At 40.9% G+C, this 144,179-nt stretch overlaps 6 protein-coding genes across 11 annotated transcripts; 2 read left to right on the top strand and 4 right to left on the bottom strand.

Annotated features, from left to right (window-relative positions):
• Nucleotides 1–1,628: 1,628 nt before the first annotated feature.
• Nucleotides 1,629–15,910, bottom strand: LOC120742527 (interleukin enhancer-binding factor 3 homolog). 2 transcript variants are annotated; one of them, XM_040045879.1, is made up of 18 exons: nt 15,791–15,910; nt 14,412–14,508; nt 13,497–13,717; nt 13,216–13,390; nt 11,721–11,868; nt 10,198–10,289; nt 8,953–9,048; nt 8,591–8,702; nt 8,377–8,474; nt 7,686–7,797; nt 7,439–7,552; nt 6,939–7,144; nt 6,605–6,784; nt 6,241–6,522; nt 4,720–4,852; nt 4,569–4,616; nt 2,638–3,033; nt 1,629–2,529 (listed from the first exon to the last, which is right to left on the bottom strand). In XM_040045879.1, the coding sequence occupies exons 2-18, from the start codon at nt 14,412–14,414 to the stop codon at nt 2,399–2,401; spliced, it is 2,547 nt and encodes an 848-aa protein (XP_039901813.1). In that variant the 5' UTR covers nt 14,415–14,508; nt 15,791–15,910; the 3' UTR covers nt 1,629–2,398. The 2 variants fall into 2 exon arrangements, with proteins under 2 accessions (XP_039901813.1, XP_039901814.1); XM_040045880.1 differs by lacking the exons at nt 1,629–2,529; nt 2,638–3,033 and adding an exon at nt 3,160–4,037.
• A 1,921-nt stretch (nt 15,911–17,831) lies between these two features.
• Nucleotides 17,832–21,578, bottom strand: LOC120742526 (prostaglandin E2 receptor EP1 subtype-like). Its single transcript, XM_040045878.1, has 3 exons — nt 21,371–21,578; nt 19,175–20,097; nt 17,832–18,683 (listed from the first exon to the last, which is right to left on the bottom strand). Exons 2-3 carry the CDS (start codon nt 20,048–20,050, stop codon nt 18,405–18,407), a joined length of 1,155 nt encoding a protein of 384 aa, XP_039901812.1. The 5' UTR covers nt 20,051–20,097; nt 21,371–21,578; the 3' UTR covers nt 17,832–18,404.
• A 58,631-nt stretch (nt 21,579–80,209) lies between these two features.
• On the bottom strand, nt 80,210–113,782 carry si:ch211-194b1.1 (protein Wiz). Of its 4 annotated transcripts, none has more exons than XM_040045737.1 (18): nt 112,564–113,782; nt 111,850–112,036; nt 111,480–111,681; nt 111,145–111,220; nt 104,472–104,620; nt 102,759–104,372; nt 102,136–102,573; nt 100,189–100,599; nt 98,104–98,253; nt 96,967–97,503; nt 96,431–96,886; nt 95,837–96,340; nt 93,443–94,018; nt 93,129–93,340; nt 85,602–85,902; nt 85,092–85,257; nt 84,275–84,646; nt 80,210–84,188 (listed from the first exon to the last, which is right to left on the bottom strand). In XM_040045737.1, the coding sequence occupies exons 2-18, from the start codon at nt 111,955–111,957 to the stop codon at nt 84,179–84,181; spliced, it is 6,282 nt and encodes a 2,093-aa protein (XP_039901671.1). In that variant the 5' UTR covers nt 111,958–112,036; nt 112,564–113,782; the 3' UTR covers nt 80,210–84,178. The 4 variants fall into 4 exon arrangements, with proteins under 4 accessions (XP_039901671.1, XP_039901672.1, XP_039901673.1 ...); XM_040045738.1 differs by having other exon boundaries at nt 111,850–112,033; XM_040045739.1 differs by having other exon boundaries at nt 85,602–85,845; nt 112,564–113,781.
• A 1,337-nt stretch (nt 113,783–115,119) lies between these two features.
• pglyrp6 (peptidoglycan recognition protein 6) lies at nt 115,120–120,459 on the bottom strand. Its single transcript, XM_040045741.1, has 5 exons — nt 120,233–120,459; nt 118,435–119,262; nt 118,083–118,293; nt 117,713–118,007; nt 115,120–116,483 (listed from the first exon to the last, which is right to left on the bottom strand). The coding sequence occupies exons 1-5, from the start codon at nt 120,297–120,299 to the stop codon at nt 116,469–116,471; spliced, it is 1,416 nt and encodes a 471-aa protein (XP_039901675.1). The 5' UTR covers nt 120,300–120,459; the 3' UTR covers nt 115,120–116,468.
• An 846-nt stretch (nt 120,460–121,305) lies between these two features.
• On the top strand, nt 121,306–123,062 carry LOC120742441 (trafficking protein particle complex subunit 5-like). 2 transcript variants are annotated; one of them, XM_040045743.1, is made up of 3 exons: nt 121,306–121,436; nt 122,210–122,482; nt 122,555–123,062. In XM_040045743.1, exons 2-3 carry the CDS (start codon nt 122,213–122,215, stop codon nt 122,849–122,851), a joined length of 567 nt encoding a protein of 188 aa, XP_039901677.1. In that variant the 5' UTR covers nt 121,306–121,436; nt 122,210–122,212; the 3' UTR covers nt 122,852–123,062. The 2 variants fall into 2 exon arrangements, with proteins under 2 accessions (XP_039901677.1, XP_039901678.1); XM_040045744.1 differs by lacking the exon at nt 121,306–121,436 and adding an exon at nt 121,450–121,704.
• Nucleotides 123,063–128,168: 5,106 nt separating this feature from the next.
• Nucleotides 128,169–141,092, top strand: mcoln1b (mucolipin TRP cation channel 1b). Its single transcript, XM_040045951.1, has 13 exons — nt 128,169–128,398; nt 130,079–130,326; nt 130,494–130,655; nt 132,278–132,434; nt 132,846–132,927; nt 133,036–133,132; nt 133,242–133,341; nt 133,438–133,544; nt 136,632–136,781; nt 136,917–137,018; nt 137,131–137,253; nt 137,775–137,981; nt 138,315–141,092. Exons 1-13 carry the CDS (start codon nt 128,356–128,358, stop codon nt 138,447–138,449), a joined length of 1,713 nt encoding a protein of 570 aa, XP_039901885.1. The 5' UTR covers nt 128,169–128,355; the 3' UTR covers nt 138,450–141,092.
• Nucleotides 141,093–144,179: the final 3,087 nt, after the last annotated feature.

Genomic DNA, 144,179 nt, shown 5'->3' with positions numbered 1-144,179 from the left:
TTAATAAAACAAAATAAATACTTACTTTAGCTTTTTTATGGACACCAAATAGAAAGGTTTTTGACTGATAATAATAATAATAATAATAATAATAATAATAATGGATTGCATTTATAAAGCGCTTTACAATCATTACATTCACTCTCACATTCACACACTGGTGGAGGCAAGCTACAGTTGTAGCCACAGCTGCCCTGGGGCAGACTGACAGAAGCGAGGCTGCCATATCGCGCCATCGGCCCCTCTGGCCATCACCAGTAGGCGGTAGGTGAAGTGTCTTACCCAAGGACTCTTGTCACATACTGCTACTACTATCCACTGGGGTGGCGTCGGGCGGCATGTGCCACGTACAATAAGTCATGAAAAATTAAGTTTCAGTTTTTGGTGAAAAAATGTGTCCATGACAGTTCAGATTTCTGGCATTTTGTGTACATTTAAGCATGTAACAATTTAATTAGACAATAAGACAATTTAGTTAGACTTGTGTTTGTAACTGAACCACCTCATGTTGTGTAGCTGGCTAGATTTTATACTTATTGGGCTACATACTTATTTATTATACAGACTATACAGTACATAAAATCAAATTTCCCATGTTTTATGTAACTGAAATGTTTAATTGTGTGGGCTAAAAAATAAGACAGTTGTAGACTATATTTATATGAAACATGTATACATTTACTGCATTTGATGTATTTTAACCATGTATAATACATATTATACAATGTAACACCAGCATTTGTGTAAAGAAAAAAAAAGGCTGTGATTTTGCCACCCCATTTGATTTCCATACAAGCCTAAGAAAATTTCTCTAGATCCGCCCCTGCATAGCTAAACATTGTTTATCAGGCATTATCAATAGATGAAATTGGACCTATTATGCTACCTACAAGCTCCATAAAAGCTAGTTTTATTTTAGGACTCTACTAGAAAAACTTTGCTTGATGTACACCTCAAAGTAATCCTTACTTATCTTACACTGGGTCTTTGTGTAGCACCAAGTTCAAAAAGAGCGATTTAAGCTTCTTTTTTCCTTTGTAGCCACCGTCCTAAAGCAGCCTAAAATTGCGCTGTCATGGCAATCCAAGTATGGGCGGATGGTGTACAAGGTGGTCTAACATCCCCTTTTCCTGCGAAAAACGCTTTGGCCTCCTCAGCACATCCCTTTATATAACTATATAATTGTAAATAGCAAGAACATTAAATTTAGTGAAAGCTACTGGTTTAATAATAGGCAGATGTTTATGCATATAAATATACGTTTTAAAAGACGGACTCCCCACGTTTCTCAAAGTGGTTTGGTCCACTGCGCCGACCAAAGGATGAGTGAGTAAACGTTATTTCTATAACATAGTTACAGTCCGACTATATTTTATTTTATTGGTTACTAACCTTAAACCTTTCTGCTTCAGTGATGCCACTACATTACAGGACATTTATAACCCTAGGGGCATCTATGAACATTTAAAAAGAATAAAATAAAATGAAATCATAACTTATTTTACCCAGTTTCCAAATGCTTACAGCTGTAATTTTGGTAGAGTTCCCCGATTTCCTTTGAGCCTGCTTAATATTACCTGTGAAATACCCCACTTTATATGAATATAGCTGTTAGCCGATATCTTTAGTCAAAACTGTAATGAAGGCTTTTATTCAAAATAAAAGTCTTTTATTGATACAAACAGTTTGTTGTACATTAACTCAAACAAGTCCCACCCAATCCAAAAGCTACATTGAGGAGAAATGTGACTTTAAACACCAGAACGTAAAGTGTACTTTCCAGTAATCTCCAAAACCATTTATTAAAATAACTACATCACAGTAGGTAAATTACAAAATAAGCCAAAATTACAAGCACTGGAGAAAAGTAGTTTTTGGGTCCACTGAATTGTTACAAAAACAAAAGGAAAACAAAACACACAACCCTGTAGTTCAACACCACAAGATTGTACCAAATTTCATGTGGAAATAAATGCTGTTGCCACATAACTGTTAAAGGAAACCAAGTCAGAGCAAGCAAGTGATTTGTAGCATCGGCTTTCATATTTAGTGATGAGAATGGGGACTGGTAGTATCGATTTAAAAAAAAAAAAGAAAAAAAAAAAAAAAAAAAAAAAAAAAAAAAAGAAAATAATAATATAATTTTAAAAAAGACTAAGCACTGACCAGACCACTGAAACAGACCAGTAAATTCAGCCACAACTCGGCTCTGACACATCAAAGTCCAGATATCTCGTTTTGTGCCCACATGTGCTACATACAAACCAAAAGCACATACGAAGCAAACATAGAAAAGGCAGAGAGCACAGGCAAGCCGTCAATCACTTTCTTTGGAGAAGGCTTGAGACACTGATGCGGGGTGCTTGGTGCTGGAGATTCACAGATGGAGGGACGCAGTCTATCTGTACTGGTAGTTCATGCTGCTGTCGCCTCTGCCGTAGCCCACCGAGTTGTGGTACTGAGAACCAAAGCCCTGGTTGCTACCTCCTCCACCTCCCTGTGAGTTGTAACCGGACTGGTTGTTGAAACCTGTAACCAAAACGATGACAATTAGTGATGAAAATGTGTATAAATAAAATTTTTCTTAGAATCCTTAAAATCCCAACACTTTACCAGCGTAACTGTAATCTTGATTACCTCCAGCTCCTCCTGTCACTTGGCTCGGGTATGCAGTGCTGTACGAGTATCCACCTGCTCCCCCCTGGTTCTGGTTGAAACTCTTCTTTCCCTGCCCGTAGCCCTGGCCATACTGGTTATAGGAGCCCTGACCTGAGCCGCTGCCAGACTGGTAGCCCCCTGCAGGCCCACTATTTGTCCCTGGGGGACCTGGAAAAGATGCTTTCCCTCCTTTGTGCATAGGGGGTTTCTTTTTGAGAAGCTTGCTGGCAGAAGCGGCAGTGTAGGCTCCATCGTTCTGGTAGTATGAACCATAGGATCCCTGTGCTGGGCCCAGTGCTGTGTTAGCTGGAGGGCCAACCGATGAGCTGGCTGATGCCCCAGGTCCTCCGTTTGTACCTCCGTTATTGTAGTAATCTGTGAAACAAGGGCATTGCATGGTCATAAAAACAAACATAGCATGGCAGCAGCTGCACCTACTACATGTTTCTTAATGGCAATACATTGTCATGCACAATCAAAACAAAGCCTGCAGTAGCACAGTGATGAATGAAGTCACATTTATTTAAAAAAAACAAAAAAACAAAAAACAAAAACATAAAAACAGCTAGAACAAGTCTTCTCTTCACCAACACGCATCAGATCTTCCAATTCATCCACTGTCTTCCAACAGCTACAGTTCAGAACTTAATACAGATGGAAAACTGAAACCTGCAGACATCCCCAAAATAAGAACATCATGCATTCAGTGCAGTAATGACTTAAGTGTTGCTGATGTGATACAGAAACAGCAGATCCTTTTGTTGTTTTCGAATAGACCACATGATCACTTTTTAAAAGCAAACTGGAAAAAACATGAGTGTGAGTAAAAAGCATTAAGAGTGAACTAAAAAGCAATCCACGTGGAAATGTTCTCAGCATTTGCATCCAAGAAAACGTTATGAAGACAAAGAGAGACCAGGCCATCGTCGTGGTCTTGACAACAATCCAAAAGGCAGTCTAGTCCAGCTGCCAGCTAATCACACTCCAGAAACAAGCCCCGTCCCCCCAGTATGACGGGTGAAGATACTCGGCAACAAATCGGCCCTGCAGCTTGCAGAGATCCAGGAGTTTGGGTACATCCACGGCAACTTGAGAGAACACAAGGCGTTATGGCTACATGCATGCAAGTGGCACGTCATCTCCCCGAGGTGCCATGGTTACGACAAGAGGAACTGGCAAGACAGGGCAGTGGGTAGTTGTCACTTTGTTCCCAGGGTTGAGGACTTGGTGGTGAAGGGGAGTTCGTGATGCTTCGGGAAAACTACTGAGTATTTTGTCCGTTTTTATCCTCGCTACAGCACAGTTTTGGATTTTCTAAGACTGGGGGAACATCTATGTCGCAAACTCGTGGTAGCCATAGCAGTCTGAGACAAAGTCACCTAAAGAGTGAGACAGGGCAGAGAAGGGGAAAAAAATGATCAAAATTAGATTTAAATTTTAGTTTGAATTTTTTTTTTCCTGCCTTATAATGGTGGCAGGTGAAATACTCATTGGTCAGATTTTGTTCAAACTGAATTTTTGATTTGTTTTGGTCTTTTTTTAGATTTCTCTGCTCCTGTCACGCTCTTGTAGGTCAGTCCTCAGAACAGGCTGCCAGAACGAAGAAAGGGGTACTCATAAGAGGCGACTTGTCAAAACCAGATTCAATCCTGTGGCTTAAAGCAGAGAAATGTAAAATCACTGAACTGGGAACAACCCAGCATATGGTCTTGCTGGCTGGGGGAAAAACCATTTTTACATAATAGACTACATTTCCCAGAGTTCTAGCCAGATGCAGGAGGACAACATCTATGCTAACAAACTGGCAAAAATATGTAATTCTGAAGCTCATGGGGTAAATCAGAGACTAAATTCTCAAAGATTACATTCTTACCCACAACAAGATTAGAAAGGAAGAAATGGACACTCACTGTATCCGGAGTTGGCGTTGTTCCCATAACCATATGTTCCAAAGCCACCTAGGAGGAGTACATAAGTTTTATTTTCAAGAGATTTAACACTGTGTCAAGCACACTGACCAAGTCTACCAGCAGTACCAGTATACCCAGGATCTGTTTTTACCTCCTTGGCCATAGCCGCCTCCGTTATTGAAACCTCTGCCTCTTCCACGACCTCGCCCTCCTCTCCCTCTGCCCCTGGGGGCGCCGACATCTCCAGGTCCAGGGGCTCCCATCATGCCAAACCCTGGCGTGTGCTAAAGAGGAAATGAACATCACTTAAAAGGAGTTCAGCATAACTTTCTGCATACCTGTGTTTCAGTAATAATGACAAAAGTAGATGTTAGATAACTATATTTTACAGCTAGTCAACTTCCCCATATGAGTAATAACACTAGCAAATGTTAGTTATTCATCTTAGCGTTGTGCGGTACCTTATTTTCTGATATCTTAACTCTTTACGTCATAAAGACAACATTTGATGACCTCCCCTGTACCTTTAATGGCAAGTTTCAACACCTCAGTTAATACCAATAAAGACATTGATGACTATTACAGTAGTTTGTTTTCAAAGGGTAGCTGCACAGGCACAGACCACCTTCGCTAACTTCTGTTGCAAACCCAGTCAATTTGTTCTATAAGCAGGCCTAAAATATGACAGGAAGCACTCTGCGCAGAAAAGAGCTTCAAGGGATACTCATGGTAGCCTTTCAAGGGTAAAGAGTTCAAATCAATACCATTATACTTTTGCTATTAATAGCGTTAGCAAACAAAACAGTTAACCAGTTAGCTGTAACCTAGCCATAGTTCATGCCATTAGCAGATTAAGTAGTTACCAGATCAGCTCAACAGTCTGGGTAAACTGGCTAACAGCATCCACTCAAGATAGTATTTTGCTACATAACATGGATGAATTGCAGATTATCTTATCAGGAGAGCCAGCGTTTGCCACCATTAACCAGAAGATTTCCATTTATTGCAAGCCCTACAATGGACTAGAATTTTCTCTTGACAACCAAATCCAAGATAGCAGTGGGAGTCGAAGAGAGCATTGAAGAAAGATGCTCATTAAAGTGTTTTTCCCCCTTTGGTTTTTTGGCAGATACTTCTCTTGTGCATCCTTCAGATAGAATTCACTTGTCAGCCTGTTAAGAGGCAACTGTCTCATGTTTTTAAGATGTGACACAATCCTTTCTAACATCAGTAATTAACTCAAATAGATGAACAGAGCATGTTTAATTTTAACTCCTCATTTTTTTTATTTGAGCAGTAATGTGGCCATTATGGCCATGAGCTTATTTTGACGTCACATGACAATCTTCTTTTGGCACTTCGGCTGGTCATGCAGCTCTTAAGTTGGCGTGTTGTGTGTCCAATCGTTACGGCTTTTACTGCCATTTTAATATGATGTTCCAATACAGAACCCCCCCCCCCCCCAAACACAAGACCCTACAACTTTACTTCACTGCAAGACGCAAGATGTAAACTTGTTGGATGTTACTCTTTCATCACTGTCATGGTGCATTACCACTGAGCTGTGCAGGAACTGATGTACACAAAATACAACATGCACCACAGTTACTTTAACTACAAACATGCTTTAAGCAAAAATCTTGGGCCTGGACTTTTGAAATGGGATGCTTACCATGGGTGGTCCCTTTTTCTTTTTAGCAGCCTCAGGTGCTGAGCCTTCAGGGAAGAGCCGTTCCAGTGCAGCCAGAGCTGCATAAGCCTTAGCCACCTTTTTATTGGATCCTGTGCCCTGGAACTTCTGCCCGTCGATCTCCACCTCCATGACAAAACGTTTGTCGTGGCTGCCGCCGGTCTCTGATATGAGCTCATACTTGAGGCCTCGACGCTTCTCATTCAGCTCCATCACTGGGTTCTTGCCGTGTTTAGTGAGGATTGGTCCCTGCTGGCGAGCAGTCTGATAAGAAAGAGTTGGTGGGTAAAATGACACATTGAGCAGTACAGGAAACAACCCAAAAGCTGGTTGCTGACACACATACCTCTGCAGCTTCAGTGCTTTCTGCATTAGCTGCTCCTGCGGCAGCAGTGATAGTTTCGACAGGTGGCACTACTGGCTTCTGTTGTTCCACAGTGTTTGCTACTACTGCCTCGTCTGCTTTTACTACCGGCTCAGGAGACTTTAGTTCTACTCCAGTGGGCAGGCCCATGTCCTGTAAAACCTAAAAGGTGCCCACAGAAGATTCAGTGTAGGTTAAAAAGACGCAAGAATAAAGTCTAACTACAAAAAGACAGAATAAGAAAAAGACACTGAGGTTTAAGGCAACAATGAAATCTAATATGCATTTCAGACAGTCTTGCAAATGTTTTGCCTACCTTTACAGCTACGTGCAGCTTGGCAGTGCGTTTTGATGGGCCTGAAGCCTCAAATGTCTTGCCATCTACCTCTACAGCCATTGTAAAGACAGGAACATGAACTGGGCCAGTCTGGGAGATCAGCTTATACTGTAGTCCTGGCTTTAACTGATTGAGCCTCATTAGGGCATTCATGGCTTGGGGAGGCTCAGCCTTCTCCTCTGCAGCTGGTGATAAAGTCAGAAAAACAGCATTACGATAACAATAATAACATACAGTAAAATCAAAATGTTTTACTTTAATTATCTGACTAGTGAAATTTCTTTGACCAGAAAGTAATAATCTAGTTATAATTTTTAAAACCAAACATCTTTTTTAACCTATTGAAAGTGAACAAACATCAAAATTGTTAATTTAATTCAAAAAGAAAGGAACATATTTGAGTAACATTATCAATGACAGACACACACACACACGCATGCTAAAGGTTCACATGCAACTTGAGCTAAAAGAGCACTTACATTTCTTCTGCAGCTTTTTCTTCTTTTTATTGGGACTCTTGTCATCAGTACCCTCTTCTTCCTCGATAGGCCTCTTCATTGGTGGTGCATATGCTGTACTGGGTGGGATTTGCACTGAAACACAACAACCGAAGTTGTGCAATGAGATCATTCAAATTATACTAAATACATATTAAATATACACCATGCACAGACAAAACTTCCATGTCTAATGTGCTTTTGTAGACGACTTAAATCTCAGGTTTACCTGTGTAATCGATAGGAGTCTCAGGTCGAGGTTTCTTGGGCATCTTAGAAGGAAGTGGATCCATTCCAAGCACTTTGTGAAGCTGTCCAAAAGCTGACAGTCTTAAGGCATGCTGAGGACAACAAACACATGATGTTAACTATATACCCATTTATGAATATGCAGAACACAGACTGTATATGAAAGAAGGACACAGACACTGTGACATCACTCACTGGTTTATGAAGCCCTGTTGTTAGTGTCTGAGCCATTTCTTTTGTTTAGTCGTTTATTTTAAGTCAGAAGTGACTATTTGGACAACAGGGTAAAGTGCTAAGTCACCAGCTATGGCTAGCAAAACTCATCAGCATGCTGCAACCATAAACTGCTTGACTGCATCATAGAAACCAGTTAATTCAAGTTAAGCAATAGAGTTTGAAAGTACTGGAGTTTTTTGTTTTTTTTTTTCCCCCAATGACCCCAATTTTAAACCTAAATTTGAAATCAGTTAAAAATATAAAATAAACAAATCTCTCTCCATGTAGATCATGTTGGGCTGTTTTTTTGTACCAGGCTGTAAACATGATTTTTCTTCCTTTGCTGCATATTTGGGAATTTGAACACAGATGTTGATGGACATGAGCTTGCTTTTGTAGCCAGCCTCTTGGGGCCTTTTTGAGGCACTGCTGCTGCCACACCCACACCCACTAACTTGTGCACTTGCTGTGATGTCTTCTCTTTGCTGCTGGTCCAAATGACCAATTGCATCTGTTGGCTCCTTCTCACATGGATCCGAAATTCCAGGCCCATCTTACAACATAAACAAACGACAGCATTGGCGTGTGCTTAGAAATAAGCACACAAACTAAACAAGTACAATTACACTTGCACAATTAAAGTTTTGAGAAGAGATCTCAGGTGTATACCTGCCATGAGGATTCCTGAAGCCAGACATTCTAAAACCCTCCGCAGAGCCTCTCCTGCACCCATGGGCCGGTTCCCTGTGCCAATGGCTTTCTCACAGATCAGCTCCAATGGCTGCAAAGCATGAGAGATAGGATGCTATTTTTAAGCCCAGTTACTTACACAAAGAGATTTCAGGTCACAGTATTAAAACGTGAGATAGTGGTGTCTTGAAAGCAACAAAGGAATTTTAAAGTTTCTTTTTTGACATTTTCATCAGCCTTAGGCAATATTTATTCAACATATTTGATAGTCTTAAAAAGGCACAATCAGCGCATATCTATCTAAAATTTATTTTTTTGTTATAAGGTTTTCTTTTACTCACCCAGCCCCGGAGGGGGGCCCATGTTGGGACGCGGGCGCATAAGTCCCTTAGGATCCGGATGACAATGACACAGGAGCGAAGCCCATTGGCTCTAGCCTGAGGAAACAAGAAGGGGTGGGGGGAGGGGCACAAACAGCCTTAGTTAAACAAAAAACAAAACAACAAGAAAAAAACAAAAACAACAACACAACAGAAAAGCAGACTGTACGCAACAAAAAGCAAGATAAATATTCAAATATGTGGAAAGATAAAAATGAAGCCACACAGACTACAGCAGCTTAGCTTTGTCATTATGGTAAATGTCCAGAGAGATTAGGTGACAGAATGATGTTTGATCACTTTGGTGGAAAAGCCTAATTATGTCTGCAAATCAATAGCCAACATGATCGATGGTGTAGTTACTGCTTGTAGGAAAAAACGCATGCATATGAATGTGCGACTAAAGCCACCTCAAACTTTATGTCAACTTTAAAATGATTAACAAGTGTGTTATTTCAGAGGATATGCATACATGTGCTGTCATTAAAAGAGGCCATGACTAAGTTAGTGGCAAAGGAAGTTTAAAATATGACTCGAGGTGCAATATTTCTGCTGCTTTTGTGGCACACAGAGTAACAGAAACAGCCAGAGAGCAGAAACAGCTGAGGCCACATACTCTACAATAACAAGCTGCAGAGATGGAGCACTGATCGTTATAGTGTCAAAGCCAGAAATGAAACAGGCGAAAATACTACAATGAGATATAATCAAACACAGTTAACTACAAGGAACCCTTTCTCTACCAAAAGTGGAGCTTGCGACTTGCAGAAGTGTGAAAATAATGACAAAGCACTCACAGCAACACTGACATTAGAGAAATATTGCACCTGGACAAACCATGGATTAGTCCTCCCCCCCCTTTTTTTTTTTTACTGATTTGAGTTAGAAGCTGTTAAGCTAAATGTGAAAACAAAGAAAATCAGGGACCGAAAAGCAACAATTTCTCAGTTTATGAAATGATAAAGCAATAAAAATCTGTTATGTGAGTAAAACAACTCTACAACAGTGCGATGACAAAGGTTTCCTAAGAAACAAACATCCAGGTCATCAAGAATTACTACAGGAAGTACACTTCAAAAGAGTAAATTTAAAAAAAAAAGAAAGAAAAACAAAAAACACATGGAACGCCCAAATAAAAGACAAACAGCATAAAACCAAACTCAAAACTACTTCTGTTTTAGAGACAAATAAAGACAAGATCCAAACCTGGAACCACTTAGCGTGGCGGAGAGACGCCAAGGCAGTTAGGCATTTCTGCCTGTCCAGAACATCCGGGGGATCGTTGACTGAAAGCGTTTCTATTGGCAGGTGGAATAAGAAGACAAGGTACAGTTTGACCAAGGGGAGTTCTGTCAGCCGGCCAGGGGGAACACAGGCAGCCTTCCCAAACCACAGCCAGGAGGGGAAAGGGGAGGGGGACCCCTCCACTGGAGAACCACCAAACACTCCCAACCTCCCAGTTAATATGGTTTGACATGACCCGGCACGTAACAATTACACTTAAATTCCACCGGAGTGACTGTAATGCAGAGTGCGTTGTAACTGGAATATGTAAAAAATAAGAGATTACAAGAAATAAAAATAAATCCCTGACGTAGAAAGGCGACTTTATAAAGGGATTTATAGGTTGCATCAAATGGGAGGTTGTCTCTCCATAGCCGCTTCAACTCAAATGATGCTTTAGTTTCATTGCCTAAAACGGTCTAGTTTTCTTTTTCTGGCGCTAACAGGAGGTAGAGCCCCTCCCCTTCACCCCTAGATTGGGTACACTGCGCTTTGCCCCTTCCGAGACAGAGAGCGGCCAGTTGGTCAAAGGTCCAGCGTCCCTAAAAATTGACAAACTAGAAGGCTTGACAGAGAGAATCAGAATTGAAACCACAGGCAAAAATGATCAGATACACAAAAGGTGGGTATAAAAAAAAAAGTCCACACTGCAGCAAAACTGATGGCTTAAAAAGAAAAAATTAAACAAAGTCCCAAACTGGGCCTCACTGTGAGCACGAAGCTACAGATAAAGTCAAGGTAGAGGTCTATTGTTGAAAACTCAAAAAACGCAAAATACAAATGTTTTGTTGTATAGCTACCAATAATCCAAATAACTACATGTTTCACATTGCCATTAATTATTACTAGCTGACATGTGGGACCAACCCCTGGATTTTTGGGTGTGGTTGGACAGGCAATTTCAAGTGTCCCTTGTCATTATCTGTAACCCCGAGCCTTCCCTGCTCAACAACATCAGAGACTGTCAATAGCCCACTGCTGGGTGTCACTGCACGTTTTGCTACTCATTTTTGCTGCAATGCAAACTGTTCATCATCAATGATAAAACACATGCAAACAAAGTGGTCTCTCTTTTTGTATTTGGTTAAATTCTCAGTAAGCCTTCATTTCTTTGGTGACCTTGATCATTAAGGGGGAAGAGAAAGCCACGTCTTCAGAAGTCAGTAAACTACCTGCCCTATACTGTATATTGGGCCATCAAAAATGTCCAATTACATTACATGGAACTACGAGAGTGTCTAGAGAGCTATAAGCATAGCACACTTTCATTATGTGACTGCATTTCTTGTCCTCTAGCTCCATTGAAGGCCCAATAAACAATATCTGTCTAGGCTGGTTACCTGCCTGGCCTCCCTGCTGGAAACAGGGTGCCACTAAAAAGAGGGGAAAAAGAAGAAAGAAGAAAAAGAAAAGAAAAACACTGAGGCTTTCAATCAGGAGCTTACCTCCAGCTGCAGCCCTCTCAATCTCTTCACGGACCAAAGGGGACGTCAGGTGAATTGTGAGGGTGAGAGGGGGCTCCTTGGTGTTCTTTATGACGATGCTAGCTTCACGGATCTGTTGGGTCACCACATACTTGTCTTCTGTGATCAACTGAAAGAAAGAAAACAAGACAATCAGTACAGTTAAAAAAAAAAACAGGAAAAAAAAAAAAAAAAAAAAAAAAGACTTGACACTGGTTTCTTTAACTTATCCAGTCATGGAGGACACGTGTAGGGATACCAAAGACTATACAACTGTAGGATTTCCTTAACAACATAACACTACTCAGGGATCCAGAATGAAAACTTGGAAATCTCTTTTTCCTCTAAATTTGGGTTTATAAAAAGCCCTAATGTCTTGTTTCATTTTAAAGATATTGAGTTATTATAGAAATCTATGAAGCTAGCAAATAGATTCTTGGTCCTAGATCATTTTGTTTTATTAAAACTGCTACCAGTAACTTTCCCCAACAGTTTACATACCAGTACAGATGTAATCTCAAGGCTTATATCAATGGATATGTTCTCATCCAACCAAATTCTCACTGGTGAGGCAATCGCAGATTTCACTTTCATAAGAACAAAGGCAACGACTAGCTTTTCCATAATACCCATTACTATCATTGTTCCCACAAATGTGTCTGTCTGCAGACACTTTTGGGTCAGAGGAGTTTTCACCCAAGCGAGACGCTTCTGATTACCTTATTTAATGCTTACATTTACTGAAATTTTAATTAAAGCGTACTCCCAAGTGTGAAGGGCTAACCCAAAAATACAAGCTTTCCGGGCCTAACACAATGTTAATCAATACGTTTAAAATACAAATACTGGCAGGCGGATGATTTCAGCCAAATAACATTTTCATTGGTTTACTGCAGCCTTGAATTCATTTAAGCTTTACATTTCCTCTTCCCAGCTCACAGAAACAGGGGCTGCTTTTTGGGTCGGAGTCACTGCTTGTGTGCATGCTGCCAGTGGGAAGTTTTGTTTGTCCTTACTGCACAGGATGACACGGACACCCAAAACATCAGTCATGTCAAAACTGAAAATAATTTTCCCAACTCAGTTTAATTTCAGTTAGCTTTCAGCTTCTGCTTGTTTCAGTTTAGTTATTGTTCTAAAATGGGCCGTTTTAGTTTTTCCAATTACTATAATGAGAAATATGTTTGATAAGGCTAAGACTTTACAGGCATTACAATACAAGTAGCACCACAGCCACGTAGGTACCCCAAGTCTCTATCAAGACATGACCCAAAGCTTCAGATTGATAATGCACCACAAAGACTAAAACTAATAGTTTATAAATGTTTGCTCACTTAATTTGCCTTTTTCTAAGTCTACTTTTTATTTTTATTTGTGTTAAATCACATCTAGTTTTAGTTTAGTTTCAAGTTATCTGAAATAGCAATGTTATAGTTAAAACTTTTCCGAATATAGAGTGAATCGTCACACTTCTCACCTTGAGCTGTGTAACAAGGTTTTCAGACACCTTCTTCAGCAGACTGATGGTAGGCTTGTCCTTACAAAGGAGCACCAGCTCTAGGTCCAGGTCCCCCTTCAGTAACAGGCCTTTAGCAACCAGTCCCACCCTCATGACGCCACGCAGAGAGCGGGTGGCCTGATCCTTATGCTCACTTTGAAAAGACACCGGATGCACAGTGGAGAAGAATAAAATGAAACAAAGTCAGATTTGGTTTTAAAAAAGTACTTGTTTACTCACCAAAGTCTCCAACATCTCACCTTTCTTTATCAGTCTCTGTGCCTGAGTCAGACTTTGTCGTCCCCTTTTCCTGTTTATCCAGCCAATCAGAGACGGCCTTGAGTGCTCTCTCTGTGTGAGACACCATGTTTTGTACACTTTCCAGCTCTTCCTGTGTCGGGTAGATGGCAGAGTGTTTTGCCATAACATGGCGGTCGTCATTCATGAAGACACGCATGGCGCGGTGGCGCATTGGTGGTGGCTAGTGGTGAAAAGAAACAACAGTGTGAATTTAAGGGAACATATCTGTCACATGGCTAGACGAGACTAGTTTCAATCAAAGCATTCCCATCATAACACTACCCAGACTTCAATGCATGACAAGAATGTGCACGAGATTTATTACCTCGCATTCCACAAATAAAAGTCTAACTTTTACTCTTGAAAATACATCAATACCTCATCTTGAATTACTCTGGGAGAATTAACCAGATTAACACATTTATGCAGCAGCTCCTCAAACTTCAGTTGAGGTTCTAATCAGACCAGTTATTCAACTAACTTTACTAATCCAGCTTTATGAAATAGCTCCTGCTCAACCTGGAAAAAACATTTATCAAGATTAAACGGGCCACCAAACTAAGACCGCCTTCCTCTGACCTTGTTTGATGAATTGAAATACTGAACACAGAGGTCAAGCTTCTAAAACTAGTCATTACACAAGCAGAGGGTATGCACAGGCAACCAAAGCCAAATTATGGGAGAGTGATGGCAGTGATGTGAAAGCAGCCAGCATGTGTTCCCAAAGCCCCGGGCATCATGGAACAACAACATGCTGGCTGCATCAGATGGGTCACAATCATTTGTCCTGTTAACACTGGTATTTAATATAAATGCCTGGATATCCTCTACCCTATAAACAACGCGCAGTAAGACTTGAAAAATGAAAATTTTACCATTGCTGTTGTGGAGACCGTGACGGCTGCTTTATCCAGTGACCCACAGTATTAAAATGGCCGTCTTGGCAGCAGATGACTTTGCTGCTGTCCGAGTCTGCAGGATGGAAATAAAAAAAAAAAAAAAATCAAAAATCAGGGCAAAATTAAAACCAACATTTTTTTTTTTTATTTCAAGTTTGTCGCTGTTCGACACTCAGTGGCTCAGAGGTGAAAATGTTTTTACACTTCACTGGCATCTCTGGCCTCCAGCTGCAGCAACATAGTTGACACAAATTTACAAGCCTCAGGCACTAAACAGGCCCAGCCTCGCCTGCTCCACAGTAATAAATAAAAGCGCAATTAATGCGATTCACTCGTATCTACAAACCACAATATTTCAGAATAAAGGGCAATCATGTTATGTTATATATATATATATATATATCTCCAAAATATATAACCAGACTGGTGTAAACAGATTAATGTGAGTGGAGGGGAACAGCAGAACCTTCATGGATGACTGAGTGTTCATCACTGTTGTCTGACGTGATGAGTGTAGCTGCTACTGTGTTACTACAGCAAAACGCTAAGATCTGGATCAAATAGTGGCGTGAAGTGGGCGGGCAGGACTTCTCATTCAATAATAACGACACACCCACAGGTCTCACATACTGTAGCATTCCCATCGTGGGTCTACCTTTCTGTACCTGGATACATAGCTGACATAACGTAAAAGAGCAGAAATCTTAAACACGGCTCGTACTGCCTCGTTTTCTACGCTCCAACCTGTCAACGACTTACCGAAACATGGCACAAAGCCAAAATGAGCTCATGTCGCACTCCCCACGAGCCACTAAAGCTTCACACTGAAACGTAACCTTTACGTCAAGAAACAACCAGTCCCCGAACCCTCGCAGCTCCAACTCGTGGATTTAAAAACAGACGCCATTTTAATTCGGCGCAGAGTCTGGCTGTTGACGGCAGCTAGCTCGCATCCCCGACAAAAACCGACCGACTGCGGTTTAAAGCTGCGCAGACATGCTCCACAAATCGGGAAACACAGCCATGTGTGTTACCATTATTCCTGCCAATTGCAAAACTCGATGATATGATGCACATTAACTGAGAATTTTGAATTTAAGTACTTGTCTGCTGCTTATCAGACACCAAAATGGTAGAGGAGACAAAACGAGACCCCATTGAAACCTCAGCTACAGTTAGCACTAGCATGCTAGCTTTGCCGAACAATGGCAAAAAAAAGCTCAACGTCTGAAATCTACGAGCCCAGGACAGAATATACAGTCGAGCTTCTGAACTACTTTTGGTAGGCAGCTTCCTTAGTATGTTCATTCCTAAATACTTAAAGTTATTATTTCGGATCTTTTCTTGTTACTTACCGTTGTGTCGTTAACACAGCGCTTCACGCTAGCTCCCGGTCTCGGCAGCAGGAGCACAAATGGAAACACCCACGATCTGGGAAGAGAATGGTGCTTATTGGACTAAATTTCCACGTGACTTGAATATTTACAAATAGAAAAGCGGAACACCGTCTTTGGGGCGTGGCTAATAATCAAGGCATTGAATTCTAAACACTTGGCTGATTGATTCAGCAATGTTTGGGACTAATGTTATTGTCACGACAGTTATATTACATAACAAATATTCGTAGTCATTTCCACCGCTTGTGTGTTACTGTAAGAGATATCCATAAAGTTTCCCCCGCAAGAATAATGACAGTTATTTAAGGATTTGGTCTAAAAAGTAGTGGAAAAAGCTACTTTAAAAAGAAAAAGTAGCTTTGGTATCTTGTATGAAAAAAGGGGTTGCAGAAATTATAAAGAAAATATCACAGAATACTTTTCTTGATCCAGGTATAGTATTACAGTCTGGAATAGTCTTTTCAAATTAAAATTGTCTCACATCTTATCAAACTCAGTTCTAATCAGCTCACGAAAACTCGAAACATTTCAGCATTACATTGTTACTGTGCTGGGTATCTGGAAGTCAAACAGTTGATTTTGACACACCATCAGATACTTTTTTATCAAAGGTCTATCACCAAGTTATCGTTATATATAATTTATGAAAACTATTGTTATTTTTGTGATTCAGTTCAGTTCCAAGACTTCATGCAAACTTTGAGAAAAACGCATTTAAGCACAATGTCAGACTCTGTGATTGGCTTTATAAAAAAATATATTATTGTGACGCATATAAAAAAATCTATCATAGGGTGAGAGGCAGGGTACACACTGGGTAGGTCACCAGTTGTGTTGCAACAACACATAGTTTACCTTTTAGGGAAATATATATCCACATGAACCACTGCCATTTCTAAGGTTTTCCAACTCTTAAAAATACACTTCTCTCATTTATATGATGTAAGAACCCATATGTGGGTTAGCAAAAAGATTGATAACAATGACAAACAGCTTGTTTGTGTTTGTCCAAAAGTGCAAAATCAGACTAACAGTCCCATTAAGGCTGTGATGGAAAATTCTAACACAGACTGAACGACTCTGTTCCCATAAGATAACGAGTGGTTAAACTGAGATCTTTTAACTTTTGACCTTGAGGAGTTTAGAGTGGTAGCATACACCTCCCTTTTGCTCTGGAATGCACAAAACTGTTTGAACAGCATTTTTTTTTTTGTTCTTTTGCTGTGCAGCCCTGACCGCTTCACAGCAGATTAACCTGCATAAAATTAATATGTTAAAGATTCACTTTCCCTCTTTGTTGCTACTGTCTTTAACTTTACTGTAGATTTTAAAAGCTAATGTTCACTAATTAACATTAAAGGTTTTCAGTTTGTAACAGTTGCTGTTGTAATGCAGTGTATCGTCGCACGGCGGCGCCTCCTGTCTCATGACTGGTGCGTCACCCCCGTTTTTGTTCTTCTTCTACCATCTCTGTAATGGATTCTTACGTGGGTACGCGGACTAGAGTGTTGTCAAGTAATGCGTGGTAGAGGTAGCACTTTTATTTTTGATATTTTAAATAAATGAGTGCTTGTGGGAAGTTAGAAGCTGTTACTCATTCGCTATCCATCTCCACCGCATGTTATAAGTACAGGTCAAGAGCATCAAGTCACTCTATATTGTAGGCTTAAGACACAACCCCCCTCCCCTCCACAAATTGAAGCTTTTATTTTGTAAGAGCAAAGAAATCTGTGCTGGTTTCAAAAAATTTGGACAGAGTGAGCTATCTAATGTGCTAAGCTAAGCTAACCTGTTGCCTGCTGTGATTTGATCTTCTTGCCTATCTCCTAGCAAAAACATTGTGGTTTACTGCCCAAAATAAGGTTTAAAGGCTAAGTCTAAATTTGAAACTGAGCCTAAAACATTCACAATAACTGCCATTATAAACTAAATTTTGGGAAATATTTTATAAATAAAGGAAACTTTTTCACATCTTGTACAAAAATGATCAAAATGAAAATTTAAAATGAGACAATACAACTTTTTATTACATTCCCTTTAAAAAAAGAAAACACAATGTCACATTCAGTTAGCTTTTGCAGCACATAGCTTCACTTCAGCCCCTGGACACTCGGGGAAAAGTAGATACACTACTGATACATTAACAAATACACAGTAAAGACGCTTATTCACATTCATGTCACAACCCTCCACTGTGCACATACGTGGAGTTTTTCACATCTTTTTGCTGTTGCCTAAGCATTTACACAAGTCATTTACATTACCTCAGAGAAGTAAAAGAAAAAGACAACATCAAAGGCCAAACTTTTTAGTTGAGATGTTTTCTTTAAGATTAAATAGTCTTTACTTTAGGAAATGGGAACACGGAAGAGTCCTGCTCATAGTGTCTTTTTCATTTTTTACATCTGCTTTCAAGCAGGACAAACTCTTCTCTTTACCGTAGTCAGCGTTTTTTCCCTTGTAAAACCACAAGAGGTTCTCCTTAGCCAGTAGGTGATCGTCCAGCTCAGAACATTTGACATCCCCACTCACAATAACAGTTTTATTTAAACCGGGGCGGCTTATGCTCTTTTTATTTAAAACTTTTGGGATCAACTTTTTTTTTCTCTGAGTTCTGAAAGGAGCCGAAATCCCAGCGCCGGAGAGTGCTTCCCTTGAAGCTGGCCTGCTTTTTAGTGATGCGGTAGATTTTTCTGAGGATGGCACGTCTCAGCAGGATATAAACCCACGGGTCCAGGATCTGATTGCAGGTGGCCATTCGGACACCTGTCATCATGAGATGTTTGTAAGTCTCTTTGTCACTAAATGTGGAGCTGGTGTAGGACCGTACAGCTGATATCAATCCAAAGATCTAAAAAAAAGAAGAAAAAAAGAAGAAGAACCTTTAGGCTCATAACAAATACATGCAAAGTTATGTAAGCTCATTTATCTTCGAACAAGCATAAAGCAATATTTAAGCCAACATCACAACTTTCATCAAACAGTCTGGTGTAGAGTCTCTCTCTCTCTCTCTCTCTCTCTCTCTCTCTCTCTCTCTCTCTCTCTCTCTCTCTCTCTATATATATATATATATATATATATATATATATATATATCTATATATATATATATGTGTGTGTGTGTATATATATATATATATACACACACACACACACACACACACACATATATATATATATACATATATATAATGGTGCCTTTAAATGACAATATAAGAGAAAAATACAAGTTTTAAAAGCTCATATTGGTGCTAAATGTCAGAAACTGTGTTTTGAAAATTCACACCTTTATCATATACTGCATCAGCTCTGTCAAACGTGATCAAAGGTCCCGCACACTCACCAGCAGAGGGCTCCAGCAGATGCTGGAAGTGACCATGATTCCGACCAGCTGGACCACCATCTCCGTGTCATGAGACCTGGTCGTGTACCGCTGGGAGCAGGACCTCTTTAGCCGGGCTCTCACCAGTGTGATCCCGCTGATGGTGTTGCACACAAAGGCCAGGCCCAGCGAGCTCAAAGCCAGTCCAGAGAATAATATCATAAAGGCCAGATCTGTGGCTTTAGTGCCCTCCATCACCCTGATAAAGCACCAAGTCCCTGGGAACTGGGATGTATAATCACCAAGACTGATGAAAGGTAGAAGTGCTACACACAAAGCTAGGAGCCAGATCAGTATTAGCGCCATCTTTGTCCGAGCTGTGGTCACCAGACGAGCGTGCAGCAAAGGACTGGTGATGCCCAGGCAGCGCTCGGCGGCCATGGCACAGCCTAGGAAGAGTGGGCACAGGCCAAAAAACACCATGCAGCCCCCCAGAAACAAGCAGGAGGCATCTTGATCTGTAGAATTATCTTGAAAACCCGAGCCCAGGCCGGCTTCTGCCTCTGTGCTTGTAGAGTATCTACTCAACACCAGGGATCCGGGGATAACATGTCCAGCCAGATCTGTGGCAACCAGGGAGCTTGCAAAGAGCAGAAACGACGCCTTTGTCCGCCGACGGAAACGGTTGTAAGCCTTGACAAGAATGATGAGGGCTACCACATTGAAAATGATGCCCAGTGTCATAGTTAGGCCAGCAGCTGTGGGGTTGTTTCGGGGTTGGGTGGTGTTTTTTGTTACTACGGCCTCCATCTTAGGCTCTTTTGCCACGGCGGTGTGGTTAGAGAAGGGAAGTAAGGCACTAATGCCTGAGGAGTTGGAGTGCTGCATTGCCAGCATCACCACCGGACTCTCGAACTGATGTGGGTCTTTTAGCTGTGGACACACTGAGAGGGGAAAAAAGGATTGTTAGCATGTTCTTAGGGTCTTCCCTCTGACTTACAAGCATAAACGTGAGACTCAGAAGCTTCCTAATTTAATTCATTTTTCATTAATTCATTCACAACTGTAACTGCACAAACCACCAGATATCTAACCAGTGTCGCAAAACTGACCGATTCATCAGGGGAGGAAAAAAACAAGTTCTGATTTTTACTTTCAATCCAGTTGATAATTTTAGGATTTTTTTCAGCTGTAACATTTCTATCCCACCCACACTGAACATCTGAAGAATATATATGACCTGAACGATGCTCCAACTTGTCTAAATTATGCAAATCGTTATGCATGACTGTCCACCACCACATAAATCCACTATGACCAAGCAGCATAAACTCGTTGCAGCTGTTTATACCACTGGTAAGCATCACAGCTGGCCAATAGTTTAAATTTAAAAAAAAGAAAACCCAAACAAACACCCTAATCCTCAAGATCCACACCCAGTCCGCCCTCTACTTGCTCTCTGAGAACATTCAAACAGCTCTTTCACGTGTTTAATCACCACGTACCCCTGGAGGACCAGCAGGTGTGTGTACATGGGAACAGCATTAAAATAACAACAACTGTTTATTTACTGTCTTCTCAGTTAGAGCAGGCAAAAGGTGCTCGGGATAACGTGACTTACATTTCGAGAGCCACAAATTTGTTCTGGGCACCCTCAGACGGCTCGGAGCAAATAGCCTCACTTATCTTTTCATAGCAGTCGAGAAGAGAAGTCTGAACAAGTTCTGACAGCCATCAAGACACTGCTACACACATTCCTTTAAAGTGTAGTTACAGTACAGCAGAGGCAGCAACAAAACTATCACTAGGTTAAATCAAAACAGAGGAAATCATACATGCAGACTCGCGCATGCTGCAGAGACAGCAATCTATACACAGGGGAGAAAAATTATGTCTTCTAATCTAAACACTTTGAGAGTCCATCTGTCCATCAAAAGACATTTAAAGATTTAGTTGTGGTTTGTTTCTTTATCTGAACCCCATATTATTCTGTGCCTGCTAACATATCATCAGAAACATGAGTAAAAAAAGAACTATTAAAAAATGCTGAAAGCCCATAGGGACACACAGAAGTTTAGTTTAGTCGTTTCTTTTACATTTTTAAAGAGTTTGCTTTAAAGTGGGCAGTCATAGGTTTTCTATCTTCTGATATAAAAGAAGAACAAAACACACACATTTTTCATGTAAAGTTAACATTTTAAAAGCTACTCTGCTTACCTGTGCAATGTAAAATCCATGGGAATGATTCGATGCACGTGAAAGCACGTTAATCCAAGCTGTTTTTTATTTTGTCTTGTTTTGCGCCCGAGAACGATGACTCCTTCACCTGGAGTGTTTCCTCATTAGAAAACTACGTAATGAGCGCCTCTCTCAGAACAAGCAGCCTCTCTGTTGCATTGCACAAGCATGTTCTCTGTGAGGCGCGAGTGCGACTGGCTGCTTTTATACTAAAGAGCTGCACCGTGCACACACCGCCTCTGGGAGTCTTAGTCATTGAAAATCACTTATTTCCTGCAGACAGACAGACTTTCATGAGTGCAAGGAATGAACGGGCTAGAAATCCCATGTCCCACATATGAATATTTTAAAATCCGGCTGTCTCGGGCTCCACCTCACCAAACAATACAGGGGCTCAAATGTTAAGCCTACAACTATGTATAGATTCTGAAATCTACATGGACAGACCTGCACAATTCTGCAGGAATACAAAAAGCTTCTTTAGAGTTTCTCTTTTCATGTGCAGTGATGAAGCTGCTGACTGAAATAAATCTGACTTTGTATGGCAGCAGTCTTCTAAGGATGTTTCAAATTATATTTTCTGTCACCGCTAGAAAGATGACTCTTTATATTAAACATATTAAACCAAAGTGTCAAAGAACAAACCCACAGTTTGCGCGAGTAATTCAATATGAGTCCCCTAAATTCCCCATTTCAGACACTTTTTTCTTCCCTTGACTCTTTATGATGTCACAGAGAAGGGCTAGCCCTCTACTGTGAGGACAGAAGTGCCACTAACTTGCTGTTTAAACCATATATTTTTGTGAGGGGCAAGTCAATCACGTGAAAGTCGGCTTAATGGCAGGGCGAAGCGAGTGAAAACAGCTTGTTTCACACTACGGGTGAACTGAGGGGCTTGAAGCATAAAGGCTTATTTTGCATTACTCAAGTTCAAGATGCAAAACATTAAGTTAGAAACGATTAAAATGCCTCCTTTGATTTACTTTAATCTGCATTTAATATTTGCTTTTGCTGCTAAAGAGATGTGTCCGTGTCTGTTGATCCTTTAGAAATTAAAACACGCACTCCGTTCTCCAGAGACTCATCTGAACAACATCAGCAGCTCTGTGGTCAGCTCTCATCAATGTAAACCAGCTGTGCTCCCACCGATACAAACATGTCTGCTTCAACCTCTGGGGCCCACAGCTGCAACATCGTGATTTTCCAGTTCGCCAGAGGACCAGACAGACCGCTGATAATAAACTGCTAAGACTGCACTCAGTTGATGAAAAGAAGGTATCCGGAGCTACTCGGATTTCCAACATCGCCAATCGGCCGTATCTCTGCACTTAAGAAACTAATGAAATTCCTCTTCGAGCAAGAGGACGTGTTATTATACTGTTACCTTATATCAAAACAGCATGAGGAATCTGCTGTCAAATGATAAGGCTAATGTACACAATACACCTCTATGTTCCTAGACACAATGCTGCTGCTGTGTGTGTGGAAAATCCGCTTTGACTGGCAAGGAAATGAAGTGAGGAGTGTGCATGTATACCGGATCAGTTCAATCAAAAAAACGCAAGTGCTCTTTCACATCTAAGCTTGTGAACTGCATGTGTAAGTGTCCCACTGAATGACACAGCATGCCATTAGAGATAGGTGCAGCTAAAGCACCACCACCACTTGGGTTAATGCAGTCCTGTCCGGTTTTAAAACCTTGCACACGTATAACTAAATGGATGAATTCAGTATTCACGAATGGGAAAGAGCTTGGGTGGAGAGACGGAGGTGCAGATGAGTGATCCACTGATGAGGGAGGCTGTTAGGATGGTTGGACAGGAAGTTTGCTGTGGGGAACAAAAAAGGAAAGGTTGCCAACTATGGACCGTTTTCCATCTACAGAGCTACGCCAAAATGAGCCATAACTGTGACCTAACAGGACGTCATTTTCTTTCCCCCTTTTTTCTTTAGTAGCAAAAAAACAGGCTGTTAAAGGTCTGTAACAACACATGCACTCATGCTGTGATCAAATATGCCAAAAAGATGTTTATTTTTCTTCTTTTTAGGCTTTATGAGTAACCGAGTCCAATTACAGTGCTATACAAAAATGTGTTTTATTTAGCCGTAAACATTTAATTCCAGATCACATGCCAAAACATACTTTAGGGAGAATGTTTCCTTGAAGATGCAAAACGAGATCAAAGTAAAAGCTAACAAACCCCCCCCCCCAAAAAAAAGGTGGCTTTAAAAACATCTTTTCCATCTCTGGATGTATGCTGGGCTGTGTACAGAAAACCGCACGACAAAAACAGCCGTAAGTACGCCTTTCATGTGATTTTGTGTCACAGTGAACAACAGACGTCAGCTAAGCAATAATTCTTACTGTTCTTAAAACAAACTCTACCTGATACCTTAAATACCAGAAGGCCCACCCATGCCAGCAGTCATGTTTTGGACCTTGAACGCCTCACCTCATTGCACAGGAATCTTCTAGGCTGAATGGCATTGCCCGTGGCCGAATATAAACAACAAGAGTTCATTAGAAACACTGACCTTTGCAGGAAGTCCCATGTTTTCCTATATTTACTCCTTGTTTGGACGTCTACTGAAAAAGTCAGTGCCCCTTCTTTCACCCAGTCTGTCTACAATGAGGATCATTTTGTGACAGTTTCAAGTATGATGAGGTTTAAATGCTGCTTGTTTGGCAGACTGATATCTGGAATTTATTTAGTAGGAAACCATAATTGCCATGTTTTAGAAACAAAATTTTTGCATAATTGCACGTTTTGCTGTTTGGTTTGGTCTAACTCAGTGAAAGCGTGTTTGTCGAAAACAGAGACTAGAAAATTTGGAGAAATTTTGACTTGCACTTTGCTTTAAGGCTCTGAAGACTTCCTCCAACTTTACTGTAACAGTTTCAGTACATAAATGAATGCAAATACATGTGCAGTGTATGTACGATTACACAGACAGCAGCATCCTGATGTCGTTGCTCGCTGTCATTTCTTCTGAGCTGTGTGGTTGCGACGCCTTTGAGCTTTTATGTTTCTGAGGAACATTTTTTTCTTGAAAGTGACAAAACAGAGACAACTCTGCCAAACAACAGTGTGGGTGGCCATTTCTGTGGAATTAGCCCCTATTAATCTTCACAAGTCTCTTGGTTCTTCTTCTTCTCTTCTTCTGCTCCTTTTTTGGTAAAAAGCCTTTAAATGCTGTCAGCGTTTAAAGAGGTGAAGCTCAACTAATGGCAAAATATTAAGTTAAAATGGAGTATACAAAAAATACTGGGCTGAGAAGAGGATTTCATTTTTTGTGGTTTTTTTTGTTTGTTTGTTGTCCACGGTGGCCTAGACACACACACACAAAGCTCACAGAACAAAAACAGTTACAGGGGAGACAATAACGCGATGAACCAGCAGCAGAAGTGACAAGCTAACAGCTAGCAGACAATAGCAAACATATATCTACAGTACTGTATGACTCATGTAACTAAAACACACATTAGAAGAAAGAAAAATAAAAAATAAAAATAAATAAATAAATAAATAAAATAAAATAAAAAATAAATAAATAAAATAAAACACACATTACCTGCATGTTTTTCTCCTCATGATTCAGATGATTTTGATTTCAGTTTCTGTCCCTTACACACTACACTTCCACAGTGCTCCATGAGATTTTGTTTTTTTTCTACTTTCCTGGTGTTTTATCCAACTTCTTTTTATTCAAGTTTAGAATTATATACCCAAAAGACACCAACGGAGTCACCAATTAGCCACCCATATGCTATGTAACTGAAAGAACCTGTGCTGGACCAGGCAGTGAAGGAAAGTCGGACACAGGTTAAAGTCCATTAAAGGTTTTTTATTTAACCCCAAAATAAAATTGGCTAAACTATACAGAACATTTTTAAACTTGGGCCCATAAAAGAGGTCAAAATAACAGAATTCTACTCAAAAGCGGGCAACAAACGATCCTGCTAACTAAAAAAACTGACCTACCTAACCGAGATACAGGAGAAACTTAAATAGTGGCTGATCAGCCCACAAAAGGAGTAAACCTAACTAAAACTAACATAACAAATTCTATCCCCCCAGCCCCTGCCATGGTCCAGAATCGTGGTATGACCCAATTGGCAGGCTTGCCCCGCCCCTTTTCCACCTCTTGGCTCATCAATCAAGGGACCGGAGCAGCTGCCACGGACGTAACTCAGAAAACAAGGAAATTAAATCATACATACATAACAGTGTAAACTAAAATGCGCACACTTATTTTATAAAACAGTATTATCTGAGTATGTAAATTAATTCTAAACCAAAACCAGTTATTTATTATCCTGTAAATTAAATCTTATATTTAAAGAAAGAAAAATGTGAGTGTAGTGTTATGTGTAAGCCTCTACACTGATATTTGGTCGATATTTCTACTGTGTGACTATAACTGCAGCCACCACAAAAAGCAATAAACAAAATATTAAATATTCCAAACGTTTTCGGCCATTTTGACATAAAAACTAATAATGACATTGGAGTTTACATTAATATGAGTTGTAATGCTGATAATCCACCGAAATCAAAACAATGCAGGGGCGGCAGATCAGCCAAAGTCAAAGAACACTGCCACACATCTCCCTTAATTGTTTTGTGGTTTGTTGCTTTATTGATCGCTTTGATCATGAAACTGTTCAGCTTCTACTCTTCCCTGCACGCAGCAAAGCCAAACAATGATCACAGAATCCCTCTGAAAGGCGTGACAACCCGATCAGAAGCACAGCGTTTCATCCAGGAGGCCGCAAGTTCGAGAGAAAACATCTAAATATCAAAGGTCTCCCTAAAGATCCTCGCATGTTGAGTTAAACACACCTTCAACAAGCGACCAGCAAACCACACTGTTCCTTAATGTAAGTGAACAGACTTATCAAGGCTCTTTCATTAAGAAACGGGAGACTCTAATGGATCATAATCAGTTTTATGAAATTAATTCAAAAGACAGTTTTAGTTTTTATCATCTCAGCTGCAGCCCTGGTGCTGTTTAATGTCTGATAGTGAAAAATAGTTATAAGAACACAACTCAAACATAGACTTTGATTACATGCAAATATAGTGATGATGTAAGGTCCACAAGTACAAATGGGTGCTTATAAAATAATGACATTGTTGTCAAATTTGCAGCCAACAGAAAAAAAAAAGAAATCAAGGATTAAAGCTGTGTCCAAGATCTAACATTTGTTGCTGGCGGTCACCACGGAAACACAAAGATATCTGACGCTGCTGAGAAACTTTCGACCCTCCTACTGTACAGATGTCCAAGATCTTCCCGGAACAGTGATGGTATTTCTTCCAGAAAACTGATGGGTGTTGATTTAAGACTTGCTGATCTCTAATCTTGAGGGTCACAGTATAAGTTACCAGTAAGAAGTGAACCACCTTCAAGGTTAATCCTGAATTTAATCCAGAGTAAGATAAATCCCTGCTTTGTAGTACGGGCCTCAGGAAGTAACTAAATACTAAACAGAGACAAGAGACTCACGTTAACAGAAAGTCAGAGACAAGGCAACAGTGGAAACCAAACAGAAGGAAACAGAACAATGAGATGGAAACACGTCCTCATCTGAACATGAGGAATAACAAACTTAAAATAGAGGCTGAAGCTAATTTAAGACCAAAAATTCAAGTCCTGCTATGGCAGTAAATCATAAACAGGCATCCACGACTGAAATATTAAAACAAGGCTTGAAGATAGCAATTAACTCATGAACCAAAACATGGGTTACATGCACATATCGCTTTATTATCAAAGCTTTCAAATGACACTGTAGGAGCAGGGACGCACTGACTATCAATCAGCTGCATTGCTGCAAACACATAAATGCTGCAGTGACACTGGACGCTCACTGGATTCAGCAGCACTGCTAGGTACTGGAAAATCCATTTCTTTTGCAGGCTCATTTCTATGCATCAACTTTTAAGAGGTGCTTTCCATCGATTGCTTATGGGTGAGTGGTTTATGGTTGGATTTGGGTGCGTAGAGGGTGGGATAGGAGGCACGCATTTCCAGTTTGAATGCGATCTATAAAAGGAACATTGCCTGCAGGTGTTCATGGGTTACTAAAGATATGGGGCCATTAGAGACGTTTGTGCAGTATTGATCCAACACTAAGTTTTATAAATGAGACCCGAGGTGTGCAAAGTTTGCAAATGCCAAGAGGACTCAAAGCTACCTGTTGTAAGAATTTACCTTGGATTATAAATAAATAGATAAAGCAATAGATGGATGCAATGTGGATCTATACTGTGTACACCTGATGTGTAATTATGCGTCGCGTGTAAGGCGATACATTAATGTTATGTGTAAAGCGAGCTCGACCCCTATCAAGTGACCATGAAAGCAGTTAATACTGCCTGAAAGCCACTTATGTTTTTGTGCTGTTTCCTTTCAGCCGCACAAATTCACACAACTTATCCACTGTCGTCCACTAATGTCTTTTTTAGTCTCTAGCTGGTCAAAAAGGGAAACTAATGCGGATTTGTTTGCTTCTAACATGACAAGGATCCTCTCCCTCTCCCAGCTGACCTCCCCACTGGGATCTTCCGGTCGCCACATGTCACTCCTGCCACAGCCACTGCACAATTAAATCTCTGCAGTCAACCCCGACGTGCTTACCATATAAAAACGGCATTAGCGTTGCAAATATTCAAACACGTCAAACACTTCTGGTCCACCTTCTGATCGCTGCGACTGCCTGGCTCCTTCCTATAAAACCTAGGTGTACTGTAGTCACTTGAACTGCTCACATCATCATTCCTGTCTTTCATCAAGCGGACTTAATGAACGGCCACTTCCCGTACTAAGAGAAGTGCAAAATAGCGGCGGCACAAGGGCGGACACCACTTATCATTCGCTTTCTGTATAAATCAAATGAAAACTCCATTAGTGAAAATGAATGTGAAAAAATCAGGCTCTATCCAGCGAGAGCGAGAGGCTGAATCATCCCGAAAAGGTCAGACACAGAAAGAGATGAGTCACCCCTGCAGACGACCTCAATGCATAACTCTATTTAATGCATACGTCTGTCTTGTTTCAGAGCAGGCCTGCTGCAGTTATGAGGCAAAACGTTGGTTCACGAGGCTCACGTGATGTGTGATTATATAATGGAGGGCCTGCAGGATACATTGCATCATCTGGGCCTGGTGGCTGTGGCTGTTGCAGTGACTCCTCAAAGTCCTCCACAGACAGTTGCAGTTCACTGACTGAGCCCCCTGGTCAACGCTTTTAAAATATTCCCTTTAAGTGGTTTTGACATTTTAGCAGTTTATCCTTACTGGCCTTCAAAATCCAAATTCCCTCATGATTATTGACTATGTCCATTAGTGTCACTGGAGTAGGGCGATAAGTTAAAACTCTGTGACAAGTCTGAGCTATTTTAACCTTGACTGCTGGTCATCCTCAGCCTCAGCTCCAGGCGGTGACATTAAGCTTGTTTCAGCTTGCCTTTGCCCCTTAATGTCCTCACATTGCAGAGAATACACAGTGATGGATGGTGTTTTGCTTGAATGTAGTTTGGTGACTGCATGTCGTGGTCCAGGCAGGCCTGGGGTTTGTTTCCTTTGTCTCTGTCTCTCTCTCAGGTGGAGAGTTGAGCTGCACCTGCCTGCAGGTGTTCTCCTCATGTTTCTGAGCTCCAGCCATCACACCTGTTGCTGCTTTGTGCACTGACTGGCTTGAGCAGCTATTCTCTAGCAGATCGATGTTGCCCTGGTGATGGTAATCAGCCTCCAGTGAAAGAGGCATTTGATCCTTCTCCTCACATACCGGGTTTGAGTAATTGGGCCCCATCGTGTCTTAAAGACCTCATAGTCCTATATCACCCCAATAGAGCACTTTGCTCTCAGACTGCTTACTTATGGTTTCCAGAGTATTTAAAAGTAGAATGGGAGGCAGAGCCTTCAGCTTTCAGGCCCCTCTTCTGTGCAACCAGCTCCCAGTTTGGATTTGGTAAACAGACGCACTCTCTACTTTTAAGATTAGACTTAAAACTATCGTTTTTGATAAATCTTACAGTTAGGGTTGAATTAGTTGACCCTGAATCCTGCCTTAGTTACACTGCAATAGGCCTGGGCTGCTGGAGGGTTTCCCATGATGCACTGAACGTTTCTTCCTGTGTTATTGTAGGGTCTTTACCTTACTACATAAAGGGTTGTGGTGATTTGGCGCTATAGAAACCAAATTGAATTGAATCTCTCCTGAAAACCTACAACACTTTCACAAGGAAGTAAGCCTTTCCTTCACCTCTAACTACTTACCTGCAACTATTCACCTGGCCTTGCATTTGGAAAAGAAAAAGATTCCACTAACCTCCCCGCACACTCTCCATCACATTCTCACCTGCTCATCTGAAATCCTCTGAGCATCTACTTGTTTTCTCTTGCAACCTTCTAAGAGCAAGAATAAAAACTAAAAATACTGCATAGGGAAAATTAACTTCCAAAATCCCCACCATACACAGACCTGTGTTCACCTCTCCGGCACATTTCCTTCACCATTCCAATCTCACTTACCTGCTGTTCACCTTATCTGCCTTGGAGTCTAGCTCTGTAAAAGCCTCAGTAAACTCACTCTCTCTCTGAGTCTGCTTTTGAGTCCTGTCACTTCAATCATGGTGACACTGCAGGAAGTTTTAATTCAGAGCTCTCTACAATTTTTGAAAATTCTAACCAAACTTAAAATGCAACTACACGTAGAAGTTACAGAAGTTTTTCTCCCCTTATAACCACACTTGGATAGATCAGATTGTGTGACTATTTAACAAACTGATTCCCTGCTATTCCTTTAACATCATTACGGCTGCATTAGCTGATAATTTGACAAGTGCAACAAGCTGTAAAAACACTAGTCTGTGCAAAGTATAAGCCGCTCTCCTTATAAAGAGCCACTGTGTCAAGAATTATTTTTGAATCTCAGTTTTATTGCCTGTATATTTGCACGAGTTCTTGCTTTGAAAGTGCTAAATTTAGGGGGACTACTTAAATGACTCATGCAAGGGACACACTGAGGTCTGCGGCCAGCAGTTTGCTGCTGTTTGCACCATTAGTGATGAGCCTGACGTAGCTGAGAGAGTTGTTGCTAAGAGGACTAATTTCTTTTTGGAATGCCAGGTGGAGATATGAACAGGACTGATGCCGATGGAACACTGGAGCCAAAGCTTTGGCTCTGTCCAGTAGCTTGTCTCCATCTCCTTACCTTAGTCATTTGTTTCACCTTTAAGCATCATTCTTTTTCAGGCTTTCTAACCATCAAATTTTACTCTCTGCCAACTCTGCAGAAAAACACATGCCTGTTTAGCAGCTGAGAAATTCCTCGACCCGCACTAGCTGGTTTCTAGCTTGCTATTTAGTATCACACACTGGGTTTATCACAGGTTTTTATCGCCTTTATGAAGCCACAGTGCTTTAAATAAATCAAACCCTGCATTTAAAAAAACACTGAGCTGAAGGACACCAAAAAGCTCAGTTTGTTGTGTTTTAAAAGGCTGCTGAATGAAGAATTGTTAGCTATTAAGCTGCTTTCAAAATAACACTTTTTTTGTTCTGTTTTATCCAAATTTGAAATGTCTTCCTGGTAAAAAATATTACTTTTCCATAAGTTACATAAAAAGGGGGAAAAAATGACCAAAGAATGACAGTTACACATCTCTACTTCAGGTCCTTTGACTATGGTGCTATTTCTCATTAGACCCCATGTAAAAATGACCTTTAGAAAATCAAGGGATATCCAGTTCTGTCCCCTGCAATTACTTGTTTTTTTTCCTCTGTCCTCAGTTTTTCCACAGCACAAGTCAAGTCACTTGCGTGAGTCGTACTGTCAACATGAATCAAAGTGCGCTAGCAGAGCAAAGACAGCTAACTGCAAAGAACCTGTGGAAACTTTAAGAATCAGGTGATAGTTATGTAAGCTCTGAATGTGCTCTCTGGTTCTTATGTTCATTTATCAGTCATCTATATAAACTTTGCCTTTAATATAATAAAGTAAGAAAATAACTTGGGCTACAACAAATCTTTATCCAGGGTCATAAAATGGTGCTAAAGTTAGCAACACTTGGTTGATGTTTGGTTCCATAAAACTGACAGATCGGTGACCCCTGCTCCTCTAGTTTAATAATGAGACTTCTAGCTTTGAATTAAATTTCCCAACCACTCCATAGATCCTCATGAATACTACAGGATAACTTTTAGTACATTTTTTTCTTCATCTAGGGGGTAAAAAAGCCAGTTTATGGTCATGTACCTTTAAAAAAACCTGTCATCAAATCTCTCAGTAACTTATTTACAAATATTAGTGTATATCAGATTCCCAGTGACAGGAAGCAATAAGATAAAGGACTATTTGTTCATAATCTGGCCCTAAGATCAATCCAGCCTTTAACATTTGATGGGAATGCGCTTGGCTGTAGACCTCACCCAGGGGAGCGGGTCACTGCAGCTCACAGAGTTGTTAGTGCCAGAGGTTTTCTCAAAGAACCACTTTGTTTATTCTTTTTTTTTTTATCTTCAACACTTTGCTCTGAATAAACATCAGATATCACAGAGAGGGCAGAGGCATGAATTCATTCTGGTAACAAAACATATGTCAGCTGGAATGATCTGCTTGAGAGAGGCCTCAGTTTGCTAACGACAAAACCTTCTGCTTATTTCAAGGATATTGCCAGTGGTTTTCTCCCTGTTTATAGTCCAGTGTCCATGAAGCTCAAACAGAACGATCCAGTTAACCATTTTTAGCCTCAGTGTTTTGGACCCTTGAAACTTTTCCTGCCTCACCTCCAAGGTTGTGTTTGGTTTCCAGTCAGCTGAGCGTGTTAGAAAAACCAACTTGTAAAGATCATCATCAGACTTACGCAGCACGCTCAAGACATCGCACAGCCGCAGCATGATGCAATTAGCTGTAAACAAAGTAGACGATTTCGCTGAAATACATTTTTCCAAAATTTCATGTCCAGCACCAATTGGATTAAACACGTTTCATATGGGATAAATGGAAGCATGCAAAGAGGAGCAAGAGAAAGATCTGCAGAAATGAAAACTGATCATTTAAGGTTGTTCATTCTTTGTTCATTCAATATCAGCTTTCCTTTGGAGATACAGGAAAAGTCTTTTTCTGCTAATTCTCCTTGTCCATGATTTGCTCTAAGTTAAGCTAATGACGTCAGTTCTGTGTAATTAACAGCGGATCTATAAATTCCATTTAATTAAATGATGTTTATAACTCCCCATCCCCCACCTATTACACATAAACTACCATGTGAGTTCAACATATCACCCCAGAGATAGAAAGCAAATAAATAAGTGTTTTTCTAATGCATTGTGCAGCGTTGGTGTCTCCCATTCAAATTAACAAATTACTAATCGGCCTTCCTTAGAGTCAATCCAGTAAACTCATACATGCACATGAGTCAAGAACTTCCACAGAGGTACGGATGACTTCATAAAATAGGTTTACTTGCATTGTTTCATCGAAAACTATCAGAGAGGACTTCTAGTGAATCAACCTATTGTCAGTTAAAAAGTTAAAAATCCCTTTCTTGCTAAATTAATTTGAGATAACAAGTTTAGACACTTTAAAGCCGCAGCGATGACACATAACATTAAATCTATTGCTTTGTTGAGAGTGAGTGAGATTTTAAACAGCTGACCTCAGAACTCAAAATAAAAAATTATCAAATATTTCAGAATTTGAAATGAATCTTTAAATCTTTGAATCTTTTTTGAGTTTGAGTCTAAAGTTTGACCTCATTAGGCTGTTCAGCTCTGTTAAGCTGATTGATTTGACTGGCACTGTGACAGGTAGCTGTTTTTCTTTGGTTAAAAAAGGAAACTCCTGGAGGGCATAGGATTTGGCAGTAAGCACCATGGGTGTGATAAACACTCTTGTAAAGTTGCTGTAAAGTTGCTGTCAAGCTGCGTGTGACTACAAGAATATTTTAAAAGGCCTGTGCGAGCTTGTTTTCAGCAGCCCCGAGGCATGCTCGCTGAATGACAAATGGAGGGCCGTGTTGAACTGTCTCTTAATTTGTTCTGTTCCACTCTTAAAACCCAACAAAACCGCTATGTTTCGTGGCTTTGAATCAGTTGGGACTTTAAAACTCTCGTGCTCAAACCAGTCTACCCACTGAAAACAAAGGGTTACAGTGGTTTGATCAATAATGTGTAATTACTATGTCATTACTATTAGTGTGACTTCTTCTGCTTATCCCATTCAAAGAGCAAGAGCCAGGTTCTTTTTTAATGCATTATCTCAAATCTGCATTAAAGCAAATCATCTTTGCCATTTTTCCATGTGGATTCTTAGATGTGAGGTCTCTAGAGCAAATTAGCATGTAGCAAACAGTGTTTTTTGTTGGGACAGCAGGGAAGTCTGGCACTAAACTATAATCAAATCAAACATAACTTGACAGGGCTTGAGTGGCAGTCTGCACAAGAAGCAAATTTCTATATTAAATTGTAAAGCATAAAAATAACGCCTTTGCATATTCTGCTGCAAAAATGTTGTTTTTTATGCAAGTGGTGCTCCTGAGGCAAAAATGACAAAGCTCTTTAACTTTGTTTACTAAGTCACTCTCTCTCACCTATCAAAATGTTTGTATATATATATATATATATATATAGTAGAATAATAAGGTCTTTGCAAAAAACGAATTTAAATGTCAAAGTGTGGTTTGAATTGGCTGAATCTGGTTTACAGAGTCACATCCAAACTCCTCATAAAGGCCTCATTCACAGCGTGCCAGCTTGAGTGTAATGGGCTCCCCTGCCTGCACCCTTCTTGATTGAGACCATATGAAGCAGTCTTCCCTTTGCAGCACATCACCCATACGCAACCCTCCATCTGCCCCTCCGTGCTGTCAGTTGAACACCTGGATAAGCATTTACATTTAATCTCTCAAAAGATGTGAAGTCATTAAATAGCTGTCATTCAGCGCTAACTCTGACGTCTCAATCTGTGGCTTCTTTAATGGCTTTGCTTACTGGAAATCCAAATGTTCCACCCTTGCACACTTTCCAGTGAGTTCAAAACAGTGCCATTAAATTTCAAGCCAGCGATGTTTGATTTTGCTGGTGGAAATGACAAATGTTGCTGTCTCGTTCGTTTAGCTGAGCGCTCCACTGGTTTGCTGAAAACACTGTTTCCAGCTACTGCTCAAGTTCTTAATAGTATTCCTGCGATGTTACCACAAGTGTCGCCTGCAAAATGAACATTGTGATTATTATTTCATATAAGAATAAATTGGCTTAAGTAATATAACAGCTAATTTTATCTGAGAGCTATCCAGTCTTTTATGGGAACAGAGCAGACACTGTCAAACCTCAAACTGCCCACAGTCTGATCCTCAAACTGCTTTGAATTGGATTAGCTCTGCTGTCTGTAGCCTGACGCAGTCTTATAGGCAGGTTACGATATGGTTAGCTGACTTTACGCTACAATGCACCAGCTATGCATGTGCTTTTCAGGTACAGTTACATGATTGCAAACAGTAATATTATCTTAAATATGTCTACTGGGCTGACTGGTGTATAAACGTCTAACGGTTCAGGCTAACAGGACTCTAAAATTCACAGTAACTGATAGCATTAGAAAAGAGTTAGAAAATGAGATGAGATGAGAAACATTTGATCAAATAGAAGATATTTGGGAAATTATTTTTAAAGCTGATGAAATGATGATCAAATAATAATAAACTATGAAAGATTTCTTATATCTGTCATCGTGACAGTGCAACTGCATCAGTCTGTTAGAGTTGTTCTGCTGCCAGTCCGGTAAGTGTTGCAGAGGGTGGTCAGGATTATCCGTGATTCAGGATAACAGTTGTTTAAGTGTAAAAAAAAGTGTGCAGGTTGCATCCAGCCTTACAGCCTGTGTTGGTCTTCCAGTTCAGCCAGATGAAAATGTGGATGCCCGGGTTCTTTTACCTTTCATCAGCATTGTGTTTCGGGATAAGACGTGGGTCGTGTAGCCCTCCTTTTCCTTTTGAAGTCAATCCCCATCTCTATTCACATTCAGAAGCACTGAATACATCTAGCTACTGCAGAATCATCAGAGTATTTCTGCAGATGGCGTGACCTGGAGTTGTCAGAGGTGAACAAGGTGCACAGGAATGGAGGCAGTTAGTCAGTAATCCATGAGACGGTGTTCACTGACATCTGTTATTGCTCTCTCTGAATAGCAATGACTGAATTGTTTTAAATGCACTTGAGACATCAAAGAAGGCGACTTTCACCATGTGGCCTTGGCACACACTGTATATGTACTTATTTTTAGAACTGATGCTGGGTTACGACCTAACACGCTCACAATCCTAAAACCGCCTGCCTAATACAGAAAAAGTATTAGGCAGGCAGGTTGTGTTTGTTACAGGAGTGGGTGAAATAGATACTGAAGTGGACATTATTATTATTTTGTATGCATTTTTTTTTCTTTGTAATGTTTACACAAACTGGATGCTGTCTGTCATTGAGGTCTTACCCATCACCGCTCAGCTGCTCGGATCATGCTCAGCTCAGATTGTCTTAGAGTCAGCCTTCATTTTAACCCCGCCCCCCTCCTCAATTCCACCCCAACTTGGGTGCCTACATTGTTCAGAAACGTATGGGAAGTAGCTTTCTTGGCTTTCACAACATATTCAATTAAAGCATAATGTTCTTTGAGTTGCAGTGATGGTCCTGGAGCAACATTGAAAAGATGTCATAGGACCAGCACGTACTAAAGAAGCCGTTACTTTCAGCTGCTTGCTTGTCACAAAGGGTCGCTCCGCATGTTTGATCTGGCAGAGTTTCAGAGCAGATGTTCTTCCTGAGGAAAACCCAAAGGGGATTTGTGTCTCCGGCTGGAATTGAACCAGCAAACCTTTTGCTTACCAAGAAAACATATAAACCACAAGCTCATTCAAAGAGCAGTTTAAATATACAGCAAAATCCCGGGAATTTTAGGGCGGTGGCTTCGTCTAAGTAAATTAAATGCAGACAAATCTGACTGCTTGACCCGCAGTGACTGTGACAGTTTATTATTTTAATGTTTTGTCTTTTTATTTGTTGATTTATTTGAAGTTTTGAAGTTTGCGATTCTGAAGTTTCAAGAGTTCATTTAGTGAATAGTATTTTACTCTTTGGTATCATTGTGTGTGTGTACGTGTGTGTGTGTGTTTGTGTTGCTTCTTGCAAAATCTAATTTTACAGAAAATTTACCAGGAAATGTTTTATTTTATTTTTATAATTTGAATATTTAAAAATAAATTCTGACTCAATACATTTTAAATAAATAAATGTTTATAAACACTGTAGCTAATGCCATTTATCACATCGTTAAATGGCATATTTGGGTGAAATGTGAAGGCTTAGGGTCAGGGATGTAGAAACCCCTGACAAACATCTGTGACGTGCTTTGAAGTGGACATTCTTTCTCATATTGCCAGAGAGTCTGTACACAAACTGAGACAATAAAACCATTGAAAGATTCTATCTCTCGTTTTTCCTTTTGCCTTCCTTGAGCTGTCAAACTATTTGACTTGCAGTCCTTTTTCATTTCTGTATCAGCCATCGAATCTCCTGCTGCAGTTTCCTCTTGACCTCGAGCTTGTTTCCTATAGTGCCGTGGTCCAAATACAATTGGGGAAACTTCCTGGAGAGGGCAGAGAGCAAAACCTATTTGTCTACACTACAGTGCATATGCAGGTACCATTTATCAAAATGTGTAATCACTTAGTTAGAAAATCAGCTAATTTGCAAGTATGTCATTCAACTATATTATCTGGAAAATGACTAATGCGCCCGCCAAACAATAACAGCACCCAGATACTTGCTTGGGGTAGATAGCGTCTTTAGAGTTAGAGGAAGGTTTCAGTGACTCACAACGCTTCTAATTATTTACCGGTATAATTGATACACTATTTTGCCAAAAAATATCTGCTCATCTGCCTTCACATGCACATAAGCTTAAGTGGCATCCGAACTTAACCTGTAGGGTTTAATATGGTGTCAGCCTGCTCTTAGCACCCTCAACAATAAAGATTGTTGTTGTTGTTGTCTGCTCTAATGCATCCCAAAGGGGTTCTGTCAGGTTGAGGTCAGGAGTCTGTGCAGGCCAGTCAAGTTCTTCTACACCCAACTTGCTCATCCATCTTTATGGACCTTGCTTTGTGCACTGGTGCGCAGTCATGTTGGAACAGAAAGGGACCATCCCCAAAACTGTTCCCATGAGGTTTGTGGTACGAAACTGTCCAACATGTCTCGGTATGCTGAAGATTTAAGAGTTCACTGGAACTAATGGGCTGGGCCCAACTCCCGAAAAACAGCCCTACACAATAATCCCCCCCGCCACCAAACTTTACACTTGGCACAATGCAGTCAGACAAGTATTGCTGTCCTGGCAAACACCAAACCCACACACAGGTTGCCAGACTGCGACGCATGATTCATCACTCCGGAGAATACATCTCCACTGCTTGAGAGTCCATGGCAACATGCTTTACACCACTGCATCAGACACTTTGCATTGCACTTAGCGATGCAAAGCTTGGATGCAGCTGCTTGGCCATGGAAACCCAAACCCTGATCTGTAGGTAAGATTTTGCTGAGTGTTTGGACAGGCAGGTATAACAGAGAGCACTAAAGAGAAGGGATTTGAAAGTACCTACAGGTCCTTTTGTTAAGGTTCAATGCAGGGAACTCAAACGCAGGACTCCTAAATCAGCTGGACACAAGGGTTTATTTACAGAGTTCACCAGGTGTATATACAGGAAGTGCAGGGCAGTGCTATATACAACAATGTGAGGGATGGGGCTCCAGGGAAATCCAAAGGGGGGAATCACTGGCTCTCCAACTCTCCACATACACGACTGCAGTTCCTTTCATCACACTTGACACACAGATTCACAAGGGAAAGGTAATCCAGGGGGTCTGTAGAAGAGGAAACAGGAATGAGTACGATATTCACAAAGACACTCGACTTATCTTGAGCTGTAGCTTGACTCGCACTGATGCGTGGTAGACAATGATCCAGCGAAGACCAGCAGTCACCTCCTGGCTTAAATGCCGTTCACCTTGATGGGCATCAGGTGTGTTCCTTTCCGTGGGCGTGGGCCGAGGGCGGAGGGCGGGGGAGAGGAGGAGAGAGAGAGCGCGCGAGAGAGAAAAGGAAGAAAACAGGCCGTGACACCTTTATGGACATGTTACAGACTATCCCCTTCTTCACTTCATAATGAAGTAGGGCAGACCACTCTAGAAATTAGCACTCATTAGCTGAAAAAGTACAAGAACATCAGGGATTAATATAATAATAATGATTTCATATTTTGGTTAGTTATTTGGGGCAGCGTTTTGTGTTATATTTGCGTGCTAACTCAGTGAATATGTTCTGCACATCTTCACCTAAGTTCATCTTTGTCTTGAACCTTCTTTACTCCCACTGCTTCTGTTACTAGCTGTTGGATGAGCTAATAAAGCAGCCACAGGAATATCCTCCTGCTCAAAGCTCACTGACTGAGCGCTGATAGTTCCAGTTTAGGATGCAGCTGCAGGAAGTTTATGTGTCATCCGTGATCTACAGCATTAAGCCCTCTAACTGTGCGGCGCAGAAGTGGATGACAAAACAATAAAGCACAGAATAAATCTGTGTCTGACTCACTGTATGGAAGTCATTATCAGAAAAGCCAAACATTCTGATGGGAATGTCACTATTTAAATAACTTCTTTGCAGTGATGTTTAAAATAATTCAAACCTCTCGCTGTAATGACTGTTTTTGAGGATAAAATCCTTTGGTGCACTTTCCTGACTAAACCAAGTTTTCAACCATTCAGCAGCCGCTCTGTGCATACTGCTGTCCACATCAGCTGATGAGCTGCAAGTGCAGTCTGTGCTTCTCATAACTTAAAGAGTTAGACAGAAAAATAAAATATGAAATGGGGCTTAATGGTCCTCAATCTTGATTTGGAAATCCCTTTGAGACCAGGTTACGCTCAAGCAGGAATACCATTTAATGAGTATCCCGTAATAAAGCAGTAATATGACTCTTCATGGCATCCCTCTGGACATGCCCATGCTGCTTTTCCAATAGGGTGAAGACAACCTTTTTGCCTTTAGTCTAAACAGCGAGGTCACAAATCAAAATAAGGAATGCTGACTGACCTCAGAGTCACCGAATGAGATGCCTGAGCAGAGACCCTGGGGTTAGGATCTAGTGCTCCTGAACAGCACCGCTGAGCTTGATCTTAAAGAAAAGTCCATGCCAAGCCTGAAGCTGTACTTTGAGCTTTAGATGATATGTGTATCTAAGAGTGCTAAGAGTGATTTATGAGCTATAGCTGAGGACAACAGAAATGATCTGCTAATGGACCGAGGGGACAATTGAAGTAATCACCAAAGCTTTTATGTCAGAGCAAATCTGATAATTCACTAAAGACCAATTACAATAATAAACTGCTGGGAGCTGTCAAACACATGCCAAGTCAGTCAAATCAATTGTTGTTCATCCTCCTTCATAAGAGATGTAGTGTGGACCAATGAAGTCTGAAATGATGTAACAATACATTATTTCTAAGAGCTAGTGTTTTTTATATTTACTTCTGAGTCTTTATAGGCATCACTCAAATTATTCTTCAACCTTAATAAACATGAAGCAAAATCAAAGATTTATTTATTCATATAATAAATCATTAAGGAAAATGTGCTTGGTATGAACTGAACACAACATAACAAAATTTACATGTCAGTCAGCATTTTGGGAATAAATATGTATTTTTATTGTATCTGATGATGTTTCATTTTCCATTTTGTGGTGAAAATAAAGTCGTAGTAAATGTTAAACGGTTCTTTTTCAGAAACAAACCTAATCAAAGAAATGCTTGTCATCGTTTCGTCTCCTCCAGCCTCGAAAGGGAAACTGGCAAGCGCCTGCAGATGCTTTGTCTTTTACTGGCAAATAAGCACATCAGCTCATGTAGCAGCAGCTCGTTTGCCAGATGCCTTTTAGATGAGGTAATACTCAGTGATTTAATCTGCCCTATCATCACGCACCACTAGGATCTTTTATTGATCAAAGTCTATTTAGAAACAGCTGCTGCAGTAATGCTGTATAAGAATCAAATTAGAAGAGCGGCTTTCTGCTGTTGATAGATTTTTGTTTCAGAATCAAGAGGCACTCGTTGAAAGAGTCGACAAAAATCTAACAAATCAATAAATTACCATCCGCCTAAAAGCATACACATGACTCGACTTGAAAGTGATGCTGCGCTGGAATCCTGCACATTCAAGGATTGCGGAAGAGACGATTTCCATCCATTGTGTTTGGTGCACATAAACAACATCCAACGGAAGCTTTTTCCTCCTGCCTGAAATATTAATTTGTTTTTCTTTAGTGATGATCTTTGAAAAGAAAGAGTCCATTTCTGCTCTGCTTAGTTCAGTTATTGTAATTTCAGCATCCTGACCTGTTGCATGTCACTTGAAATTTTGATAATACTTTATAATATGGACTGTGCAAAAGTTCTAATCTCCCTGTAATTAAATGGAATTTCAGTGTATTTTATTTGAAATTACGATGTGATTATATTTACTACAAATGGTTATTGTCATTAATTATAATGGTTAATGATTAATTATATTCCTTAGATAATTATGCTGTAAGTAAACGTAAATAATGTCGAAGTGATTTTACATAGTACATGAGTTTACAGCAAAGCAGACAGAAATGTTACTAATAATAAGGATTGCAAAATAAAAAAAACAAATACCGAATAATAGAACATCAATCAAGCTTATTAATTTAATGAATATTAAATAAAAATGAAAAATCGGAGCAATAAGAATTTACACATGTAAAATACATGAAGGTATGCAGTACTTAAAATAGCTTATAGTACTTAAATTTACTTACAGAATTATTTATTTCTCTTTTCCTATAAAATAACCAAAGTTATGCATTACTTAAAATTACTCATGCACTATGTAAAATTAGACATTACTTGCAATTACTTTCAAATTACTTAAATCTACAGACAGAATCATTATTTCTTTGTTTCCTGTATAAACCTGACGTTACCCCCGTATTCCTGTGTACCTATAAGTATTTGAAGGTAAATAGAACATTATAATTTCAGTTTGTGCAGGCTATACATTACGCTAATCCAACACCCCCTTAAATATTGATGCAACAGATGTTAAAAGGAAAGGTTCCCAGGAATCTCTCCCATAGTGGACCCAGGATATGCTGGCAAACATCTCTCTGTTAGTTGGCTTGAGGACATCTCTTCGTCCCCCCAGGATGAGCTGGAGGAGGTGGCCCAGAGAGGCGGGGTCAGGGCATCTCTGCTGTCTGCTGTCCTCACAACCCAGACACAGACAGAAATCAGGAAATTAAATGTTATTGAACTTTGGCCTCTTAGTACCAACTGAGCATAAACACCTCAGCCAACCTGAGCATCGTTGGTGACCGTGTCCATCCTTTTATGACCACAGTTCACCCATCTTCTGATGGCTGCTTCCAGCAGGATAATACAACATGTCAGAAAGCTCAGATCATCTCATAATGGTTCACTGTACTCAAATGGCCCTTACAGTCACCAGATCTCAATCTAATTGAGCACCTTTGGGATTCGCTGGAACAAGAGATTCACATCATGGATGTGCAACTGCAAATCTGCAGCAACTGCGATGCTATCATGTCAATACTGAGCAAACTCTCAGCTTAGACTTTTGGACATTTAAGCCCCTGAGTATCATCATTCTCATCCTTCTTTTGCACACCACTATAAAAACCACTGATCCATCCATTCCCAATGGCCCTTAGGATTAACTTACCACAGAAATATGGACGGCTAATGATAGGTGCATGTATCTAAATCTTCTGTTGCAGGCGTCTTATGTTAATCATTGTAACACTCTTGAAACTGGTAGATTTGTGTTACCAGTTTTCATTAGTGGGGAAGAAGGATAACTTTCCTAAAAGTTTTTAATGAAAACAATGAGAAACAGCTTGTGTGTCCTTCTGTGCTTCTATAAAAGACAATTGTTATTAAGTGGTATAGCCTCATTGGAGCCAGGGGACTTGTATAGCAGAGGCAAACAGCAGACTCCCAACAATAGTCATTATGTGAGAACAATAACCACTTCAGATACAGTGAAGCCCACTATCCCTGTGTTCCCAGCTCACTTTATCATTTTTCTTGTTCTGCCTGCAGCACAATAACGCAGCATTAAAAATAGGACTTGGATATGTTTAGAGATAAGCAAGCAGGGTGGTGGGAGGGTCTGATCCGTCACTCAACACTTTTCTCTCTTTGGCCACTGTGATGAGGGATACATTCTTCAGTGTTTCCAGCCAAGGATCACAATAATCCTTGTGTCAGGAGCAAGTATGTTAAAGATTGTACAAAAATAAATAATGGGGAAAAAAAGCAGATTTAATAGTGGATTAAAGACTTTAACAGATTATTAACATGACAAAACTTTCAAATATGTAAATTAGCATTTATTTTGAGCTACGTGTCTGGCCACTTTATAAATGCTCACTAATGACTACAATTTGCAGGGCTGCGCTTGGCATACGATGGAGGTATTCACTAAAAATAGCTTAAAACAGGGTGGATGAGTGTGATGTCCAGTTGTGGGCAATAAAACCAAAACAATGAACTGAAGGACGTCAAAGGCGCCATCAAGCATCAAACATCCTGTATTAGATTGTCCAGTGGGATCAGTGACCTCCTTGCCACACCTCACCTGACCTCAACCCATCATCCTGACATTCAAACTAAAACAGGGCACATCCAGCAATTCTTTGTCATTTTCTCAGATGAACAATAAAAAAACTCAACTTTCTGCAACCCCCTCTCCATTCCTACTCTGCCCTGAGGGGTCACTATCATAGCACACCTGATATTCTCACTCAAGTGTATGTGGGTGTATTGTGGGAAATGTAGGTGACAGGTATTGAGAAGTAGAATAATGAAATTCAGATAATATTAGTGCGATAAAACCAGAGTATTCTTTTAACTAAGAAGTGCATTGGCTCGGCTCCCATGTCGCCACGTGTATCGATGACTGATTAGGAATCTGACTAAGATCAAAGGGTTTGCTGTATTTGCTGAGGAGCACATGGTCTTCTGTGGAATACATTAATGTGTCAGAGAGATTTTAAACGAAGCCCATTCAGACTTATTGTGCAGCTCAAATGCATCTTCTTTTAAGAGTCCCGACGTTTGTTTTGCCAAGATAATCTCTCCCAATTTCTTGAATTTACTACATGACAGTGTGAGTCTCTGCTGTATTTTTCCTTTTGTGGTCAGGCTGCAGGCGGCCCTCCTGTTACTCTGCACAGCTGTGGAGCCTCACTGGAAGCTGCCTCCTCTGCTCATCCAGCACATTAGAGCTGCCATGAAAGGCTGCACAGAGGTCCTCCTCCCACAATACCACATTATAACCTGAAGGATATGTGTCACATATTTCCCGTTCTGCCATTTTTGGTGTGTCTTCACAGTGTAGCAGTCTTGCTGATATCATAAAAGGCGTGCTTTCACACATCGGTCGCTAGATTCCATTTTTGGCTACTGCCATGTTGAGTTTTTTGTTGTTTTATGAGCCAGAAGTGACTGTATTTGTACAAGAAGGTGATGTTATCAGCTAGCTGGTTATCAAGCTGTATGCATAACTATATGGGTGTCACACAGCCATAGATAACTGCTAATCAGTGCTACGTAACAACAGCAAAACTGGAATACAGAAAAGCTGTAATTCACTGAGTGTTTCACTGAAATGTTTCAGGTGTCCCCGACATTCCCGAGGTTCAGTTCTAGCAGATATCTAGCAGGTAGCTGTACAGTGGCTCTGAAAGGTCAAATGCACTGCATCTAAACCGCCCCCCCTCCAACAATATCAGAAAAAATATTTATGTCAAGAAATTAATCGGAAGTGTTTTTGGGGAGATGATAGTGTGATGGAACAGCTGACAACAGCTGCTAATAGTACGCGGAAAATAACAGACTGTATTAAACGAATAGTGATTAAAAACTGCATCTTTTGATTCCTCACCACACCAACGAATCCTCCACTGCTTTTAATCATGTCTCAGTGCAATCATTCTCATGTTTCAGTTTCTGTCACTTCTGCAGCTGTTCCATCATGTTATTGTCACCTCCTAAAAATAATAACCACCTCACTTTTTATTATGTTCTGCTACATAAAACCTTAGAACTGAGGGAAGGTGTAGTCTGGTTTTCATTCTGTTTCACATGACCATATCTCTGTTTGTGTAAAATGTGTAAAATGTCCCTTGACCACCTGCATAATCATGTATTTATACAACTAGATACTGTATACAGGTGGATGAACACCAGCATGACAAATACTACATTTCAAGGGAAATACCAGAACTGATTCAGTCATGCATTCGGTCTGTTTATTTTCCGGAAGCTCTGAGCTGCCTAGTATTCCCACCAATGGTGTCACTTGAGCTATTGCTCCTTTCCACCCACTGGATTCCACTCAGCTAATCAGTCCTGCAGTACATATATACACTCCCAGCCTTCTATCCCACTTTAGACACACTTTGTGCTGAGTGTTGTAGCTAGTTGTATTCTCACTCCTTTTGTTTGGAGTCAGTTTTTTAAAGCTTGATTTTGTAGTCATTCATTCTCCATTTAGTCCTTATATGTGGCTTAAGGTCAGCTTCTTTCTTTGGCCAGTTGTGAATGATGGCTGCCCATCATTAGTTACAGCTTCATAGTCATAGATTACATTCCTGAATCCGTGGGATTTTGGATGGGCAAAGTTTCTTCACAAATGAATCGTTTTGATGTGGATTTTGAAGAGTGTTTTCTTATTGATAAGAGAACAACAAATGCATTGTTATGTAACTGATTTTCTCTCAAATCTGGCACAAACGCAGTTCCCGTTATACTGTCACCAAGTGAAAAATTGCTCTCTGTGACCTCATCAGTAAGATAAATAAAATAAGATTGATTTTTGTTTTTTCAGCAGCATTTAAGCGTGAAGTACAGTGATGTTGCTCATAGTTGTTTAATCAGCAATGTAATTTACTAAGGTTTACCAAGAGAGGCTGAATATGACAGATGTTTGTGGACTCGCATCACTCTTATCTTCAAATGCCCTGTTTAGTTAATTAACTGCTGGTTGAATAACTGCTGGTCTTTTTTCCAAGTTTAGTCATGGATGAAAAATAATTTGAAAGTGAAAGTTGAACCAACATTGCAGATTCTGCTTCGATGTACTTCAAAAATGTCTCCTGGATGTTCTAATTTGGATTTCTACTAAAAGAAAGTTTTCGCTAAAGAACTGTTTTCTAGCTCTTTATTCATTAAAATAAAATAAAAATAAAAATAAAATTAGTGACTAAAACTTATAATCTCATGCCTTTTGGTGCACCATTTCTTCTACTAAGCTGACTTCACCTTTAGTAATGCCATTCATGCCTTTATGTTTCTGACATGGCAGACAGGTAAGGGAATAATAGCAAGCGTTGATGCGTTAAGTTCAAAACAACACCAACAAATGAAATAAAACTTATATATAAAAAGCTCTAAATAGTTCTAAAAGAGGTTCCAGTAAAATTGGTTTGTATGTGGTTCATCATGTGTTGACTGCTGTTGTGATTTTTACATATAAATAAGACTAAATTGAGTTGAACTGAATTGAATTGACAAAGTTACTGCACAGCTTCAAGGCCAATCTTTTTGCAGGTGATGAGACGCTAAGAACGTTTCTTCTGCATTCTTAAGCGCTTGAAATGAAGGCAATCATGTGAGTGTTATAAGTCACATGAGCTGAGTTGCCAGTCCTTTCTGAGGCGTTGCCCACCGCTCCATCACATGTCCTATTACGGTCACCTGGTGTAGGTGTGATGCTGCGAGTCTTTCCCAAATTAAGCGTGTTCCAGTTGTAAAGTCAGTAAAGCGAGGAAAAACAGGATTTGTTTTGCTCCTGCATAGTAGAGACATTCTTGCATCACTGGCATTTACAGTGGAGTGCTTGTTTTCTTGCTCTTAAAAACACCACTGCAGCACGTTCACGGATAGAGCCCGGTCAAGGGCTCTGCATATGACTCATTTAGCGAGTCAAAATACACAGCAATAGAATGACAGTTTCCTGGATTGTTACATCAGGGTCACTCCAACGCTGCTCCAACTTTTTGAGGTCGAAGCCTGACTTGGAAGGAGCATTGCAATTGAAAATTCAGACTAGGAACTCGTGAATCCCAACATGCAATTTCAAATTGAAGAAGTTTTATCAAGAATGGAGGTTGGAACACTTGGGACTGGGGAGGGATCTCAAAGGTGCGTTGTACATGGCTGATATCTGGTGTGGTAGGCCTCCACCTCTGTTCAGACATAAATAGGACATAAATAGCCTCATTTTCTCTTCTCCCAAACCATCCGTGTTCCAGTTACAAAATGGGCTGTATTTGTTTTACACCAGATGTAACGGGACTCAAACCTTCCAAAACTTTCAACTTTTGTTTCATCGGTCCACAATCCAAAATCAGTCCACAATATTTTCCCAGAAGTCTTTGGGGATCATCAAGATGTTTGGCAAATCTATGACGAACCTTTGTGGTCTTTTTGGTCAGCAGTGGTTTTCTGCTTGGAAATCCATGGATGCCATTTTTGCTCATTCTCTTTCTTATCTTGAATCATGAGCTCTGACCTGGACTGTTTAGTTCTTCAGTTGTTGTTCTGGGTTCTTTTGTAACCTCTTGGATGAGTCACTGATGCATTCTTGGAGCGACTTTGGTAAACTCCTTGGAAGGTTCACTACTGTTCCAAGTTTTCTCCATTTGTGGATAATGGTTCTCACCGTGGTTCAGTGGAGTCCCAAAGCCTTAGAAATGGCTTTGTAACACTTTTCTGACTATATGATGTTCATCACTTTGTTTCTCATCTGTTCTTGAGTTTCTGGTGGCCTGATGTGTTACTTTTAGCCTACTTCGCTTTGTCAGACAGTTTCTGTCTGGCAGTAATCAGGCCAGCTCTCCACAAATCTGGGTAATCACATTTACTTCATAATTTAACACAGGTTGGGCAATTACTTCAACACACAGGCCTTTTTTTTTTTTTTACAATAAGTGAAATAATCGTTTAAAAACTGCATTCACAAATATACAAAAACTAAGAAACTAGGAAAGGGGAAACTACTTTTTCACAGCGCTGTACATTTTCCCCTACACTGTTCGAATCGATACTCCTTCATATTTTTATCCAGTGCTTTTTTTGCATTAGCTTTATATGATGACTGGCACATTCGGTATTCTAAATTTTTACTGTCCAAAGAATCTGGCTCTTGGATCAAGCTGCTTATCTTAACATTGCTGAAAGCATGATCGCTTCAACCTTCAACTGAACCAGCTCCATCAACAACCACCAACTTCTGTGTAAGTGTAGTTTGGATTGCAGCTTTTCTTTACAAAACAAACGTCCTATTTGAGTGTTTTATCTTGTGATATCAGAAATATTCACATCGTTAAATAAATTCAGTTATTTACGCCAGGAACATTTTAAACTGGTATGTGTACTGACTTTGAAATATGCAAAAAATGTTGTTTAATTTTCTGTATATACAGTCTGACATTTCATGTCTGTTAGCACTGGCCTTTCCCTCCCTGCATTTAAAATTGAACAGTCCTATTCAGAGACACATCTGTGGCATTAATTATGCCTCACTCATACACAGAAAGCATCCATTACAGACCCATTAGTTTACATAATTTGTTATTCCCAGCAATTCTCACAATCTCGCCTCTGTTCAACCCTTCCGATCTGAGAGGAGACACGACGGGTCATATGAGGACAGCAGACAGGCCAAACTTACAGAAAATGTTAAACCTAAACCAACCAGTGAGCTTAAAAAAATAAAGAAATTTGACCCAGTTTCTGTCATATAACTTTAGAAAACAGACAAAGGATGTTTAATTTTCACATCTGAGGACATCTTGCCTCCATAACATGTTGCCCAAAACTCTACTTGTTAGTAAAATTAAACATCCTTTTGCTTAAGGAAGGACTGTGTCCCTGCTTCCTTTTTGATAGTGGAGCATTAAAAAAAAGTTTCCCAATGAGGCCTAAATGTTCACCAGTCCTTAAAGGGAGCTCAGAAAACCTGAAAGCATGACTCACCACTCTCGCTGACAAAAACACACAAACATCTGGGAGCTGGAATTATATCTAAATAAAGCAAGCTCAAACAACACTCAATCAGACAGACGTGATGTCAACTCCCCGTTTTGATGATGATGACAATGTGTATGAAACTTTTCGCCGCGGAATTTGGCGCTGAATGAGAACAATCATACGCACAATCAACGTAATGACTAAACAGTCTAGCGTGCTCCAGAATTACTCGCATCACACGTTTTTATTGATCAGACTCATGTAGGCCATTAGAGCCAAGCTGTAAAAAACACTCTGGCTCGCTCTGCGATTTGCTGTGGTTACCGTGTTGTGATCAAAGAATAAAAGAAATACCCATTAATAATGTCTGCAGTCCTTTCTGGACTATGGTTAACCGAGCTGGATGGCACGCATCCATATCAATTCCACTTTTAACACTCCCCAGCACCAGTGCTTTGAAAAATATTAATAGCTGTGCACATGTTCTGCCTTGAAGACAAACACTTCTTGTAACTAGCCGCTGATGACTTTTAAAACAATCCAAATAAAAGTTTTTGTGTGGAAATAAAAATGCAGTATACGAAATAGAGTGTTATTCAGAAGAGAGGTACGAAGTAGGACATTTATTGCAATCTTATTTCTGGTGTTTATACTTCGAGTCCTTTCTCTTTTAAAGACGAGAGGAATGAGATATACATATGTTTAGAGAGCACTATACAGAAAAATAAACCATACAGGACAACGGGGAATACTTACGCAAAAGTCTTAAGGCACTCCTCAATTCTTTTGATTTTTCCTTCCAAGGAGCCAGACTTACCGTATTTTTCGGACCATAAGGCACACTGGATTATAAGGCGCATTAAGCAAAACAAAACAGTCAGATAAGTCAAACTTTACTCAACTCTTTCTTCTTGCTTCCTCCACTTCTTTACCATTGATTCATTAATGTTGAATTCTCTCGCAGCTGCTCTATTCCCTTGTTGTTGCAGTATATTAATGACTAACCTCGTATTGTGGATGGATTATCTCAGTTGAAGTTTGGTCCGTTTACAGCATCCTGCCATGCGATTGCATTTGTCCATAATCAGAGATACTGACTTGCACAAGACTTGCAGGAAGTTACAGAAAGGTTTACGCTTCTTGATCTGTTGGATTGTTGAAAGGGCGCAGTAACGCAGCGTTCCTACGCTGCGTTACTGCGTTACTAAAACCGTGATTTTTTTGCGAGAATGTCTCATGTCTCATGACAGTGACGTAAGCGAGTGCGACGTTCGTGATAACAACCGTGATTTTTTTGCGAGAATGTCTCATGACAGTGACGTAAGCGAGTGCGACGTTCGTGATAACAGCTGTGTGCAGATCAACAATGGATCATATATCGAGTGCGGGAGAGAGTATGAGCGTGCAGTGTTTAAAGCGTGGAAGTACTGACCTTACTTTGAGTTTGATTCCATAAAAAGTGACAAAAACATTAGTGTCCGTTGTGCGTGGGAAGAAAACTTCTTTTTACACCGAAACCCCCCCCTAAACAAGCTCCGAGTGCGCAACGACGTAATGGGAAATTCACAGAGAAACTCGTGGATTCTTCAACTGACCGCTGCGGCACACCTGCACCAGAGCACACCTCCGCCTACGGCACTCCTGCTATACAGGTGAAAATAAAGCAACAGGACCGCTAGTCTTTGATTTTATTTATTTTCTGCTGTGTTTTAAAACAAGTTTTAAAAAGAGACTTTTCCATTTGTTTACATTTTGTATGATGGATTATGCAGAAAAAGTAGAATTGGGCAGACAGATCTATCGCTTTATCACCTATTCAGGTTGTAAATCGTGTTTTTAAAAATTAACTAAGTAACTAAGTAATTAATTACTTTTGAAAATAAGTAATCAGTAAAGTAATGGGATTACTTTTTTGGGGGAAGTAATCAGTAATTAGTTACTGATTACTTTTTTCAAGTAACTTGACCAACACTGTCCATAATCATCGGGAACCGTCACGTTAACTTTTATCGAGTGGAAAAAAGTTCATCCTCTAGCACATCGTTATATACCAGCTAGTCCAACTTCAGTAACCCTACAAACGTCACTGCTGTTTAGTTTTCTGTCTTCATTTATGTTGGAAGTGATAGCAGAGCTGTACGTTTGAATTTTTTTCAGAAATCTCTCAGTCAGAACATGGTATGGCATGTTTAGGTGGAAACTAGCGAGCTAACTTCCTGCTAACTTAAAATAAATTTAATAAATTCTGTTTTCATGGATGCCTGAATGTGAAACTTAATTCAGGCATATATATATATATATATATATATATATATATATATATATATATATATTTAAATATGTGTGTGTGCGTGTGTGTCAAAAAGCACACAAAACACAACAGAAATAGGAAAAACGGCAACTGAATTTTAAGTGTAATAGACTTTCTGAAGGTCTTTCAGAGGACATTGATTGCTTTTTCATTTATTTGAAGTCCTGTCTTTCTACCTGATAATTTTCATTCTTGTTTTCTTGTTTTTTAAGCCACTTAACATTAACCTAACTTGAGGGATGAACCAAAACATGCTTGCATGTTTCAATAAATCTCTGTATCTGTTTCATATCTTCTTAACAAAATACAAAGTGTTACGGATTCAAATATAGGGGATGGATACAAGAGGGAAAACCAAAAGAACAACACTGGTCCGGCCGGGTTAAGTCAAACAATGATTTTAATGATCACATGCGTGGGAGATGGACACCGTACGCAGACAGCATCAGATCTCAAAATGGTGGAGCATTGATCAAACTCTTATAGCCTCTAGTGGCCCCCACCTAATCATAAAAGCCTAAACATTCACATGCTTTCTCTCACACAGCGCCTAAGCTACAACCTTGGCTCCCTGTTTATCTGCTCCTGCTGAGATGGGGCAGAAAACTCCAGTATGTTCCGTTCTCTTCTAATCAGACAAATAAGGCGATGACTTTCTGCGAACAGTATTTCTTATAACTCAGCAGTATAATGCATCATAAAACAATATCATTCATTCACAATAAATCAGCAGTCTAATGTAATGCAAATCAGTTTAACAAATGCAATAGTTATCACCTTCTTCTAATTCAGGAGAATAATGCAAACTAAAACTACATAATAATTCACAATCTTTACTTAGGGGTATAACATGGCATAAAATAATATTATAATCTCACAAAAGGAATCTGTGTTGACTTTTGAGCAAAACTTTCAATTCAGCTTCAAGAGAAAAATTATAAAGTCTGAATGGCACAACTACAAACTAAGCGCAATGCACAGGAAAGCAGATAATGATATGATCCTTAGAAATAGTCAAATTCTCCTTCAGGGCACTTCCAAAATAATCAGGTCATCTATTGTATCTATGTGCATAATTGCTATCATTTGTATCGCCAGTCTCTTCTTCCAATTTATTTACGTACAAATGTAGATGCTAATCTATAATGTCTATCTGCTGTTTCTTGAGCATCTAGGGAGGAAATGTTCTTCACTAACATCAGTACACTCCCTTTTGAAGTAGCCAGCTTCCTGCTGTTAGTGGTGCTGTCAAGCTTCCTGCTCTCCCAAACCACAAATTTTATTTACATTTTTAACAGTGTCAGATCAATCAATCACTAAATAGTGAGAGAAGTGTAATTTGTAGTTATAGTTGTACGAAAAGCAGAATTCTAATATGAATTGTAATTAATTCAGTAATGTCTGAAAAAAAATACCTAAGCTGATTTTTTGTGTCCTAGTGTCTTAACTACAGGGAGAAATGTTACAGTAAGCATGTTTTCCATGCTAATTTAGCCTCATTTAGCACACAGTAAATGTACACGTATTTAAAATGTTGCTGTACTGTATCAACATCATAGGTATTAATAAAGGCTCATCAGAGTTTTTAAATTAAAATTATTAGTTTTAAAGTGTTGTAACAGTCATTCTGGTTTGCAGTGTTTGTTAGGCTAAGAAGGTCAAGGTTTAGCTAGGAATGGGCAATCATGACCAGGACTTCTGTGGCTTTCAATAATAACCAAATGAGGAATTGCATCATTGTCATAAAGAATGATAAAATGTAATTCAGGGTAAAATATTCTGTTTGCGGAGACTGAACAATGGTAACCAAGCAGCTCACAGTATTACACTACTAGTAATCTATTCCATATATTACTTTTTTAAACATGTTTTAAACTGTTATCTTAAATTACAGCAGATTGACCGTAAAATAATATGATGCTAACAAATCACCAGCAGGGGAGACCAGGTCGGGTGGCCACATAGCATTTATCCAGTGTCTGCTACAACAACCTAAAATTCCCATCCTCTTGACCTGATCACACCCATGTATGCAAAACACTTGCAAGCGATGAAGTGCTGAGGAGGGAACTTGTTCATTTTGTTGTATCAACAAAAATAAGTCCTCCTCCCTTTAAATACATTCTAGAACTACATTATAGAGAAATAAAATGTATATATTAATTTTGGGCCATAAAGATAGGAATTAGGTATGTTTTGATATTAAATTTTAAAGTCTAATTTTAAATATAAAGACGATTTTAGCACAGAAGTCTGTCTTAATATGGACAGAGTTGGTTTGTTCATGTGCAATACAGATATACATGGGTTAACTTATGTACATATAAATCCATGAAATAATTTATGTAACCACAGTTAAGAAAAAGTAATTATGTTTTCTTCTTGACAATTGTTTATTGCTCTGACACCAAAGCAGATATCCATAGATTGGGGGGGGGGGGGGGGGGATGCCATTATAATAAATAACATGGATATTATGAAGTTATAACTCATAGGTTATATTAATATAAAGTGTACTTTAGTTTCCATCAGGATTGTAGGTTCATTGCTCATAAAATTTTAATTTTCAGGACGCCAAGCAGATACTGCCAGAAGGTCAATCAAGATGAGACTGAGGCCAAGAAAGTCCACATAAACACATGCACACATACACATCACCCCACACGAGCTGCTGTTTGTTTAAAATACAAATGTGCATGTGTCTGCCAGTTAAAAAATGCTCATTATTTACCTTTGTCATTTCATTCTTTATATCCATGTTTTCACTATTTCCGTTGGTACCAGTTTGTGTTTTTTAACTTGTGACCAAGAACTATAAAACAGCGTGAAAAGTTTGCCAACTAGTCCCGCTCTCACATACTTTATTGCTAATACTTAATTTGCTGCAGTGCATGTTTAAATACAAATAATAAAAAATACTCATAAAACCGTCTGAGCATGTAAGAAGCTCACACCACAGTTTCATAACTGTTTCAGCAGAGAGCATCACTTATTTCATTATGCACTCTATTCATCATAAGTGGATGAGCAGATTATCTGTTTCCTGCTGTCTAATTAACATTTCACTGCATTTGCTTTTTATCCGTGGAGTGGCTCTGGGAGCACTCCTTTTCTTAATGCATCCCCAGACTTCAGAAAGCATCCAAACAGATCAATACTGGCTGGCAGAGTTGAAAGCATGTCTTTAGGTATAAGTCTGTAAAAAAAAAAGAAAGAAAAAAAAAAGAGGAAATAGCTCCCACTCATTTCACCCACGCTGTAGAAACTAGATGGACTGTAGTATGTCGGAGTGAAATGGCTCTCGGCATCAGGCCCTGTAATGACTTTTTGAAGCTTTTGAACCACTGAATGCTTTGCGGAAAATAACCTAGCAATCAGTGTGAAGAATAACAAATGAGATGTATATGAACCTTCCAGAAAATGTCACTATTTTTAAAAGGTAAGACTGGAACTCATCGACCGGACCTTTTTATCGCCTTACAATACTCAGCTTCTTTTACCCAATCAGATGTCGGAGGCCTCTGAAACAATCTGCTACCTCTCTGAGGTGCATTATATAGAACTAGTGTGTACAGCAGTTATAGCTTTTCACTTGTCCGATCAATTAATTTTCAAAATGTCAGGGCGCACTACCAAAATCCATGAAGCCGAGACATTTTATTTGAATTTTAAATTGCTGTTTCAGATTACACATAAATATTTAACCAGTTCAGAAAAACCGACAAAGCAATAGTAATGACAAGGTGAGCGAGACGAGTGGTCGAAGAAGCTGCCGAGGACAAAATGACCCCGAATCTGGAAAAACTGATGACTGAAAGTGGGTTGAAATTGATGGGATGTCCCCAGAAAGCGATCCTAACCTCATCTCCATGGGAGCAAGGGACACATTGTGACTCACAGTTACGAGGAAATTGCGTAACCTTTGATGCTCGCTGTGGAACGAGTGGATGGAACAAGCCATTATAAAGCAGGTGATGAGATGATAATGTGTTTTCGTGTAATCCTACTCCAGGGATACCAGACTTTGGATCTTTACAGGCTGTGGTCAATCATCATTCACCTCTCCAGATGCTGATTATTACATCAGCAACCTGGCACAGACCAACTGAAGTTTCCTAAATGGGAATATAATTTTTCTGTGTGCCAGTCGTAGCCATCCTGGCAACTTGTGAAATGTTAAATTTAGATCCCACGAAGCTGAAACTACTGTCAGCAGGCCACAAACCTAAACGTGATATCATTATGACGGTTTACTTTCTAAAGTCTTTAGCTTTTTATCCATTCCAGTTAACTAGATTGTTTATTTTTTCCACAGCTTTTTAGCATTTTGGGTTTTTTTTAGTTTTCTATAATAACCAACCAGCAGTCAAACACAAACCTGCACCGCTTAACTGTACAAACAGGAAATAATGCACCATTTCCACCAAGCCATGTGCAGCGGTAATCTCATTTCATGGTCTACATGGTACAAATCGTTTAACAGTAGCTGGGCGCAGTAAAATGAGTTACCCTGCTGCGTAGTTGTCTTTCAACTGGAATTCTTTATCGTCATCACTTTGGTTGCTTCTCCTTGTGGCACGTCTCCTAAAAACATTCGTAACCAACTTCTCGAAATGAGAGCAATACTTAAACCGCCTTCTGAATGTCAGCAAGACAAAACTGATGGTGGTGCTGTGTACAAGAAGGGGATGAGCATTTTCTACTTTCTATAGAAAGCTCAGATCCTTTGCCGTGTTCAGCAGCATGTTGGAGATCTTCTAATAGTCTGTGGTAGCGAGTGTAGAGCTGGTGCAAGGCTCGAAGCATCACTGGTCAGAATTTGGAGGCATTCAAGAGTGAGGGACACATCATCAGTGAACAAACTGCTCTCTGTCATGGCCAACCCTTCACTCTTGCTCCACTGCACACCCCTAAGGCAACAGAGCGTATTCTCCCACATCCTCGCTGCCAAAAAGAACGCTTCAGGAAATCATACCCGCTGTTCTCGAAAGAGATGTATAATAACTCTTCACTCTGTGAGACGTGAAGTCCTGTCAGGTATAAGATCCTAAACATGCTTTCATGTTACACCTCCATGCAGCTGTTTTTCTTACATTCATACTGTGCCTATTTTTTATTAATGCAGTTTGCACTTCTCTTTAACACGTTAGACTGACTGTTTTTACCTAACTTCATTTTTCTTTGTTTTTTGTAATTTCATGAATTCCTGCACTATCTCATAGTGTAAAGGCCTGCTGCACTTTTATTTTGACTTTGTTGTCTATTGTAGACTGTACTATTTTTACTCTTTATTATGCTGCGGTAACACAGGAACATCCTTTGTGGGACTAGTAAAGTATCTCTCTCTCTATCTATTACCTGTTATCATATATTAATTGTTTTCTTCTGAGAATAAAGCAAGAATTCAGTAAGTATGCAGAGAGAAAAAAGTCTGAACTGTAACCTTTTACTCAGATCTGAAAAAGAAGTCATGGCCCATAATTCTCAAAAGTGGTCCTAATCTTTTTCCAAGAAAAAAAGAGTCAAATGAAAGGGTTATAGTTATGAAGAAAAAAAAATCATAGGTCACAACTTTTTGTTCCAGAATTTTGAAAAAAACAAAAAGAAAGAAAATTTTGCTCCACTGCCCCCAAAAAGCCAGAATTCTTCCAAGAAGGAGAAAAGTTCAAAATAAAATGTAAAAAATTAAGTTAAATTAAACTGATGTGGTCAAATTATTTTTTTAAAAACGTATACCATGCACCCCCACCTCAACCAACCAGTCTCAAAATCTCAAAATTCTGAGATTACAGAATTTTTTTTAAAAAATGTACAAATTCTGACTTTTATTTTTTATCATTCAGGGGGAAAAAAAGACGTCTTGACTTTTCATCTCGGGATTTTAGAGAAAAAAGTCATTACCCCGGTTGTTTTCACTTGCCCTTCTTTTTTTATCAGACAGTGTGTAGCCTATACCTTATAGCTGCTTTATGTCATATGCTCACAAATGCAGCCACCATTACTGCTGCGGCACATTGGAAGTGAACCCATTTGGGAATAATGTGAAAGCTGATTGCACTGAAGCTGAGTCCAATGCTGTACGGCCTTCAGGCCTACTGGGACAGATTGCCATTATCAGTCCCACTGACGCTCATGAGCAATCAGTTTCAGCATCCCCTCATTCCCTCAGAAGAAATGCACCATTGTAATATAAACCTCAGACACATAGCATTACACTGTAAAGATGGAATTCAGATCAGGAAACATAAAACCAAGAAAGCGAGAGATATACAGACTTGAGTTTCACCATCTGGAGCCTGATCACTCTGTCTTTAGCAGAATCGTCGTAGTGTTTTAACTCCTGACTAGTTTGAATTTTATTGCATTTGAATTTTATTTTTCATTTCAGTTTAGTGAAGAAGATTTGAATAATTCACTATAGATATAACAAAAGAAACACAACATGTTTTGAATCCAGCTAGCTCAGTCATGTAGACATCTCAAATCTGAATCAAGATTTGCACCAAAGCCTCTTATCAGGAAGGTTTTGATAACAAATATGACTGTCTTGATGTACGCTCAATCATCCAAGGAAAGGAAATTCTTACATCCAGATGAAGGCTGATGCAGGACATCTGTGAGGACAGTGAGACCGTGGTCGGTGTGTGGTAGAAGCTACATCTGGGATCAGCTCTGAGCTCCTTGTCTGCGATGGTGATGGATGGTTTAACCAATGAGGTCAGGCAGGAGTCTATGTCGACAAAGATGTTTGCAGATGATACTGGGATCTGTAGTGATAGTAGAGAGTCGGTGGAAGTATGCGCTAGAGAGAAAAAGAAGGAAAATCAGTTGAAGTAAAACAGTATACATGTGTGTGAATGAGACGGAGATGGGTGGAACATGGGTGGAGTAGAGATCGTGAAGATGGGTGATCTGAAATACCTGGGCTCAGCCATCTGAAGCAATGGAGAATGCAGAGGGGAGATGAAGAAGAGAGTGCAGGCAGAGTGGTTTAAAGCAAGTTTCAGGGGTGATTTGTGGCAGAAGTGAAGGTTTACATGATGGTAGTGAGATCTGCAGCCATGTATGGTTTGGACAGCTATGATGGTTTCATTGGGAGTGACCACAAGGCAGAGAATTATAAAGGCATTGATCAGATGGACAATTCAGGTTGAGTGGTTTGGAGGTAAAGTTAAGAAGGCATGGTTGGGTTTCATTATCTAGGAAGCTACTTGAGTTATAGGTCCTTCAGATTTTTAGGGTAAATATCTGGAACTATGGATATGCACTGACACATGATTGAAGTTTCTAAAACGTTTAGAGGTCCTTGTCATAGGCCAGGTGAGTGCTGGGGTTTTTCCACAGAGTACCAGTTTCCACCCCTGGGTGGAGTCGCTGCGTTCCTGCATGTCTCCACACCTGCTGGCAATTGAGCTGCCAGTACTGAAGACCAGCGCTCACCACTACTCGTCGCCAAGTCTTCAGCTAACCACAGTTAGTAGGGGAGACCGGGGATAGTTGTAACGTGGGTCAGTTGTAACACTTCCAATTTCTCCAATCAGGGCTAAGTTTCAAATGATGTGACTCATCCTGTGCATGCCCAACTCAGTTCTGCTATCATATGTGAAAAATCAGCACATTTTGTCAAACACAGACAATTTAACATGAAAAAAAGTAATTTGTATGCCAAAAAGTAAGTTTTTCTACTTTATTTCAATGTTTAATAGCATTATCTGCTTTGCAGTTAAACTCATCAAACTTAAATTATGTTATTTGTATGTCTATGGGGATATATTCTGTGTAGGTCTTTAGTGCTAGTGTTTTAGCCGTTGGCTGTAATGTTAGCTATTTCATGGCTATAGGAGTCTGGGTCAGTTGTAACAGCAACAGTCTGGGTTAGTTGTAACAATAATGCAGATGTTACAACTTACCACACTAGTACTTTAACTTAAATTAAACAAGTTGGGGCAACGACATCAGCAGAGAGAGGTTCATTGGTCGCTTTTGTATATGCGGTTAATGCCATTGGCAACACAATTACTTCACTGTTTGTGTTCCCCACACATACATTATGCAGACCACTGTGTCAGAGATGGACCAGTAGGAAGTACTGGTAGTGGAAATAAATCAGGATGGGTGCAAGAAACAGATTTCCTCATCTTTCTGAAGCACTTTGCAAACCACAACAAGGTAAGCCATGAAAAAAAGTAATGGAATTGCGGTGCTGGTGAACAACTACATTTTTTCAGCTTCATTGTTATGTTCAAAATTGGTGCAAGAGTTGTAGGTTATAATGCCCACTGAGCCAATGAGGCCAAACTCAAGGAAGACCAACCAAAATTAATGAAATATTCAGTTGCAGAAAATTCCATAATTTGTCTTTTTTGGGGGGTTGGTATATGTTCAAAAGCTAGATTTCTGCATTCTGTCACACACACACACAGCTACATAAATGGATGTAAGTGTATTCATGTGTTGAATAAACAAAGATTACATGTTAATATTTTGTCAGTACCCTTATTTCATTGTGTTACATTTCACCCCAGGATATGTTACAACTAACCCAGACTATGGGGTTAATTGTAACATTTCACTCTTTGTGTTTGAGGCCATACCATGCAATGGGTAATTGTGCTGCAGAGAAAATAACTGCACTATTTAATAGCAGAGACATGTAAATACTTTGCATTACATTTTGAATCCACTACCTTAAAAGAGCTCCAATTTACAGACAGAAATGTCAAAAATGTTACAACTATCCCTGGTCTCCCCTACTGGCCACCATAGTGTTTCACAGAAAGAGATTTTGTTCATAGAAATATTTATTCAACCTGTGTTTTCCTACCCTCAGCCATCCTGTTGTCTGCCACCTCCATCCTCTGACAATACACTCCTTCCTGGAGCGGATTTGTACTCAGCAGCTCTTTGCATCATAGCAGCTCTTGGATTCACTCACCTACCTGCCCTCCTGTCGCAGTACTCAACAGATCACCTCCTCCTGGAGCCCAAACTGCCTCCTGGTCTTGTTTCCTGTCCCGTGGCCCTGTGCCAATCCCCTCTTTAAAATTCCCCAGTGCCTTTATAAATCTAGTATTTCACATAGTTCAGTATCACTCCTGTTTGTTAGGTTATTAAAGTCTCATGTTATTCCCCATAGTTCACAGTATTTTTTATAGTTCACAGTTGCGTTATTGTCTCGCCCTTAAAAATAACGTTCTGTTAATTACCCTCACCCGTGCCTCTGTGTGTGATCTGCTTTTGAGTCTTGTCTGGTTCAGCCATATTGTAAAATGGAAAATGAGAAGTATCATTGCCGTCCATGCAAAATGGTTTCCACGGGCCTCCAAATATTTTAGGGACCTCAAGCATCCATCATTCAGTGCTAACTTGAGGACTCCTGAGAGTACATAGTCATAGTTTTTGATATTGGTCCTTCAAAGAACATCTAAAAGCATACTTTTCCTTTATCCATTAAAATACTTTTTTTTACATTTTTGATTTTTTGAGAAAATTGATGAGAGTAGGGACCTGAAGTATTGCATAAATTATAATAATAAAAATTGGATCTTCTCCATGGAATTTTTTGGAAAATTCATAATAGTCAGATGGGAAGTTAAAGGCCATTCAACTGTTTACTCTGTTGATCTTGATAAATAAAATTCAGCAAAGTTCACAGTGAAATGACAGTTTGTCAAACGTAGTTCAAATGTTTCCAAGGAAATTCATATCCGTTATTAATCTCCTAGGAGCCTGCAACAAAAAACAAAACACCTCAGTTTAGTTTTACTGTTTCTCGGTCAAGTCTGTTTAAAGCTGCACATCACCCACTATAAACATATCTACTCCAGAGGGACTGAAAAGACAAACATTTTGCAGTAGTGCTGTGAACAAGAATGATACTTTAGTCAGCAGCCATAGTCATGCTGAGAAACCGGAATAAATAATGCCCACAACACCAGCACAAACAGAAGCCAGTATATTATACACATATGTACAGCCTGACAGTAACTGAGACAGCAGAATATGCTTTATGTTCATCTGAACAGGGGCATTGACAGTAAGGGTTGTCTTAATAGGACTGTGAGTCTGGGGCACATTATCAGATTCAGAAAGCAGTTTTTTAGCCTTAGGGAGCTTATCAGTCCTCAGTAAGGCCACACAGATAGCTGTTAGTTAAATATTGAAGTCCTAGCCAACCCACTCACGTATCCCCAGATGATGAATGATACCCTGGAGGCGTCATGAGGAAGATCGGTGCCAGACTGTTAAGCTGTTTCTGCTGCTAAGTGTCTAACTATCCTGTGAGTTTATAGAATTAAATGCTGAGAGATCAAGTCAGTAGCATAGGCCAAAAACTAAAAATAGCTTTCCTCCCTCTTCCTGCATTAAAGTTTATCATCTTAATACCTTCATGCAGTATGCTGGTAAACTCTTCGAAACCTTTGGATTTGTTTGCAGATGCAATATCAAATGCTTTGTATACAAAACATCTCTAAACAGCTGTCTAAATAGCTGGACAAGCTGGGGATTAGGTTTATTTATTTATTGAAAATACAGATTTTTTTATGGTAGCGTAAAACCTGAAAGCTGTTACTTTCAAGAAATTTTCTAGGAAGCCCTTCTTTTTAGAACTGATAATAAGGGCTCTTGATCCTGTCTGTAAAGTCTTAAAAGTGAACACATATTTTCCAGAATGTTAAAATAAGCTGCGGACAGAAAAAGTATATATAAAAGAAAAAATACAGACAAAAAGCAAATGAGCAGTCAGACTTTATTGTAATCGTTTAGCGACCGTCACTGCGGTGGAGTTCCTGCTGGGCAAGCAAGGCAAGTAGTGCTTGACCAGCGAAATCGGGGGGAAAAAACAGACATCAATTGAAACAAAGGGAGTGAAAGTGATTTATCTCCCTTTAGACCCCAGTATACCTGCTGCAATGGTCACTATGCTCACCACTGTAACATTGTCTCACACTCACTTATATTTATACCAGCCGTTAAGGTTCAGCTCTGTTGTTTATCATGAGTGTGTTGATGTCCTGTAAACAATGGCCTGAACTTGTCAAGCTGCAAAGCCTGCAGGTTTATCCACAATGAGAATGTGCACATTGTGGATAAACCTGTGCTCTTTGATGGAAAACTGATCAGCATGCTAGAAGAACTGCTGCTGGCTTTGCTTTCACTGCTGTAAGATCAGTTGCCATCTAAGCATTTGTGGAAAGACAGCCAGCATTAGTAAGTAAATGGGTTTCTGTGAGTTATCATCATACCAGATAAGCTTGCTCTTACAAACAACTTTCACTAATATGTGTAGTGTAGAGGAGTTAGAGAGTAATGTGAAAAGGTTTAATAACTCCTTCCTTTTTTCTTTTAATGATAAATCCTTGCAAATTTATTCCTTCATTATTAAACACATAACATCTCACATGTAGAGTGTACATATAGCCAGAGATGGCACGTAAAGAAGTAACAAATACTTTGTTACCTAACTATTTCTTTTTCTGACAGTTTTCACTGTCCTAGGTACTCCCTTCACACAAATATTTGCACTTTCTGTTCCTTGTATTTTCAAAATAGGCTCATTACTTGGATGGAAATCAGCCAAGGTAGCTCATGAAACATCTGTTTGCATGTCATTGAATTCAGTCGTGTAAATCCAGAAGAGCAGCAGCAGCACAGGTCAGCTGATCACATAACAAGAGCTCAGAAATTAGTGTGAGTTGTAGGGGTCGTGTAGGGTTCCCTCACTTTAACCCCTTACTGTTCTCATTTTTCTGCTTAGGTGTAGAGGCAAAGTCACCCTCTACAATGTGGGAAACAGAAAATAGTTTTGTTTTTTTATTTCCCTTTCACTGCTTGTGTCCTACATGGTAGACTCAAGCTGAGTCAATTCATTAGAATTAGAACTTAGACTGGAATAACATTTGTATTCTTGTGCACTGATATTTTACATTAATATATAAATGGGTTCAGTTACCTTTGCATCAAAGTACTTGATAGAATTAATCTTCAATGAGCAACTTTTTCTTTCTTATTTAGTACATTAGAGTCTGCACTTCTCACTTTTACTTGAGTAATGAAGTTGCTTCAGAACTGCCTTTTTTAAATGGAGTATGTTTTTCTTTTTTTACTTTGCTTCTACTTAAATAAAGAATGCCTGTACTTCTGCCACCTCTGCATATGTTCTGCAAATGTAACAAAGTTATTAAAAGAAGATTTCCTGGATCCAAACTGGAAGTTCCCTGACCACACACAGCGATCAGTCTCAATATTAAAACCACCTGCTTAAACTCAGGTCCCCTTCTTGCACCCAAAATACCTCTGAGCCACTGAGACATGGACTCAACAAGAGCTGCCGGTGTCCTGTGGTATGAGACATCCAATCTTGCCAGCATATCCTTTAAGTCTTCACAGCTGTGAGACGGAGTAGCCAAGGCTCAACTTGACCTTTCAGCGTCTCGCAGATGCTCAATCAGATTTAGCTTTGGAGAACTTGGAGGCCAAGTCAACTTGAACTCTTTAAATCCCACACATCATTCCTGAAAAGGGTTTGTGCTGTGATCTTGATGAAAGAGGTCACTACCTTCAGAGAATACTTTTGCTTTGAAGGGATGCACGTAGCTGCGGGAATGTTTTGGTAGGTGTTACATGTTCAAGTAGCATCCACCTGGATGTCACGACCCAGTGTTTACGAGCAGAAAATTACCCAGTGTCCTTTTTTCCATTGTAGATAACTCTACTATCTTTCCCACAAGGGAACAATTAACACAACACTAAATCTAAAAATGAAGATGTAATTCATAGAACATGGCTCCTTCTTCTATTGCTCCATGACCTAGTTTGACACTTTTATTTGGTGCTTTGGAACAAAACTAGAATCTATCTACCTATCTACCTACCAACCAACCAACCAACCAACCAACCAATCCATCCATCCATCCATCCATCCATCCATCCATCCATCCATCCATCCAATACAATTCCCTTAAATCCAAATGTCAGGCTTGACCTTTGACTTGCCTAGAGGAGAAGTCATTGAGTCATCAAAGTCCTCTGAAATTCATCAGTGTCTGTTGTGACACTGTTGTAAAGACTTGCTGAGATATTAGAGTCTGTTCCAAAGTGGTGCCAGGTGGGTCAGTATCACGTCGAACACTCGACTATGAATTATGTCTCATGAATCACCAGAGTGGACCATAAATACCCCTGACATGAGCTCACTGCAGGTTCAGAGTGGTCTCTCAGACGGCACTTTACTTCCACCATTATCTAACACTTTCATCAGTGGATGAGGCTTCAGCTGACAAATCAAACTGATGAATTTTAAACAAATGGGACATGTATTTTAAACAAGTGTGAATTTATGCCCACAAGCCAAAGAGAGCTGCTGGGAACTTTGAGGTGAAATGTTGTCAGTAGTACTTGTGATTGTCTGACCAACTTTTCAGTTTGTTTACTTCGAACTTTTTGACAGTCTGTCCAAAGCATTTCCTGCTTTTCCTAAAGTTTGTGTACGTTCAGGACATCTTGGTCTGTTCCTGTGTAAATTCCTAGGCTAACAATAGTCCGGTTATGACGTTTCAAGTGGCACCTCAGGGATCCAAAGATCTAATCTCTACAGAGAGATGGGAACTTGTTTTTACCCTCAGTTTTTTTTCATTAGCTTCTCCAAACTAAACTCAAAACTAAACAAAGGAGAATAGTTGGAAGCTTCATGGTGCTGGAAGCCCAAAAAGAGCCAAAAGAATATGCTTATACAGTTAATTTATTGAATGACTTAAAACTAGCCTTCACTTTTAATCCCCTTGAAATCATGAGAGCACAAAACAGTTTAAAGATAGGATTCTCTCTCTCGCACACCAAAAATGGACTAAAAAATTCAACGACACAGCTGAAGTATTTAGCATTTGGTTGACTGTGTTGTCTCGACCTCGTTTGACCCAGAGAATTATTCTTTATCCAGTTTTAATCATGTTGTAATTGTGTTTTTGAACTTTAAATTACTTTTTCAAATAAAGGATTTAAAAGTGATGAGGATAAAATTGGATTATGCTGAGAAGAACAAACATAAAGTGACTTCACATGGAAAAATGAAACGCTTCGACGTTTTGTTTTATAGTTATGGGTTCACGTTATTGATGGCCTTCTCTCTTTTTGGCTTACATTCCCAGTAAATCATGCTCAATATTCACATCATTACCAATATCACAGATATCAGTTATCTGTTTTCTTAACCACTTAGCAGTGGTGTGGGATGACATTCACAGAAGGGCGAGCAGGCATCTTCCTCCACTGTTTACACTGGATCTATTAAAGCATACGGTTTGTGTTGCCTGTCCGCTCTATGCAAACGTCCAGCCTGAAGAATTCTAAAATATTATTACTTCTTTAATTAAAACAATATCTACACTATTACCAAATATTATTTACGGTTAGCTGACGATGAAAGGTGGTGGAAGAATTTTTCAAAAAATTCCTTTAGGAAAGAGGGAATAAAACACTATGAAAACACCTCAGTAAACATAAAACTGTATTATTGGAAAGTGTAGAAGTAAAAATAATTATTCTGCAGAGAAATACCCCCCATTATAATTGATTAATATATGATATGATTATTGGGTTTTTTCTCTTTATGTATTATTGTAGGGTCTACCTTACAATATAAAGCGCCTTGAGGCGACTGTTGTTGTGATTTGGCGCTCTATAATTAAAATTAAATTGAAAAAAAAATGAATTAACATGACTGCTGCTATGTTTAAGGTTGAGCTCCTCTTGCTTTGGTATTTGTGCTCGACCCCTTAGTGCAAGTGAAAGAAACTCTTCATGTTCCAGCACACCGAGATATTTTGGACAATTTCATCCTCCCAACTTTGTGGGAACAGTTTGGGAACGGCCCCATCCTATTACAACATGACTGCACAGCAGTCCACAAAGCGAGGTCTGTGAAGCAAGTTTGGTGTGTAAGAATTTGACCTCCTGACCTCAACCTGACAGGACACCTTTGGAGGTGAGCAGAGACTGTGAGCCAGGCCTTCTTGTTCCGCATCAGTGTCCGACTTCACTAATGGTCAACAATTTCCATAAATCGGAGTCTGCGCTGCGGGACTGTTTTGATCACGCGGACTGGGAAATGTTTCACGTGGCTGCTAGGGACATTGATGAATACACAGACTCAGTCTGCGGATTTATCAGGAAATGCGTGGAAGATGTCGTCCCATCCAGAACAGTTAAATCCTTCCCAAATCAAAAACCCTGGATTAACGGAGATGTTTGCACAGCACTGGCGGCACGGAGCACCGCCTTTGCCTCCGCGAACACATCGGACTACAAACACGCACATTACCAACTCCGGAAGACGATCAAAGCAGCCAAACGTGAGTACAGGGACAGGGTGGAGCAACAGTTTGACAACCCTCGGAGTATGTGGCAGGGACTAAACACGATCACAGACTTTAGAGGGAAAACCAGCACACCGCAGACCACGGCCTCTCTGTGTGAGGATCTAAACGTATTCTACGCTAGATTCGACACAGCGAACACCATGAGACCGGACAGTGTGGGCACCGCGGATGACGTCAGTGCGCACACTGTGTCTGAGGAGGATGTGCGGAAGTGCTTCAGGAAGGTGAACGCACGCAAAGCTACTGGTCCGGACGGGATTCCCGGCCGCGTCCTCAAGTCATGCGCGGCTCAGCTGGCTGGAGTGTTCACGCACATCTTCAACCTTTCCCTCTCTCTGTCTGTAGTCCCAGCCTGCTTCAAAATGGCCACCGTCGTCCCTGTACCCAAATCCTCCACCATCTCCTCATTGAACGACTGGCGACCTGTAGCCCTGACCCCCATCGTAAGCAAATGCTTCGAGAAGCTGGTCAGGGACTTCATCTGCTCTGCACTACCCGACTCACTGGACCCTCTACAGTTCGCATACCGCCACAACAGGTCCACTGATGATGCCATAGCCCTGACACTACATACTGCCCTGTCACACCTGGAGAAGAGAGACACGTATGTGAGAATGCTGTTTGTAGATTACAGCTCAGCATTCAATACCATCGTTCCCTCGAAGCTGGACAGGAAACTGCAGGATCTAGGACTGAGCAGCTCCCTCTGCAGCTGGATCCTTAGCTTCCTGTCTGACAGACGCCAAGTGGTCAGACTGGGCAGCATCACCTCATCCCCCATCACACTGAACACTGGTGCTCCACAGGGGTGTGTACTGAGCCCTCTCCTGTACTCACTCTACACCTACGACTGCACAGCCACTAACAACTCCAACATCATTGTGAAGTTTGCGGACGACACTACAGTGGTGGGTCTTATCACCAACAGTGATGAGACGGCTTACAGGGAGGAGGTCAGCGCCCTGACCCACTGGTGTCAAGACAACCATCTCACCCTCAACGTCGCAAAGACAAAGGAGTTGATAGTGGACTTCCGGAGGTGCAGAGAAGTACACACCCCCATCACCATCAACGGCGCTGCTGTGGAGAGAGTGAGCAGCTTCCGGTTCCTTGGGGTACATCTGGCTGAGGATCTTACGTGGTCAGTACACACAAACAAAACAGTGAAGAAGGCGCAGCAGCGCCTCTTCTTTCTCAGGAGACTGAAAAGATTCTGCATGAGCCCCCGCATCCTCAGGACCTTCTATCACTGTGCCATTGAGAGCATCCTCACTGGATGCATCACCACCTGGTATGGCAACAGCACCGCCTACAACTGCAAAGCTCTCCAGCGAGTAGTGCGGTGCTCTGAACGGATAATTGGAGGTGAGCTTCCCTCCCTCCAAGACATCTACAGGAAGCGGTGCCTGAGGAAAGCGGGGAGGATCATCAAGGACTCCAGTCACCCCAGCCATAAACTGTTCAGACTACTTCCATCAGGAAGGAGGTTCTGCAGCATCCGGTCCCGTACCAGCAGACTGAGAGACAGCTTCTTCCATCAGGCCATCAGACTGCTGAACACTTCATAGACACCTCAGCTTCACTACTGGAACTTTAACATTATGCACTCCATACTGTACAGTAATGCCACTGTTTTGCACATGTCTCACTCTGTATATTTTATTTTATATATTTTATTTATTGTTTACTCTATTTAATTTGTAAAGTATGTGTACACACACACACACGTAGAAAAATATTTAGTATACACATCCAGAAATGCATATACTATTATATATTGTACATATATTTATTAGTTTCAGATGTAGCCATTCTTGTATTTTGCTTGTTTACATTATTGTATTTTGCACAACTCTGTTGCTTGTGAAGCTCGCACACAAGAATTTCACTCACATGTGCTGTACCAATGTACCTGCACATGTGATGTGACAATAAAAGTGATTTGATTTGATTTGATTTAAACACACTTATGGACCTTATGGAAAGAAAGGTTTGAGCTGCCATGGGTGCACAGGGTGGGGCAACATTACATTAAGGCCTATGCATTAAGATTGGCTGTCATTCAGGTTCATATGTGTGTGAAGTCGGGCAGACAAATGCATTTGTCAGTATTGTGCAGCTGCGGTTTTGGACTCTGCATTTTGAAGCATAAACAGTATTTTGGCCGTTGCCTTATTAGCAATGTTGGTCAAGTTACTTGAAAATAGTATTTAGTTAATATCATAGTAATTACTGATTACTTATCCAAGAAAGTAATCATGTTACTTTATTACTTAGTTACTTTCTAAAAACATGATATATAACCTGAATACGTTATAAAGCAATAGACCTTTCAGCCCAATTCTATTTTTTCTGTATAATCATATAAAATTGAATCAAATGAAAAAGTCTCTTTTTAAAACTTGCACATCAAGCAAAAATTAAATTATATACAGCTGCCTTTGACTGGAAGAAATGTGTTTATACTCACTTTTCAAATAGATGCAAGTAAAACACAGCAAAAAATAAATAAAATCAAAGAGTCAGCGGCATTAAGTCCTGTTGCTCTTAAATCTATTTTTACCTGTTCAGCAGGAGTGGAGCAGGCGGAGGTTTGCCCGGTGCAGCAGCAGTCGTGTCAGTGGGGGATTCAGGGTTTCTCTGTGAATTTCCCAGCCCCATGGCAGCGTGCTCGGTGCTTGCTCAGATTTGAAGTTTAATTTTTCGCTGTAGAAAAAAGGTTTTCTTCCCACAGAGTGTACAGCGGACGCTCATGTTTTTGTCACTTTGTACAGAATCAAACTCAAAGTAATGTCGGTACTTCCAAGCTTCAGACGCTGCATGGTCGTACTCGCTACACTTCATATTATCCATTGTTGATCTACACACGTGTGTTGCTGCCACGGACGTCGCACATGCTTACGTCATCAGAGACACTCTCACAAACAAAATCCCGGTTTAGTAACGCAGTAACACAGCGTCACTGACATTTCAAATAGTACTTAAATAGAGAGTTTTAAGTCTTGAATTAAGCCAACAAGTGCTGCGTTTGTGTAGTAAAATATATTCTAATCATTGATATGAAACAATGCGGCATTCCAGGCTGCTTTGCATGATTACAACATTATGGCTCATAATCAAAATCCCTGTGTAAAATATGAAGACAGTTTCTACTTCTGGATCCTCTCTGTTGATCTCTTTGGTGCTAAATAACAAACTAATTAAAAACATGAAAAATCAAAACTGAAACTGTCCCTTACGCTCACAGCAGACCAATCTTTTTTTTTTTTCCTGTTTTACGATGCCAACATCATTTTCAGTGCTGTTTAGTTGGCATTTTCATAAACAGCGCATTCTCAGTGACTCGTAGCTCCTTTGTTGTCATGACGTAGGCTTTCCCTGCTTTATTCACAGTTATGCAATGAGATTTATTCAGAGTGTTCTTGAACGCAACAGTTCTTTTAGTACCGATGCATTTCTTCTTTCTCTTCCTTTGTTTACATCTCTTTGTATTGTTAGAGTTTGGTAGATCTTTCCTTTCCCAGATTTCCTTTGTTTCATTCCTTTCTTCTTAATTACTGAGTTTCCTTCGTCATTTCCAAGTCAAACTGGAACTGCTATTTCCTTTGGTAATAATCATTTTGCTTACAAAACTCTGATGAGTTCTGAGTGCTGGTTTCCATGCAAACTGTCTGTTTTAAGAGCTTTTCCGGTCTGACCTCTTCAAGGTAATAGCTTTCTAATCAGGAAGATGAGTGCGATGACTGTTTATCTTCCTCCGAGTCACACTGAACCACTGCTCACAACAGCTGCATCAGTTTCTTCCATCTACCAATAACTTGGTAGGTGCTAAAATTAAAAGAGCCTCTTCACTGGTGGGCCTCATAGCATCAGCTTCTCAGCATAAATCTTGCATTTATTTTTAAAGTTCATGCAATAAGACTTGAAAGCCCCACTTATATGTTGACTTTTGTTTTCCTGTATTCTGCAGCACGTGTAAAGTATTTTTCCCTTTCAGAATGGCTCCACTGTCTGCATATAGCACAGGTTTAATGGATGATTAAGCGCTGCAGCACTAAAGGGCTTTTTGCACTCTCAAAGGGGCAATGGTTCTCTTTCTCAAAATCCAAACTCCAAATTTCCTGTACATTCAGGTCCACGATCCAATCATAAAGAAATTTGCTTGATTTTTAGCTTTTTAGAAGTCAGATATCTAATACTGACTTTGCACATGCAAAGTAAAAAGAATGATAATCCCTGTTTCCTGTCTGATGTGCGATAAAGGAATTAGAACAGCTGCAGCGACTTGTTAAATGTGGCGACTCTTGCCAAGGGCACAAAGCTGGAGTTCATCAAAAGATCATCACTTTGGTTTTACCAACAGAGCATCTTCTGATAAAAACTTCAAGGACCTCTCCTGCTTTCATCTGAACCCCTGTTTTGGTTCGAGTTTCTTTCTTTCTGTTTTTTCCATAACAAAATGACCGCAGTCAACTGCGATGACCTCACTGAATTAAGGCCGCAGAGATTTCGCTCCAAAAAAGATTTGCGCTGCTGCTCAGGGATCGAGTTGTTTATGCGTTAGCTTGGTGCTATTTCTAAATGTTTACAGTACAGTCAGATACCGAAAGATAAATGCTTTTTTAACAGAAACGGATTTTCACATTCCTTTTTTGACACATCACGGTTGAAATTATGACGTGTGCTCTTAATGAACTGAATCCAAAGGGAATTATTTACAATATAGAAAAGTCATCTGTAACAATTACCATCTGTGCCTCGGTGACAAAGCGCCAGAGTTTATTTGGTGTTGTGTAACTTTTCTTACATGGCAGTCTTGTTTTTTATTTGGATTCAGACCGCAGCGTCTCATGTGCGCAAGGTGTTTGTGTACTGGCCGGCAGTCAGAGAGTAACATTTGCATCTGCACTAGTCATGGTGAAATATTTCTCTTTGTAGATCCAATCCAACACATAATTACTGTCAATTGAGCCTCTTTTTTTTATTCAAACATAAATAAAACTGTTAACAATATTTGTTCTTAAAGGACTTGATCCTTTCTTTTCTCTGATGGAATTTACTCTGGACAGCTCTAGGAAAAGTTGATGCAAACATCAGGCTGTGAAAGCTTTTTATGAAAACATACAGCGCTGGGAAAGAATCGCGAGCCATTTCATTTTGTTTTTGTGCTAGGAAAATGTGAAATAGGATCAGTGATTCTCTGAAATGTGCAAGCATTCATGGAAATACAGCATATAAGCCACAAAAACAATGCTAACAACCTTGAAAGTCAATATTTGGTGTGACCACCTTTATTCTTCATCACAGTCTGAACTGATGCTGATGGAGGTGGGTTGCTAAGCAGCTTGCAGGGTCAGCAGTTACTGTATTGATGTGAAAGCAGTCATCAGCTGATGTAGACTAGCACTGAGATCAACTGCTAGAACTTACTTAATTATGTCGATTAAGAGAGAGAAGCTGAAGAGAGAGAGAAAATTCTGGGAACATGCAGGCAGGAAAAGTAATCATAACCAGTAATCACAACTTAATCAGAGTAATTACTTCCATCAGTTAGATAGGTAGAATTCAACAATATATCAAAGCTATCAATTTTTCCTGGCCTTCCAGGAAAAGCAGTTAACTGCAAATGTATTTATAGCGCCCTTTAATCAAAAACTCAAAAGCCAACTGTAATTTAACAGTGGGCGAGTATATTTATTATATGGAGAATAACCCTGCTCTCACGCTGCTTAAAATCAAAACATTCTCCAAATATCAGGCAATACTCCCCCATCTTCCCAACATACGTGGCACAATCCCCCAGGAAGCAGACCATAAAAGGAGTCCAAAGGGGCTGGGACCAGTTTGGCAGTTCCTGAATCCAAACCGCAGACAGGTTAAGTGCAGTTTGGAGGAGAGATGAGAAACACATAAATTCATCAGTGACCTTTGGATTTTGTTATTAAAACTCTATCAAATTACCTTAGACAGTTTGCAACCGCAACCTGCTGTGTGGCCTCTTGGAGTCGTCTCATCTCACAGTGAATTTCCCATCACTGAAGAGGATAAAAACAATGTGATCCACACACAGATGTTCACAGGAACGTCACAGGACACTTTGGTCCTCTTGGATGGATGTGGGAGCAGCTTTTCCAAATAAAACAGAGGGGGGAAAAAGCACTTCTGGTCCCAGGATATTTTCATTCACTGGAATCATCTGCCCACGCTGTAAAATCTATACAAACCTGCTTTGACAAAGTGTGTGTGTATAAATGCGGTACACTTGTGTTACATAAGTTTAAAACAATAAATAAATGAATAATAAAAGAGATTTGAGTTTACTGCTTGTCTCTTCATGTAATGCAAGTGAGAGCAAACTCATCAACCTCATCACTGATCAGAATAATTGCTTTTGCTTGAAGACGTGGATCCAGGAGAAGATGTCCTGGGTGTCCGGTCACTCAAGTTCATTTACCTCTTCACTGAGAGAAAACGGTCACTGTTCATGAACACAGTTACTCTGAGTCCTGTTATTCTGTGATGAAACATTTCTATCTTGATGGAAATGATCTCCTCCAGGATGACCGTGTCTCCATTCAGAGGGTCATCCCATGTTTTGAGGAGTATGAAAATGATGTGAATCATCTGGTATCTACCCCGGTGAAGACTGAGGAAGAGTTCTGTCACCCATCTATACACAACCTGTTCAAATACCCCCTCCCCAAAAAAACGACAAATCCTTCACAGGATACTTTTTCAGATGCCTGGATCATTAGGAGAGTGCTGCGTATTTATACTCCTACAACATGTGCTCAGCAGCTAGATGCTGATTTATTCTGCTGTTGCTTGAGATATTGGGTCATGTGTTAGTTAAAATCCCTGTGAAGGCATCCATTGTGTGCTGATCAAGTCAGAAAGTGGAAAAATATAATGTGTATGAGATCATTCTGGAGTACTCATCATTAATTAACATCATTGATTTCACTTCAAGACATGAATGTGGCTAACAAACATCGATCCAGGAAGCACAAAACATTTAGTCCGTGTCTGTCCTGCAGGGTCATTTGTCTCCTCCTGGAGCTTATTGGCAAACATTCGTAGCCCCTCCTCCTTTTACTCTTACATCTTATCCATACTGGGGCGACCGTGGCTCAGGGGGTTGGGAATCGCATCTGTAACCGGAAGATCGCCGGTTCGATCCCCGGGCTCTCTGTCCTAGTCGTTGTGTCCTTGGGCAAGACACTTTACCCTACTGGTGTTGGCCAGAGGGGCCGATGGCGCGATATGGCAGCCTCGCTTCTGTCAGTCTGCCCCAGGGCACCTGTGGCTACAACTGTAGCTGCTTCCACCAGTGTATGAATGTGAGAGTGAATGAATAGTGGTATTGTAAAGCACTTTGGGTGCCTTGAAAAGCGCTATATAAATCCAATCCATTATTATTATTATTATTACTCTGTTGATGCATTTGGCAACCTTTGTGGACAAAAATGAACACGCATAAAATCTCATAAAATCCTCATACATTTTGTTCTGCTTTTTTTTTCATAAACCACTTAATCAACTCAAGCCCTTATCAAAATGATCAAAAATTATATCATTTTCACAATTTTAACTCTTTAAATGCCAGTTTAAACATTGAATTTTGAATTATTAAAAAAAAAAAACTACAAAGAACGAATTCTTTCCCATATAATAAATAGTACAGAGATGGAGCATTGGCAGTGATTAGAGTCTTGGACATATCAAAGATTAGCAACAAAACTGATTTGATTGGAATTTTTTTTGTGCAGTATCAGATACTCTCGACACCTTCATGGCCAAAAACGCCCCTTTCACTTCCAAGGAACATTTTTTAATCTCTGCCTTTGCAGTATGAAACTATTCTGTATAGTCAGTATTTCATTTTGAAGAAAACTAGTGATATCTGACATTTCTACTGTTTTCCATCAGATTAAACCTTGTTCACATTGTAGGTCAATAAATGAAATTATTGTATTTTTGCCTGTTATATTATGGAGCCCTGTGACCATCAGAGGCTCCAAGAGTGATTGAATGACACACAAATACGAAGCAATCTGAGCACTCTTAAAAGTATTTTACAAATGCGTACATCCAAACTTGAATAAATACTCACCATTTACACACAATTTATTATAAGTTCAACTCACAACTCATTTTACCTTTCTGTGCATACAAATGTCTAAAACTCCATGTCACTTCTCTAACTTCTCGCTCGCTCACAAAACCTATACGTGTGGACGAACCGCCTGATACGCACAGATCATGTCGCATGGCCACGTGAGGTTTTGAGACCTGCTTCACACAGAGCCACAAATTTAAGCTGCTTTCAAGTTCCAGAATAAAATTGGCACATCTGGACTTCTTTTTCTAAAAAAGAAAAAAAAAACGTCATTTACCAATTACGGACACTATCGGTAACCTATAAAGGTTAATACATGTTTTAAATAATCTGCTCGGCTGCAGATAGAGAGAACAACATGGGTGCACTGTGGCTCATCCTCTGGAGTCAGAATTTGCTAAATAATCTCTGTATTTTTTGAATGTTTGTTTTTGAGGACAGCAGAGGCAGAAGCACCTCTTCAAACTCATCCCTACAAGATGACTTTTTCAACTATCAAAATGTTTACAAACTCACACACTCTCTCACTCACACACACACACACAGAAAAATACAAAAAGTACAAGCATTTCATGCATTGGCCTGCAATGTGAGCAAGGTTTCAATCTGTTGGAAAACAGTAGAAATGTCAGATATCACTAGTTTCCTTCGAAATGAAATACTGACTTACAGAATACATAGTTTTAAACTGCAAAGACAAAGAGATTAAAAAAGTGGTTTCATTGGAAAATAAAGGGACGTGGACTGTGGACTATGAGAGGAAGCAGTACCTGGAGAGATACTGGCATTTAAAGAGTTAAAATTGTGAAAATGATATAATTTTTGATCATTTTGATAAGGGCTTGAGTTGATTAAGTGGTTTATGAAAAAAAAAGCCGAAAAAAATATTCTTGTATGAGGATTTTATGACAGATTTTATGCGTGTACATTTTTGAACACAAAGGTTGCCAAATACATCATCAGAGTATGGATAACATGTAATCAGAATCAGAATCAGAATCAGAAAGGGGTTTATTGCCAAATGTTGAGCAGGTTTACAACATTAGGAAATTGCTGCGGTGCTTCAGTGCAAACATAGTGTCATAAAGATATAAAAATAAGAATAAGAATAAAAGTGATACGTAGAAAGATATATACATTAGTGCAGGTGGTGATCAGTGCCAAACATGGAATGATGCAGTGACACAGCGTAGGGTCATGTGTTAGTGGTGGGGACAGCCATATGGTTATTGTTCATGTGTCCAACAGCAGAGGGGAAGAAACTGTTCTTATGGCGAGAGGTTCTGGTGCGAATGGACCGGAGCCTCCTGCCTGAGGGGAGCAGGTCAAACAGACTGTGTCCAGGGTGAGAAGGGTCAGCTGAGATCCGAGCTGCACGCCGCAATGTCCTGGAGGTGTACAGGTCCTGCAGGGATGGGAGTCTGCACCCAATCACCTTCTCAGCAGAGCGCACAACACGCTGCAGTCTCTGTTTGTCCCTGATAGTGGCTCCAGCGTACCACACGGTGATGGAGGAGGTGAGGATGGACTCGATGATAGCAGTGTAGAACTGCATCATCGTCCGTGTTGGCAGGTTGAATTTCTTCAGCTGCCTCAGGAAGTACATCCTCTGCTGGGCTTTCTTGATGACGGAGGTGATGGTGGGCTCCCACTTCAGGTCCTGGGTGATGGTGGTACCCAGGAAGCGGAATGAGTCCACAGAGGTGATGGGGGTGTCAGTCAGGATGATGGGGGGGAGTGGGGCTGTGTGCTTCCTGAAGTCCACAATAATCTCCACTGTCTTCTGGGCATTCAGCACCAGGTTGTTGTGGCTGCACCAGGACACCAGACGTTCAACCTCCCTCCTGTAGGCAGACTCATCCCCGTCCGAGATGAGCCCAATAACGGTGGTGTCATCTGCAAACTTGATTAGCTTGACAGACTGGTGGGTGGAGGTGCAGCAGTTGGTGTACAGGGAGAAGAGCAGAGGAGAAAGAACACAGCCCTGAGGGGAGCCGGTGCTGATGGTCCGGGAGTCCGAGACATTCTTTCCCAGCCTCACATGCTGCTTCCTGTCCGTCAGGAAGTCAGTGATCCACCGGCAGATGGGATCAGGCACATTCATCTGGGAAAGCTTGTCTCGGAGATGGTCTGGAAGGATGGTGTTGAAGGCAGAGCTGAAGTCCACAAACAGGATCCTGGCGTAGGTTCCTGGGGAGTCCAGATGCTGAAGGATGAAGTGTAGGGCCATGTTGATGGCGTCGTCTACAGACCTGTTGGCTCTATATGCAAACTGTAGGGGATCCAGGAGGGGGGGCCGTGAGGGTCTTGAGATGGGAGAGAACTAGGCGCTCAAATGACTTCATGACCACAGATGTCAGAGCCACGGGTCTGTAGTCATTTAGTCCAGTGATCCTAGGTTTCTTGGGGACAGGGATTATGGTAGAGGACTTGAAGCAGGCAGGCACATGACATGCCTGCAGTGAAGAGTTGAAAATGCCAGAAAACACTGGGGCCAGCTCGTTTGCACAGTGTCTGAGGGTGGCAGGAGACACGCCGTCTGGGCCGGGAGCTTTCCGAGCATTCAGGTTCTTAAACTGCTTCCTCACATCTGCTTCATGAATATGAAGAGTTGTGGTGGGAGGAGGTGGTGTGAAATCCTCTTTTGTGTGGGGTGAGGAGGGGGGTGTAAGAGTGTAAGAGTAAAAAACAAACATTTTGCTAAAAAGATTCCCTCAAAACGTCATGCCACCAGCTGTAGTACAGCCAAAACGATCACCAAATTTAAAATAAAATGTACAAAAACACCCGAGGAGGGTGTTTTTGTACATTTCTTGTACATTTTTGGTACATTTTCAAGGGCTACGAATGTTTGCCAATAAGCTGCAGGAGGAGACAAATGACCCTGCAGGACACGGACTAAATGTTTTGTGCTTCCTGGATCGATGTTTGTTAGCCACATTCATGTCTTGAAGTGAAATCAATGATGTTAATTAATGATGAGTACTCCAGAATGATCTCATACATGTTATATTTTTCCACTTTCTGACTTGATCAGCACACAATGGATGCCTTCACAGGGATTTTAACTAACACATGACCCAATATCTCAAGCAACAGCAGAATAAATCAGCATCTAGCTGCTGAGCACATGTTGTAGGAGTATAAATACGCAGCACTCTCCTAATGATCCAGGCATCTGAAAAAGTATCCTGTGAAGGATTTGTCGTTTTTTTGGGGAGGGGGTGTTTGAACAGGTTGTGTATAGATGGGTGACAAAACTCTTCCTCAGTCTTCACCGGGGTAGATACCAGATGATTCACATCATTTTCATACTCCTCAAAACACGCAGTGCCCTCTGAATGGAGACACGGTCATCCTGGAGGAGATCATTTCCATCAAGATAGAAATGTTTCATCACAGAATAACAGGACTCAGAGTAACTGTATTCATGAACAGTGACCGTTTTCTCTCAGTGAAGAGGTAAATGAACTTGAGTGACAGACATTAATGAACCGTCTTGTGACCGGACACCCAGGACATCTACTCCTGGATCCACGTCTTCAAGCAACAGTTTTGTCTTAAGCTTGGATTGCATTTTTACTTGTATTTGAAAAGCATTGCTTCTACTGACAAACACAGGAAGAATTGTTACTCAGTTCTCTACCTTCCATCAACTCCAGTATAGATTTTTAGAGTCTCTTTTGAGTCACTCTCACTGTTCTCAATGTCTTGTTTTACCTGCAGCAGGAAGCTATTATCTGTAAAATTGCTCTATTTACTGCTACTTCTTCAGCATCAAACCACAGACTGACTGAGTCAGCAGCTAGAGTTTGGTGTAGCTGAAAGGATAAACTGTTTCTCTCACACTGGTGAAGACCCAAAACAGGGTTTTCAAAAAAAGAGTGAAAGAAATAAATGTTAGTTGCTATGTCAAAAATAAACAAGCATTAACAGGGCTGTATTTAGACTCCTAGATCAACTCACCATGTACATGGAAAACCCGATCTGCAAAGCTCTCTGATGTGGCTATGTATTTGGGAGACGGATGCTTGGCGTTCATTTAGAGGCATGTTTATCACTTGGGAAATAAAAGTCCAATATTCTCTCTCCTTTAGCTGCTGAGTGCTCTGCTTTGTTCAACAGCTCGTTGCTACATTGTTTTTGTTGCTACTGGATAAAAGATGCTAACGTGCTATTAAGTGCTCCGCAGAGCTACAGGAACTGTGAAGCTGAGTGCAGGTAAACCTTTTCACACAGCACACAGTCAGAGTGCCACCTCTATCAGTTCTAAGATTGTAAGTATCAGGACATAAAAACAATCTGGTCCTTAGCAGGTCTAAAATGAGTTAGGTGCAACCTCGGTGAACAACAACACGACATATTACACTGTGTCATCGTCAGTGTTGGTTAAGTTATTTGAAAAAAGTAATCAGGAACTAATTACTGATTACTTCCCAAAAAAAAAATAATCCCGTTACTTTACTGATTACTTATTTTCAAAAGTATTTAGTTACTTTTTAAAAACACGATTTACAACCTGAATAGGTGATAAAGCGATAGATCTTTCAGCCCAATTCTTCTTTTTCTGCATAATCCATCATACAAAATGTAATCAAATGGAAAAGTCTCTTTTTAAAACTTGTTTTATTAGTTTTAATCTTTTAACTTTATGCATCAAGCAAAACTTTAATTATATGCAACATTCTCTGACTGGAAGAAATTTGTTTAACATTTAAACCAATTTTCTGCACATTCCAGCACATAAAATAAAATATTTTTTTTTGTGTTTATACTCAGTCTTTCAAATAAATGCAAGTGAAACACAGCAGAAAATAAATAAAATCAAAGACTCAATCTTCCTTGAAAAGCACATCCCTGTGAATTCACCCCGAGGTCATACCATGCAATGCCTAGAGAATCTGCAAATAACCCAAGACCTACATCTCAGACTCTGCGGGCCTTAGTTAGCATGTTAAAAGTTCATGAGAGTAAAAAGAAAAGAAAAACACTCAAAAAGGATGGCTTGTCTGGAAGGGATACCAGTAGAAAGTCTCTTCTTCCTAAAAAGAACATGGTTTAGGTTGGCAAAGCAGCATCTGAACAAACACAAAGGGGGTGAAGGGGTGATGATTTGGGTTTGTTTTGCACCCACAGGACCTGGGCATCTTGCAGTCAACGAGTCCAGCATGAACTTCTCGGTACACCAAAGTAATCTGGAGTCAAATAACAGCTAAAACTGGGCTGAAACAAAGTCATGGAACAGGAAACTGATCCTGAGCACAGCAGCAAATCTACAATAAAGTGGCTGAAAAAGAAAAGAAGCTTAGTGCTGCAATGGTCCAGTCAAAGTCGACCTGAGCGGGATCTTAAGACAGCTATTAATAAATGAATTCCTGCAAACCCATAAAGAAAATTCCTTCACTGTGATGTGAGAGACTCATAAAGTCATACAGAAAACAACTACTTCAACTTCTCACTGCTAAAGCTGATTGTACAGGCAGCTGGATCAGGAGCTTTTTACACGCTGCTTTTGCATTTTTGGTTTAGTTTTTTTTTTTTTTTGAGGAACAACACACGTCGTATGTCATGTGTTGACATTAATCTGAAGAAGTGGATAGTTTTCATTATATTGTGTTATAGCGTTTTTCTTTTTATTAACATCGGTCCCATGTATGATGGAGAAATTAGAGCATGCACAAATGTGTCCGCTTCCCCTTTTCACTTTACTCGATTTCCCAAACCTGCTTGAAATGAATGCAAACTGGAGCTTGTATTCTAGCTCCCCCTAGCGGTTTGATAAAACAATTAACCAAAGGCTTTTGACACAGCCGTCAAACATCACCGCCATGTGACGCAACAACATAACAATAAAGACAAAGATTCGGTGTCTGAAACTGAAATCACATTTATTGTTTGTTCTGGAGTTGATTTACTTAAAACTTAACCCTTCGTGTACTAGTACAGTTCTTTTCTTGACTGCATCTTTTTCTTCTCAGTTAACATCGTCATCTATCTTTTTTTATTAACACTCACACACACACACACACACACACTCACACACACGCACACACGCGCGCACACAAAACAGCCAGTTACACCAGCTGAGGCTTAATCGGGTGATCTTAAAAGGGAACTAATAATGCACCGGTCTCCAATTCACACCTCACGCAGCAGTGCAGCCACAAACCTGCAGGAGGCAACAGTGTCTATTACTCTGTGAATGCAGACAGGAAGAATTATATCTCACCTTGCAAAATGGTCCCCTTTAAGGCCCGCTTATTAGAGTCCTTTTGATACCAGGACGTGACAATCATATTAAAAGGTCTTCCTCGCGTTCAGTCACTCAACCAGCTCCCGACCTACAACGCACTCGCCAGCACCAAAAGTTTCAGCTTGGAGAGACTAACAGATAAAATAAAAAATACTCTAAGATTCACCTTGCAGGACTGCAAATACAGAAATGCACAGAGCAATAAAAAATACATAGCATCAAATGTTGAAATCAAATCACAATAGAGGAATTAAGATCACTTAATTTTTAAACTACCTCGCTAATAGAACTGCAGACGGCTCTACTAGCATCAACAGTTTCTTAAGTACATGTAGTTACTGTATATAGTATGCATCTATACTCCATAAAAGGGTTAAGGGTATCGTTTGGATCAAACAGTCATGTTTCAAGCATGGGCAACACTGGAACAAACTCTAAAAGGTTGCCCGCCTACATGGACCCTTTGAGTTACTGCTTCGGTTCAAGGTTGATATGAGAGAGACTACAGACCTCCGATCCTCAGGAGGCCGAGGCTGACTGCGTTTCTGCATTTGGACTGAGGGCTGACGGTTCTCCAGAGCCCTGCTTTGTAATCAAGTTTGGCTTGTGTTCACGTTTAATTGGAAAAATCTAACCCCCACGGAAACGAGAAGCCGCTTCAGCAGCCAGAGTCTTTAAAACTGGGGGATCCACCGTTGGTTCAGTCCATTGTTCTGCGTGGGGGGCCCTGGGGGAACCCGGTAGCTGTGCAGAGTTTCCTCCACCATCAGGTCCAATGTAAACAGCTTTTACAGAGGCAAGACAGGGAAGTAAACAGGCTCTTTGGCACATCCTAACAAGACGATGGATGCATGTAAGTCCAGACAGGCTCCCACATTTAGTTTGTTTTGACCTTAATGAGGTGTCTTTGTATCGAGCGCATTTACGTCTGTCTCTCTCTCTTTCTCTTTTAAAATGGGGAAACAAATGCACATTTGCTCTGTATGTACACCGACATACAAACGAACGCGCTGGCATAAAAGCGCACCGCCGGCCTATTTTCAAAAACATTCCTAAGTTATACTCTAGCTTTTAAATGACCTAGCTTACCACATTCAGAAGCAACATAATAAATAAATAATTTGGGTTACATTGAAAAAGGCAGGTAGAAAATGGCAACACTGTGAATGGAGATGTGTAACCTTGAACACTGTGGCCTCACGTCTCCAAGATTAAAAAGCAACTGCAGCCCTATCTGTTGAAAACAGCAGGCTGTGGAGTGGTAACATCGTGAAAGATAAAACTGTTACCTGATTTGTAGTACAGGGCCTGTGTTTGATTTGAGTATGAATGTGTGCGTTTAAGGTTTTGACAGGTGCTTTAAGCTACATTCAAGCGAAACATATATTTTGGGGAGAGTATTACTTCATAGAGTAAAGAGTTTCCCTTTTTGGGTGTGCTTCCACTTTTTGTTCCTTCAGTCAGTCGGAATGTGTCTTTGTCAATCCGCATTAGGGATGCACTGACTCCGGGACCTTACAGGTAACAATTTATCTAATTTTGTTTATGTTTTTGTTGTTCTTGGACAGGGGTTGCAAACCTGTGGTTCTTTTGCTCACTTCCTATGACACATTTTTTAAATTTGACACATGAACAATACAGGATTTTTAAGACTGACACCGGTACTGATATTTGGTGCTTTAAAAACTCGAATATTTTTGTGCTTTCAGACGCACGAAACATACGCAGATTTGTCTAACATTTGTTATGTGCAATTATTTCTTTGCCCTGCCCGACTCATCGCATCAGCTGGTTGTTGTTTTTGTGGCATTCTATACATTGTAGCCAAAAGTGAAGTTGCAGAGTGCCCTCTGGTGGCCAAACTGTGCAACACTCATAACATTCATAACATGAAGGGTGTTTCTCCCACCTCATCGTTAGTTTAATTTTCATTTACTGGTTGTTATAAAAGACAATATAGATAGGCTCAACTGGCTGATATCAGTGAGCTCAAGTTTAAATTTTGTATTTATTAGCGGATATCAATGTGATTGTTTGTAGATCAGATGGTTGATTGTAGCTGAAGGGGGAAAAAAGGAGCACTGCCTCCTACTAAACTAGATTTTAGTCAACATTAAATTTAAAATGGGGATTTTTACTTGTACTAATTTTAAAGCTGTTTGGTTGATGTTACTTTATTATCAAAAAGGTTTCTAATGCAATTCATTTGCAAAAACGCTAGCAGTGGCCTGCATAGCTTTATGTCTAATTTCAAGTAAACACATGCTAACTGAATTTTTTTCCAGTGCTTAATAATTATTTCATTTTGTTGGCAATCCAAAATCATAGTAATCAATTTTCACTGTAGTTCTAAAATTTTTATAAATGTTGCAACACATGGAATTACTGTAGTGCAAAGTTAAAGTAAGGATGATCACCGGTACCTCACACATGATAAAGATTTTAATTATTTACCCTACTAGTAAGGTTGATATGCTAATTTATACTTCACTCATGTCTTTCATTTTTAATTTAGGTTTCATTAAAATCCTCAAATAGGTTTGAACAAAAATTGCTCAAAGCCGTCTCTCTTGACAGTAATGGCTGCAGACCCCCGTTCTAGGAGAACAAAGAAATATTTATTAATTGACTTTTCAATATTTCCAATCTTTGTTACCTTAACTTTACTGTCTGGAATATTTATTCAAACTATGCCTAAAAATTTAGTTTATTGAACATTTTCTGATGGATAAACTGAAAATAAATTGCACTTGGGGGAAAACCCCACAGCTGAGCCAGTCAACCAGAAAAATTTGCCTCCTAGGTGATGCTGGCAATGTTTTCCATCTTTTACCTGTGGTCAATTCAAGCCACAATATTTCAAAGATCAGGCACCGTTTGAATTTTTAATTAAAAAATTTTGTGACTTTAGTCTGGATTTCCCATGCTGTGTCCCTTTAATCACAACAGGCCACCGATTCCTGTAAGTCCCATCTTATTTGCCAATGAGCAGATATCGTTCAATGAGGCCAATATCGACTAATATCAGTGTTAGGCCCATATATCGGTGCATCCCTATATCATATTAACCTATTCAAATTATATCATTAAGTGCCGAGTGTCCACATTAAAAGTGCCTTTATTAACACTAAGTGTTATCACATGTTTAAAGTCTGAACCGCAAGACTAGCATGATTAGAACTGTCGCTTAATCTCAGTCAGTCAAAGCTACCAACATCCTGGTAGCAATGGTCAAAATCTCACAGTTCTTTTAATGCGCTGTTCATAAGTAGAAGATTGGAGGGAAGGTTGTAGTAGACAAGGTGTTAAAGTTTAATAAAGGGTTATATTAAACCCTAAATCGCCCAGTGAATGAGAGAGGTACAGTAACGATCCACATCTGAACATTCAATATAAACAAGGCAAACACAAACATTAGTCCATCTCTCCTTATAACCTTGGACATTTCCCGTAATCACCCATCCCTGGTGTGCAGATAAGCCAGTGGAGCTTCGTTCTCATGGCAACGGGACTTAGTAACAGTCTAGAAAGCTGCTTCAAAAGGTGCTTGGGGCTCAGAGGGCTCTTTGGGAGGGAGAATGCTCCTCCTAAACACCACTTTGTGAAGGCCAAAGGACAGAAACGGGTGAACAAGTAGAAACTGGAAGAAATAAAATGAGTACAGGTGATGAATGTGAGCTTACGCTGTCTGGGTGGGGAGAGGAATAGGAGTTGGAGTTAGAGTTGGCTGCTCCTCTGAGACTTGAACTATCTCTGTGGCAGTGATGGCAGGAGCGCACTCGGCCACGGGCGAGGGGGAGAGGCTCTTGGGAGTCGTGTTGCTGTTTGAGGTGGAAGTGAGAGCCGGTGCGGTAGAGGTGGTTCTGGAGGTAGAGGTGGAGGCTGGGACAGAGGCCTGGACCGGCACAGGATCGTCAGCTAGGGCAGGTGGTTCGGTGGCTGTTGCTTTGGCAGCAGCGGGCTTGTTGTAGTTCATCTTGAGAATGTGCTGCTGGAGGTGTCTGATCCAGTCCTCCTGCACCGACAGTGGACCGTGGAACTCGACCTCACAGAATCTGATGAACAAAAACACACTTTTTAGGCTGGAAATTATCACTTACGGCGTTACCGATAGCCAGTAAAATGAATGCAACTACTTATGCTCTAACACAAAGAGATAAAACACAATCCGATGCCGCTAAGCCAGATTCTCTGTCTCTCAGGGGCGGCCCATTCTGCCACTTGTGCTGCAGCTATATCAGAACTTAAGCACTCATTCATGTTCCCTGAAAATCCCAAATGGTTCGCTCTTCTCAATATAGTGCATTAGCAACTAAAAGTGGAGTACTGCTCGACAGGGCGTGGGAACAGGGATTGCTGCTTGGGGGATTAACAGACTATTTAAAACATAGGCAGACAGTCCTATTAATGCTATAGTCTCCAAATTTCTAATGCTAAGAGCCCTGAACGGTTTTTCCTGGGTCCTGGAAAGCTATATCCCAAGACACAAGTTTCATATACCGGCACTTCAGGGTGTAGAACTTGCCCACCACTTTGACCAGCGGGTAGGAGGGTGGTTTGGGCACCAGGGCGGGGACGGTGCCTGTGCGTGGGGGCTTAGGAGGGCCGCTATCCCTCTCTGTCCCGTCCGGGCAAGATGGATGCTTCAACGGCCGACGCTCAAAACCTGAGCAAGAGGAGGAGGTAACAAAGGAGGTTGGTGCAAAGTAGAGCTGCACCAAAATGCTTCAATGTCAGTATAGCTTAGAGGCAATTCAGTCATTTAAAGTCAAAAGGGGTTCAGTTTTCTGCCTAAACCTAAAAGATGTATAACATTGTAATATTTCCTTAACAATATAGTGTAAAATGGTTAAACATTGACTGAAAAAAGGGAAAAATTAGGGTAATTTCGCCTGTCAAGGGCTTGTTAATGCCAGTATTAACAACTGATTTTTTGAGAATATATAATACCTTGTATATGTATGCACCTATGTGATTGAGAGCCAAGACATATGCTCTATCCTCACGTACCTCTAGGCAGGCGGACATTGAGCTCACTGCGCGCCACCTGTGCTTGAAGCGTGTGGCCGCTGCCGAGCCGCGAGAGACTGGGACTGCTGCGACCAGCCCTGATGGGAGCACCCTGGAAGTTGGTACCAGTTTCTTCCTCTGCAGTCTTGGAAGAGCCCTGGCTGACCTCGTGGCTCAGTGGACGCACCAGGCTGACAGCCAAAGAAGAAGACCACTGAGAGGAGGAGGAGGAAGAGGAAGCCTTCTGCGATGAGATGGGGAGGATATGATCAGAATCCGCAGTGAGCGGTGAGCTGCTCTTCTGGAACATGGAAAAAATGAGTGATCCTATCAGCAGTAAATTACAAAAAGACTGGCGAGTCCTGGTGTACTTGTTACCATGTAAACAGAAACACTGGCACATTAACAAAAGTAAATAAGAACCCAGATAAGACTTTGAATTTCTTCCTATATACCAATAAGGCATATGAACAGAGTAAATATGTAACTTGGAAGCAAGAGTTAGCTTAGTTTCAAGCAAAAAAGTAGACGGTTAGCTAGGCTGGCTCTATCCAAAGGTAACAAAATCTACCACCAGTTCCTCTAAAGCTCATTACTTACTAATTAAAAAGTTATGTGACTTTTTTTGAAGTCATTTTGGGGAGGATATCTGCCAACAATTTCCTGGCCTGGTGCTGGGACTGACATGCTAATTTAAGCTAGCCAGGGACTAGCATTAGCCTCCTATTTAGTGCAGAAACAGTATTTAAACTACTATAATTTTTGTTGTTTTATCTTCACTTTCTTTAATTTAAGTGGGTTTATATCATCATCATCTGTCTATCTTTTTTCAGTAGATTAAGCTTATATTGCTATAAGGAGAACTGTGCTGTAATTTGCCCCTTTCAAGTACACAGCACCCATATTAGTGGGGTTCATAAGTACCTGGACACAAATTGTTCTCAGCAGCTGTTAATCAGCACAAAGTTAGTTAAAAGATGATCACCTGTGTCTGAGAGGTATGAGGTGACATTTAGATTAATACTGACTTTGTCTCTTCATAATCTGACAAGTCCTGTGCTCGATTTTGTCCAGTTCTGACACTTTCCACTTTACAGTATTGTAGGGTGGCTCAAACTCTATTTGTACTTTTCTGCATTTATAATTACATCAATTCTAACAAGATTCCCAGAACCACTGCCTGATCCACCTCTCAGTGTCAGGTCTTTGTTGGATTTCTTAAGGACTTCAGCTATAGGTTGTTTTTAAGGCCCACTACATTTGTCCTCCAGTTGTCCAGTTTAATCAATTTAAGAACACACCATTTTAGCCTAATTATTTGTGGGGGTTCACCTTGTTGGTACAAAAATACTATTTTATGTCTCTCAAACTGTGTAATCTTTGACATTTTTAATAGAATCAGTTAAATAATGGGGAAATTTTTGTTTTTTGCAACAGGCTAGTTGGCTCTTTGCTAAGTTGTCCGTTATCTGTAGACACAACAAAGAAATGTTCAAAGACCTTCAGAAAGCCTGGAGAACTACTGGACTCCTTGGAAGCAAGATATATAGAAATGAGGGGGTGGCTCAAGACTTTTGTACAGAATGTTTAAGCCCTTAAAATCTGAGCACTACATGTTAAAAGGGTTTTATCTCCTACCTAGTTCTTTCAGCACGTATGCAAAAAATGTGTAATCATGCACATAATTACAATAATTACAGTCTGGACAGTGCATCTAACTACAACCAATCTAGCTGTGTTAATGAATTAGGCAGCTGTAACAGAAAAGATTCTCTCTACTTATTTTAAAATTACCGTATTACACACTATATATCCAGCTGTCCCAGCTGACCTTTCTCTCACACCTGTCATGTATAAAGCACTAATTAGAAGTCTGATTACAATAAAAGCACTTAGAAATTAACAGACCCTCCAATGAGCTTTACAAAACAAATGGATGAAAAAAATGTGATTAATAAGGAAGGCAAAAGATCTGCAGACATATGGGGACCTAATTTGGGCTTCTACTGACACCAATGCATCAAATAACGGGGACCTATAGCTGAGCTGAGCATCAGACTCGTTCTATTAACATGGATAACTGCAGATATTGGCAACACTTAAAACTCACTGATGGAGTTTCTGATGTCACTGATGGAATGGCAGAATAAGGTGGTAACAAGTCAGGTTTTTACAGGAAGAAATTAAATAATCATACCAGTAAGTACATTTCAGTACTACGTATGCAATTATAGGTAGTACATGAGTAATTTTAAGCATAGCATAACCTAAGGTATTTTACAGAAAAGAAAACAAATTGTAATGTAATGTAATTACATTTAAGTACTGCATAAGTAATTTAAAGTGGTGTGCAAATTTATTGCAATTTTGGAGAAACAATATTTTGTTGATGCATCTTGATGCATGCTCAATCATCCAGGTAAGTAGATCTCCAAAAGTTGACTCTGTTCATCTGGGCGTAGCGTTTTGTGGGAGAAACATTTCGTCACTCATCCAAGTGACTTCTTCAGTCTCAGCTGACTGCAGGTTTCCCCAATCTTATAAACAGTATATTTGCATAATGACTGAAACCAGCACCACTGAAGGAACAATGGGCTGGGAGGTCAGTTCCTTAATCTTAATTATGCAAATTCTCATGACCATTGATCAACAACCACTGACCAAAACCCACTGATCAAAGCTGACATGTACCGTAAACCTACACATACGGATCAGTATTTAAGGTTTGACTCTCATCATCCACTGGAGCACAACCTGGGTGTCATCAGGGCGCTACAACACAGAGCGAACACCATCCCCACAGACACAGCGGCCAGGGAGGCAGAAAAACAGCACATCAAGAAGGCCCTGAGTAAATGTGGTTATCCCAGCTGGACTTTTGTCAAAGCTGGGAAGGCGCCAAAAGAAAGCTCCAGCCGATCCAGGAGAGAAGGACAACCGCTGCCCAAGTGAAAACCTGTAGTGATCCCATATGTGTCAGGAGTATCGGAGCAGTTGAGACGCATTTTTTCTAAAAACCGGGTGTCTGTGGCTTTTAAACCCCAAAACACGCTGCGCCAAAAATTGGTCCACCCCAAGGATCAGGTCCCCCGACACAAACAGAGTAACATAGTGTACGCTGTTAAGTGCCAGGAGGATTGCCAGGATTTATACATCGGGGAAACCAAACAACCTTTGGCGAAGCAGATGGCACAACACAGAAGAGCTACCTCGTCAGGCCAGGACTCTGCAGTCTATTTACACCTACAGGCCAGTGGATACTCTTTCAATGATGAGGATGTTCACATCTTGGACAGGGAGGAACGCTGGTTTGAGCGCGGAGTCAAGGAGGCCATTTACGTGAAAAGGGAAAGACCATCTCTGAATCGAGGAGGGGGCCTAAGGGTACATCTTTTGCCATCTTACAATGCTGTGATTGCAGCCATTCCCCAACTCTCTGTGAATGGTACTCATGGCCATTGATCAGTGGTTGTTGATCAATGGTCATGAGAATTTGCATAATTCTGATTAAGGAACTGACCTCCCAGCCCATTGTTCCTTCCGTTGGCTGGTTTCAGTCATTATGCAAATGTACTGTTTATAAGATTGGGGAAACCTGCAGTCAGCTGAGACTGAAGAAGTCACCTGGATGAGTGACGAAACGTTTCTCCCACAAAACGCTACGTCCAGATGAACAGAATCAACTTTTGGAGGAATATTTCCCAAACTTACATCGTACATAAGCTGTGTATTTCGGGGTGAGGGTCATGTTATGGGTGAATTAAACCACTGTTAAAACATAGCTTTTATAGAAAAGGAGTGTCTCTTTTCCTGTAAAATACCTGGAAGTTAGGCAATGCCAAGACTCTCCATAATATCACCCGGATGTTGAAAAGCACAGCATTCGATGCAAGATGGCGAAATATTATGTTTTTCTGCAAACCTACCAAGACATTCTGCAGTTATTAAAACTACTTACAGAATTATTTGTCTTCTTTCCTGTAAAATACCTTAAGTTATGCAATACTTTAAATGACTCATGTACTACCTAAAACTATTTCCGCAGTACTTAAATTTACTTAGAGTATACTAATTTGTTTGTTTCCTGTAAAAACCTGGCTAAAAAAACTTATTCCAGTGCACTTACCTTTAAATGTTTATAGGTAAATATAATTAAAACAAATAATAATGTGATTCCATTTAATGTGCTAAGTATGTGCTGCAATTGTGTCTATGTGTTTGTGTGGCAGGTACTAGCCAAGATATGCTCTGGCGCATGACCCCAGTGAAGCTAACTAGCTTTTAGCTAAATATACTGAAGAGACACGGCCTCTGGGTCTGAAAAGTCAAGCAAATGAGAAAGTACCTTAAACCTGCATTTTGAATAGGCGCTGAAGGAATGTGCGGCTGCATAATGATTGTAAGTCAGAATGTATAAAAGTCTATTGAGAAAATGACCCTTGATCTATAAGCTCATTAAACGCTTTTCTAATGAGTTTACCGCCTAAATTGCTAGTTTCAGGTTCTGATTCATATACCTCACTGTTCTTGTTGGGAAGTATGCTCCCATTTACAGTAAAACAGACAATAAAGCTGGATATGTGCACATCCACTCTTCACTTGTGTCATCTAGTCTCAAAGAATACACACTGTTTGCTATAGTGTACAGATACAAAGTTTTTGTAAATAAATACAACCTCAGAAAATACATTTTAATGATGTCAAACTTCCTCTTTTAGAAGAGTAGTCTACCCAACATTTACCTAAGAAAACAGCACATATACTATGAAGAAAATCTAAGAATCATTCCCCCAAATATCAACAAATCTCCAGCTTTAAATGTCACACAGCTGAGACACTGAAACTAAAGAGGCGACTTTTGCGACAGCACAGTTGGCCCAAGCAGACCTTAAAATCCACGATGATGTACTTGAAGAAACACTAAAGGCTTTGATGGGGCTCTTATGGTCCCCTGACTTAAATCATTGGAAACCTGTCATGCTGTGTATGCAACTGAGCCGAAAAGATCTCCAAGGACGAGCGACTGATCTCTCAATCAAGGACAGACAGGTTTAGCTCGCTACAGAAAGTGTTAGAAAGGCCTCTTTATCGCCCAAAGGGCAATACTGCCGACTGACTAGTGGCAAAACGTTTTGCCAAAACAGCTCCAATTAGATCAATTATCCCAAATAGTGCCTGGATCAGCAAACTTACTTATATTAGTTATATTGGCCTTACTGACTGGTCAGAATGTGTTGGTCTACATGTCTATAAAAAAGAGCTATCATCACAAAAGTTGTCCGAATGTGGGTGTTCAAAACGTGTGCTAATGCGGTATTTCTTCATCCAAGGCAGTCCAGGCTCACTGGGTTGATGACACCAATATTGTTTTGCGTTTTTTTCCTGTGATATTGGTTAGAATCATTCCAACATATCATACCAGTAAAGTGTAGAACCAGACAAATACTGAATTTCTGGAGCCAGTGTTAACAGAAGCATCAGGGTCGGTGACCCCCATTACAGCCAGCGGCAATGATCACAAAGAGAGAGACGGAACAAAAGATGAAACAGACAAATAAGACACAGGCCATACCTTTCCAATATGAAGTCTATACCTGCTTACAAATAGCCATATTTACTCCACTTTAAGACTTTAAGGAAAGTCTGAGTGCTGTGGTTCATGCATTTAATGTCTACCTACAGTGATGTGTGTCTTGAGCCACCACTCATTTCTTTATGTTTTGTTTTTAAGGAGCCAGACCTTCTTGCAATTTTGTAAAGTGGTCTTGTCGTGGTGTGCAATGAATCATTTTTTTTTTAAAGTAGAGCAGATGAAGAGTATCTCAAAGTCGTGTGAAACAGAAAAATCCAGCAAAGGGATGACACACAACTTGAAAGATGCATCTGGACTTTTAATTGATCCATCTACTGTTCACTGACGGCTCATCAGAAATGCTCTCAGTGGAAGGGTGGCTGTCAAGAAGCCATTCTTAAGGAAGGGAAATGGAAAAAAGCTGATGTTATGCCAAATTACACAAGAATCTGAACAAAAATCAGTCTGATAAGACTGATGAATCTTTTTTTTGTTCAAATTAACATTAATATATATGGATGAAGTAGTGGAGGCTTCATTTTGCTATGCCACAGTCATACTAAGTATACCTGGAAAATCCAAAACAGAACACCATCAGTCATGGATTGGCCTCCCCAGAGCCCGGACCTCAACATTACTGAAGAAGTGTGGGATCATTTTGACAGAGAACAGAAGGAAAGGCAGCAACATCCAAAGAAGAGCTTTGAATGTCCTTCAAGAAGCCTGGAGAATTATTCCTGAAGACTACTTAACAAGAAAGCTGCCTAAATATTACTTAAATATTTACACTGATGCTTGTTAGAATTGTACAAATTCTGATTTTGCCTCATGAATGTTTGCATGTTTCAATACATCACTGCATCTATTTTCCGTTTTCATTTTTCGTATTCTTTGTGTTGTTAAAGCATTGAACCCATTTATGACTGTAAACTTAATGTAGTATATAAAGACGTGTTTTTACTAGTCACTATTAGCTTCAAGCTAACATTAATGGGGTGTTTTTCCCTGTGGATTTTTATAAGTGGATAAAATCTCCCCCTAATTCAAAGATGTCACGGTACAATAAACTGTTCTTTATGTCAAACATATTAAGCAATAGGAAATAAAAGCGACACATCCTTTCCACTGAAAAGGTCAAATAGTTGCCCAGGTTTATTAGCTCACTAATAATATTAATGGTATTTATATTATTACACCCTTTTTAACCATGACATCAGTCATTACTTAGGCCAATCAAATCCTACAGCGAGGTTGGTTTGACTAAGTCTGTATGAAAAAATAATATGATTACAAGGACATTTAAAAGGTAATTCATTTTGTATGTGTGTCACATCACCACTCAGGGAAAAGGTGTGACAGTGACGCAAATGCACCAGAAACTAATTCAGGCGGGGAGGGAAAAAAAGGGGAAAAAAACATACATTTTCTTCTATCAACAGCATGCCATAATTTATCTGAAGATGAAACATAAGCTGCCAGGCACCCTGGTTACTATGGCAACTATCAAGTCAATAGCTGAGTTGTTCTGGCATCTGTCCCCACAGTGATTTTTGCTTGGTGTAAAAGACACAGGATCTACAGTAAGGCTCAAAGCTGCGAGACTACACGTCTGAGGCTTTCCATGACACAAAATGTCTGTCGTGCCACCAGCTGGGGCTCGTTAGATCTCCGAGCATGACGCCTATTCAAAGACACTGAGAGGAAAGTGAGCGTGTCAGGAAAGTAGCACAGTGGGTTATGATCTCTCGCTGCATAGCTGTGACACTTTTGTCTGAGGCGCGGGCTCCTCCGCTTACAACTCCCAGTTTTTTTGTTTTAAAATCAAATGTTCACAGCAGTCACAACGGGCTTTGAAGTATCACAGGCCTAAAATAAGACCAAGCGGCTCAGCTTGCTGCACTGATCTGAGTTATTCGGCTGAAATGCGTTACCAAAGACTGACGGCCACTCCTCACCTTCTTTAGGGTGGTGCGGTTACCCTGCATGTAGCTGCGGTGCATCTCCAACACCTTTTGCGGCCTGCTACGCATCCAAGCGCTAAGCGTCTCGATAGGGGATCCATTTACACACCACTCGGTCACGCCAAACTGCCTCAGGTGGGCTCGCGCGTGGCTGGCTAAAGCCTTACGGTTCTCAAAGAAGAAGCCGCACAGCTCACAACTGGGATCTGAAAAATACAGGGAAGGAGTAAAGAGAAGACCTTTTCTTAGTGGATAATGATCGGTATCAGATGAAGTTCGGGGCAAGTGGAGAAAAAACTGCATCTTACCCTGGTGTGCATGCTTGTCTGGGGAAGGTTTTCTTTTGAAGGAGAAATCATGTGGAAGGGATGAGAAAGTCTTAAGCTGATGTGGAGATGAGTGCGCAGCCTCCACTGACTGGGCCTCCTCAGACAGAGGCCTTTTCCCCAGTGGGGACATCCTGAAAAACTTCCCTGCAGATGGGGTAGCAGATGGGCCCACAGACCCCACACCCTGCTTATGGAGCCTTGACCCTGACTGCTGCAAGCTGAGAGGAGATTTACGGAATTTGGAGGACTGGTAACCCGAAGCGCCCAAACCCTCGGAGCCGCTGGCGCCCCCTGTGCTCTCCCAGGAGGGACTGTTCGCTCCTTGGCTGGACTCTTTCTTCACTCCTTGGTCTGACTGCGAGGAGCCACCCACCCCTCTCTTGTGCATAACCTCCCTCAGGGTGTCGATGGGCGAACCATTGACGGACCACTCTGTGATGCCCATCTGTCGCAGGTGGGAGCGGGCGTGGCTAGAAAGGCCTTTGCGATTCTCAAAATATTCCCCGCAGAACTCGCAACGGATATCCCTCGTAGGCTCCACCTCATGGGCCATGGCTAAAGAGATACCAGGTGAAAATGTGCACTCGATTATCACATACAGTGGATCACACACGACTACCGAATACAGTTATTTTTACCAGGAATACACTACATTTACATGCATTGTTTGTTTAGCGTTACATGAGATACACGAGAAGACCTGTCCTACTCTAATCTGTAAGACAGACTGTATGTAAAAGGTGGAAGTAACGGCCAGATGTCTTAAACTTGTAATTTTTCTAATGACCAGTAGGGGGACATTAGGTTATATGGAAGCCTATGGGCATGACCCACGGCTCACTTTAACTATGACCTCAGTAAACACTTTCCTGATGCATTTATGGGCAAAAGTGACTAGTAGTGCAGTTTTAGTGACTAAAACATGATGTTAATTTTTTAAACCATCGCCTAAAAGGACAATACAGTGGTCCCTCACTATAACGCGGTTCACTTTTTGCAGCCTCGCTGTTTCGCGGATTTACTTTGTGCAATTTTGCATGCTTTTTCTTTTTTTTTTTTCTACAGCGCATTTTGTTCTGCGTCCTGATTGGCTGTAGACCACTGTCAGTCAATCTCCTCCGTACCGTGTCTCCTGTACAGTACCGAATGCGTTCAGTCAAATTTACATAAATCTTCGATCGCTAGCAGTGTGACTCTGAAGTGCTGTACTGTATGTTTGTAAGTTTTCTCCCCAACAAACACAACAATGTCGACGAAACTTTTTGCACCGTCAAAGGCACCTGCGGTAGCATCCAAAAGGCAGAGGAAGATGCTAACCATCGCACAAAAAGTTGGACTTCTGGACATGCTAAAGGAAGGTAGAAGTTACCGTATTTTTTGGACCATAAGGCACACTGCATTATGAGGCGCATTAAGCAAAACCAAACAGTCAGATAAGTCAAACTTTACTCAACTCATTCTTCTTATTTCCTCTACTTCCGTACCATTGATTCATTAAAGTTGAATTCTCTCGCAGCTGCTCTATTCCCATGTTCTGGACCTGAAAGCAGGGTTTGATCTTTGGTTTCATTCTATAATACTGCACTTATTTTTTTTTACCAAGGTTTGAACTTCGAGAGTGTTTAAACAAGAGAGAAAAGTGTGGAAATGTTCATGCCTGTCTGAGAAAACTGTCTAAAGTGTGTAGTGAGGAGTTTTACAGCCTTAAAACATCTATAATAATTGTAAAAAATAAAGTTGGCTACTTCGTGGATTTCACTTATCGCGGGTTATTTTTAGAACGTAACTCCTGCGATAAACGAGGGACCACTGCAAATCAAGATTTGCTATAAAATTTGACTGAAAAGTGGTTAGCCCATGAGCAACCAGTGCCATCACACATATTTGCCATCACACAAAGATGCTGAAGTTGAGGCTTCAAAAAAGGACATTGCCAAATAATGGGTCGTAGCACAGTAGCTAAGACCATCTTTTATATACAGTCTATGCTTTGTAAAACTTACCACATATTCTCAAAAAGGGGGAAAACAGCCTGCATGCCTTAGTCCAAAAGTTAATCATAATTTCCCTACTTTTAAAATGTTTGTTTTTTTAAATAATTTGATCAAAGAACTAAAATCAGAAAAAACAGTTTGTGGTTTTATGCTGTTATTTACAGAGATGTTGCTTGGCTTGCACCAAGTAGCCACTGATTGTCTTAAAAAATGCTCCTGACTAAACTGAAGTTAATTCAGTTGGTGAAGCAAACAATAATAAATGATTAATGAATACAAACTAGACATGCCAGTACGTTTGAAAGTGATTTCCCTTATCTATAAATTATTCCTTAACAATTGTTAAATAAGCACTGAAGACAAAACAGGATTCACATACCTAAGTTGAGAGGAAACGCACTGTCAGAGCTCCTCCAGCTAGAGTTGAGAGACTCAGCTGAAAACCCTCCAGATCTCCCCACAGCTCCAGGCGTGGTGACCTCTACCTGCACCGGCTCCGGCTTCAGCTTGAGAATCAGCCCGCTAGAAGGCGTTGGTGGAGCCGAGCTCGACTTGGACACGGCGGGCTGAGGACTGGAGGGGCGGGCGAAGGCGAAGGGCAGGCGACTGAGGAGAGTAGCTGAAGGAGAAGAGGACACCGAAAGGGGGGAACGAGGCGGTCCTGGAGAAGATGGCGGTGGGGTTTTGAGAGGTTTTAGCGGGAGGGCGCAAGGCAGGCCCCGTCTCGTGATGATCTCCCTCAGGGTGTCGATCGGAGAGCCGTTGACGGACCACTCGGTAATGCCCATCTGACGCAGGTGAGAGCGAGCGTGGCTAGACAGCCCTTTGCGATTCTCAAAATATTCCCCACAGAATTCACAGCCTATCTCCTTTGGAGGTTCACCTTAGGGACGAGAAGGTTTGACCTTGTGTTAAACAGAGAAAGCATTATGCTTCTATAATCGTCTAATTTCATGGATACTACAACACTCACTGTGTGGAAGGGCCATGAGTTCCCCACTACTGAGGCGGAAGACCTGCATGGAAGAGGACTTGAGACGCTTGGCAGGTGGGCCAAGTATAGATGAGGCAGAGGAAGAGGTAGCTTTGGATGCTGATCCACTCCCGGTCGTGGTCACCTTGTACAGGAGTGATGAAGAGGAAGAGGAGGAGAGTGTCAGCAAGGATGGCTTTGAGGAGGAGAGCGTAGTGGGGGCGAGGCTCCGTGGCTCTGTGTGGTTGTCGAGCTGCAATGCACTGGCTTTGTGCTTAAAGTCATCCGTGTCGATGAGCCGGTTCAGGAGGCTGATGGGAGACCCCTTGGATTCCGAGTACTCCACCCCAAAGTGCCGCAGGTGAGCTCGAGCATGGCTGGATAAGCCTTTCCGGGTTTCAAACCAGGCGCCGCACAGCTGACAAACAATGTCTTTGTTGGGGTCAACCTCCAGTGCTATGAACAGAAGAAAGAAATGACTAAACATGAAGCAATGAAAAGATAAAACAGTCATCAGCTAGGACAGCGACACTTACTGAGGTTAAGAGGAGCATCATTCTCCTCTGGCGCCCAGAGGGGTTTGGCTGTTGCAATGGTTGTTGAGCCGGAGAGGTTAGAGGTCAAGTTTTTCATGCCCCCTGCTTTGTGCTCAGGAGAGCGCAAGGGGGAAGACACAGGTAGTAGAGAGGAAATGGGGGCTTTCTTCACTACCGAGGAAGGGGAGCCGGAGTGAGCCGGAGCTGGAGAGGCGCCCGGAGAAGGTGTGGAGGAGGACGAGAGCGGCACTGCTTTCGCTGCTTTGGCCAAGAGGGACAGAGGGATGGGTTTCTCGTCTAAGTCCATGTCCTCATCTTTTGGGGCAACGGACGGGGAGGGGCTCTCAGCTACGAGTGGCTCCTGAAGAGACGAGCTTATTTTGCGCTCCTTGGCAATCCGGCGGAGGAGCTCAATGGAGGTCCCGCTGCCGTCTGAAACGGTGATGCCCAGCTGGCGCAAGTGAGAGCGGGCGTGGATGGAGAGGCCGCGCTTGGTCTCAAACTGAGCTTCGCACACCTCACACTTCAAGTTGTTGTCTGCACAAGTGTGAAAGACGGCATAAGACTGGGTAATAAGCTGTGTCTTACAAATGTTATAAATGTTTCAAACCGCTACAGATGACATCTGTTTTTAGGCAGCTTGAGCACTTACATGGTGTTTTTCTACTCTGCATACAAAGCATCTATGCTACGAGCCTTATTCACACACACATTCATCATAATCTAACATTCACACTCTGATGAACCAGGTCCTAGGGTTCAGTATCTTCCCCAAGGACACTTTGGTATGCAGACTGGAGCAGTCAAGGATTGAACCACCAACCTTCAGATTAGCAGACAGCCTGCTCTACTTCCTGAGCGACAGCCACCCCAGTTTTAAAACCAGCAGCAGGTGGCTCGGGTTATTCTAGAGACCACAGATATCCCAGAATACACTTACACAGTACTAGGGATGCTCTAATTACCCCCTAAAAGATTTGTCTTCCTCTCAGGATTTCCCTTGTGATAACCCCCTCTCTTGTAGCATCTCTGTTACCACTACAGTTTTCCCACTGACAGCTATGATGAGGCTTGGCTGTAGCAAATCCAATCCCCTGTAAACACTCTGAGGTCAGCATTCCCACATTCCTGCCTCACCCGCGGTGTCTGCATCCTCCCCAGGAGAGAGGCTGTCCGTGTTCACGCCGCGCGGACCCGTTTTCCCGGGGCTTGAGCTCAAACCGTCCAGGGCTGAAAGCTGCTGCAGCTCCTCCTCATCTTCTTCCTCTGCTCCCTCCTCGTCATCGCCTAAAAACACAACCGTATCCGTGTTAAGTGCAGAAAATCCACAGTAATTAGGCTAAGTGATGAATGTCATGACAAATCACATTAAATAGCAGTCTGAGGGATGCATCTCAAAGCTAATTATACATTGGGGGAAATAAATAAATAAACTGCATCAAACGCATATGCACGCATTAAATGCATGTATATGTGGATAAAAGAAGAAAAGAATCAGGCTGTGAGCTGAAAAATCAGCTCAGTCCTGTGAGCTCAATGCCCTGTTATTTTCTCCCTCCTTGTTACAGCAGCGCGTTGTAATACATTCTGTGGGGGAAATATGCATAAAAACAATTCAAGTAATGAATCCCTGTCAAAAAAAAAAAAAAGAGCCAAAGAACAAAACAAAAAAAGTAATAACTGCACTACAGTATGAAACAAACGCGGCAGTCTTGGTTCCCCGCAGTCAGACATTCCTGGGACAAAAGTGCCATTTTCTGCGACAAATCGGTAAATCAAAAGAGACGTGGAGACAGACAATGCTTTTTGTCTGGTGGGCGGCTCTGCGCTTGTCAGTTCATCTCTTGACTGTAAAAGAGCAGCGATGTGACACCCCGGAACGCAGCGTTATAACACCGTTTATTATGCTAAAGACAACGCCAAATAATCACAGGGCTAATTTCTAAGATCGGAGGCAAAGTGGCAAACGCTAACTTTGTGCCCGTTCGGGCGGAGAGAGAGTGAGCAACCCGACACTTCCAAGTAAAAGTGATACTTCCATTATACTTGGTTGATCCGGATAAGTTGCAATAAGATTACCAGTTACTAACTGCTGCTACTTTGGGTCAACAAAGTTACCACGTTTCTCGACTATTCTCGCGGTCAGTTTATTGTAGGGGGAGAAAAAAAGAGACATGCACAAAAGCATGCACTTGAAGGCACAGCGTGTCCTCTATCAAAAATCAAAGCAAAGTAAAATGGCGAGGATTGGGCAACTGTAGGTAATTTTAGAGATCCTGCAGCATTGGAAATACTGGACGTCATTCGATACGTGTATAATAGAGGGGGGAAAGCACACAGACACACACACTCACATAAATATGTATTGAAAAGAAAAAACAAACTGCAACAATAGTATCACAACAGCCAAAATGCACACAATCTATCCCCGCGTGCAAAATCAGGAAACCCGAAACAATAACAATGACCCGCTTTATGAGCTTCTGACATGCGTGTCACAGGCTACCTGCACGCGACACTCATTTTTTTTACGCGGTCTCCAACGTGATAAAGAGTTTTTCTTTCTTTCTCTCTCTTTCTTTTTAATGGCTGTTATCTGGCTACATTGTGACAGAAGATGCGGCGCCAGACGTGCAGTGCGAAGAAGCCGCCGCGCGATCCGAGGGCACGCGGTGCACGGGAATTACGGCGCGCGGTACTCACCGGTCCGCAACCGCAGTGCATCGGACTCCCGGCAGCTGAAGCCAGACAGTTTTTCCGCTATTGTTTGGGTCTGCGGGGAGGTGGAAGCAGCCATTTTGCCCCCATATGCACCGCTAAGCTAAGGCGTGACCAATCGAGTGGAGGCGGAGGTTGGGATAAATGCACCGAGTGCCACATCAACCATGGGCATCAGGGATTCTCTCACTCTTTCCAGCTCTCTCCCTCACACACACACACACACACTCGCGCAAAGGCTGATTTTTCTCAGCAGCCACCTGACTCCAGTACTTCCCACCGAGGACAGGCAGTAACTTCAAAACACATTTCTCACTGCTTTATCATTATCTCCTTCTATCTTGGTTTTATGAGGCAACAGAGAGCCAAGCTCAAACTTCAAACGTGGACAAGGTAGTGACCCATCAGAGCCATCAGCAGCCAGCAGATTAATCACACAACCAATAAGTAAGGTCTGTTTATCACATTCCCATTTTTAAAGATGGACCAATAATAGAAACTCACCTTTACACTCTTCTGCTCCGTCCCGCTTCTTCCAGGATTGGGGAGATGCTGAAGGCAGCACATCAGAAACAGCAGCACTCAGGGTCCTTTCGCTTGTCTCCTCCTCCAGCTTTACTTTAACAATTCCCTCCCCTTCATCCTCTAGGTCTCTCTCGTCTTCATCATCGTCCTCGTCTTCCTCCACTGGAGAGCCAGAACTCCGAGGGGGAGCCGTGGGGATTACGAGGTCAGGCCTGCTGGAGAACAGCTCCCTCAAGATGTGGATCGGGGAGATGGTAACATCCCAGTTAGTGATGCCGAAGTCACGGAGGTGGGCCCGAGCGTGGCTCGACAGGCCAGCCCGGGTATCGAAGCCAGCACTACAGAACTCGCAGTGCATCACGCTGAAAGTGTCCGGGTCAAAGTTGGCAACTACAGGGGAAAGAAGCAATGCAAATGATTGAATGTAAAGTAAGGCATGTCATGCCAATGGTTCCCGACCTTTTGTTTGTTTGTTTTATTGTGACCCCCACAAATTGATGGAACAACTTTTCCTTTTAAAAACCCACACACCACAATGCTGGTGTGTTGGTCTGTTGGTCATTTGCTGAGTTACCACTTTGGTCAAGCCAACCACAAAAATAACTGCCATGAAACTTTGAATAATCATGGCTCTCAAGAGATGAATTCTATTCATTAGTGTACTGAACTTTCCTTTAGCACCCCTATCTGGGTGGTCTCAAGTGAAATCTCTCATGCCTCCACCAACTGTTGGGTTATTGTTGGATTTATCTGTAGGAACAGATATCTGGATATGAATATGCAGATCAAAGATTAAACTTTCTGGCGTCTGCTTTCTGCTTGTTAATAAGCAGAATATGAAGGTAAAGAGTCTCTATAAAAAGTGAAAGTCGGATTGCATTTATTAAAATGTAATTCTGATCTACTAACCTGGTATACACCTGCGAGATCTTTGAAGTCTGCGGACCAAATGTTCCTAGTCGTTCCGAGGTCCAGATTAAAACACAGAGGAGACTAGGCATTTGTGGTGACTGTGCCTAAATTGTGGAACACTTTGCCTCTGCATATCAGGACCTCCACAACACTGGATACTTTTAAAACCCATCTAAAGACTCATTTTTAAATCAGTATGAGCCTGTTACTATTGTTTTTATTTATCATCATTCTATAATTCTATTCCCTTCTACCTTTAGCCTATTTTATGTCTTTTGCCTTGACTATTTTTATTGTACAGTACTTTGGTCAACAGATGTTGTTTTAAAAGTGCTTTATAAATAAACTTGAATTTGAACTTGAACTAATCCAAAAACCGTAAACAAAGAAAACACGGGAAGAGACATGCAGGTTAACTTTCGGAGGTTTAAGTCATCATTGGTGATGATGACCCTAACACTAGCCAATTATTGAATTGTTCTTCCGAGTCTTGGCAATCCCAGAACAAAGAAAACTAACACACAAAAAATGTTCATACAGGGTTAGAGTTGGGTTAGGGTTATGAAAACTTGGGCCTCTAAGTTTTAACTTCTCTCAGTTTTGAGGTGAACAGTTGAAGCAAGGTTACGAGTGGCTGACATGTAAATTTATCAGATTAGCTACATGAACATCTGCGAACATCAGCTACAAAAATAGCCATAAATATGTGGACATGTTTTAAGCCAGAGAACTAGCCAGTAGGTTATAAACCACTTACCAGTTATATTATAGAAATTCAATATACATTTCTCAAAGTGTTCATCACATCAACAAAAAATTAAACACGGAGAAAAATATGAAAAAAATGTAAAACCTTGTATAATGTAAAAAAAAGGGTATTAAAGTGAGATATGATAGCCTACATCAGAGTCTTCATTGTAAAGATGTTTTACTCCAAACACAATAAAAAGACAGGGTTCCAAATCTGCAAAGACATCTACATAGTCTAAGAAACACATGCGACAGGGTGCTGACCTTTTTTTTTCTTCTTCTGATAAGAAAACTTCTTCTCAATCGCGTTGACTTCCTCCGGGGATATGAAGTGACGCACGTTGTAGCTGACGCCCACACGGTTCAGGTGGCCTCTCACGTGATTGGCAAGCCCAATTCCATTATGAAATCGATCGGGGCAGTAGGGGCATTTCCTCTCCACGCTCTTCAGCGCCTCTGTGTCCTCATCAATCTCGTCTTTGTCTTCATCCAGGACGCCCTCTGACAGGAAACGTCGCACGCGTTCCTCGTCAATGTCTTCGTCGTCGTCGCTGTCAATTTCTACAGGAGCGGCAGCGACCCTGGTGCTCCTCCTCAGAAAGAAAACCTTCCCGTCTTTTTCCGCTTCCTTCTTGTCATCGTCCTTTTCGCTCTTCTTGGTGGGGAGCGGTAATGGAGCACTCTGCAGCGATGAGCCATCATCTATCAAGGAAAGAAAATGAACTTTTGATTAAAATTATCACGAAATCTAACTCAAACAGTAGGCAGTGCATGCGCATCCAGAAATCTGAATAAAAAAAATAATAATAATAATTAGCTAATTTTTTGTCATTTTTATCAATCAATTTTACTCTGAAATTAACAATTGAGTTCTTATTTAGTCTCACCCATGTTGGATTGTGCTCTAGTCTGAGGCCTGACTGCCACTGATGAGCTTTCCTCTTCCCGACACAGCTCTGTCTTAAACTCTGACTTCTGATCTTGGTCCTGCTCTTCCTCTTCACTCTCAGGCAGCTTTTCACCATCCCCAGTGGTGTCAAGCTTGGCCTGATCAGTCCAAGGTTTGCCTCTTGTGCTGAATCTCCTGTTACAGACCACCTGTCTCACAGGCCGAGCTGTAGTGCCGTCTGGTGTTCTGCTGTCATCAGAAGCAGTAACTGCTCGCTGGCTTTTGCCTTGAGTTGCGTCATGCTGAGATCCGGATTCAGAGACGAACTCAGGGTCTAGGTTGGGTTTAAAAATTCTTGCTCCCATACTAGCCTTTAAACGCTGTCCAGACTCGTCGATCTCTCCTGGATGAACGAGTGCCTGGTGTTCCCTCAGTATGGATTCACTTGAGGTCAGGAAGCCACAGTGACCACAGGTCAGGGAAGTAGATGCCAAACTCAGTGGTGAGCCAGAGGAAGAAGAATCTGACTGGAGAGTGGGCTTTTTCCTGGTGTGGGTCTTGGAGTGATTAGCTAGTGCTTGGGATGTTCTTGTGCTGAAGTTACACTTGGTACAGATAAAGCGGCGACGGTAGGCAGAGAGAGCTCGGGTCTGAGTTGGAGTTCGAACTGAATTTGGCAGGGGTGTATTTAGGTCAAGGACTCCTGGGTCTATATCCAGTGTTGACACTGGCGATAGAGGTGGAGATTTGACCGTGTCTGGGTCTACCACCTTGCTTAGTATTGAGCCTGGGCCAGTATTTTCTATAACTGTCGGGTCTATGCTTCTATTTTTCAACACCTTGCTGTCCAGTGTCTGAAATTCTTTTGCTTTCCCATTTTCATTCAGTTTCTCAATTTCTTCCAGGATCTTCAGTCGTGACTCTTCGTGCCTTCTATGGTGGTCAGCAAGTGCAAGTCGATTTGGCAGGTTCCATCCACACTCAGTGCACCGAAAGCGGCTGCCCTTTCCTAACCGCCTGACACCCCCTGCGCCACTCTGATTGTGCTCAATCATGTGTTCTTGCAGGTGGACCTGCTTTTTAAAATAAATGCTACACTCGACACACGTGAAAATCTCTTTATCTGTCTCCACTCCACTTTCTTCTCCTTCTTTGTCTCTTCTCCCACCTCTGTCTCTGAACTTTATGGGTTCCACCCCTCCCTCTCCAAAGCTGACCTCCTCAAAGTCATAAACCCCTCCACCTCGATTTAGCTGTACTGTTTCAGATTTTTGAGGACTAGGTCTTGCCAATTTGGCAGTCTCAGGCAACGTACGCTTTAAGGTGCCAAGTCCTGAGAAGGGCCTGAGCAAGACCCTCTTTTTTCTGCACCGCTGAATGAATGTGCAATGAGCCCAGGGGGCAGGAGGGGGACTCTCTTGGTCTGAGTCTCCGGGGAAGGTGTACACATCTCTCTCAGGCTCCTTGGTTTCCTTTCCCTTGGGCTTTTTTTCTCCCTCCCCGTTGTCCAGCACCACCTCCTCCTCCTCCATTTGGCAACCTTCCTTTGGTTTTACTTTAGACAGGAATGGCTCAGCTCCCTCAGATACATTCCAGAATTTGCTGTCTGCTACTGCAAAGAAAGCAGGAGAATTCTCAGTGAAAGAAAAGATTTTAAAAACAAAGCTATCGAGTGTGCAGGCAGACTAAGTTTATTCAGTATGGTACTTACATTCTGTTTGGCCAGGCTGGGATGTATTTGGCTCCTCTGTCTTTGTGCTCTCATTGTTATCACTGTGACCCTCAGCGGGTGTAGACATGCCAGTCTTACTATGGAAGTGTTGCATTTTATCAGGTACTTGGTCATCTTCACTATCAAGTCTGGATGCCATCAGAAAAAAAATGTATTACATTATATTCGTAATAAATTTTAAAAAAAAGTATCTGCCTGTATTCAGGAAAAAATCAGAAATCATGTATGGCCTCATATTTCTTATTCTCAGGCCCATTGCCACCACTGAGGTCGAGTCCCCCATCTTTTCAGGGAATTTCGTGGGTTTTAGCTAACTAAGGGATGTGTAATTATAAACATGGAAATGCTGGGAATGTTTTAAACTACAGTTAGGCCCATAAAAATTTGGTAAGAGACAAGTTTTTTCTAATTTTGGTTCTGCACATTACCACAGTGATTTTAAATGAAATAACTCAGATGCAGCTGAAGTACAGACTTTCAGCTTTAATTTAGTGGGTTAAAAGAAAAGACTGCATAAAAATGTGAGGAACTACAAGCATTTTTAACACAACCCCTTCATTTCAGGGGATCGAAAGTAATTGGACAAAAATAAATATTATTATTATTATCATAGTTATTTCATTATAATTAAATAACTGAAAATAAAATGTTCATTTCTGATACCTGGTTGAAAACCCTTTGCTGGCAATAACAGTCTGAAGTCTTAAACTCTTGGACATCACCAGATGCTGGGTTTCTTCCTTTTAATGAGGGAACCCTTTTTTTTGCCAGGCCTTTACTTTCAGTTGCTGTTTGTTTGTTTGTTTGTTTGTTTGTTTGTTTGTTTGTTTATTTGTTTGTTTGTTTGTTTGAGGGCCTTTCTCTGCAAAGTCTTCAACAAGTGAAATGCATGCTCAATTGGGTTAAGATCAGGTGACTTGCTTGGCCATTCAAGAATAATCCACTTCTTTGGTTTAATAAACTCCTGGGGTGCTTTGGCTGTATGTTTTGGGTCATTGTCCGTCTCTATTACGAAAGCCAGCGCAACTGTATTTAGCTAGATTTGAGCAGACCGTAAGTCTCTGAACACTTCAGAGTTCATTCAGCTGCTTCTGCCCTGTGTCACATTATCAATAAACACTAGTGTCTCAGTGCCACTGGCAGCCATGCACGCCCAAACCATCACACTGCCTCCCCCGTGCTTTACAGATGATGCGTTGTCCTTTGGATCATGAGCTGTTCCACGCCTTTTCTTGACATCATTCTTGTAGAGGTTGGTCTTGGTTTCATCTGTCAAAGAATGTTTTTCCAGAACTGTGCTGGCTTTTTTTTAGATTTTTTTTTTTTTTTTTTTTTAGCAAAGTCCAATTCTAGCCTTTCTGTTCTTGAGGTCTTGCACCTTGCAGTAAACCCTCTGTATTTACTTTCATGCAGTCTTCTCTTTATGGTAGACTTGGATATCGATACGCCTAACTCCTGGAGAGTGTTGTTCACTCGGTTGGCAATCATCCACCACTGTTATCGTCCATGGATGTCCAGGTCATTTTTCATTGCTGAGTTCACCAGTGCTTTCTTTCTTTCTCAGGATGTACCAAACTGTAGATTTTGCCACTCCTAATATTATAGCAATTTCTTGGATGGGTTTTTTTCTGTTTTTCCAGCTTAAGGATGGTGCGTTTCACCTACATGGGCAACTCCTTGGACCGAATGTTGTCTGTTCAAGGAAATATCTTCCAAATGCAAGCAACAAGCCTCAAATGAACTCCAGGCCTTTTATCTGCTTAATTTATAATGACATAAAGAAAGAATTGCCCACATCTGTCCGTGAAATAGCCTTTGAGTCATTGCTTTTGGTTCTCTTTAAAAAGAGGGTGGCCTGCATTAAGGAGCTGAAACTCTTCATTGAATTTGACTGTGGATGCACACAAATGAAAGATGAGAGTCTACACATTATGCCCATTATATAACTATAACTGGAATACGTTTTAGTAAAGACAGTAGTGTGTTAATATGCTATCTTTCAAAGAATCAGGTAAGATGATTCTTTGATAGATTCCTGTGAGCTAAATGTAAAAGTTGAACATGCAAGTTCATAACATACAGTTAGGTCTAATTAGATTTAATTTTGCCTCTTTACATCACCACAGTGGATTTTAAATCAAACAATCAAAAAGTTACTAAAGTGCAAACTTCCAACTTTAACTTGAGAGGTTTAAAAAAAATTGCATTGACTGTTTAGGATTTACAGTCAGGTGCAAAAGTAATTGGACCATTCATGGCCAGGTGAGGCCTGTTCCTTTGTTATTCCTTGACAAAATAAGTAGATCTATATAGAGTCAATTCCAAGTATTCAACTTGCATTTAGTATCCGTTCACTAGAACTCTGAAAATGAAGCCCAAAGAGATGTTGCAAGTGAGGCGGGCCATCGTTTGGCTGAAAGATCAAAATAAACATATTAGAAAGTTAGAAGAAAGGAATGGGCAAGTAAACAGTTTGGTACATGCTTAAAATGAATGATTGCACTGGCCAACTTCACATCTCCAAAAGGCTTGAAAGGCCACAGAAAAAAGCTAAATTGGATGATTGCAGAATTCCTTTCCAAGTTAAGAACACTCAAAGAGATAGACGTATCATTGTCAAAGTCTACAATCAAGAGATGCCTTCATGAACGGAAACACAGAGGGTTTACAACAAGGTTAAAATGAAAAATAAAAAAGATTAGAAATATAGATTAGAAAAAATAAATATGTTTAGTGTACAGGCCTATACTCAGATTCAAATAAATCCTGCAAAACTAATGGAACTGCACTTTACTGTGTTAATGGATAATTACTCAGGGTAATTGAAACTCAGAGTTTCTCAAGACAAAGGAATAAGGATATTCTTAAATGTCCAGTTACCTAATCTCAATGCAGGAGAACAGTTTTCAGTTATTTAATACAAAGCTGAATGCAGACACCCACAAACAAGTATTACCTAAAGGAGCCTGCAGTAAAGGCCTAGCAAGCATTTCAAGGAAACACATGTTGATATGTCTATGTGGTCCAGTCACCTACTGCAAAGGATCTCATCTAGTATTCGTTGAGAATCTAGAGAATCTGCAAATATAAAGACTCTTAAGTCTTTATATTTGCAGCGAGTAAAATAAGTATTGAACACGTCACCAATTTTCTAAGTAAATATATTTCTAAAGGTGCTATTGACATGAAATTTTCCACACATGCAAAGAAATCAGACTATAGATGTCTAGAAACGATGTGATACAAAAGCCTTTGTTGGTGATGACAGCGTGAAAACTCCTCCTGTGTGGAGAAACTATGCTCAGGTGTGATTCTGGCCCATTCTTCCACACAGTGTTCACATCCTGAAACTTCTGTAGGTCCATTCTTTGAACCCTGAGCTTTAGTTCTTTCCACACATCTTTAATTGGATTCAGGTCATACGATTGGCTGGGTGATTCTAGCAGCTTTATTTTCTTTCTCTGAAAGCAACTCAGAGTATCCTATGCTGTGTGTTTTGCATCATTGTCCTGTTGAAACATCCACCCTCATTTCATCATCATCATCATCCTGGTAGGTGGCAGCAGATTTTTTTTTATCAAGAATGTCCCTGGACATGTTTCCATTCATCTTTCCTTCAATTATATGAAGCATGCCAGTGCTGTATGCTAAAAAACAGCCCCACACTGATGTTCCCACCTCCAAGCTTTACTCTTGGTATGCAGTGCCTTTTGGCCTCCAAACAGCTCAACTTTGAGCTCATCTAACCAGTCTACATTCTCCCAGTTTTTCACAGGCTTGTCTAAAGCGGGTCTAAAGTTCAGCAAACTTTAGACCCGCTTCATTATGAGTTTTCTTCAGCAATGGAGTCTTGTATATGGCGTGCATGACTTTTCATTTTCACTGGAACCTTCACTAGTTTAGAAATTCTTCTGTAACCAATGCCATCAATATGTTTTGCAACAATAAGGTTGCAAAGGTCTTGAGAGAGCTCAGTGGTTTTACTCATCATAATATGTTTCTAATGTGACACCTTGATAATGAGACATCTTTTATAGGCCATCATTTGAGTCTGAACCAGCTGATATTCATTTGCACTAAGTGGCAGGATTGCTTTCTGATTACTGATAGATTTCAGCTGCTATGACTTCCCATGCCCTTTTGAACCTCCCTTCTTCAATATTTTTCCCTATGTCATTTCTCATTATTAAACATCACTTAATTTATGGACATCTATGGTTTGATTTCTTTGCATGTGTGGACTGAATGAGTTGTTACTGACATCTGATGAGAATTTCATGTCAACAGCACATTTAGAAATATCTTTACTTAGAAAATTGGTAACGTGTCTAATATTTATTTAAGTGTAAGTATGTCCAACTGCTTCTGTGGCTCTGAAAATGGGGAAAAACATGTTTAAAAAATAACAGTAATTCCTAGAAAGTCCATTCAAAATGTTTGTTAAACAACTTGAATTAAAGCTCTGCACTTAAAGATTATGGCCCCAACTATATATAAGTAACTAACTTGTCTTATAAGGGGTACATAGAAGGAAAGGCCCATTTTAACATAAGACTGTTGTAGGCCTTCAGTTTCCATCATTGTTTCTTTTTTTCTCAAAGGTGGAAACCGAGACCTATGTTTTTCAAATGCTTTATGGTGCCTGTTTGAGAAGGTATACTAACTTTTACAGTATATATTTTCTTGCTACGTCAAGTACTAAACTCTAAACTATATTGCTGTAATTTAAGAATGTTGACAAGTTTGAGCACTTGTCTTATTAGGAAATGTTGATTGTTAGGAAAGCTGTAAGTGCTTTACCCAGCAATAATAACTCACTTAGGTAATAGGTAACAGAAGCCTTTTGACAGCTAACTAGATACAGGGAGCTAAAATTTATTATTTTTAGCTAGCTAAAGGCATTTGTTGACAATTCAGGGATGAGCTGGGTTTTCAAAATATGAACACTGCTCTATGTAAAAGCTGCAAACTAGCCTGCAAATAAATCTTCCAGTGAAATTAAAAGCAGACCATCGTCTTGTTTATTATCAGAGCTGACTCTCAGGGCTGTAGTTAGCAGTGTTGTCAACTCCTCAGTAAGGAAAATCGCCATTGGCTGTCCTAAAAGTCGCTAGAAGTCGCTAAATGACTTCATCGCCTAATTTGCACAATTGGTCATGCTTATGTCATTGTAACCTACGTTGTTGGAGAGAGAAATAACATCATGGAAGAGACATAAAGTGAGTAAAAAACGCCCTAAATGCATTTAGCATTTATTTGGAATTACAAATTAAATTTATTTTAGCAATTATTGTTTTTTAATGTCACAATTCCAATCCTGATCCTTTATCCGGGCTTGGACTGGCAAAAGTGACCCGAAATTGGCACTCTGGTGGAGTTACTTTCTGTGTGTGTGTGTGTTTATAAGTAGTTTTAAACTTTATGATCCACAAAACAGCATAACAGTGAAATAAGAACCGACTGCGTTACAGTCAGTGTGGGAGCAGCGGCTTCGCTCATGCGCGATTCATTTGCAGTTTGGACGCATAGGTGTGAACATCTTCTGCCCTGATAGCAGCTGGGGGAGGACTATCCTCCGCCTGTGAGCGCTTTGGCACGGGCGAGGTGCCCACGGCAGCACCCGCTGCTTGTTGAGAGTAAGAGCGATACGCGTTTTCACGTCAAAAAGTCGTCATAAATAAGTCTCCAGAAAAAGTTGCCAGATTTGTCGCTAGTCACTTTTTAGAAAAAAAGTCGCTAAGGGGGTCTGAAAACTCGCTAAATATAGCGACAAAGTTGCTAAGTTGGCAACACTGGTAGTTAGCTTATAGCATCTGTTCAAATTCAAATAAATTCAGTTCAGTTTTATTTATATAGCTCCAAATCGCAACAACAGTTACTTCAAGACACTTATTATTGTAAAGTTAAAACCCTATAATAATAAAGAAAACACCAACAAACAGATAACCGCCATTGAGCAAACACTTGTGAAGGACAAACTTTGGAAGGAAAAACTCCCTTTTAACCGGAAGAAATGTCCTGCAGAGGCTCAGGGAGGTGCAGCCATCTGAATAACTCATATTGCACTCAGTACGTTCCCACAAATAATGCAATAAAACACAAAAGCACCTTCATCTTTATACAGACTAAAGTTAGCCATAAACTGAGCTTGGCTTTTAAACGTTTGTGCTTTTATGCTAAGCTAACAGCTGCTCTCGATAACTTTGAGCCACCTCTCAGCTAAAGAGTGTTGCTAATGTTGAACCAGTGTTTCTTTCAAATGTTCCCACTCAGTAAGCAATGAGTTAATGTAAGTAACTGGTATCCAGGCCCACTTTGCCTTATGACCTCAGTATTGCTAAAGTCTTTGCTGCATACCCTTATAGAAAAGAAAAAATCATGAGTGATATATTATAGTTCTTTAAAGGATAACTACTTATTCATGAAAGTTGCCCCTTTTCTCTGTAAATTCTTAAGATATTTATTAAAAGCTAAATATGACTCATGTAAACATTGTGCTGTAAATAAAAAATGTTAAAGGAGCACCTTTCATGACTAAATATATATCTCTTGAAATTAATGGGACTTTTTAGAATATTATATTTCTTTTCTATGTGGGTATTCATTAAAGTCAAATTTCATCACCCTTCGTCCTACACCACCTCCTCCTCACCTTAGTCCAGAAGAAGGAGATCCTGGACTGTGAGCAGCCAGACCGTGAGGGTTAGAAAAGTTCTGTAGCTCCTCCTCTGACGCACGACAGCGCACAAAACAAACAACCACAGAAACATCACTTCACAGCTTCACAGGTAAAATCCACAGTTAAAGAAAGTGCTGGGCAGATTACAGAGAGAGCAAACTGAAAGACTTCTGACTACAGCACACTGGAAAAACATTTAAAACAGTAAGGGGACAACAATGATAGGCACATAGGCTCAGTACTAGTTTAGCTTTCCAGCAGAATGCATTGCTACCGTTGTCTTTACATGCGTGCAACAGGTGTGTTACCATCTAGTGTTTCCTTCTCAGAGTCAGAGTCCCAGCTTAAGGAGGAAGGAAAGGCTGAGGATTTGAATCTCCTCTGTGCGCTCCTCCCTTGGTTTGCACTGGACTGGGGGCCCTCACTCTGCTTGGAGCGCTCCTCCCCAGTGAGGCCCCACAAGCATTTGGCAGATATCAGGCCATCTCTCAGATTTGGAGAACATGAAGACTAGAAAGTAGTAACAATAAACAAAGAATTTATTGTTGATGGGGGTGAAAATGGCAGCACTTATGACCACATAAATATATAAATTTTTATATATATATATAAAATATATATTTATATATAAATATATATATATATATATATATATATATATATATATTGATGCCTTACCTCTAAGGTGCTGTTGAGGAAAGTTGGGGTGACGGGGTTTTGTGCTGAGTCGATGGGTGCGGGCCCATAGCTGGTCCCTGGGGTTAGGGGTTCCCCTTCTGGCTCCATGGTCCCCCCCCCCCCCCAGAGAACAGTATGGAGTCCCACTAGTAAACAGCCTGCCTACATCGTGCAGCCTCCTCTCCTTCTGGAAAACATTCACACATGAACTCGCACTGAAGTTTTTCCGTGATGGAAAACTTTCCTGGAGCTAATTGCACGGAGAATGATTTTTAAACCAGCATAAAACACACCATGTATCAGCCTCATTTAATGGCTTAATCTGGAGAATCTGTCGTGGTTCAGCTGTCTTGTGTATTTTCTCTTTAAAAAAAATTTGGCAGCTGCAGCTTTCGGACTGTCTGACCTATTTTCACAATATGTCTGGTTTTAAAGAATGAAACGGAGCGCTCGAATGGTTACATAAATAAGTGGCCTTTATATTCAGGCCCTTGTCCTCACTGCTGCCCCTCTAGAAAAAAAAGACAGGAAAATGCCCGGGCACATCAAGGTGTCCCACGGGTTGGCCTCTGTCGCTTCAGAGGACGTGGCTCTTATCGATCCGGTCGCTGTCAGGTGATTTGGAACAGCAACGCATCCGTGCACGTTGCCTTTGAAACCCAGACGCCCATAAACTGCAGGTTTTTTTAGGGTTTTTTTAGTGCAAATACTCACTGAAATCGGCCTGGTTTGCGGATCGCAGGGAAAGGCTGCCTCTTTAAGCACCGTTCGTCATACTTTGAGGACGGAGCTGAAGCTTTACGCACCGCGACGATGCTGGCAAGAAGCTTTGACTGCTCCCATGGAGGAACTTGCTCTTTTTAATCGGCGCTCGGGTGTTTTGCAGGGATCCCTTGGAGATGCCAGGCAGAGGACTCCATGTTATTTGGCTTGCAGGCACGCCACGGCTGCGTACGTAAACGTCAGCGGGGAGGGTGACGAGAAGAGTTTCGAGTAACCCACCGGAGGCAAGTTTACTATGTCAAACTTTTACGAGTGCTTCGATCGCAGGCTCATTTCTCTAATTCTGTGCGTATTTATGTGGCGGACACTTTATTCACAGCGATCAAATCACGGTGACTCTGTTTTTTTCTCGGAGGGAAATGCACGCGTGAGCAGCGTAAGCACGCCACAGTAATAATATTTCTTTAAATGCGTTTTATTTTGTGTAAATAGGTATACTATAAATAAAGGTTATGCGGTATCTGCGTACATTTGTCAACACCTATGTGGCTCGCCATAGTAACGCTGTTGTGAATGACATATTTGCGTATCATAATATGTAATAACACTGTGATAGTAACACCTGAACAATGTTTGTCGGTTACTTTGTGTATCAAAATCCCCCAAATGCTAAACAAAATCAATATACGCCTTTCCGATTGTTATATGTCGTCAACCTGCGCCCCCTGTTGGTCACACCTATCTGTAAATATCCATATCTCGTTGCATATACATGTAAAAAATTGTAAGGCAGGATTTATGTCAGGATAGGGGGCAAACAGAAAGGGGAAAGTGATGATTATGAGTTACTAAATAGTGGAAAAGGGGCATTAAGTAAGCTAATGCTTCTTCCTGCTCCTTTTTGAACATGTTATTTATTATGATTATGATCATTATGTTTTGTTTCTCTTTGTTCTTGTATTGTTTGAACATTTTCAAAATAAGGCTACAATATGTAACTTTTCAGAAACTGTGGGTCAGTTTCTCCAGATTCTCTGCACGAAATGAACGAAGGTCACTGCTTTGATAAGTTATTTTGCATCTCTTGCAAAAACACGTTCCATTAAATTGTTTCCTTCCACAAAAACAATACACACAGCTATGAAAAACTGACATCTTGCTGATGGATTTAAAACACTACCGTCAGAAGTAGTCAGTATAGGCTTCTTGAGGCCATGTTACACACACACACACACACACACACACACACACACACACACACACACACACACACACAGAAAGCTCTTCAGCTGAACTGACAAAAAAATAAAAAAGCAAATTGCCTGCCACTGTCTGTGTTCCTGCTGCTCCATCTTCTTGCCTAACACCTGGATGAGTCACTTAAGATCCCTTTTGTATTCTGACACATACTGAAATGTTCTTCCGATTGACTTTGCATAAATGCAGAATGAGTAATTGGAAATCTGCATTTTGAAGCCCAGTGTTCATAGGTGAACAGAGCGTGCTAAATGATGCAATTTGAGTTTGCAAAACTGTGATTTAGAAAGATATTTGAGTAAGACCAACAGAAAAGGGCAATTTGGAATCGTCGATACGTGAGCTCAGTGTTTTCAGCACTGTGTGCATGATTTCATTTGTTAAAATAAGCAAAACTGCTGTAGTTAAACATCAAAGCAAAGGCATACTTTCAAAAAATACATTTTTCTGATTAATTAATATGTACATCACTTAAATGTTGCAGCTGATGAAGGTGTTTTTTAAGTACCTTGTACACTTATAAGCAGTTTGGGAATTTCCTCAGTGATATATAACACTGTAATAACCACTGCTAATACATTTTTAGTTAATTACACTTTACTGTACAGAACGGTGTCACTGCTTATTTTGTCATTTTGTAATGAATAATTATATTCTGGTCTGCCAGTCGTTAGTTATGCTATTATTAGTAGTATCTTTGTTACAGGCTTATATATGAGTTATAAACTGTGTTGCGTGTTGCATCATAGATGATATGAGACAATGACATCTGTACACATAACACTTTATACACTGTGTTCTGTGTTTGGTTAATGATTACAAATGTTATTATCTGTTTTGTATATTACTGATCAGTGAGACTGACCTTACTGTAAATTCATTGTGTTTTGATTCAGTGGACAAATTCCAATCTGAACACAACTGCTTTTGTGACTAAACAGGACACAAACTGCAGTCCCCAGTGTTGTAATGTATGGCGGTCCCAGTACCCCTGCCTACTTATACATAGCATATGACAATAATTTCCTACAAAACAACTGTTACCAGTAAGTAAGCCCTAATATTTATGTTGTTGTTAATGTCAGTTTACCCTTTAGTAATAACGGTTATTATAATGTATTGCCAAAGAAATGATGTAAGTAGTACCTTAAAGTTTCAAATAATTGAAATTTAGTATAGTCAGTGTATCATCTGCAAATGTATAATGAAACAACTGAAAAGTGAAGTACTAAGGTAAAGTACTGTGAAAGTATATAAGCTGAGTAGAGTAAAGTATTCAGATTTTTTTTTTATGAAAGTAAAGTTTTGTTTCTTTAACACAGTTTCTATAACACATAGTATATTATTATTGCCAAATAAAACCCACAAGTATACAGTCATGTGACACACTCCATCTCATGGAAATCAATGCTTCGCTGTATAGTTGAAAAAGCAAAGTCTTGATCGTTTTAGAAACAGAAACAGGATAGATGAAAGTGACAGTCAAAAGAAAGAAACATCAGACAACCTGAAGTATTTCCATGATTCCAGTAAGTATATTTTTTAAAATACCATCATTAGTCAGATCCACATTCAGGTATTCCAGCCCAGGGTCCTGTTATTGCAAACTTCTTATATAAACTGTTGACATCGCCGGTCTGCCGTCCTTTTTGCTGTTGAAGTGTTTGCTGTTGCCACATCAAGCTCTGAAGAGACCTTCAGCAAAGCATTTGACTTTAATGTGAGTTTAATGAGGCATTTTATTCAGATATCACCACATTATTTCAAATGACTAATTTCACTGTTAAAAAAGAAAAAAAAAATGGCTTGCCTGGGAAAAAAGAAACAAAAAGGAGTCTTCACAACAACCCCAAAATGTCATCAGAGGACTTCCTCTTGTAAGTGTTGATGTCAAAGTCCATGTTTCTAAAATTCTGCCTGCATGGAAAGCATGCAAAGACGGAGAGAATGGCTTTGTATGCCAAAACTAGCCTGAGGGAAAGGCTCAGATTTCTGGCCAGAGCAAGTTGGTAGAGGCTTTGCATGCTCTCATGTAACATACAGGCAAAGAGGAGAGCAGCTTCTGGTCATTGATTCAATTATGTGAAAAGTCTGAAAGTTAAACCAGAAATGGAAGTTTAAGCAGAAGAGGGATCTTTAGGACACTGGTGAATCCACCGTGGAATGGCTCAAAAAGAAGAAATGGAGGGTTGTGAAATAACCTAAGATCTGAATCCCACTGAAATCTTGTGGGGGATTCGGAATGGGCAGCACATGCAAGAAAAGCCTCAAACATGTTGCAACAGAAGGAATTTCACATGGAGAAGCGGTCAGAAATTTCAAGCAATGTCAGCAGCCAGAGAACACTTATGCAAATCAGCTGTAATACATGACTTCTGCTGAAGTCGCGTAGAAGAATATCAAAAACTAACTGAAGAAAAATAACAGTCTCTGTTTCAGGAAGAATTTTTTTTTAAAAGCCAGCAGTTTGCATTGGATGTACTTCATCATCATATTAATCGCTCTTCTGATGGAATCCCAAAAAAAGGTACTTACTTAATGCAACGCATGCCACAGAGTGAAAAAGAAATGACAACAAAGCAGCCCATAAAAATAAGTCTAATATTTGTTGTGTGATGTTCTGGTCTATCCCAGCCTCTTTATTTCTGGACATCCTAAGAAAAAGAACAAAAGAAAAGAAAGTAAGTCATATAAGAAGGCCGAAAAGAGTGGAGCATTTGCAGAAATAAAAGTAGGGCTGCAACAGGTCTTTAAAGACTCTGTATTTCACCACATTCATGCTTTCATCAATTCTGACCTGTTCCTACAGCCTCAAATCACCCACACAGCATGATGCTGCCACCCTATGCTCTGCCATAAAGGCTCGATGAATAAAATGAAACAGTCGACCTTCACTCAGGTTGCACCGTCTTCACAAAGAACTTCTGAAGGTTCCTTCTCTTTGAGTAACCAGGTGGGAGGGGGTTTCTCACCTCCCTGACTAGGAGCTACATCAGGAAAAGTTGTGGATCCAAAAACCTGCGCAATTATTTTAATGCTGCTATTTAAAATCCTTAACTTGAGCTTCACAGCATCACAGTTTTATTACCTACATGCTGCAGAGAGTGTCCTCCCATCTAAACAGAAATTGCTGCATGGTGAGGGTCACCTTCTTTGATTTCTCAAGTGCATTTAACATGATTCAGCCACTGCTACTGACTGCAGTTTGTGAGATTAGATACGGCTCTGCCTGATTTGGCGATGTGCAGTGCGGGAGCTCCTCTGGGGACTACACTTTCTCCGTTCCTGTTCACCTTGTACACCTCAGACGCTTTCCATAACTCTGGGTCATGCCACCTACAGAAAGACTCTGACAGTTCTGCAGTGGTTGGATGTGTCATTGATGGGAAGGCGGAGGAGTAGGAAGCACTAGTGGATTATTTTTGTGGAACGTTCTGGGAGAACTCGTCTACTTCTGAAGGTGAATAAGGCCAGAGAGATTTGATCGACTTCAGATTAAAGAAAAAGTGCTGCGCAGTGATGAGTCACGTTAATGACCCACAATGGCAACAATTTGGAGTATCACATCAGGAATAGTTTTAATATACATGTGGGGAAATAGGCATTTTAACTTATAATGCTCTAAATGCTTACTAAGGCATTATCAGAGGACAATCACTGAATTAAACAAGCTGCATAGCAACCCATCTAATGTCTGATAACACATTTCATTAGCTGATATATATACAACAACCCCTTAGTAACCCTAGAAGAAAGACTAGATTACCATCAAAGTTTTTTTAGTAGTGATGTAAGGATCTGTCTAAACATTTTCAATTAGTTGGCACATTGTGGTGAAAAACGCCACACACACACACACACACACTTCAAAATTCCTACATACCCCAAAATGTTTCCAGGTCTTGATCTCACTGTACAGAGCATCTCCTGGGCAAGCGGTGTTCACCATCTGTCTGTGGCCCCTCAGGGTAAAAGTGGGTATGAGTCGCCCGCCATTGATAGCGCAGCTTGCCAGCTGGTCTCTCACCAGCCCCATGGCGTGCTGAGAGGGCAGAATGCTGCTGTAGTCTCCAATGAAGGAAACGCCGTAGCCGACAGAGTTGTAGCCGAGGGTGTGGGCTCCTTGCCAGTACCATCCTCGGCCCTCATAGATGTTCCCGTCGGAGCCCGCAACGAAGCTTTTGGAGAGGACAGAGACTCTTAGACGGTGTGAGCTGGTTGCAAAGATGTCACGTGTGAAAACGTCCACGTACCTGTATCCGATGTCATCCCAGCCTCTGTCCTCCTGATGAAAACGCTGCATGGAGCGCATGTCTGCAGAGCACTGCTCAAAGGTCAGACAGGGCTGGCTGGGTGTGCTAGTGTGGTGGATGAACATGAAGGAGAGAGGCAGCGAGAGGTTGGTGGGTGTTCCTATGTACGGCTTTGCACCCCACATACACCGAGGAACGATGGGTGGGCAATCTGAAACAGATCAGAGTTTGTTACATGTGACGTTATGCTCGTATTTTGATGGATCTTCTTAACTTTCTTATGTAATGGTCACAGACCACACTGCTGTTCTAAAACCTTTCACTTGGTCTGTGTTTTAAGTTTTATGCTCACCCATGTACATATGGACAAACTCCTTCATCCCCTCCTTCACCTCTCTCATCAGCACCTTCTTCTCCTTCCTCTCCATATTTGACTGTCCTGTCAGACTCTGCTGCAGCTGTACAGATTTCACCACCTGTCTGGCCAGCAGCAGCGGGACAACCAACTGTCTGAAGTTCTCCCTGCGGCGTCGGCTGATGAGGCGTGGGGCGGTGTCCAGTCCTTTACCCTCCAGCTGGTGGCAGTAGTACTCTGTCAGCAGACTGCTGAGCTTGAGAGGACGTCTGGATTTGTCAGAAACCTCCAACCCCAGCACGACGCCATCCATGCCTCCGTTGACTTGAGCGGTGGTGAGCAGGGAGGGGCTGTCCGAGAGGGTGAACACTTGAGGAGAGCTTAGGTTGTCCCAGCAGCCGTCGGGTCCCAGACGCCGCGTCACAGTTGGACTCTGCCTGAGGGAAAGGCCCAGATCTCTGGCCAGAGCAAGTAGGTAGAGACCTCGAACGCGTCCTCGAGTCTTGGCGAGTAAACCGGCCTCGATGCCCAGGAGGAGCGGTCTGAGGGCAACAGTGGTACCATCAGGAGTTAGGACCACCCCTTCCTCTTTGGCGTCTTCTGTCACCCTGTGATGCACAGCTTTTCTAATGTAATCTGAAAGGTTAGCAGCCAGTTCAGGCACTCCAGAGAGATCACTGAAAAGGAAGTACTGAATAAACGGGTCATTGACCTCAGCTGCCCGCCGCAGCCTCTTCAACACAGCTAGCGGCTCTGACCCAGGGTCCTCATCTTCCACCTGCTTTACTGCACTGATGAAGTCTTCCATCCGATATGAAAATGAAGCTGAAGAGAAGAAAAGAAAAATTGTCATTCAAACTAAAGCCCATCATTTCTCCCCCATACAAACCTTCCTTTGTTTCTAAGTTTAAACACAAACTGATTTAACCAAAGGAGACGTGGCGAGGAGAACAGCGGCACTAAAAGACTTTGACTGAAGAAAGGCAAATATTGCCTGCAGTGTTTTTATTATGCTCAACAAGTGGGAAGTAAAGTGGCCAGCCAACTGTTCCAGCAGTTGTCTCGATGATTAAATGAAACCAACAGTTGGAGGAAAAAGCCACAGAAATCTTTTTTCAGCATAATCAGAAGTGACTTTAGGCCAAGCTACAGCTGACATTTCTCCCCCTATCAGGCTGAGAACGATTTTGCCCATTTCTTGGTCTCAGATGTGAAAAAGAAGAGTCAGAAAAAAAGTCTTACACAAAGCCATTTCCAAAAATACTTTTTTTTGTCTTTTCTTTTCTTTTTTTGATTGGTTGGTTGGTTTTTAGGGCAGATTTTTCTTACTTCAGCAAGAACATGTCAAACCACATCCTGCATGTGTTACAGCAGCACAGTTCGGTAGGAAAAACCGTCCCGGTGCGACTAAACTGGCCTGCACGCGCCCCAGACCTGTCACCCTCCAAAAAACAAATGAATCACGGTAAAAACAGCAAACATGACAAAGGAGGCCCCAGCCTGTTGGGCAGCTGAAATCTTTATTTTGGCAAGAATGAAAAAAGATTTTGTTATCAAAATGATAAAAGCTGATCGCCTCCTTGGAAATGTATGTTTTCTATTTGCATAAGATTAGAATCGAGTCCTTAAACTGAAAGAAGTTTGGACCGGTAGACACACAAGTAGAGCGAGGAATTAGTCAACAAGGGAAAGAAAGAAAGAAAGAAAGAAAATGAAAGCAAATACAGTTTCTTGATCTGAATACATGCATACAATCGAGCTCATAAAACAGGTGAAAACAGTGAAGCAACCCTACCCTCCACACACGTGCTGACCAACAGCACCAGAAAGACCAGGCTCAGCTTCCAGCAGACTCTGTCCATCTTGAGATGTGAACACCTTCAGCTCCGCACTTCAAATGTGTCTGCCTTAATGGCTCTCTCTTATTTATCACATGCAGTAAAGGGAGTGGTTATGTAACAGTTGTACACGCACACACACAAATACACAGAGTAGATAGGCCTCAGTTTAATCTGTTGGTGTGGCCGTCTGAGCAATGTGGGAAACTGGCACCTGTAATACAAGCAGCACGAAGTGGTTTGTCCTCAGCGGTCAAGGTCTTTCCGTGTACCTCACAGTGATCCACTTGGACATTTTCGAGAATTTCTCAAGTTCTGTAATAAATCTCAGTCATCTCGTTTTGCGTGCCGCAGCTTCTGGAAATAACAGCAGCCTGCAGAAGAGTGTTCACTACAGTACAAATCACTGGGAGTCCACTGTGAGGCAATACACATGTTCATGTTAGTGTGGAGAAAACACACAGCGCTGGGCTGCAAAACTGTGGAAGTCCCCCCCAAAAATATGAATCACGTGTGTTCTCAGCAGCAGCCGCAGAAATGTACAACAAAGATCTTCATGTTCACTGAGGTTTATATGGTGACACGATCATTGCTGGAAATCATGTCACAGTACATGTGCACGCACTGCAGAAAGTCAAGAGAAAAAGTTTCAGACTGGTTTTTGCAACTGTGCCATGATTACAAGAACAGGAAGTGGAGGTCCAAGTGTAAAGTCCAGTGCAGAAAGTCTGGGATGCAGATAATAAAGGTCAGTGATGTAAATAAAAAAGATCTTCTAAAAGCAGAAACGAGAAGGACATGGTGGAGTCAGTAAGGCCAGAGTAATTATTTAAAATTAACTGTGCTAATAGTAATATTATTATTATTAATAATGATAATAATAATAGATGTGAAAAATTAGGTCATGTTTTCGGGGGGAAAGGGAGACGTCAAAATGGTTATGGTCGTTAATGCCAGATGAAGATGGCTTGTTAAAAAACAAATATAGGTAAAAAAAAGTAAGGAAAGCAGGGTGCAGTGTGTTGTTGCACACTGCACCCTGCACACTGCCACTAGATGGCGGTATGCAATTTAACTGTTGGTAATGTTGAGCTGTCAAAGCAGGAAGAAGACGGAGAGGAGGAAGAAAAACTGACCATCAGCTGATTTAGCTCTGACAAGGTGCGTTTATGTTACACAGACGTCCCTGAAAATGAGTAAACCTGCTACAGAATATTATACTCTCTGTGTAAAAGCGTAGCTTTTCATTCCTGCTGTTTTATGTGTAAGATAATCTTTATCGGTAGTGCCGGCTAACAGTTGTAGCGCGATGGCTAACAGCCAGCTGTCGTGTCTGTAGAAACTCAGCAGGTCCATTGTGTTTGCAAAAAGCTTGTAACGTGTGTCTGTGTGGTGAAGTCATACCTGGAATCACATTTTATAATGAGAGGTCTGTGAGTCTGCGGTCACACATTTATTCCCATGTTATTAGTGCCTCCTTTTTGTAAATGTTTAGCATATCAGTATATAAAAGCTAAATTAGCACCCCTGCGGTTCACTAATGTATATTGCCTTTACTGAACATCGCAAATTGTATTCGCATGAAAGGCTAGTCTCTAATATTTGACACAATAAACTTGTTTCACTACTTGAGGGAAAGCACACCAGGCTATGAAAGAGGAGATACTGGAAGCTGGTGATGTGCAACCAAAAAGTAATCAAATGACAGAAGAGCGATAGCACACTACGCTCAAATATAAATGCTAGCAACTTGTGCAAGCGATGTCTGATGGTCTACATAGATTCAACACAAAAGTATAAAGCCTTTGCCGGTTCTCCACTAGCTGTCATGAAAGTGCCCTCCATAATCTTGCCAAAACAAAAAAAGTTAGTTCACGGTGTTGAACGTCTGCATCAGAACATGTAAACCACTGACTGCCATTACTCCCCAACAGAAAATGGACACCCGTTTCACTCGAGGGAAATCCAACATCCTTGAGCGCCCTCTGACCCGACCCAAGACTGAAGTCAGTCTGAGCGCCTTTGCGCTCCTGTTCTCCGAGATGGTACAGTACTGTCAGAGCCGCGTGTACTCCGTGTCGGAGCTGCAGACACGCCTGGCAGACATGGGCCAGAGCGTGGGAGCCAGCATGCTGGATGTGTTGGTGCTGAGGGAGAAGAACGGGAAGAGGGAGACCAAAGTGTTGAACATGCTCCTCTTTGTCAAGGTGAGCAAATGTAATCACACGCATGAGTAACCTTTTTTATTTTCAAACTCTTAACAGTCATCTTGCTTTTAGGTTAATGTGTGGAAGTCCTTGTTTGGAAAGGAAGCTGACAAGCTGGAGCAGGCCAACGATGATGACAAGACGTACTACATCATAGAGAAAGAGCCGCTTATTAATGCGTACATCTCCGTGCCCAAGGAGAACAGCAGCTTGAACTGCGCCGCCTTCACCGCGGGCATCGTGGAGGCCATCCTCACACACAGTGGCTTTCCCGCAAAGGTCACTGCCCACTGGCACAAAGGCACCACGCTGATGATAAAGTTTAACGAGTCAGTTATAGCCAGGGACAAGGCTTTGGATGGCAGATAAGAAAGATCGGAGGGGGGGAGTTGTTATGTAAATCTGTACAGGATGAGGAGAAATCACGGAGGCCCAGGTTGGTGTTTGTATCTGAAGTGTCTCCTTGTGGTAACTGATGAGACAGGGTGACATTATAAATGGATCACTGTGCTGTACTGAGCCTCATGAGCAGAAAATATGCACCTACATGGTTTTGTGGATCATCTCCTTCCCGTTTTGCTTCCTGGGCCCTATTTCAGGAAGCCGGTTTAGAGCAAAATCTGAGTAAGTATACCCTGAGTTAACGAAAACTCTGGGTTTTCAGTTTCACAAAGTGAGTTTAGATTAATTCCGAGTGAGTTACTATGACGACACACTCCGTGAAGCTAACCTGCCCCCTAGCAGGTTTACTTCAACTAACCCTGACTTTCTCCGCCTCTTTGTCGGAAACCTGACTGTAGGAAGTGTCAGACATGGCGTGCTCCTTCCTTGAAGAGCCAGTAGATGTTGAAGCCCAAATTCTCCGCAGAGCTCTCCGCCGGGAGAGAGTGATTAGAGCGCGTTTGGACATTTTATCATTTCCTGATGATTTTCTGTGTGAACGTTGCAGTTTTTCAGCACAATCTATAATTTATTTGAATAACATCCTCAGGCCTAATATTGCTCATGTGACACATCGCGGACATCCTCTCAGTTCTGTACATATTATTTGTATTGCACTTCGCTTTTTTGCAAACGGGAGCTTTCTGTATAATATTGGTGACGCTGAGCACGTTTCCAAGGCTACCGTCTGTCGGGCAGTCAGGAATGTTACAGTTGCACTGAAACGTCTCCTGTACTCGTTTGTGGTGTTCCCCGGTCATAGACCCAAACGATTTATCAAAGAGGGATTCCACAAAATTGCAGATAGCAGGATGAACAAAACTTAATTCATGATGTGGTGATACTTGGACTACTACTTAAATTTTACATTTATTTTCAGGGTTCCCAGGCGTGATTGGCTGTATAGATGGCACTCACATTCCAATCATTGCTCCTTCAGTAAATGAAGGAGACTATGTGAACAGGAAGTCTTTCCACAGCATTAATGTACAGGTACATAGTTCCCTGTAGCATTTCAAACTAACAAATTATTTCATTATAGTAATGGATGCTAATTTGTGTTCTCTGCACTGTGAAGATCATATGTGATGCTGCCAACATTATCACAAATGTGGAAGCCAACTGCTCAGCCTCTGTGAGTGGTGGTGGTGGAGGACCCCCACGTGTTTTTCGGGCCTCCGCTTTTTTTTCTGTTGGCTATAACGGGCATACAGTTAATTTGAGCATACAGAGTAAGCAAATATACGTACTTGTAATGTGCTCAGATAATTTCAATAAGTGCTTACAGAGGGGAAATTAATGTAGCCTCTAACTGCAATTGATTTACATAGGACAAACAGACCAAGCACTATGGCTCATAATACAATTACACCTTACCTGTTTGGACTATATTTTTATATTTCATTTTTACTTGCTGCCAGGAACGTTTGGGGCCTGTTGGGTTGCACCTGCGCTCAAATCACATCACAAAATCAAATGTATAAAATAAAAAATAAAATAAAATATAATAAAATAACGTGTTAAATGGGTGGAAATCCCTAGATCAATGTTTAAATTAACACTCACGCATTGACTCTGTCGGCTATGTTTTGCCATGCATGCTCCCTTTCTTTTGCAGCTGAGGCTGTGTTATTTTTTTTCCGCAAAATTTGCATGTTATCGGCATATGCTGCCATCAGAATTTCGGCCTCAAGCGCTGTAAAATACATTGACCGCGCCTTCTTTCCCTCCGTCTCCATGGTGACTCGCTTAATCTGTGCTCCACTAATCAGGGCTTTATGTATCCTCGTGCGCGCGCTTAATTTGGGGTTAAAGCAACTCCGCGTTGATTGAACTAATTGTTATCAGCCTTTCTGAAACCGAATATTCCGAGTTGGACAGTTCGGGGTTACTCAACCGTGAGTATAGTTTTTCACTCTGAGTTTTCTAAACCGGCTTCCTGAAATAGGGCCCTGATGTGGTTTTATTTTGTAGTTTTTCTTTTGTCACATATTTGCAACAGACAAAAGTTTAAAGCGTAAACATACTGCATAAACTTTCATGCCACAATGGTCACCGGAATGTAAAAAAATTAAACAAAACATTGGGGCTCTATTTGACAGCCCTTTTACACCATTTTTAAAAATATTTGATTATTATTGTTTTAGTTTACAAGCTGGCTACAGGAGGCCAACAAAGTAGAGTACCCCTGGTTATGATAATATTAAATCATAACCAACAATGAATCACCACATGATTTGTTTTTAGGGACAAAATATTTTAAGGAGACAGGTTCAAGGTTTTCCCTGCAACCCTGAGCTGGATAAGTGGGATCAAGTGGATGTATGAGTCCATGGTTTGTTTTCTATTTCATTCCAGCTCAGCCTCAGCTTTTGTTTTGTTTGTTTTTTAAATGCATTCATAATCTGGGGCTAGTAATTCTGTGCTAACAACGCAACCACCAGGCTACATCTTACAAATCTATACATTTCTTGGGCCCAGAAATTTTGCGGTGCTAAGCTGAGTTGTTTTTCTTTAAACAGCATCTGTGGAAAAGAGGAAGTAGTTTAGTGTTATTTAAAATACATTTTTGTATTTTGTGTCTTGTCATCGAGTCATTATGTAATGTAACACAAAGATGTTTACATGTTACAAATAAAAACTGGAAGGTTGTGGTTGTTTTTGATGACATGGCTGCTTTTAAGCAAACAAAAGCTGCTTAGCTTATACTAACACAGACATATTTAAAACATGCGCTGAATATTATAATTTATATTATGTCCAGAGGACATATTTGTTACACTGAGGGAAATAAATATGGTCATTTCCAGGTCTGACTGTAATGTCTATAGCAATAACTAACATTGGGTTTATTTCATTTTTTTTAAATAACAACAAATCGCAGCACTAGTGAATGTTAGTGTGTGAAGAAAGCTCCCCATTTACATGAACTAATTCAAATCTTCACGATAGATATGATTCAACCCACTGCAGCGCAGAACCATTAATATCTACAGTGTGTTCTAATTTCTAGTAAAATATTGTGTTCAACAGTATTAAACGCTGCACTGAGGTCTATCAGGACTAGGATGGGCTCTGAAACCCGAATGAATCTCTTAAAATAAACCATTCCTCTGCAGATGGTGAGTTAGCTGAATGACCATTTTACAACTCTGTAGTTTCAGCCTGGGAGCACATCTATGTTCCTAGAGCCCACCAGTAAGCAGGCTTAGGCGTGACTCCTACAACCACACAGCCCTGATGTATCTGACAGAAGCCATAATTAACCTGAAATGGACAGAGACTCGTGGGAAATTGTGTTCCAAATAAGCCATGCGGCATTAAATGCTACTGAGGAAAGCTCCGAGTATAGGTTTACAACTCATGCATTTGTGTCCCTTAATAAAAATATGAGAAGTATAAGTAAGAAGAGGAAATTGTGGTTGTTTGATTTAGTTTGGTTCTGGTGTTACCCAATATAACAAAGACATTTTGAATGCGGAAATCAGAAGTTGTGGTTGTGTGAATAGAGCTAGCATCCCTTTTGTTTCAGCCTGTATGCTAAAATAAGCTAACAGTCTGCTGACTGCTTCATATACAGACATGAGTGATATCTCTATACAGTGGCTTGCAAAAGTATTCGGCCCCCTTGAACTTTTCCACATTTTGTCACATCACAGCCACAAACATGAGTCAATTTTATTGGGATTCCACGTGAAAGACCAACATAAAGTGGTGTACATGTGAGAAGTGGAACAAAAATCATACATGATTCCGAACATTTTTTTTACAAATAAATAACTGAAAAGTGGGGTGTGTGTAATTATTCAGCCCCCTGAGTCAATACTTTGTAGAACCACCTTTTGCTGCAATTACAGCTGCTAGCCTTTTAGGGTATGTCTCTACCAGCTTTGCACATCTACAGACTGAAATCCTTTCCCATTCTTCTTTGCAAAACAGCTCCAGCTCAGTCAGATTAGATGGACAGCGTTTGTGAACAGCAGTTTTCAGATCTTGCCACAGATTCTCGATTGGATTTAGATCTGGACTTTGACTGGGCCGTTCTAACACATGGACATGTTTTGTTTTAAACCATTCCATTGTTGCCCTGGCTTTATGTTTAGGGTCGTTGTCCTGCTGGAAGGTGAACCTCCGCCCCAGTCTCAAGTCTTTTGCAGACTCCAAGAGGTTTTCTTCCAAGATTGCCCTGTATTTGGCTCCATCCATCATCCCATCAACTCTGACCAGCTTCCCTCTCCCTGCTGAAGAGAAGCACCCCCAGAGCATGATGCTGCCACCACCATATTTGACAGTGGGGATGGTGTGTTCAGAGTGATGTGCAGTGTTAGTTTTCCGCCACACATAGCGTTTTGCATTTTGGCCAAAAAGTTCCATTTTGGTCTCATCTGACCAGAGCAGCTTCTTCCACATGTTTGCTGTGTCCCCCACATGGCTTGTGGCAAACTGCAAACGGGATGTCTTATGGTTTTCTGTTAACAATGGCTTTCTTCTTGCCACTCTTCCATAAAGGCCAACTTTGTGCAGTGCACGACTAATAGTTGTCCTATGGACAGATTCCCCCACCTGAGCTGTAGATCTCTGCAGCTCGTCCAGAGTCACCATGGGCCTCTTGGCTGCATTTCTGATCAGCGCTCTCCTTGTTCGGCCTGTGAGTTTAGGTGGACGGCCTTGTCTTGGTAGGTTTACAGTTGTGCCATACTCCTTCCATTTCTGAATGATCGCTTGAACAGTGCTCTGTGGGATGATCAAGGCTTGGGAAATCTTTTTGTAGCCTAAGCCTGCTTTGAATTTCTCAATAACTTTATCCCTGACCTGTGTGGTGTGTTCTTTGGGCTTCATGGTGTTGTTGCTCCCAATATGCTCTTAGATAACCTCTGAGGCCTTCTTATTCTTCTTCTTTCATGTTTAACGGCAGCTTGCATCCAAAAATGTTGCATTACTGCCATCTCCTGGCTTTTAATCTTGCTTCACTCCTGAATCCTGAGATCCTCTTTATGAGACCAGTATTTCTCAAAAAGCGAAAAAACCCTTTCCCTTCACCATGACTTAACTTATTAACTACTTGCGCAAACGTAAGTTCTCTTCAATAAACAATAATTATTTTATCTTAAGTCTTAATTAATAAAACTGTCATAAAACATAAAACAAAACAAAAAATGAGTAATAACCGGAACATTAGCTCAACATTTGCCCTGAATTTAGTCTTCCCAGCAGCAATAGCTTACAGGCTAGGCATTAGTCACATGATGGAGTCACGTGGTCATAAGGAAGCGGCGATGTGTTTACCTATGTGTCATCCGCAGACTGCGACAGCAATCGTCTTTTATTTTACGATGTAAACAAATAATATGACCCCGCGTCTGCTCTCTACTCGCTTTTTATGAGTGTGATGTACCCTTCCGCGGCTCCTGTGCGAACGTGAATGCATCACCATGGCATCTTCTAGTTACACCTGCATCCAAGACAGCGCCACAGGTTTGGCAACATTCAGTCCTCTCTTTTATTATCTCTCTTCACCTGTATCATTCTTTATACCACGGATTGGTACGCATTTATTTGCTAGCATCATATTACGTTATTTTATTTTTCATGTATTTGTTTATTTATTTATTTTTAAAGAGGCGGGTCCATCTGTGAAAATTTGCTAAGGTGTGATATCGAACAATGAAAGAAACACGTCCGCTCCTTGTATTTATTCACAGGTGACTCGAGGCTCAAAGGATCATTCCGCCGATTTTGGACATTTAAAGTTTTATTTATTTTTATTTTTTTTTATTGTTTTGAAAATAAACGCTTTAAAGGTTTCCGCTTTGACATCTACAACCGGTGGTCCTTAAAATCGTCACAGTTAGCGAGCCCAAGATGACGTCATCGAATAGCATGGACAGTTCAGCCATGTTTGTTTTGATGATAATCACATAAAATTTTTCTACAGTCAAGCAATTTATAAAATTCTATTAAGAGACCCAGCAGGATAATTCGAATTATTTTTTATCTTATTTCGACTTTGGGGGAATTACCATTCAGATACAGTATAAATACTGCCTGTCTGTCAGTCTAGTTGAGAACATGCAGTTGCAATCAGGGGAAGACTGCTGACTTGATAGGCTTCCCTCTATGCCAGCAGGATGAGCCACAGACAGCTATTTTGCTGTTCACAGAATGCATGTTGATAAAAGTTGAGGAAGGAAAATAAAATGTCCACAAGCAACAGCGGTGACTGCAACCTTGAGAAAAGTCAATTCAAGGACTTGGCAGAGAACGGAGCTGCGAGTGTCACGTTCCTGATGTCAGACCGCTCCTGAACCAGAGATAATGTCAGAAGAGCTTACCTGGGGCACAGAACCCAAGGTGTTTGAAGTCTAGTGTGACATTTCCACAGTCTGTGGTGACTTGGGGTGCCATGTCATCTGCTGGAGTGGAGCACTTCATGCTTCTGACTGCCAAGCTTTATGGAGATGCTAATTTCCTTTTCTAGCAGGGTGCCAGTGGGTCCAAAACTACTACCAAATGGCATTTAGACACGTGCTTAATTAGCAAACCAATTCACCTGATCTGAAGGCCACACAGAATCTGTGACGTAGTGTTTAGACGGAGATGAGAAACACTTGACCCCAAACACAGACGAGCTGAAGGCAACTATCAAAGCAACCTGAGCTGCAGTGACACGTCAGCAGTGTCAAAAGCTGATCGCCTCCATGCCACAATAATTCATTATGAAGAACCAAAGAAGGATTCAGTGTATAAATAAACATGCTTTTCAGAACCTGGGCTTTTATCTGTTGTAAACTCTTTTTTATTTAATGATTTTATGTAATACTCTAATCATTAAGATACTGGATTTTTGTTTTTCAGGAGCTACAAGTGGTAATCTTGGATCATGCTTGGATCATTTTTGAGCATTTACACATTTAAACATGAAAGTTGTCCGCCAGCGTTAGCTTGGTTATACTAAGCTGTGAAATTGCACCACATACAGGAAGGGAGACCAGCTAACACTGCTAAGTAACAGAATTAAAGACACTCTCCAACCACTTTTCCAGGATAAAAGGGGTTAATTCATATTGTCACTTGTTAGTAACCCAGCAATGTCTAATGTCTTGAGTACCTCTTTAATGCTGAGCTTCTTTCCAAAATGAATGATTTTATTAACAGAGAAGGACAAGCTGCTCTCCTCTGTATCAGGCTATGGCTCCCAGGATCTTCTTGGAAGTGGCAGCTCCCGCCCTCCTACCCTGGTGGGCTCCAAGCTCCTCCAGCAGGAGGAAGAAGGAGAGGAGGAGGCCCTGAGGAGGAAACTCAAGTATTTCTTCATGAGCCCTTGTGACAAGTATCATGCAAAGGGGCGCAAGCCTTTCAAACTTGGCCTGCAGCTGCTGAAAATCATCATTGTGACTGTGCAGGTAGATACAGCCCTTTGATTTAACATGAATACTCTGTAGGCTCAGAATGCAAATACCCAATCATGTCCTGTGTTTTATTCTAACTGTGCAGCGACTGCTTCTCTGCATTTGCCCGAGTGTTTCAGCTCATTTGTCTTGTGCCTGTGCTCTCTGGCTCTGTCTATTAGTTGGTGATGTTTGGACTGAGTAACCAGATGGTTGTGACGTTTCAAGAGGAAAACACAGCGGCATTCAAGCACCTTTTCCTGAAGGGCTACAAGGACAAGATTCCCCACGCTGTCCACACACAGATGGAGATGTGCAGCCACATCAACTTTACCATAGAGCAGGTAGCCTGCTAATAACCATTTTAAGAGACATTTTGAGATCTCTTGATTTATTATTATGACCAGAATTTTGTTTAATATGATTTTTTTAATGATTTTTTTAAGCCATGCATACATTAGATATGCTTGATATTAATAAGTGTTTTTTCATGGTATTATTACTTACAATGGACCCTAATACACTGTTGTAACACTGACTGCAGATTTCCACTCCACACAAAAACCCAAAAAAACAAAGGTCAATCATAGGCTTGAGGGGAAAACAGGACTACTGCAAAGCTAGCTGAGCTATTATCTTTAGCAGTTGTATTGTTCACAATGTTTACTAGCTTAGCTTAGAATTGAGTGTGTGAATAAGCGCAGAAACACAGACTGCAAATGACGTCTGTTTGTCTGCATTTGCAGACAATGAAGAAGTGGATGTAGTAGTTAGATGGAAAAAGTTGCTGCTGTAGGTTATGCACAGTAACAGATGTGGGTGGGGGGAAGTCAGTCCAATAGAGTATCCCAATATTTTTGACATTGATCACTACAGGAACACCAAATATTGAGATTTTATTAAATACATTAAATTAGTCTACGAGCGAGAAGGCTCATCTCATGCGCCACCATCCTGAGATGTTGTTAGCCAAGCAAACTTACATTAAATGGGCTCAACTGAAAAACCATCCAACACTGAACACACTCAGCTTGTTAAAGCTACCTCCTAATTAAGAGCAAGCTAATGGCTCAGTCACATGACCACAAATAGGAAAGCAACCTCCTTGCATCCATAAAAAAAGCAGCGGCTGCCTGGTGATTGTATAGATTTTTTTCGCATTCTGCAACTGATTGCACAGGTCGCCCAACAGGAGGCAACCTTTCTGCAAACAGTTTCAGTCTTACTTGGACTGACTGCAGTCACTCTCAGAGAGATCATTGAAGGTTTGCAAATAACTGCTGTCTAATTTATAAAAGCAGAAATGTTGCCAACATGTTGCCATCAGTCTGAATGACTCTTTGTCAATGAAAACAACTCAAGTGGGCTTGACTCAACTGGTTGGCAGCTGGTTGTATTGTGGTTATATTCCTGTAGAACAGGAACATTACTGAGCGCAGTTAAATATACATTCCTGTTAAATGTGAATTTCTGTTTATGTAGACAGCAACAGATGCGATTTCAGAGAATTTATCACAGTTATTTGGTGTATTACCAGAAACACTTTGCATGCAATTGCAGATTGAATCTTATGGCAACATTAATGCAGGTTTTAGTGACAGTGCTTGTAATCTCAAATTAAAGTAAAATAACTTCATTGTATTGTGTAAAAAAAGATATTGACAAAGTTCAACTTGGTGATAAATTGTAACATATCTTATTCCATACCAAGCACATAACACAAAGTTAATAAATGTGATAAAAATGCAATAATATTTTGGGGTGTCTGGTGATTTCCACCTCTAGTAATTGAGACATATTTCTGGAAAGAGATGCCGCTGTCGTGTTGCCATCCTGACTGAACAGCGTTCTTTTTAGTGAGAGCTTCATTGTTACTTTCTGAACGTGAAAAGTTTAACATCGCATAAAGAAGACAGATGTTTTCTCGAGCTTAATTCCACCTCTCGGCTTCTCTTTCCCACTTCAGTACTTGGCTCTACCTCAGATCTCACTGGGACGGTACGCTTATGTGCCGGGTGTCGGCGTTAACGGAAGCGCGCTCTCCCTCTGTCAGAGGTACTTTAGGAGGGGCACCATCGACCCCGTCAATGACACGTTTGACATCGACCCACATGTTGTCACAGGTAGGATAATCCTTTTGATTTTGTTTTTCTTTATGTTTTAAAGTCTACTTGTTTGTTACACGTTTGTCTGCACATTCTTCAAGTGCCAGTATTTCCCTTAAGGAACCAATAGTGTCAGTGAGTCACTGTGTTATTGCTCCAGTGCCCTGCAACTGTGCCCTACTTTTAAAGACTTGAGTCCTGTAATGAAAAACACAGACCTTTTTTTTTTTCCACTTTAGTAGCAAAATACTGTGTCCGGTCCTGGGAAAGGGGTTATTTGCGCACATCTGCTGATTTGGCAGATGGCTATGGCTAATGCATGATAAATGTAGTGGTAAAAATAAACCGTGGTGTGGCATTCATGTGATATGGAAAAAATCATGTATGACTTAGTTCCTCTTTTGCTATTTCTGATTTTCCTTTTTCCAGATTGTATTGGACTGGACCCACTGACGTACAGCGCTGCTCCAGGAAACAGTGACTACAAGAATTTCACTCTCCTGTTTTACAAGTTAGAGACTCTGTTATGTTTGTGTGTTTTGGTATTAAAGAGGTATTACTTTTCTTTGCAATGTGAATTCTGCACATTGAATCCTCAGCATGTCTCTTTCCTCCCCAGGCTGATCAATGTCACCATTGACTTCCAGCTGAAGGCCATCAACATTCAGACCATTATAAATAATGAAATCCCGGACTGCTACACCTTTGCTATCACAGTGAGCTCCTCTATGATCTCAAATTCAGTCAACATCCCACAGAATAGAAAAACTAAAAATGTTGTTTTTTACATGCTAATTGTTACGTGGTTCATGCTTTTGTCGTCAGATTGTGATGGATAACAGGGCGCACAGCGGTAAAGTTACGATCAGTCTTCAGAACCGTGCCTCCATTAAGGAGTGTAAAGACCCTAATGTGACTGGACGTGGTGAGTGACTGGTGGTTAGGGGTGATATTTATTTACCTGCCGCTTCATTTATTTTAATTGCCTTTGATCCCTTTTATTTCTGTCCTCTTTTTTCAGCCGAGAATTATGCGCAGGAGTTCTTTGATGTGCTGGTGGCCATCGTCTGCGTGCTGTCCTTGCTGCTGTGTGGACGCTCCATCCTCAGAGGCATCCTCCTGCAGCATGTAAGAAAACTGGCCAATAATTTCTGTATTTTTTTGTTTTTGTGATGTTAGCCTATGAAATGTATATTTTGAAATGGATATTGCACATAGCACGACTGACATTGCCTTTTTGAAGCCTTGGGTTTGGCATTTTGGCCGTCTCAATGTTTGCCTCTTTTGGACGTGAGAACATATAACCTTACTTGGACAGGAGAACAGAGTGATAGGTTATCAGTCAACATTACCTAGCTTGGATACCAAGATGCATCCATAGACTGCATGGGCCCTTTGCACAGACACAAATACCTGTTAAATAGTGTTCAATGACCTACAAAAGTGGAGCTCAGATAAGGACAGGCTGTTTGTGTATGTAACTGCACAGTAATGCACGAACACCATGAACACAAAAAAGGAAGTGAAGCCTGGTCAAAAGAACCTTCCTGCCAGACTGTCTAGCTTTTTTAATAATGCATACATTAAGTCTTAATACAATTTACAGTACTGAGTCTTGTCTCTTACAGCAAAAGTCTATTTTTATTTATATTTTGCTTTCAAGGAGACAGACTAGTAGTTTTGAGCGATAGTTCTCAAGGATTTCTTTCTTCTTTGGACATTCGCTGATTTTTCACTTCTTTTTAGTTCCGTCCTTGTACCTGACCATTTTAAGAGTATTTTTTTTTCTTTGTTAAGAAATACTGACCTATGAGAAAGTCACCTAACTCAAGGGATGAGCAGGTGTTGTCTCTGCACACCAAAAAACAGTTTGTTCCAATTTCTTTAGCTGAGTCTATGAAAAATATCACAGTTTTGTGATGAACACAAAACCATATTTTTATATCAACAAGGTGATTCCCGGAGATCTATTAGTGGAAAACGTTCCCTATCTTGGCATGCTGCGCAGTCACTTAAAACACTGAGGAAACTGGACAAGTGTAAGACAAAAAGGGAAGTATCAGGCCTAAAAACCTGTCTACAGCAGCTCAACAGTATCTGAAAATCGTGTCTTAACCTCCTAAGACCTGAACTCTTTCATGACATGTATTTTCAGTTTCTCTTTGCTATTTGGGCTGATTGGAACCTGATGAATGTAAAAAAAAAGAATTACCGGGGGGGGGTTGTTTTTGTTTTTTACCTGATTTTTGTTTCTGAGAAAAATGAGATCCACATAAGAGGACATTTGCCTTAGATTTTGATAGAACAGTGGCAGTGTCTTTTATCCTGTCTTCCTTCTCTCACCCCAACCGGTCGCAGCAGATGGCCGCCCCTCCCTGAGCCTGGTTCTGCCGGAGGTTTCTTCCTGTTAAAAGGGAGTTTTTCCTTCCCACTGTTGCCAAAGTGCTTGCTCATAGGGGGTCATATGATTGTTGGGTTTTTCTCTGTATCTATGAAGCGCCTTGAGGCGACTTTTGTTGTGATTTGGCGCTATATAAATAAAATTGAATTGAATTGAATAGTGTACTCGTAAGTGGATATCAGGCCGTTGTAGAGCAAAATTTAATACTTTGGTCTAGACAACCCAAAATGTGATATCCGCATATGTGGACGCCAGGTCCTAGGAGGTTACGAAGTATGAAAAAATTCCAGCACAGACCTTCCACAGTACCTGAGAGATGCATCAGGTCCTTTATCCAAATTTGAAAATTTTGGTTCAAATGCTCATCAGTATGTACAAAGGAGGTCAGGAGAGAGGTACAACAATGAGTCTCTACAACTGTAAAGCATGGTGGAGGCTCTGCCCTGGTTTGGGCTGCATGTCAGCCAGTGATGTTGGATATCTCGTCAAAAACCGATGAAATTACGAACATAGAAAAGTGACATCATCATCATGTTTTGATCCGCCATTGTTCAAGCATCTGATTGGCAACAGCTTCATTGTTCAGTATGACAAAGATCCCAAACACGCTGCTAGTGTAGCATACCTGGTCATACATGGTCATACCATTGGCTTATCTACTCTATTTCCATGTATGTTTGCACATGTTTCAATAAAGTTTTGCACCTATTTTACTCACAAAATATAAACCAAAAAAAAGAGGGGTGACTCAAGACTTTAGCACAGTAATGGAAATGGGTGAGATATTTCCAAATTTAGGAGGAAAATATGCTACAGAGACCAAAAGGAGGCTGTAAAAAGTTTCACTTCTCCTCTGATGTCTTTCAAAATGGGACCCCAAGTGGACTGACTGCTTGAAGTTGCAACTTTTGTTGAGGTACTAATTAAGAGTCTGCATTGCACTCGTACACTTTATGGATAACTTAGCACTTCTCCCTCTCATCCAAATACAATCGCATTGGTTACATTAAAGCCTCAAATCGGAGTCTAAAACCAGTGGGTGAAACACATCTTTCACAGTGTCTGTGGAAGTGAACCCTTTTTACAGCCAGCCTCAAGTGTCATTTGGGGAACTGTAGTTTCTTATGGTGTCATATTAACAACCAAATGAGGACACATAAAAAATATTGCCAAGAGCAGATGTCCCTAATATGGCCATCTCAGGTACACAGCACTACCTGTGAGCACATAAGCCCCGCCCACCTGCTGTTAAGATCTTCTGTTTTTCACAAGCAGCCAATCAGAAGAAAGTTGGCTTAAAGGTAGAAGCAAAAAAGTTTCAGTGGATGAACTGAAGTGCTGCAAAGAGACCCAGGATGAGATGAATTGTTCTGAACAGCAAATCGTGCAAAATGAAAACCTCAGAAAAAAAAATATCGAGCCGCAAATGAGCTTTCAAATCTTTATCATTACATTTCTCAAGGGTGCAGTGTATCAAGTTAGTCATCGTGCGTGAAATGTGATTACAGAAGTTCCGATTTTTGCTTGCCACCGTGAAAGATGAGGCTGGTCTGCACTGCTCGCTCTGCTGGATTGTCATTTTTCTAAGCGCTTGCCTGGAGGCCGTGGCGCTAATGAGATCACAGCAAAACTTACATCCTGCAATACAAACACTGTTGCCCCCTGATGCCATATATTCAACACATATAATTTCATAATGATAACAGTCACGCAGGCAAAGAGAAGTAGTTAAATGCCTTTCACGGTCTCCCAGTTTTCCGGTTGTGTGTATCACATTTAAAGCCCCATTGATCATCTCCCATCTCCTTACCCAGGAGTACGTGCAGTTTTTCAATCACAAACTGGGCCGCAGCGTGAGCTGGGGAGACAGGATGGAGTTCATCAACGGCTGGTACATTCTGCTCATCGTCAGTGACACGTTCACCATCATCGGCAGCTTCATCAAAATTGGGATAGAGTCCAAGGTAACAAGATGTGAGAGGGTGTGCAGCTTTGTGCACACTGTAAAAGAAGCTTCTTTATTTATTCACCTACTGAGATGTAAAATTCCCAGTTTTCAGTAAGTTATGATAAGTAATGATGTCTTCCTTGTGATGCAGAATCTGTCATCATATGATGTTTGTGGGATCTTGCTGGGAACATCCACTCTGCTGGTGTGGGTGGGAGTCATCCGCTACCTCAGCTTCTTTCAGAAATACAATGTATGTCAAGCACACACACACAAATATGGAAAATATTATTTAACACAATTTTTTTTATATAATATTTTAAAATGTATTTACAGTTAGTTAATTTGGTCTCTTTCTCCCACAGATCCTGATTGTGACTCTAAGAGCTGCTTTTCCCAATGTCATCCGCTTCTGCTGCTGTGCGGCCGCCATTTATTTGGGATATTGCTTCTGTGGCTGGATAGTGCTGGGGCCCTACCATGCAAAGGTAATGCACGGACACACAGCTGTGTCTCTAAGCAGGAGTGAGCAGGCGTGAGTCACTCAGAGCAGAATTGCATGTCAGAGCATCCTAATTATGATAAACTGCCTCCCAGCATGTCATTTTTTAGCTATGTATAATTAATGGGAGGAGAAAATTGATAGTTATTAAATATGAATCAGGCAGCATTTTGTTAGGATATTGCTTTTTGCATGCAAGCAAAATAATGTAATCAATTCTGGTGGAAATATATGGAGGGCCAGCTTTCCTGAAATTAAAAACAAAATGAATAAAATGAAATAATTAAATGACTCAACAAAAAAATAAATATGCTAATATGTGCATCAAAAATACCGTACATTACCTAATTCAATGAATGTGAAATTAATTGATATTTGCCTTTCACACAGAAACATTCTCTAGAAGTCAATTTTGTAGTCCATGCCAAAAAGATAAATAAAAACACTGAAAGACTGCAAAACTTTATTTTTTAAATGATTGTGCTAACTTGGACTCCATGTATCCAGTTTCGCTCCCTGTCCATGGTGTCAGAGTGCCTGTTTTCTCTGATCAATGGAGACGACATGTTTGTAACATTCGCTGAGATGGAGCACAGCGGCACGCTGGTGTGGACCTTCAGCCAGATCTACCTTTACACCTTCATCTCCCTCTTCATCTACATGGTGCTGTCACTCTTCATCGCACTCATCACCGGAGCTTATGACACCATCATGGTACAGTTGCTGCTTTGTTTCTTTATTATACTGTTGGGTGGTGGTTTGAGTGCTTTTTCTAATCATATGAATTGGGTTACAGAAATGCTAAAATCTAAAAACAAAATTTTTTCCCATCAACGTCTCCTCTACTTTGCCAATTTCCCAGTGCCAATCTGCTAAATCAAGATAATGATCATACTTATTGGTTAATACTGGTAAATGTGATCCTACATTAATGCAGGATACTTGTGCAGTTATGTATTGATTTATTTTTACTGAAAAATACGGGGACTTTATTTAGTAAGTGACAATAGCAGTTTGAAAATTTGCAGCTTTTTTGTCTTCCTGCAGGCCCAAACACAGGAGCAGGCACACATCACAGATCTACATGCATTCATTGCACAGTGCACGGACACGCCCAGTTCTGGCAAGTTCCGTGCACCCGAAGCCTCATCGTGCTCCTTCCTCTGCTGCTGTGAGTGGTGAGGACAGTGACCTAGTAGAAGCACAGAGGGAGTAAGCAGTGTGTACATTGAAGGACATGGGAGTCTTTCTTTCCCTCCATCTTTAAAGCACCATATTTCCACTCCAGTAGCTGACTGCTATTCCACTCCTTTTTCCAGACACCCAGCAAAGAGGGACGATTAACATCTTGAGGCAGAACTGAGTGACCTTGGACTACTTTGTCCCCTGCTGACCCTGTTTGAATTTTGCATTTTAATTTGTGCTGGAACGGTAGATTGCACTGAACACTTAAAGGCCCAATTACCTGCTTCAGCTTTTGTACTGTACTGTATGAATAATTTATTGTCTTTCTGACTTGTCAGGTTGGTCAGGCTTTGATGGCTAGAAGCATAATGTCGGTAAACAAAGGCTGGACACCGGGTCTGTCGGGTCAAATTAGGATGCATTTTCGCTTGAATGATCCACCATTTACAGGGTTTTCATGATCATTTTATTGTTCGCATGGCTACTTAGGCAAAAGGATTTTCATACGTCTTGATTATGTAAATATATGTATGTCTTGTGGAATTTAGGCATACGGGTGAAGTCAGGCAAACTGGAAAAAAAAAAGATTGATCATTAACTGCAGTACATGTGCTTTGGCTAACAGTCAAGGCCATTCTTTCACTCCAGTTCAGTTTTCTTGCTCCTCATCTCCATTGTTCACGTCCTCCTGTGACTGGAAGGAGATGATAGCCGTGCGAGGAAGGACAAGCCCTACGGCCAACCGGCTAGTCATCAATATGTATGAACCGTTTTCGCTATAAGGTGGCAGGTGTAGGTCTGTGCTAATGCCCTGCAAGGCAGGGTGTGCTTTGCTAGAACATGTGAGGTTAATGTGCTGCCTTACAAACACACAGTAACTACTGAAAATGATAAATAATTTTATGGCTTTTTATGTTAATTGGTAGTAGACCTTTTTCACAGCAGCCTTTTTAGCAATGAAATATGTAAATGTAGGCATTGTCTAATAACATCAGTGATTTTTTTTTCCCCCCTTAATACCTGCATTTATGTTTATATTTAATGTCAGAATGGCTGCACTAAAAAAATCTTTAAATTTGTTGTAGCTGTTAGACTAAGAAAAAAATGAAGGAAAAAAATGAAGGAGACTATTCAGTACCCAAATGAATTTTTGATTCCCCTTCCCTCTCTTGTTCTTTTCAGCCAGTGACTTTTAATGGTTTAAAAATACATTCAAATGTTTGATTTAAATGTAGCTTAACCACGTGATCTCACAGGAATTGCTCTGGTTCTGTTTACTGCTACTCTGCTAAGCTAGGCTAATTTTGTTTTAGTGGCATTTGTTTAGCCGGTAATGTTTTCTCACCCCTCCCCATTACAGTATTGACTTATTTTTGTATAGTTCAGTTACTAAGATGCCTGAATATCAAAACTGAATTTTCATTTTCTTGTAAATGAGAAGAAGTTGGCTAAATTTGCTTTAACTAAGGCAGTTTTGGCTAGTAGCTTTTATAGCTACGTTACAGTCACAAGATTTTGGTTTTAACTGTTCTTGTTCATTTTTACTCTTTCCCCCCTCATTTCTTTCCTAATTACACAGCTGTACAGTATAACAATATTACAGGGAAAATCTCCAAAAGTCAAATGCCAGTCCAAAAATCTTCCTTTCTAATATTTCTTGAAATATATAGCTAATACTTTTTGTCTTTGTATGCTAGTTTGGATTGTAAGCAGCATAGTTGTGTCTCTATTTTATATAATGGTTCACTTAGACTCTTTCTGTTGAAGCTATGTGGGAAATGGCTCCATTATTTTATTCATGAATGGATAAGGACATCTCTTGAAGTACCTATATAAACTTGAAGTAGTGGTGAAGATGCAGTATGCTGCATAGGGTGATATGAACGGCTTTCAGTGCACAAAAACTGGATCAGAACAACAGTAACAAGGGGGTTTTGAAATGCAACAGATATCTGGCATTTGTATTATTTTTAATGTGAACTGATTTGTTTTCTTTGATATTGTTTACAATTATAAAGAGGGGTTGTTTTTTTTAAATGGCATTTCTGCAGACGTATTTATTTCCTCTTAATTAAAGACCGATGCACAACCTAGAATAGTGATATAATGTGCCACATAGGAGTTGTATATCACAGTGGAACAATGCACTATAAATGCAACATGTTTGTTAGTGTTCTCCTGACACTTGTGGAAAAGCTCTTTAAGTCTGTTTTGATTTAATGGGAACAGCTGTGCATTGTGTTTATTTGGCTGCTTTTTTTTCATGCTGTCTTAATTATTTTTTACCTAATTTTGAGAAAGTGCAAGATTGCCAGTCTGAGGAATTTGTACAGGTTTTTACTTTCTTTTTTGTGAAGATGGTGTCTTCTGAACGCAAAATAAAAAAGAATATAAAAAATGTCGTGGCTCGGTCAGCACTGATGACATCTCTTGGATTAATCCTAAATAAATTGGGCAATTTATGTGAATGAAAACAAATAACACAATATTTTCATTTCAAAATGTCTGAAACTTAGCAGCTGCAAAGTTTAAAAAATAAACACTTGCACTGCAGTCTGATGAACTTGTGCTGTGTTGTGGTAGTCTGGCACCACTAGAGGGAGAGAGCAGGCTCTTGTCTGAAGCCAACTGCCAACCAGTCACAGGAAATCTATGCAATACGAAGCAATAAGGAAATAACAGGAAGCCAAAACACAGGCACTTTGGTGGACAAGAGTGGGGGGATAAAACATCACCCTTATAAAAGCTAAATTACGCTGAGTAGAGTACTTAAAACTTTGAGTCTGCCATAATCACAAACTACCTTGCAACTCAGCATGAAATAAATAGAGGAAGCGGGCAGCTGTTTCAGCTAAATCAAAACCACACAGTGAAGATGGGAAGTAGATAGCATGTGATAGACTAAGATCAAAGCAGATGCTCCTCTTAGTGAGGTGAGCTGCTACAGCTTTCCAATATCCTCAGAACCTGCATCAATTATTCACTCAAAGATGCAGCCAAGGGCTGGCTGAGGAACTGGCCAGCCTGCTCTTAACATCATCAGATTTTAGCCTGGAGCTGATTAAACAGTCCCAAAGAGAAAGCAGGCTGCAGGGCGAAGCCTTGCAAATGGCTTCTACCTGGTCAACTATATTTGGCATGCAAATATAGTTGACCAGGGCCTTTTTGAATAAAGGACCAGAGCAAAAACCACAGTGGATATGAATCCTTGCAACGAGATATGACTGTCACTATCATCACCATCGTGCTCTGTGGGCGACAGATACACACAAAAGAACACGCCTGCTGTGTGATGATGGCGCGTTAATGAGGGTCTCGTTGCCTTCCTTCATCACATGTTGCCTTTTAGTGGCTGTAGAAGCATCCTGTATGTTAATGACATGCAGTGCTGGCACGTTGTTGTCTTCAGGGAGTCCACGCTGTGCACAGAGAGCAGCAGCTGCACTGGCGTGCACTAACCTGCATCCACTTGGTATTTGTTCACACGTACACACCCTGTTTGTGAGATAATGATATTCATGCTATTGGAGTGTGAAGTGCTGTGCAGGGTGATCGCTCTCATGCATTTGGGAGACACTTGTCTGAAAAGGGGGTTGATTTGTGAATATCTTTAGGGGAAAATAAAGGGTGTGTCTCTTAGTGCCAGCTGCTTTCCTGGGTGGCTCGAGAGGGCTGGCAGCAGTGGTGTGCTATACTGCAGATTTTGATATTGATCAGATAACAAATAAATGGCGCCGGTGTTGCCGATACCATTACCGATGATTTTTACTCATAAAGACAGCTTATGTACAGGAGAGCAGTGCGCCATGATTTATGAGATGAGGTTTATTTTTCAAAACAAAGGACAAATGTGCAAATTCTGAGCCTACATGTTGCTGCTCAGTACCGCCGAGTCATGTGACTGCACCACAACTAAAAAAAGCAGAGCAGGGAGGAGAGGGCAGCGCAAAGTGTGCCAGCAGGAGAGGAGCGGTGTTTGCACAGACATGTCTCCTTCTGAAATTAGAGGAGACAAATAAGCTAAAGCATCGATCATGTTGTGATGATATCGATCTAATACCAATACCGGTGTTGGTATCGATACTATCGACATTTGGATCAATCCGTCCAACCCCTAACTTGCAGGCGGTTCAGGCATCCCAGAAGTATCATCACACCAAACCCTAACCCCATAACCCTAACCACAACCACATTCAAACCCCCAACCCTAACCCCGACCCGTTTTTGTTTGTTTTTTCCACATTGGAAATCTATGACATCATAACAACATGACTGGTGACTTGCACTGCTGAACCTGGACCAACATTAATTATAATGACACAGGGACGACACCAACACTGGGATGCATCAGATACACTCGAGATTCAGACCTCTGTGCAATCTGACTGCTACATGCTGGAATATGTGAAACACAATTAGAGCATGCCTGTATCTGCTGCTTGTTAAATAACTAATGTGTTGTGTAAGAGTTTTGCAAAAAAGGTAGCAGACTCTTGACCAGCGGCCAGATTTGTTTGGTTTTTGTTGATGGGGGGGCTTGACTGAGCGCCAGCCCCTTTTGTGCTGCAGCCGCCCCAGCTGGACTGCGGGCTGTGTGGACAAAAAAACAATGAGGTAAATAACACGGGAACTGTGCAGCAGGGTACACGGCCCTGCCTCTTCCTGTCTCCGGTGCCGCACACCACCGCCTTCCTCTCTTTGTTGCACCCGGTTAACCATGCCAATACGTCCGTCAGCATCAACTTAGCAGGCATCGAACGCACCCGAGTCCCTGCCTTCTTCCTGGTCTCCTTCCGTTTAGTTGCATTCTTTATTGACGCGACAAAATTCACACATTTCTACAGTATGTGGCTGTAATCTTCATCTGTCATTTGAATAAACAAAACAAAAAACCAACTAACTAATCTTGCAGGATTTCTTGTTGGTGTGAGACAACACAACACACCCTCTTCAAACAGACAAATCTGAGGTCAATCCACTTTGCAGGAAGAGAAACAAAGCTTCCTCTGGACATCTGATCGAGAGGGATAAAGGGTGAGAACAGGTTTTCATGCAAGCAGGTGATCGGCGCAGTGTCATACATCGAGTCGTACGTTTCCGCCCTGAGCTCAGGCGAGAAACACAAGCCTAAATAAATCTCACCTCTGCAGCACTTGGAAAAGGAAGAGCACACCACAGGCTGGACATGAAAAGAAACCTATCTTAGAACAGACCAGCACACAAAAGCCTGGCTCATGCAGACAGGAGGCAGGCGGCTGCTGGGAGCTAAGCAGCAGAGGCAGCAGCAGCAGCAGCAGACAGGCAGACAGACAGACAGACAGGCGGCATGCCCACCCAGACTGTGTCTGATGAAAAGCTCTGTTCTGGTGAAGAGCACGCTGCACAAGAAACAAAAGCTTTTCAGGGAATGAAACAATGCCCTCCGGTATCTGTTTGTGACTTGAGAGAAAACGTGCAACTTTAACCAAAAGCCAGACACACTCTACGCTCTGCTCTTTAGTTGCCTTTTCCTTTCCCGCTGGCTGCCTCACCCTTTTCAATTAGTGTCATCCAATTTGAGATTTGTTCGCTCCAACTGGGACAGGCTGACGCGACGGGCAGGTGGGCATTTGGGATCTGGCTGGTGGAAATGTGACTTTGAGGACAAAAGAATGTTCAAGACCTTCCGGAAAAAACAAAAGAAATGTAATTTCAATTTGGAAACGCCTTGTGGGAGATGAACCTGTT

The sequence above is a fragment of the Simochromis diagramma genome, unplaced genomic scaffold (assembly GCF_900408965.1).
Source record: "Simochromis diagramma unplaced genomic scaffold, fSimDia1.1 OVJJ01000150.1, whole genome shotgun sequence".
NCBI classification, from domain to species: domain Eukaryota; kingdom Metazoa; phylum Chordata; class Actinopteri; order Cichliformes; family Cichlidae; genus Simochromis; species Simochromis diagramma.
This window is presented reverse-complemented; position numbering and strand designations above follow the sequence as displayed.

What these genes read in the sequence shown, in the direction of transcription:
- LOC120742527 (XM_040045879.1), bottom strand. An exon ending in GGGCCCCCCTCCGGGGCTGG is followed by an intron (nt 8,703 to 8,952) that starts GTGAGTAAAAGA and finishes CATGCTTTGCAG; the next exon opens with CCATTGGAGCTGATCTGTGA. An exon ending in ACATCACAGCAAGTGCACAA is followed by an intron (nt 7,798 to 8,376) that starts GTTAGTGGGTGT and finishes TGTTGTCCTCAG; the next exon opens with CATGCCTTAAGACTGTCAGC.
- LOC120742526 (XM_040045878.1), bottom strand. Translation starts at nt 20,050, where the DNA reads ATGCTGGCAATGCAGCACTCCAACTCCTCAGGCATTAGTGCCTTACTT. An exon ending in TCTGCTGGAGCCCTCTGCTG is followed by an intron (nt 18,684 to 19,174) that starts GTGAGTGTGCGG and finishes TCTTTTTTTTAG; the next exon opens with ATCTTTGGATTGATATCAGC.
- mcoln1b (XM_040045951.1), top strand. Translation starts at nt 128,356, where the DNA reads ATGGCATCTTCTAGTTACACCTGCATCCAAGACAGCGCCACAG. An exon ending in AAATTGGGATAGAGTCCAAG is followed by an intron (nt 136,782 to 136,916) that starts GTAACAAGATGT and finishes CTTGTGATGCAG; the next exon opens with AATCTGTCATCATATGATGT. An exon ending in TGGGGCCCTACCATGCAAAG is followed by an intron (nt 137,254 to 137,774) that starts GTAATGCACGGA and finishes CCATGTATCCAG; the next exon opens with TTTCGCTCCCTGTCCATGGT.
- pglyrp6 (XM_040045741.1), bottom strand. Translation starts at nt 120,299, where the DNA reads ATGGACAGAGTCTGCTGGAAGCTGAGCCTGGTCTTTCTGGTGCTGTTG. An exon ending in GGTCAGCACGTGTGTGGAGG is followed by an intron (nt 119,263 to 120,232) that starts GTAGGGTTGCTT and finishes TCTTCTCTTCAG; the next exon opens with CTTCATTTTCATATCGGATG. An exon ending in GTTTGTCCATATGTACATGG is followed by an intron (nt 118,294 to 118,434) that starts GTGAGCATAAAA and finishes GATCTGTTTCAG; the next exon opens with ATTGCCCACCCATCGTTCCT.
- si:ch211-194b1.1 (XM_040045737.1), bottom strand. Translation starts at nt 111,957, where the DNA reads ATGGAGCCAGAAGGGGAACCCCTAACCCCAGGGACCAGCTATGGGCCC. An exon ending in TGCGTTTCCTCTCAACTTAG is followed by an intron (nt 94,019 to 95,836) that starts GTATGTGAATCC and finishes GTATCTCTTTAG; the next exon opens with CCATGGCCCATGAGGTGGAG. An exon ending in ACCGCACCACCCTAAAGAAG is followed by an intron (nt 85,903 to 93,128) that starts GTGAGGAGTGGC and finishes TCCATGTTCCAG; the next exon opens with AAGAGCAGCTCACCGCTCAC.
- LOC120742441 (XM_040045743.1), top strand. Translation starts at nt 122,213, where the DNA reads ATGGACACCCGTTTCACTCGAGGGAAATCCAACATCCTTGAGCGCCCT. An exon ending in ACATGCTCCTCTTTGTCAAG is followed by an intron (nt 122,483 to 122,554) that starts GTGAGCAAATGT and finishes TCTTGCTTTTAG; the next exon opens with GTTAATGTGTGGAAGTCCTT.